Below are 144,179 nucleotides of genomic sequence, written 5' to 3' on the forward strand. Positions count from 1 at the left end.
ACTCTCCTCGTGGATCCTGGTGGAATCTGTACGAATGCCAGTTTGCCCTTTGCTTACTTAAAATAGTTTTTTAATCGTGTGGTGAGACTTTAAACATTGCATTCTTCCTGTCTGAGAGAATTCATATACTCCGCTGGCATTCTGCACATCGTTTTCTAACATTTCTTCACACTTCTGTGTATATCGTACACTTCAAGTGGCATTATATGCCGATTAGCTTTATTTTCATTATGAAACAATTTATAGAAGCCTTGTGATGCTGTAAAGCTGTGGCGTCTTAGCTAAAAATATGTGATGCCTACGCAACACATTTCTTTGTAGTTTTATGATACTGTTATTAACTTCTCTAATCAAATTTTCATTTTACTTGTTCATACACTCTAGAAGATATTAACAGATATTTTTATTCATGCCAACAATTTTCTGTCACGTTTCAGTTATCGTCTGTGCGAAATTCTCTCATTTACTGTATGTATTACCTTGTAAAATTTCTGATTTTCTTTTCAATTTTTCGCCTTCAACGTGCCAGATCGTGTGCTCTTTATATAAATGCTTCTATTCAGTAATTGTTCCTTTGTTTTAAATAGTACGCTCTTCAGCTTCCAACACACCGACTACGTTGCTTAATTAAATACGATATTTCTGATAAGAATACTGATATCAAAAGTCAGGCCAAGCTAGTCAACCCGTAACCTTACGTATCACATCTTCTAGTGTCTTATGGGCTGCGCTTGTCTTACAGCTTCGATAAATGAATAAATTTCCAACTCTCGATTCTTTGAACAATCGAAATCCCACGAACAATACAGCTTCAGAGGTGTGATTTCTTTATAACGACCCTACGCCCGCTATTTCAAATTATAGTGTTCCCATATTGTCTGTTATTACGACTGTTCGGTCGCCCATGCTAACCTGCGAAACGTTGTTAGAAAAAAATGGCTGTTCATCGTAAACTTCGGACTTGCTGCAAAAACTGCAATATTAACAATTTGAGCACTACTTTAGAGTAAATGGAATCCTCTTATTAATGTTAACTGCGTTCATATCTGTCTGAATATTTATTAGGCTATCGAACTGCTTCCGGAGCGTTTAGTGGGCAAACTACAGTAGAGTTTCATTGTATCCAGAAACAACGTATACACTTCACTATTACATGTAATTATCGTTCTAATGATTAATGTTTCCCGTAAAAGGACAGTGACAGTATTCACGACTGGGCAAGCAACCTGCACTCACTAGCCTTGAGAATATCAGTTATTCTACCAGGTTAAACGGGCGCCAGGTCATGGACGAACAGACCTGGAAAGGGAGACTGTTCATTCAATTTCGAGTAGTCACTGAATTTATAATGGCTAAAATTTGGTTCTTGCTATTTCTACCAGACTACAACCACGAAGAATTGTGATGATTTTCCTTTTAAACATTAATTTACGAAATTTAGAAAGTAAAACTGAATTTAGCAGCTGTTAGGAGACCTAAGATGCTTTAATCTTGAGACTTTTAGCAAACGAATTTAAATAAAATAATGAATCAAGTATGGTAACAATGCGACCTATCAACTAGCGTGTCTTTTCTTTCTTACTTTAAAAAACAACATAAACAACAATTGACCGTTGTTACTTTTCTGCGCAATAGGCAGTAAATCTTTGGATAGAATTCAAGTAAGTTAATGATAGGTACTTTGAATACAATAGTAAATTGTTTGAATTGACAGTAAGTATATTGAACGAAAATTACTTTTTAACGCAGTCTGCACTGCGCAACAAAATCAAAGAATCACTCTTTCGAAATCCCGTACTTATCTCTCATTCTAAGGCACAAGTAAAATTTTGCTCAAGGGTGCCTACAACCTTCCTCCATAAACGTGCAAAACCGTGGCGTCGTGCGACGTCACCCTCAAACTGAGCGACGTTTCAAAAAGCAAAATGTCAACAGATTTGAGATGTTCGTGTGTGCTTTAAGGTGTGTTAATGACGTTACATTGGCACCAAATTTCACCACAAATCGACCCGACGCCACAGTGGACGTAGCAAAAGATGGGGAGATCATCATACGCGACCTTACCCACGTTTCACCCCTTCATTTTGTTTCCTCCGCTTTGAAGGCCAGAACGTTGAAATTACGCTGTTTTCCTATGTGTGGACGAGGAAAGCATTTCAGACACAACATTCCTCAGAATGTACACGAAAAGGCTTCAGGAGATGGCCTGAGGGTTGTCCGAGAAACCAGCCCTTAGCATCGATTTCAGCATGTTTCGCAGGCGAAAACGACAGTTTGCAATGTGATGAGCAACAGGATGACTTTCTTGGCGACATTCGATATAGTCACCTCCTCCTGGGCATTTGAACCCTACTCTAAGAACATCATGGGACTGAAACACCACTGAACATGATCGGATCCCTTCCGTCTGTAGTTCAACTGTACGTATTGCTCTTGGTATACAAGGTGGAAACCACTAGGGACAATTCAGAATCATTCGGTGAAATTTGAGAGCGATCCGAAGCAGTATATGGGTTTTATACTTTGTCAGAGCTTCTGTTTCGTCCCATTCTGTGGACTGATTACACGGAGGGCGGGTGTTCCATTATCATGTGCTTGAACAAAACGGCAGAGGGTCCCACTAAAACAATCTTGAAGCCACTCACGCACATTTGTCGAACATTTTAAAAATCTAGCTTTCGGGAACTTCGACACCAGTTCAGTTTAGCTACTGCTATAGCGCCTGAAGGTTAGCTAAACGCACCTAAGAGGTGTATCAGGGGTTACCTATCCCTCAGGCCTTAGAGGCGCCACCTGTGTTGAATAGATGTCGAAGTGGAACTTCCTGGCAGATTAATACTGTGCACCGGACCGAGACCCGAACTCGGAACCTTTGCCTTTCGTGGGCAAGTGCTCTACCATCTGAGCTACCCAAGCACGACTCACGCCCAGTCCTCACATCTTTACTTCTGCCAGTACCTCGTCTCCTACCTTCCAAACTTAACAGAAGGGCTCCTGCGAACCTTGCGGAATTAGCACTCCTGGAAAAAAAGGATATTGTGGAGACATGGCTTAGCCACAGCCTGGGATCACTCTGCAGCGGAAGCAAAGGTAAACGTCCTGAATTAGAGTCTCAGTTCGGCGTACAGATTTAACCTGCCAGGAAGTTTCATATCAGCGCACACTCCGCTGCAGAGTTAAAATCTCATTCAAGATATCGAAGTTTCTGACTCGTACCTAACGTGCTCAACAAATGTACTTGTGGGGCACCGAGGGTGTTACGAACTGACGTTCTTAGAGGACCCTGTACTATTTTACTGACATATATATCAACTACCACCCCGTTATTACGGTTCTACTCTTAATACGGTATCAGAGCAAACATTGCAGTCGCACTGTACTCCAAAGAAGTCAGATCACGATTTCCTTGGAGTAGAGCTGAGACACCTATGGGGAGGCAGCAGTGTCGAATGCGGTCTTATGATCATCGCACTGCAAATTAGTTTCCGACTGCGAGACGCTTAGACATTAACGCAGCAAGGGAAGGGGCTGTGTGACCCCTGAGGCCCTTTCGTTTCGATTATGAGCGGTGGCGGGTCTGAAATGCTTACCTCGGCCACTCATAAGAAAATCGTTTGATTTAAACGGTGTCACAGTTTTGACATCCATCGCAGAAGCGGCAAAAGAAGGAGTGAAAAGTAAGCGTGGGTATGAGGACTTTCCCATTACCAGACACGCTCTCGTAGCCGTCGCCACGTGATGGACAGTGGCGCCTTCTGCACTGCCTATATAATCAGCGCTTCCTCGCGTTCTCTTTGTAGTCGGAGACGCAACGTGAGGGGAGAGTTTTATACATCCATCACGAAGTAACAGACTGTAAGTTTGAAGTGAAGACAATACCGGCCGTGAAAGCCTACATGGTAAGACCAATGACCAAACAGGGGGGAAATGTCATCATCGGTTCGACGATTCGAAGGAATGTGCAAGACGAAAGCACAACAACTGTTTACCCTCACCTTCCTCTTACGCTGCAGGGACACTTCGACGGTTCCGAAATTTCTGAAGGTGAAGATGATGTTTTGCTCGGCTCAGGCTCATCGTATTAACAACCGAATGGAATCTGCAATGTTTCGGAAGAGGATTCATCAGACGCGGCGAGCACTGCAGAAACCAGCAGTAAGCTTTTTCATCTCCACTTGGTTATTAGTAATGCTATGCAGTGTGGTGATTGGAATACGATTAAAGGTGTTACACTCAAAATAATGGAAGTTACTGCAGAAATATCTGTGAACAGACAGAAGAAGAAGTTCGCTAACATACATAAGAACATTTCGGGAGGTTTCGTTGAGGACAATTATCGAACTGTTATTAACAAACCTGGTAAAGATTTGTCAGAAGTTGATAATTCTGTACCTGCCAAAGGAGGCAATTTTGCTGTGGCTGTTCAATATGTACACACGGAGGATTTGTGGCAAATATTGAGGCAGGTGTCCGTCAGTTTCCACAGTAGTCCGCTGATGTAATTAGGATGGAAGCAAGTAGGATTTTACGTAGATGTAAGCCACCTAACAGTGATTTTGTCGTAATAACGGAGGAGGTCGCTGAGGGGTATCAACGCAGGCAAAAACATTATTGTTCATATTACAGATAAGGGTAATGTCACCGTCATATTGAATTTTGAGGACTGTCATGGTAATATCAAAGATATTTTGTTTCCCTCCAATTACAAAAAAACTTCAGAAGGATCCGACTATGAAGATTTTAAAAATGACCAACCGACTGGTGAAAGCGTCTTCTTTCTCCTTCGGCGATAAGCAGCTGCTTTGTAGAACAATAGTGTACCCACCTAGATTCTATGGATTACTAAAGTGCATAAAACTGAGGTTCCTTTGAGGCAAATTGTCATCGCTGCAGGCAGTCGCACCTACGAGTTAACTAGACACTTTTCCTCACTGCTGCAACCTTATGTTGGTAGGACTGACAGTCATGTTAAAAATTCCGCTCATTTCATTGGAAAGTTAAAGGAAATAAGAAGCGTGAGCCTGGATGATATCGCCGTTAGTTTTGACATTGTGTCGTTATTTACCATGATACTGGTAAACGAGGCTATCTCATGCATTGCGGATATTTTTCCTACCGACATTGTGCCATTCTTCCGACACTGCCTCATCACAACCTACTTTAAATACAATAGTGACTTATGTGAACAGATCGACGGGGTGGCTATGGCCAAATCTCTTAGTTCTGTTGTGGCTAACTTGTTTATGGAGACCTTCGAACAATGGGCGTTGCAGACTGCCAGTGAGAGACCAGTCAAATGGTATCCCTATGTCGAAGACGCTTTCGTAGTATGGACACACGGAGCAGAGGAGTTGGATGCCTTCCTGATATATCTAAATGACATTAATCCGAAAATCCAATTTACTATGGAGACGGAGAGTAATGAGCAACTGAATGTTCTGGATGTGTCTGTGGTTAAACGACGGGACGCAACGTTGGGCCAAAAATTGTATAGAAAGACCAGACATAGTGATCGTTATCTGCATAAAGATTCAAGCCACCAAAAACCTTGGTAGACAGGGCGTACAAAAGTTGTGAACCTCTTTATTTAAAGGATGAGACTCAACAGCTAGGTTTGACTTTTGTGAAGAATGGCTATACGCAGAGAATCAGGAGCAACGACGAACAACAGCCGCCCAATTGCAAGATTTTTCTTCCAGTCGTTGGTAAGGTCACAGATCATATTGGTAAAGTGTTAAGTAAGAATGGGGTGGAAACTATTTTCAGACCTACCAGGAAAATAAAAGAATATGTAAGATAGGCAAAAGATGTACGACATCCTTTGGGTACACCAGAGGTATATAAAATTCCTTGTACTTGTAGGCAGGTTTATGTTGGTAACACAAAGAGAAGAGTTAACACTCGGCTTGTTGAACATAAGAGGAATTCCCAGGTGGGTCACACGGATAAATCAGCCATAGTAGAACATAATTATCAGCAAGGTAATCATGAAATAAAATTCAGCAAGACGAGCGTCATATCTAAAACATCGCATTATTATGCACGAGTGTGTAGAGAGGCTATCGAGAGAGATTTAAATGAGACGATATATTGACACAGAAGTGTTAACTATCAACTTCGTCCATAATATGTGACACTTTAACGCAAATACTTAATGTTATCCTCAGAGCACCAAAATATGACCTCACTCCAACACTGTTGGCAGGCTGTTCCTCAGGGCCAGTCTGTCCGTGGTGTACTTAGTTCTATATGAAAGGCGTTCCTAAAGACAAGGCAGCATTGTCTACACTGTCTTAATGTTATCCGCTGGGTGTGCCTATTGGGAATTTTTGGGTACAAGATGTGGTCACAGAACGGAATGACAAGTGAAGGAGCCTGGCCGTCCACAGAATGGCTTCCTCATTTCCATGGCAGAATTTTATGGTTTTGTAGTAATAAATTCTCACATCCTAAGGACGAGCTACGACTTCGCAAATTTGTTTCTTTTATATTCTTGATTACATAACAATAAAATACGTGTGCAGTTCATTGTCGAAATATACTTTTACAGTGATATGTTAACATCTCTCTCTCTCTCTCTCTCTCTCTCTCTCTCTCTCTCTCTCTCTATATATATATATATATATATATATATATATATATATATATAAATTATTTAATTCAGATGTCAACAACACACTACTTAAATATAAAGTAAGCCAGTTTCATTAAACCTTCACAAAATAGTTAATGTGTTAAACATTTGACATTAAGCATGTAAGACTTAAAAGTTCGCAAAAGGTTTGAAATTATGTTTAAAGTTTGTCGGACGCTAAGAGCTCTCATTCTGAAATACTGGAAGAATATATTGCTGGCAATTTGCGCGCCTTTACAATGCATCAGCATAAAGGGTATAATAAGCATAAGTTCAGATATTTCTGTTGGTTACTGAGGATGGTGTATTGAACAATATTACATCAATATTTATGTCATTTGCGGACTAATAATTACAGCTATCACAAGTCGTATGTTTTTAGATTGGGTAGTAGCTTCGCGTACGAATAGCACAAGCAAGCCATAAATACGTATTTTCCCTCGACGGCAGGTCAGGTGTTGAAGAGTGGGCGCCGGTCGCTAAACAGTTAGTCTATGCTGACAGGAGTAGCTCACTTAGCGGTGAAGTTGCTACTGTGCGGAAAACATCAGGTCGTGAAGTTCGTGACGTGTTTGTGGGAACACTATTAGAAACAGGGAAAAATCAACCAGCAGACTGATATGTGTACTTATTAAGGTACCACCTATGAAATTATCCGTACTTATACCAATCACACTCTGCATAAAAACCGTTTCTAAACATAACACTTATCTTATTTTGTTAAACCTTAATGTAAGATTATACATCTAGTTAACACATTATAACTGTACTTAAAATTTTTTAATTTGGTCAGCAATTAAATGAAATATTGAAAAGCTAATTTTTGTTGCCTGTTAGGTAGGCAGTTTTCAACTGAGATTGTGCGCCACACATCGGATTTGCCGTTTAGTAATATAGTGGCCCAGGTGTAGCCCCGAGGAGAGCACACTGATGTGGGTAATGTTCTGAACATAAAATAGATACACCGAGTACAGTCTGCAGCTAGCATGTACATGATCATGAATATGGCTCTTGATAATATGCAGGTGGTTTACGTGGGCCAATAGTGGCGAAAAAAATACAGCCTCATTGAAAAACGTCTGCTTTTAATCTGTTTTTAATCCATCTGGACCTGTCGATGAGGGAACAACTGAATATGGGAATTTATCGATTGGTACGGTGCGATGCGTGTTATTTGATGCCGTTACAGTTGCGGACAACGGCGTCTGTACACAAGTTGTAGAAACTGCCAAGTCAAGCGTAACACGGTGTTGGCCTGATTGACCCCATTTCAGTCTGCATGAATTATTGGCAATGTCATTGCACCAAGCAAACAATTACGGTATTGCTCATGTTAGCTGAAGCCCACAATGGAAACTGTAGGGCGTTGTAGGAGAGATGGGTCCAAATAATCTTTCACTGTTGTGACGTCCATTGCAACAACGTGGTCTAACTTACGTTGCAATTCTGGGTGCATGAAAGTCGGAGAAAAGCGAAATAGTGTACAAAAGAGACATATATACTCATGTAAACCTGTTTCCAGCGAGACGTGTTTCTTTCTAGGTAATACTCTTTGGTATTTCGCACTGCGAAGCCAGACATACTCAAACCTCCCCAAATGTACTAGTTCTAACATGTGTTAGCAGGCATTCCACCGATTTGTTTCTGATTTAGTTAAGGCACCGGGATTCATTCAATTTCGTTTACTTACAAATCGGAATCTCTTACGCTCCAAAGAGAGTGTAGCGTATAGTAAATAACAAACGAAAACTGTATTCCACACGGGGTTAGAATCGGAATGATTGTGTATAGCCGGATCCGTGCCTTTTGGGACGGTGCACCACTAAATACGTCATTAGAGCACGCCTCCCGTGCCGACTGAAACTTTCAACTCTACACGGACTCTGAGTTCTAAAAATATAAGAGCGAGAGGCTGTGTATAGCTCAAAGTTTCAGTTAGCATACATTTTGTCTTAAACATTTGTTTTGACTCTAGGTAGTTGGCGATGTAATTCAAGAAAATCCATGTTCTCATTTTTGGGTGGAAAACGGTCACGGATAAATAATAAATACAAATGTTGACCCAAATATTTTCCAAATGGAGAACATATTAATATTTGGCTCAACATTTGTAAAACTCTAATAACTCTCCATCAAACCACACCCTATGGGGAGAGAGGGAGAGTTTTAGTTTTAGCGACTCAAAATTTGCGAAGTTAATAAGTATTTTTTATTTATCCGTAACCATTTTCCACGCAAACATGAGAACATGGATTGTATTGAATTACAGCGCCAACTACGAAGAATAAAAATCAATGTTTAAGACAAAATGTGCGTAGTTTTTATGTAGAATCTGATTCTGCAATAAAAAAATGGCCGTCCCCATTTGAAATTTTAAAATTGCCTCCTGCTCCACCTTCAGGGGGCTGGGATGGAGGGCTAATTTTAGCACCAGCAGATGTCCCCCTCGAAAATAAATAACTTTGAATTTTAGACTTTTATTTGTGTGAAGCATATTTTCAGAGTTATTCTTGTTTGTCAACTTAAAATTTACACCCTGTATACCTATCAAAATTTACATTTCGTACTACACCTATTTATGTTTATCTTTCTTTAGCAGACGTTGCCCTATTCGTCATTAAAAGTCACGATAACTATGGCACTCAGTCATCAAGAGGAGAGAAAATGACTGACATCTTTACCGGAAGGCACTAGAATTTCTGTTGCCGAATATACGTACAACGTACCCCACAAAGTGCAAAGGAAGAATGTAGTGCAGCGAAATTCAGGCCTAACAGGAAAAAATGCCAAACTATGAAAGTATCTAGATCTTCCTACTTCCTCTGCAGATTTCCATTCAACCATCCTTGCATCATGATGAATTTCGGAGTGTTAATACATATGAAGAAATGACATACTACTTCATAAGTAAACTTATCGAGTACACAGGTAGTTATCAGTTGACACATTTCAAATTATTCTACCTTACTAGATCTCTTGTACATGTTAAAACATCGCTGCTGCCTACAGACTACGAAAGTGTGACGAGCGTTTCCCTGCTGTGCAAAGAATACATTGCAAGTAGGCTACTTTCGGTCTTATGAGATGATTACCAACCGTTACAGACCAAATGTTCATGGGAAACTTTTGCTATGATATCTAATAGCGTCTAAATAGATTTACATGTACTACATGTACCATAATTTTTTTTGGAATATTTGGAAATTTGTGGTAAGATCTTATGGGACCAACCCGCTGAGGTTATCGGTCCCTAAGCTTACACACTACGTAATCTAACATATACTAACCACGCTAAGGACAACACACACACCCATGCCCGAGGGAGGACTCGAACCTCTGACGTGGTGAGCCGCGCGAGCCTGATGCAAAACCGCTGTAACATTTCCATAGAAGGTGCAGGCGCTAGCGGCTGTAATTTTTGCAGGTTGTACACTCGTAGGGTGTGTTCCAGTAGCATCCTCCACAGGACTTCGTAGAGAGCGCACTTCGCACGTGCCGGAGTATGGTGCAGATGATAAACGGCAGGGCTGTGTTAGGTGGATATTTGCTGTTAGGAAGGCCATGTTCATAGATATAATGAGGGCTCTGGAGCCAAGAATTCGTATGCAAGCAGGAACAACCACAATGTCCGTCTTAGAGTTACAGTGTCTTCAGCTATCCTCAAAACTTTAGTCTTTCCTCCGTAAACCGTAATTCCCATTACAAAATTCCGCTTGGTTTTCTTTACAGCTCACTGTACAGGTAGAATGACATCGATAAGAGGCTACTGAATAAAATCAGTAAGACGCTACAACACTGTTACAGTTCCTTCACAACAGTTGCTTCCTTTTCCTGTCCTTCGACTCTTATAACTGAAGGCTGGTTCCTGTACCAGTTGTTCATCACCTTTAGCTTCAACTATTACATTCATGCTCTTTTCAGAATTCCATGGAACATGTTCCATTTAACATTATCAAAAGCTTCACCTAAAACTGCAAATCCTATAAACGTAGATTTCCCTTTCTTCAGTCAGCCTTCTGAGATAGGTTACAATTTTCATAAATTTCTTGGGAACTCAAACTAACCTTCCCTGACATCGGTTTCCATTAGTCTTTCCATTCTTGTGTACAGAATTCGTGTCAGTATTTTTCAACCATAACTTATTATACTGATGTTTAAGTAATATTAATACTTGTGAGTATCTGCATTCTTTGGAATTGAAGTCATTACGTTCTTGATAAGGATGCTGATAAGCGCCACATATCAAAGTGACGAATCACAGTATAGATGATTGACGGTTAATTCTTTCGTACCTTCTCAACGTTGACGTGAAGCACTATAAATTTGTTCATTATTCCGGTAATTATATTTCTAGTGACATGTTCAATGGATCACAGGAATACCTGTTTTTGTTTTAATGTCTCTTTGAAAGCTACCATTTTCCAGTTACGCACGAACACATTATTTTTGGTCGTGGGAAGCTACGAACCACGTTGACACCCGTAACGCTCGTATACAGACTGGTTAGTCCGGTGCTGACAGTTTGGTTAATCGCCGTTTCGTCGCTCGCGACCAGAATGTGTGTGTGTGTGTTTGTGTGTGTGTGTGTGTATGTGTATGTATATGTTTCATATGTTTGTGTGTGTGTGTACGTGCGCATAGTTTCGCCACGGACATGTGCACGTTCTCACGGCAACAGGGTGATGGGGGGGGGGGGAGGTAGGTTGCACGAAAATTGAGCTGCTCTCACGGACCGGGGTTTAATTAAATGAAGCAGAAGCGGCAGGTATTTCTCTGAAAACCGGCAACATTAAAGGGAACAGGGCTTTTAAATTCTGCTCTAACTACAGGCGGAAATATTAAATCTACTCGGTCCAGTTGTTTCACATGGTAATAAAATTCGCCGAGGTCTGAGTTTTTTAGCAGAGAAAGGTACCCTTACTTGGAATGGCGTAGTTCGAACGGTTGAAATACACGTGTCGCCAGGTCCATTTTATTAACTGAGTTCCAAACAGAAAAAGAGTGAATTCAACTTTAGTGAAGTGCTGTGAACTTTTCTTGCCCCTCAGAATTACTTTAACGCGAAAGAACTTTCTAAATTTGCAACATTGTCATTACCTCATATTGTATCAATTATCTCGTGAAGATGGCATGGTTCCATCATTACGAATAAAAAATTGCAGTAAATGTAACGACATCTTGGGCTCAGTAGTGTGGGACAGCGGCTGACTGATGAAGTGCGAATATCCACGGAATATTCTCTACACGAATATTGGTACCTTTTCTTATACATGCACGAGCAGTACTTGGTGTCATTATGCGACAGGCCTGAAGATAACGTGATTGAAACGTCGAAACTGGGTGCCTAATAAAACAAATCAAAATAACGGCTGTCAGTGGTAATATTGATTTTTGTGTAACATTAATTTATTTCTTGTTCAGCGTTCAATCGAACAATTTATAGGTAATGTTACTCTTTGTGGCACTACAGGGGGCAATCTGACCCGAGCGGCCGCTCTCACGGTCTTTGGTGGGTATCTTGGCCGGTCCAATAGCTCCTCGGCCTCATCAGGCTGCGTGCACCTCATACCAGTGCTCCCAAAAAGAAATAATTCCTGACATCATCGAAAATCTAATCTTGTTCCTCCGGATAGCAGTCAGACGTACTGATCACTCACCTCCGAAGGAACACTGAACAATTTACAATTTATGGTAACAGTAATTAGACATCCACCAGTGAACGCAAACGTAAATTCTGTAAGTACACAAGTGAAGGTACTTCTTATAAATGTTGCTCTTTTCACAAAAAACTTAGTCATTCAGAATCGATGAAGCACTACCATGTCCGTAAAAGTTAGGTGGACCCGAGAACATTCGAGTAATGAAGAGCTCGGAGACGCAAGAGAATTATGTTCTAAACAACGATGTATGATATGTTGCATAACACTATCATACGTGAGATACACCCCACAAATGGTTAGATTTTAACAGCAGAGGAACTTAGCAAGATGTATCCCGCACTTCTGTTATGCTTTCACAATGTGTCTAACTAGTTTTAAGATGCTAAAGATTACACTACCTACCGACATTTTTTTTTAATTTATAGGAGCTTTTATTTAGTCTTATAATGCGATTCATAGGGCTCCAGGCAGTCCTCGACTATGTACAGTGCCATACAGTACTTTGCCTTGAGAACAACGAAGTCATTAATCTATAATACCTAGCAAAATCATTGTAGTGTAAAAAACAAAGGGCATGAATAAGTGTTAGTTGTCACTAGTCTTCTACTTGTATATCCAAGATGTTATTCTAAATGAGTAGAGAAACGAAACTGCAAGTTTGACTGAGGTGATAACACATTTAGAAACGAAAATGGAAAGAAAGATAAACAAAACGATATCTATAGTTCTCAGGTATTCCGCCAAAAGAAACTCAATAACAGCCCTCTGCTTGGAACGCATCTCAATTACAGACGCCATTTTGGAGGCTTTGTATAGTGCCGTCACTTATCGGAACGGAACAGAATAGGAATTATATTTCATCATGTCGTCTCTAGAAATCTATTGAACTCATTCAAACACGATGTTACTAGTAACGAAATTCATCGATCAACGGTTCTCCCCGAAGTTCCATATCGCATTATGTTCTCTGTGCATAATATTCAGTAAAAGGGGTTTTCATTGCGATTTTACCAATATGTAAATCGTAAAAAGTTTGATGATTATAATTTATATATCATATATTAATAAGCTAAATGTTCGGGAACTAACACGTGGTGCGTATCTAAATATGTCAAAAACCTGTTCTTAATTTGGATTACAGCTGGTGCTTGGGGATTGTCTTAGGCTATATTTTGACGACCGTTATATTTCCCATTTGAGAACTGCAGACGCTATGCTTTACGCAACGGAAGTGCCTACATAGTGGGAGGCTACTAGGTCGTTTTGGTGGCGTGTGCTGTCCAGCCCTCTAGCTGACATATCCGAACAAATTTGAAGAATTTCGTAGTGCCTGCAACTCCAGAACATCACTCATGTTGTATGTATAAATCGCCCTGGATTGAGTTCGACCGTCATTGCTGCTAATGGTAATGAATCTCCTGTGAGTGGGTGTGTTGAGAGAGCTACCGAGAGCCATGTACTAGGGATAGCACAGGAACCTTAATGGGGGTAGGACGTCAAACGGACCGACTTGGAGCAGGAGAGGCACCACAGGACATTTCAATTTCCACTGTCTATACTTTTACAAATAAATTCATAAAACTTTGTCAGCATAACCAGGAAGGATTCAGATTTCACACTCATGGCAGTGAAAGTTCGAAAACATGACGAAGTAATTTATTTTACATGTGAAATTTCATCATTTTTTTCACTTACTAATGGCAGCATTTGTTGCTATAGGTACACTTTTCTTCATAAGTAAGAGAGATAGTTCGATGAATTTTGCATAGCATACATACCATACGTAAATGTGTATGACACTCTAGAATTTTCCAAATCTATTAAAAACTGTGGTAAAAATTGAGGTAATTAACTACAAAATTTGTGTTTTTTCTAAACATCAAGTTTAAAATACAACAGATCATTCGTTTTTTCATAAATTAAATAAATTCTAGAGTTACATACCTGTAAGTATGGTATGTATGCTGTGCAAAATTCATCGAAGAATCTCTCTAACTTATGAAGTAAAGTGTACCTATAGCAACAAATGCAGTCATTAGTAAGTGAAAAAATGATGAAATTTCACACGTAAAAAAATTATTTTGTTATGTTTTCGAACTTCCACTGCAATGAGTGTGAATCCTGAATCCTTCCTGGTGATGCTGACAAAGTTTTATGAATTTATTGGTAAAAGTATAGACAGTGGAAATTAGAATGTCATGTGATGCCTCTCCTGCTCCAAGTCGGCCTGTTTGACGTCCTATCCCCCTTAAGTACTGTGCCCTCCTTTGGCTCTGTCTAATTTGCAGAAATTAAAGGATCTATCCCTATTCGTTCTATTGATTGTAAGTGGTGTGTCAGTGGCAGGTCTAGGCGTCCTCCACTGAGGATACAGTGACCTGGAAGACCTCACGTTGTTACAACCGTCCCTCTAACCAACAAACTCCGTCCACAAGCAGTGTCGTCCTCCTCGGTACCCACTGACCAACGAGTCATCCTCTACCAGTGGCATCATTGGCTGCGGTATGGACGAGCGTGGGATCAGCACACAGCCGTTTCGTGACATTGTGCCGCTAACACTCATGGAGCAATACTAAGGTAATTCATAACATTTAATGAACTGAAGGTAAGAAACAGCATCTTAAAGGAGAAAGACATTCACGAATTTACATGGTTTGCAAGTGCTTATCCTAATAAGTAAAAGTCAGCTGCAAGGATAACAGAAACTCAGGTATATAGAGGTTAATATACAAATACAGCCACTACATTGTAAAATCAAAATTCCAGCTATGGCCAAAATGGAAAAAGAAATCAGTAAAAATGAAAGAATGGATTGATACAATTTAAACAACAGATGGAAGGCAATTATGTTGCCCATATCAGGTCAAATATCAAAGCCATGCTGATAGTTTTCTTTGACTTAGAAAGATTAGTTCCTTATGAATTCGGGCCACAGGGACAAACTGTTAAACGATGGTACTATCTGGACGTGTTGCGACGCCTGTGAGACAATGTGAGAAGGAAACTGCTTGAAATGTGGTGAGACAATTCATGACTCTTGCATCGCGATAACGCATCCACACATTAATTCCTGATGCTACGTGACTGTTAACTCTGCTGTCTCATCCTCCGTACTCTCCAGATCTGACCCCTGTGGACTTTTTTTCTATTTCCGAAGTTGAAAACCCCATTGAAAGGATGAAGATTTGCAACGGTAGACGAGATAAAAGAAAATTCGTAGACGGCCCTTCGCGCGATACAGCAAGAGGCGTACATAGACTGCTTGCGGAAGTGGAAACGGCGGTAGGGCGGTGTAGCAATTGTGGAGCAGAGTATCTTGAAGGATACCGTTCATAATAGTAAAAAGAAAGCGCAGAAAAATTTTTGGACGAAGTTCCAGAATTTTTTTAACAAACCTCGTATAATTTTGTACTTGGAAAAGTAGTGATATTGTACCTATCCTTTACTTAACCTATCTTTGGCACAGAAAGGAGTAAAATATGCTCCTATAAAACTTTTTGATAAATTACCATATGAAATAAAATGTCTGACAGACGGCAGTAATAGTTTCAAAAACAAATTTAAATCATTCCTACTTGATAACTCCTTCTATACCATAGACGAATTCTTGAAGATGAGTAAATAAATCTGGAGATATAGTATATGCATTTTGTGCCAGTTAAGGGAATGGGATAGATAATAGAAATATTTAGGTATAACACTATAATGTAAAAAAAAACACTTGTTTCCTGTGAGTATTTCTTGTGCATTTGACACGTCCCACTTCATAACGGTTTTTCCTGCTATTGATCAATGGAACACGTAACTAACTATGCCTATAACATCAGTGAGTCACAGATGGAATCGGTCAACAATTGAGTGGACCATTTTGTAGGCATATGAAATGTAATGATTACACAGTTTCAGTCGTAGGTAAAGCAAGTGGCAGTCCGGTACATTGACAGAATGCTAGGGAAATGAGAACAGTTTACAAAGGAGATTGGGTACACCCTCGAATATTGCATAAATGTGCTGGACCCGTACCATATAGGACCAACAGATGAATTGACGTACACCAAAGAAGGACAGCACGAATGCACGCAGCTTTGTGTCATCCACGGGAGAGTGTCACATAGATGTTGGAAAAACTAAACTGGCAAACCCTTCTAAATCTACATGTACATGGTTACACTGCAATCAACACATAAGTGCCTGGCAGAGAGTTCATGGAACCATTTTCATACTACTTCTCTACCATTCCACTCTCGAATGGCGCGTGGGAAAAAGGAATGCCTAAATCTTTCCGTTCGAGCTCTGATTTCTCTTATTATGATGATCATTTCTCCCTACGTAGGTGGGTGCCAACACATTATCTTCGCATTCGGAAGAGAAAGTTAGTGATTTTTAATTCCGTAAATAGATCTCACCGCAAAGAAATCCGCCTTTGCTTCAGTGACTCTCACCCCAAACGGCGTATCATATCAGTGACACTCTCACCCCCATTGCGCGATAACACGAAACGAGCTGCCCTTCGTTGCACTTTTCGATGTCCTCCGTCAGTCCTACCTGGACCCCACACCACGACCGAGGGAGGTGGCGCAGTGGTTAGCACACTGGACTCGCATTCGGGAGGACGACGGTTCAATCCCGTCTCCAGCCATCCTGATTTAGGCTTTCCGTGATTTCCCTAAATCGCTTCAGGCAAGTGCCGGGATGGTTCCTTTGAAAGGGCACGGCCGATTTCCTTCCCAATCCTTCCCTAACCCGAGCATGAGCTCCGTCTCTAATGACCTCGTTGTCGACGGAACGTTAAACACTAACCACCACCACCACCACCCACACCACGCAGCAATATTCCAGCAGAGGACGGACATGTGTAGTGTGGGCTGTCTCTTTAGTGGGTTTGTCACATCTTCTAAGTGTTCTGCCAACAAAGCGCAGCCTTTGTTACGCCTTCCCCACAATATTATTTGTGTGGTTTTTCCAATTTAAGATGCTCGTAATTGCAGTTCCTAGGCATTTAGTCGAACTGACAGCCCTTAGATTTGTGGGATTTATCGTATACCCAAAATTTATCAGATTTCTTTTAGTACCCATGTGCATGACCTCGCACTTTTCTTTGTTTAGTACCAATTGCCACTTTTCGCACCATACAGAAATTATCTCAAGATCTTTTTGTAATTGGAATTGATCGTCTGATGATTCTACTAGACGGTAAATTACAGCATCATCTGCAAACAATCTAAGGGGGCTGCTCAGATTATCACCTAGATCATTTACGTAAATCAGGAACGGCAGAGGGCCTATGACATCACGTTGCGGAACGCCAGATATCACTTCTGTTCTACTCGATGATTTACCGTCTATCAGTACGAACTGTGACTTCTCTGAGAGGAAATCACGAATCCAGTCATACAACTGAGATGATACTCCATATGCAAGCAATTTGATTAATAGTAGCTTGTGAGGAACGGTATCAAAAGCCTTCTGGAAATTTAGGAACATGGAATCGATCTGAGATTCCTAGTCGATAGTACTCATTACTTCATGGGAAGAAAGAGCCAGCTGCGTTGCACAAGAACGATATTTTCTGAATCCGTGTTGGTTATGTACACTACTGGGCATTAAAATTGCTACACCACGAAGATGACGTGCTACAGACGCGAAATTGAACCGACAGGAAGAAGACCCCGTGATATGCAAATGATAAGCTTTTCAGAGCATTCACACAAGGTTGGCGCAGGTGGCGACACCTATAACGTACTGACTTGAGTAAAGTTTCCAACCGATTTCTCATACGCAAACAGCAGTTGATCGGCGTTGCCTGGTGAAACGTTGTTGTGATGCCTCGTACAAGGAGGAGAAATGAGTACCATCACGTTTCCAACTTTGGTAAAGGTCGTATTGTAGCCTGTCGCCATTGCGGTTTATCGTATCGCGACAATGCTGCTCGCGTTGGTCGAGATCCAATGACTGTTAGCAGGATATGGAATCGGTGGGTTCAGGAGGGTAATACGGAACGTCATGCTGGATCCCAACGGCCTCGTATCACTAGCAGTTGAGATGACAGGCATCTTATCCGAATGGCTGTATCGCATCGTACAACCTCGTCTCGATCTCTGAGTCAACAGATGGGGACGTTTGCAAGACAACAACCATCTGCACGAATAGTTCGACGACGTTTGCAGCAGCATAGACTATCAGCTCGGAGACCATAGCAGCAGTTAGCTTTGACGCTGCATCACAGACAGGAGCGCCTACGATGGTGTACTCAACGACGAACCTAGGTGCACGAATGGCAAAACGTCATTTTTTCGGATGAATCCAGATTCTATTTACAGCATCATGTTGGTCGCATCCGTGTTTGGTGACATCGCGGTGAACACACATTCGAAGCGTGTATTCGTCATCGCTATACTGGCGTATCATCTGACGTGATGGTATGGGGTGCCATTGTTTACACGTCTCGGTCACCTCTTGTCGGCATTGACGACACTTTGAACAGTGGACGCTACATTTCAGATGTGTTACGACCCATGGCTCTACGCTTCATTCGATCCCTGCGTAACCCTACATTTCATCAGGATAATGCACGACCGCATGTTGCAGGTCCTGTACGGGCCTTTCTGGATACAGAAAATGTTCGACTGCTGCCCTGGCCAGCGCATCCTCCACATCTATCACCAACTGAAAACGTCTGGTCAATGGTGGCCGATCAACTGGCTCGTCACAATACGCCAGTCACTACTCTTGATAAACTGTGGTATCGTGTTGAAGCTGTATGGGCAGCTGTACCTGTACACGCCATCCAAGCTCTGTTTGACTCAATGCCCAGGCGTATCAAGGCCGTTATTACTGCCAGAGGTGGTTGTTCTGGGTAGTGATTTCTCAGGATCTATGCAACCAAATTGCGTGAAACTGTAATCACATGTCAGTTCTAGTATAATATATTTGTCCAATGAATACCCGTTAATCATCTGCATTTCTTCTTGGTGTAGCAATTTCAATGGCCAGTAGTTGTGTATCTATAAGTCATTTTCTTCAAGGTTCAAATGGTTCAAATCGCTCTAAGCACTATGGGACTTAACATCTGAGGTCATCAGTCCACTAGACTTAGAACTACTCAAACCTAACTAACCTAAGGACATCACACACATCCATGCCCGAGGCAGGATTCGAACCTGCGACCGTAGCATCAGCGCAATTCCGGACTGAAGCGCTTAGAACCGCTCGGCCACAGCCGCCGGCTTTCTTCAAGGTGATTCATAATGTTCGAGTACAGCATATGCTCGAAACTCCTACTGCAAATTGAGGTCAGTGATATGGGCCTGTAATGCAACGGGTTACTAGTATTTCCTTTCTTGGATATTGGTGTGACCTGCGCTACTTTACAGACTGTAGGAATAGCAGTATATGATTGCTAAAGAATGTGCTGTTGTGTCAGCTTACTCTGAAAGGAACCTGATTGGTACACCATCTGGACCAGAAGACTTGCCTTTCTTAAGTGATCTGAGTTGTTTCGCAACACCTAAGATATCTACTTCTATATCACTCATGCTAACAGCTGTTCGGGTTTCGAATTCTGCAATATTTACTTCGTCTTCTTTCGTGAAGGAATTACGGAAAACTGTATTTAGTAACTCCGCTTTAGTGGCACCATCATCGGTAACATTTCCATCGCTATCGCGGAGTGACGGTATTGACTGTTTTTTGCCACTGGTGTACTTTACATATGCGCAGAATCTCTTTATGTTTTCTACCATATTTTGAGACATTGTTTCATTGTATAAACTATTAAAAGTATCTAGAATGACGTCTGCACTAAATTTCGAGCTTTCGTGAAACATAGCCAGCCTTGAGGATATTGCGTTCTTGTGAATTTAGCATGCTTTTTCCGTTGCTTGAAGATAGTTGTAAGCTATCCCAGTAAAGCCTACATACAAAGTTTGAAAAACCGATTTTAAATGATTACTCTAGGTATATATATATATATATATATATATATATATATATATATATATATATATATATATATATTAAAACTGGCGGTGTGTCTGTTCAAAATGGTTCAAATGGCTCTGAGCACTATGGGACTTAACATCTGAGGTCATCAGTCCCCTAGAACTTAGAACTACTATAACCTAACTAACCTAAGGACACCACACACATCCATGCCCTAGGCAGGTTTCGAACCTGCTACCGTAGGAGTCGCACGGTTCCGGACTGAATCACCTAGAACCGCTCGGCCACCGCGGCCTGCTATATATCTATCCCATAGGTATTGCGGGAGTACACTGAAAGAATAATCACAGCTCCAATGAAGAATTTAGGCGCTCTTCTCTCTCTCCGTACATGAATTAAACGCAAACAAGCCTGAAAAACTGATGCAATGGGACGTACTCTCAGCTACATTTCACATTGCTTTGCAGTGTATAGATGTAGATGTAAATTACAACGTCTGTGAAATATACTGGATTAAAGAACAATACCAGAACGCTGACACCTTGGACAACTGATGTCTTCCAGATAGCTTTAGTCCTGGAATGATACTACTGACATCTGAGTCACAGTACCAGCAGTCGATGTGCATCGCTGCTGCAGTGCTAAGGTAAAGGTATCACGACTGACAGTGTACATGTCATTCCTGAAGGCCCTTCATATATGGCAACAACCATCCATTAAACATGGGCAGTTTTCCAGTTTATCCTCGTTTCTGTTAGTGTATTATGTGCCACGCCGCACAGGGATATGATACCTTATGTACTTCAATATTTTCTTTCGTTATTAATTAGCTACAAATTCCCTAGGTAATCTGAACGACTGTTCTCCAGTTTTGAGCTCTTCTGGACTACGTGGTATACAACATGGAGCATTTTCAGAGTTTTTTTTAGCTTTCCTTGGTGCCCATATATCTTTCATTCTCACAGAGTGGGCCCTTTTCCGCCCGTTATACGAAGTTGTCCCCGTTTTCGTGGATTTTTCTGTCAGCCCAAATCTCCAATCGTGAATTTCCTGCCCCAACATTCACTTCTCTCTTATACCAGTATGTGTTATTCGGGCTTCTTACAGGTATTCTATCGCTGCACCAATCCAGTTTATTGTTTCAGATTTGTTCTACTGCGAGTTTCGTTGAATTACACAACTTATTTAGCTAATCTGGTTGGTTCCATTTTTTTAAAACGCAAATATAATTTTAGCCTGTGTCTCTTCATACCCTAATACATTATGGTTTCTCTAAATGCTGTCAGTATGAAAGTTCCTATTTAAGTAAAATTTGAACCTAAAATTTACTTGATTACTTTTCGTTATCTCTTTCGGATATCTTCAATGCCTGTCTCTCTATTTAAAATGAGCCTCTCAGCCCAATCAAAGACACTGTGATTTGGTGGCTGCTTTATAGTGTCTCAGTTTGGTGTATTTTACGATGCACTCAGTGCTATAAACATATTTTAAAAGCCTGAAGGCAGCTTCCGTTTTGTGACAACGAAGTTCGTGATCAGTCATTTTACTCCTAAACTCTTTGTTTAGAAATTTGGTTTTTAGAAGTTCTTAAGCCCATTTGCTGCCAAACATGTACTTTATTATTTCAAACTATATTTACAGTAGTACTCTTTCTGCAGTTTCTTAAGGAATGCATAATTTTTTTGTGCAGCCTGAATGTCCTCAGGTATTACCGGTAAGTCATTTGCATAAGCTAAGAAGTCTGCCCTTACATTGTCTCCTCATAATTTCGAAGGTTCTTCAATTTTAAGCTCCGATATTAGTCTCTGAACTCTTGGATTACTCTTTAATATACAACTGAAAAGTAATAGATTGCCTTTACTTTACGTCAATGGTAACAAACGTTTTGTCAACAGATTACCGGTTTCGGTCTATTGTTATATAAAAACAATGTCCTAAAACAGATCTGAAGATGATGATGAGCGTATGGCACTGGTGGCCAGGAGCCCTTCGCGGGGCTGTTCGGCCCCCGCTCCACAAGTTCTTTAACGCCACTACGGCGGCTTGCGAGTGAATGAGGATGAAATGATGATGATAGACACACAACACCCAGTCGTCTCGAGGCAGAGAAAATCCCTGGCCCCGTCGGGAATCAAACCCGGGCTCCGTGCGCGGGAAGCGAGAATGCTACCGCAAGACCACAAACTGCGGACAGATTTGAAGGTGATCGTTATAGACCGAAACCGGTAATCTGTTGACAAACAGTTTGTGACCATAGACGTAAAGTAAAGGAAATTTATTCTATATTCGGGTCACTGTTTTGTTAGCGACAATGTCGCAACTTGTGGAAAGTAATGGAGTCCATCATCTTGCCTCACTTCTGTTTCAATTTTCAGTATTACGAAATGTCTCTCTAGAATTTTACCACAGGTTTTGTGTCATTTAGCGCATCAATAAATGGAGTGGCTGTGAGGTCAAGACATTCAAAAATGGTTCAAATGGCTATGAGCACTATGGGACTTAGCTTCTAAGGTCATCAGTCCCCTAGAACTTAGAACTACTTAAACCTAACTAACCTAAGAACATCACACACATCCATGCCCGAGGCAGGATTCGAACCTGCGACCGTAGAGGCCGCGCGGTTCCAGACTGTAGCGCCTTTAACCGCTTGGCCACCGCGGCCGGCGGTCAAGACATTGTCCTTACAGAATTCCGAGGTGACACTTACGGCCCACTGAGACATATGAATTTTAAAAGTGTGCTAAGCTACACAATAGTTTCTTATTGTGAATATCTTAACGACTAAGAATCATTTCAGAACTAACATTTCTTCTGGGCAAGGAATATTTGGTGAGAAACATGCTTGGAACTAGCCTATTTTGCATTCTAAGGCGTGGTGCACGGTTCAGGATACTTCGACTACATTTATTAACATCCAGTCTGTCCCGCTTTTTACGTAACGGCTGTATCAATGCAGTATTTCAGTCATTCGGAGTTTCCTGTTTTCCTCGTGTTTTGCACGCTCAATGCAATTCCTTTCAAGTTTTTAGGATCAACCGATACCAGGAGTTCTTCAACTACCCCATTATATGATTTCTTTAACTGTTCGATTTACGTAGCCACTTCCTCTTCATGCTAAAATGTTATCTCTATTAATCATAAATCAGTAATATCGTTGTGACAGATACTGTGTTTGAAATCTGAAATCGAAGCATATTTCTATAAGTTCTGTAGTGCACGCCAATTTGATTTTATTCTCGACACTCAGTATGGTCAAATCTGATCACAAATTCCACACTCATCAACGCTGAAACTTTAATAACATAGGTTTAACTTCAATTTATATACCTTTCAGTGAATTTTATTATGCACTATTCGTGATGATTCAATTAAATTACAGCAAGCGATCTTATGTCTTTTCAGCGCAGTCATTCGGCGACGAATCGGAAAAGAGCTCGCAGCAGTAGCATTAATTTTGGGCACTTCTGATTAATGCGGAATCTCTTTGCGTATTTATACGCAAAGGGCAGTCCACATGTCTACTGGTGCGACTCACTTATTTCTCTCACGTATATCACTAGCAGACACTATGGGTTGTACTTGTAATTGAAATTCAAGTTGAATAATGATTCGTCCAAGAGAGCAAATACCGTGCTGCAGGTTCGACGTACACGGTAATCCTGCACACGTCCTCACGACCTCTCAAGACACTGATTAGAGTTAACGAAATACTGAGGACCAGTTTAAAAAAAATTGAATGGTTAAAATGTGCCTTATTATGAATTCATATATAATCTTCATTAATTAACATAATCGTTCCATATAATTTGCAACAAGTATCTTTATCATTTTCGTCCACAGGCTGGCGTGGAATTCGTTGTCCACAAAATTACGACAATGGTCACCGCAATTATGAACGATTATAGCGGATAAAGCAGTCTATACGTCGTTACAGAATCACGAATCCACAAAAAAAGCTCTCTACTTCATCATCAAATAGATGTCCAAAAAGAAGAAAAACTGGCAGAGAGCGCATAGTGCTGTTGCATTCTTTTCAGCCAGCCGGTGTGGCCATGCGGTTCTAGGCGCTTCAGTCTGGAACCACGTGATCGCTACGGTCACAGGTTCGTATCCGGCCTTGGGCATGGATGTGTGTGATGTCCTTAGGTTAGTTAGGTTTAAGTAGTTCTATGTTCTAGAGGACTGATGACCACAGATGTTAAGTCCCATAGTGCTCAGAGCATTTGAACCATTTGAACCCTTCTTTTCACTGTATTATTATCGTAGGCGCTCCGCTCGCGAGCAGCATAATATTGCATTATGTAAAATTATTTCCAAGTCTGTAATAAAATATACCGTCTACTATCTTTTTTTTTTTTTTAAATAACACACGAGTATAGCAAAAGGTGATAGAATAATCTGATGCTTCTGAATTGGACTGATTTTTTGGGAAAGTTTTGGTCGAAATTTTTCAGTGACCTCAGGGCAATTTAGAAGTTTTTATAAATATCTGAATAATTCTCTGAAGCTCTCTTGTTTGTTAAGTTCCAACTGCCTGTCTTCCTCCTTGAGTCAGAGATTTGGAGCTTGATACCCATTTAACTTGGTTTTTTAAAAAGTTTTGATTTCATTATTTATTTTTCAGTGGTTTAAAAGAGGCCAACGGCCTTGCCGCAGTGGTAAAAACAGTTCCCGTCAGATCACCGAAGTTAGGCGCTGTCTGGCTGGCCAACACTTGGATGGGTGACCATCCGGTCTGTCCAGCGCTGTTGGCAAGCGGGGTGCACTCAGCCCTTGTGAGGCAAATTGAGGAGCTACTTGACTGAGAAGTAGCGGTTCCGGTCACGAAAACTGACAACGGCAGGGAGAGCAGTGTGCTGACCACATGTCCTTCCATATCCGCATCCAGTGATGCCTGTGGGCTGAGGATGACACGGCGGTCGGTCGGTTCCGTTAGGCCTTCATGGCATGTTCGGACGGAGTTTAGATTAGTTTAGTGTCAGTTTAAAAGAATAATGTCCTGTGCATGCTGCACAATAGTTTTTTTTTATTTTTATTCGCACCCAGACACTTTTTGACTTATTTTACAAGGGATCTTCCGTTTGTGTGAGATAAGCGTCTAATTCATTATTTGTAAGCCCAAGAGCTTTCCCTCATCTGGTCGCTCTATTCTTGAAACACAGCACAGTAACTGCCATTTCCTGCGCGGCGAGTCAGTTTTACAGAGTTGACTTTCCTCCTATCTTCTTTTCTTTTTCTTTGTGTAACTTTAAAGCTGTTTCTCTAGATTCCAGGAATTTGTAATGTGTATTTTCTGATTTGTTGCTACTCCATGTCCTGCATGTCGATATATTACTGATTGTTCACAATATTCGATGGAGTTGTCGAACGACTCCTGGCGGAGGATTTTGTACCTCCTGGGGTAATTTTGGCATTAGTAAAGCACCCCACTGTAAATGGAATTTTATGGAAATTTGTGATGAGGTCAGATGGGACCAAACTGCTGAGGTCATCGGTCCCTAAGCTTGCACACTACTTAATCAAACTTTAAACTAACTTATGCTAAGGACGACATACACGCCCATCCCCGAGGGAGAACTCGAACCTCCGAAGGGGGGAGCCGCGCGGAACGTGACACGACTCCCTAGACCGCGCGGCTACCTCGCGGCCGGAATTTTATGCATTTATTATGTTGTAACCCATTACTTATAATTTAAGGCTGTGTCATTATTTCTCAAATTATTACGATAACTAGTCACCTCTGCCCTACATATTGGATTCTTTTTTTGCTGAATGTATTGCAAACATTAACACAATATTGATTCCCAACTTTTCCACTATTATTGAAGACAACACCTAATACTATACGTAACTATACTTAACTCTAATATCGCCTTAAGACTTGTTTATCTCATGTTTATCACTAGCAGACACTATAGCTTACTGAAATGAATTATGAATGGTAGCAGAATCATATTTTAGTCTCCCGCTTTCCATAACGCATTCAGTCACTCATCGTTGGGCACGGCATGCCGAATATTTGGGTGCTGTGGTCCGTTCATCGCTGGTTCTTCGGTTGCTCAGTTGTATTTGTTGTGTTGCTTTTCTATTTTCTATCACAGCCATCTGTAAGGAAATGGACAGGCATTGTTTGAAATGGTGATGTACCACCAAAGACATCCGTGAAACAGGGTCGGTAACGTACTCTATGATGTCATTTTGTCTCACAACTCCGAGTCTCCATGATATCGAACTTTCTGTAATGATTCAGTTGATGTCGATTGTTATCAACAACATCGGAATGCAGCGTACAGCCCAAGGACGAGAACACCGGAAATTTTTTTTCGCCCAGTTACATGCCAATAAGTGGCCCAATGATCCATCAAAAACTGTGTCAGGCCTCTTGACAGTTCAGATGCCTCGTTGCCAGTGTCTGCGTTATGTTTCACAGGAAACAATAGATGTATCTCACTGTTTGGGCACCATGCTATCATATCTGCCACAGGAGGATATCCGACTTTGGAACTGCTGTTTTGTTATTGCCCGTAACACATTAAAGTTTGGACTTACAATAGCTTTCTGATACGATCTTATTGTACGAATAATTATTTTGTTTGTCATGTTCCTGCCTCTCTTGCATACCGCTTCAATCTGTTCACTATAATTTTGACACTCCTCCAAGAAGACGCTTAGATATCTAGTGATGACATTCTCTTTCTGGACATGCTGCTTGATTCCATGTTCGGGTCTCTTAAAGCTTTCCTTTTCTTAATATTTACATGGTTTTTTTCAGGCGCTACGGAGATTTAAACTGGTCGGCACATGCTTGTAATTCATGAAGGACTGTATCATTCGTATTTTCCTGTTTATCTCTAGAATTTATCTTCTCAAAAACCATCACGTCGTGGAACACGCCACCACACCGCTTCTGTCTTAAAGCTTTACTACTAATACGTCGACCTTTTTGTGAGAACTTTGTACTGAGAGGGGCCGCCGTAATGTGACGCAAACGTCAGTTTATGTTAGCATTTCAAATATTTTATAACATAACGTGGTAGTAAACCCAGAAAAATATCTATGGAATGTGTTATTTAGGTATCAAAAATACAAACTTATAAACAATTGAAATGCATTCAGAACTTGAATGCCGTCAGGACCAAGTGATTTAATCTTTTTCAATTTCAGGACTTCACTCCTCCCCACCTCTTCTGAAAATTGAAAAGCAAACTGCTGTTCTATCACTACCGTACATTTCCTTACTCTTGTTCCGCAGTTCCCTGTATTTGTCAAATTCATCTTTCTAGTGTCGTCTCGACAGAGAGTGACCATCAGTAATTGTGCAGGTGTCTGCCCGTTTTTTTCTCTTTTTTTTACTTTTTTCTATTGTCTCGCTGCTAACATTGTCGGATATTTTATCTTTTGCCAGGTCATTTTGTACGGTGTGGCGCATGGGTCATACATTAGATTCTGTGGGTGGAATCTGTTTCAGCTCTCGATCATGACTGCCGCAGGAGGTCATTAAGATAGTTGATTCAGTCCACTCCACGAGCTCCTCCTTTCTGAAGTGTGGCCTCCCTAGTAGAATATTCTTGCCCTTTTGACTTCTCGGTCTTTGCAGCCACTCGTTCCATTGCACGAGGGTCGTTCAGTAAGCACTGTCCCACATTTTGTTTTTTGATTAGAACGTATTTATTGTTAAGAGTCAGAATTTGGTGACAACATACATCAACATGTCTTGCCCATGTCCTATTTTGCTACATGCTCTCCATCACGTTCTATGGCCGTACGCCAACTTTGTGGAAGAACATGTATTTCCTGCTGGTGAAAATCACTTGTCCTGTATGTGTAGCCATGTTTTCATTGTACGACTAACACTCTCGTCATCTTTAAAGTGTGTTCCCAGTAGAGAATCCTTAAGCGGCCAAAAGAGATGCAGGTCCGAGGGTGCCACGTCTGTACAGTCGATGATGCAATGATGTCCAGTCCCATTTGGCGATGTGTTCCTGGGTTCTCAGACTGGCCTGTGTGATCGTGCATTATTGTCTTGGAGCAAGATTTCAGCTGAATTCTTGCCCGATAGAACATGTCGGAAACGGTTCTTGAGTTTATTCAGACTCTTGGCATCACATCCTAGAGAATGACGCCATGACCATCCCAGAAGACTGTAAGCATTACTTTTCCGGCAGTGGGGACTGTCTTGATTTTTTTTTTTTTTTTTTGTGGTGAATGAAGATGATGCCATTCTATGGACTGGCTTTTTGTTTCCGCCGTTAACTCGTGCACCCAGATTTCGTCATCCGTTACGATCCGTGACAGAAAGGCCTCTCCGTCGGTCTCAAAACGCTCCAACAATTCAGATGAAATCTTGTGGTCCGCTGTGATCATTCGTGGAACCCATCGTGAGCACCTTTTGGAATATCTGACAGTCGCGATCATTGCAGACGCACTGCCAATGCTGACAGACAACTAACTGTAGAGCCAATTGTCGAGTTGTGATGCGCCGGGCGGCTCGAATAGTCGCATCCGCACGATTCAGCATGTGGCAGGACATCCCGAGTGCGGCTGATCATGGAGCCCTGTTTCTTCATTTCCTGAGGCTGTAACTTTCTTTACCCATCGCCCAACTATACTCCTCTCATCTGAAACATAGCCATACACTGCACACAAACGTTTATGGATGTTCACCACGGTTTCTTTTTCTGCACATAAGAATTCAATAACAGCACGATGCTTATAACGAGAGGCAAATGTAGAGGCCATTTGGACACTATACTACGGGTCTACCATCTTCGAGAACGGTTTTAAACTTCTCCAGCGCACAGAACAAACATTAAATATGAAGTATCAACAAGAGCTTTTGTCTAAGTATATTAATGCCTTTAAAAAATTTGGGGTATTACTTATTGAACGACAATCGTACATTTGAACTTAAACGAATTTGCCTGACAACTGGTAGCGCACAGTGAAAGGCTTCTTGTATTGCAGTGACGAGGTCTTAATGTTTTGTGTCCATGTTATCATCTATTACAGAAATTACCCTTCGATAGTTCCGATCGTCATTCCTTACGCTGTATAGTGTCTTCAACGTGCTTCATGCAGGGTCATCACTGGTTCATTCCTAGACGAGTATGTAGTAGAGATTATAACATTGTGGTAAATCACGGTAAGACCTCTTTCAACTTTATAGGTTGTATTGTACCTGTGTTAGTTATTTTCACAATAAAAAATTGTTGAGGCTTTTGTTGTTACTTATTGACTTACTACGTGTTGGTTACATTGATTACGTCGCGAGCGTATATATTATTCCTCTTTTTTGACTCTGGTAATTTTTTGGCAGTTTCTACAGGCATCGATCTCGGACGCAAGATGCGGAACCTGAAATGCGTTCTGAGAAGCAATGGGTAGCCCATCAGCAGCATAAAAAGTGTCACGAAACCTGACACTCGACGAAATATCGGGTAAGGCATTTCTGCCATACACTGCCACGGTGGCGACCAGAGTGGACCGTATGTTGCCCTCGTGTAAAGATTATTTGCAGACAGAACAAGAAGCTCAAAAGTGTTTCAGATCGAAAAATAACAAAATATAGCCATTCGTAATGTAGCGAATATCGCGCATAATGTGTATATGGTGTAACGTCTGCACTGGTATTACTGAATCATCCGTCATCACTAGGAGCCCCGAAATTAAGCGATATTGCTGGTTGAAATACGTGGAAAAGTGGGGCGTGGTGGGGCACGCGAAACGAGAGACCGGCCATATAACAAAATTCGCCGACACAGAGGTTCTCCGTTTGGAGAAAGGCAAATACGACTCCCTTTTTTCAGGAAAGCCATAGGACTCGACAAACATGACCACAGTTTCAACAAGAAAGAATTCCCGCAAGCTAAACAGATCCAGGAATCCTGTGCTGCTGCGTTGCGTGTAGCTTGGAGAAAACCGTAAAGACCATGACAAGGGAAGAGCCCTCAGAATTTGGCGCGACAGGAATGCATAATCTCCGACCGCGATCCCGAGTCCCGTCCGCACCTCGCAATGGATGGTGACCCTTTGAGAATAACATTCACCCGTGCCGACAGAACATCAAGAAAATTGCTAAAGAAATGTCAGACGATGATCCCGAGATAACAGCCAACAGGTGTTATAATTGTACACTGAGGTGAAAAAAGTCATTGGATACCTCCCAACGTCGTGTCGGACCGCCTTTTGCCCTGTCGAGGGCAGTAACTCAGCAGCTCGTCGTAGCATGATCTCCACAAGCCGATGGAGGTCCCTTGCAGGAATATTGAGCCACGTCGCTTCTACAGCTGTCAATAACTGAAAAAGCGTTGTCGGTGAAGTATTTCGTGCAGAAACTGACCTCTCGGTTATGCCCCATAAATGTTCGATGGGATTCCCATGGGGCGATCTGGGTGGCCTTATCATTGGCTCGAATTGTCCAGAATTTTCTTGAAACCTATCGCGAACCGTTGTGGCCCGATTACATGACGTCGTCGTTTGGGAACATGAAGTACATAAATGGGAACAAATGATCTCTAAGTAGCCGAACATAACCAGGCCCACTCCATTCCATGAAACCACAGCCCACACCATTATGGAGCCACCATCGGCCTGCAAAGTGCATTGTTGACAGCTTGGGTCTGTGGCTTCGGGGGCTCTGCACAAAACTTGAATCGTACCAACTGAAATAGGGACTCATCAGACCAGCCCATGGTTTTGCCATAGTTTATTGTACAACCGACGTGCTCACGAGCTAGGGAAGGCGCTGCAGGCGGTTATTGCAGGCAGTACGTGATGAGAGGTAATGGCTAAAATTTGTTATTTTCGACAAACTCTTCACACTGTGGATCTCGAAAGATGCATCCCCTGACGATTTCAGAAATGGAATGTTCCTTCGGCTAGACCGAGCTACCATTCCGCGTTTAGTCTGTTAATTTCCTTCATGGGGCCACAATCACGTAGGAACCCTTTGCACATGAATCACATGAGTAAAAGCGACAGCTCCGCCAATGCAGTGCCCTTCGATACAACCACAACCTGAAAATGAGAATATCGCTAGCCCATGACTTTAGTTACCCCAGTGTATAGATCTACACACCAGCCCTCTCTTTAAGGTCACGTTTTTCCCATACGATTTATCGTTTCATACTTAATTCCATTATGACATTCTGTGGTGCTATGCCTGTTTCATCCCGCACTGACCTAAACCATCACGATGACTTAGCGATCGCGTCCGTGGTATAGTTTGGTGGCTTCCTTTCTCGAAAGTTACTAACGTCGTTAGAACTGTACACCTACTCATCTGTGGTGTTGTTCACCTGGAAATATATTGAGATAAAAATCAAACTACCCATGACCGCCAGAGACTCAACAAGAGTCACGTGCTCATTAGAATATTGTGCTTTTCTTATAGCTGAGGTAGTGTTGTTAAATATTACAATGGCTCTCATCTGTTTTTTTAGAGATTGTAACGACTTTATTTGCAACCTGCTTTTCAGGGATTTTTCTACTATTAATGTACGGTTTCTGCAAGCAAAAAATGTCGAACTAAATTTGCTGCTACGTTGGAAGATTCATGCACAACATCCTGACTTCCCATAAAATTTATCTAGGCTATTTTTAAATTCCTTTTGACACTCTATGGATAGTATGTGTGACAGTAATGTAGTGGCTGAGAGTTAAATTCTGTTTTGCCATGTTATATAACGAACTACTTAGACAGTTCCTAATACCGTATGACATATTTCTTCTTTTGAAAAATTTAAGTTGTGTTCCCCTAATGCTGATGGTCAGTCGGTAGGTTTTTCGATCGAAGCTGAATACAGTTAGACGCATCATGTAGAGGAAAAGTAGTAGATTTTCCTTTCCGGTGTTTTGTTCTTATTATATATATGTCCCAAAATCCTTCGTAGATGTGTTGTGGGTTTACATTCTCTCCTTGGGATGCTTACGTCGACCCGCTTAGTGGTTTCACATTTGTCCTTCCAGGGCTCGTTTCATCCTCAGTTAAATTTGTACAGCGTATCCTGTCCTAACATTATTGTTAGTAACTCTTGATATTCCTGAGTTACGACGTACAGATGTACATAGACACCTGTTTTGCTGAACACGATATTTCGTTTTCTGTTTGGCTTTAATGGGGTTAATTTTAGTTTTAGTCTACTTGGACAGTTCATAACGTTGTATCTTCCATATAGGTGGCAGCGTTTAGCCTATAAATTCGTCTTTAATCTGATACGTGATGCCTCTAAAAAACTGTATCCTGCAGGAATAAGGATTTGGTATTTACATGCAAGGATCATTCCATAAATTATTTCTGTCAAGTTATTCAAGTGACGAAACGGTTAAGTACCATTGTGTTGCCGTCACATGTAGCTGCCAAATTTTCTTAAATATCTCAACACCTTCTTACTAAATGTCTAAGTGTGGTGGAGAAAGGTCGAGAAAAATCAATTACGATTTCACAGTTATTTCTCTCGAAGTGTGAAGAGTCTATGTCATTGCCCAACATCACTCCTAAGCAAAAACTTCAGTTAATAAAATATACAACTACAATTTTCTGCTAACAGACCGCCAAAATTACAGTGACTGTATCTCCGGCAGAAGATGATTTTTATTGCCCCACGCGCGGTCGTAGAACTCGGAGGTTCGTCCCCTCTGGCGGTGTACTGGTGCACAGTGAACATCGTTCCCCTGAATGGACAGCAGTTAACACGTGATTTATTGATGGCGGAATTCCTGCTGCGCCGTCACTATTTTCCTCAGAGACAGGCTCATCAATCGTTCCCTGTCAAACTTTTGTATTGGATTTATCAAACCACCCGAAGGGGATTTTCTGTCTTTCTGCAGGGAAAACATTTCTTGTTTGGACTGACAACGTAAAATACTCGGCCTACGTCTCTAATTCTCAAGTTTGAGACGATGCTATGTGATGATTCTACTTCGGTCGTAATGACTCTGCAGCTTGACTGTCAGAAGAACAGTACTGAAAAAAAAAATAGATTTACCATTCACGAAGCAAACTAACACTGTAATTAGGACAAAGGCAGTCAGCACTACTCACTAACGAAGGCACAGATACGCCCAACAAGAAACACATTGCCACAAACGTAGCATATGGAAGTGCTAGTGACGAACATATCAGTATTAGCGTCATCACACATCCATTTGAGCGGAATGAATGAACCCGCGCGCTTTACGTAATAATTTGTTTTGGGACTTTAACTGACTGCCACAATTTCGCTCTGTGACACTCGGAGCATGACCACTGGATGCATTCACATTCCATTCTCGGATACATTACAGTCCAGTCACAATGGTGGCAGTAACGTCTCCTGGAAAACAATTTGAACCTAACAATTTTGTCTGTAATGCTCAACGACTTGTAGATCCATTTTCGGACCATGATGTGCCGCATAACTACATATGACGAACCTCTGCAGAATTCAAGAGCTGTTCGTTGAATAACACCCGATACTCTGGACGTCATTCAGCAGTAAATGGTGCTCAACCCCACCCCACTGCCGCGAAATCTTGGACTCGCACGTATATTTAGTAGACATTTCGCCGACATAAAATTGTGGGTCAGTTGTGATGGAGTGTACTTTAGCAGCCACGTACTGCAAATTTCGAGCATTTCTGCTACAATAAGAAAATAAGCTTTAGCTTAAACTAGTATGACAGAGATTCATATACTTCTCGCGTACACTGAAGATGAATCTATCGTTTTTACTGTTGCACTTCTCCAGCCTCCTTACATCAAATTACCTTTATGTGTCAAGAAATTGTTTATTTCCCGAAGTCGTCACTTCGAAAATAGCATTTAATACAGATTAACGACTTCCAATGCGTGTTTTCTCTTTTATGCCCAGCAGTGTTTCAGGTAGCGATTAAAAGAGGTTTAATATCAGTGTGGAAGCCCATTATTTGGTATGATAATGTGTAGTGGTACTTAAAATTATTTGAGATAATAATTTCTATTTCAGTTCAAATTTTTGTTTCGTTTGTAAGTGATTTCCCGAAGTTATCAATCATATATATCTCATACTTTCTCAGTAGAAAGACACAGTGCTAAGATCTTATTCCTATCCGAAACATGGTTTTTATGTTTGCCTAGATAGCGTTCCAGTTACTGTTGGTGGCTTTTCGCTGTTTCCTCTGCTATCTGAACACAACTTCCAGTGGCTAGGTTCTTTCACTGCTTATTTCTCTATAAATATAGATATCATAGACCTAATGCAATTCAGTTATTACCATAGGATGTGAATAAAATAAAACAGCAACGGAAAACATTTCGTACACATTGAGATAGACAGTCCATCTTAACTCATCTATACCGGGTGTGTTTGACGTTAGTCGGGTTGCCTATCTAAAGATGCACGACATATTTTCGGAGCCCCTTTTATTTTTCCCACCTCAAATTTCTTTGTTTTAGGCATGTAAAAGGTATTTTTAGCTCTAGAGTTCACAATGGATAACACAGGAACGCACATATGAATGGGAAATACTGTATTGCAAAGCATGAGGCTTTCTTATCATTAAAATATTTTATGGATATTATTCTTTGGAGGGATATCATCGACAGGAAGGCATCAATCACCAGGAACAGGATCGGACTCATGGCATCGTAATTCACAAGAAGGTTCCAATAATTTAACCTCTTTAATACAAAGACAGTCTTGCTTACGATAAACTCAACACAACACAACTTAATATCAGGAAAGCATCATATTGCTGTAGAGGTAAACTATATTCACCATATACCATCCGAAATATCAGACACCTTTTCCTCGTGTTTAACTTTCGATAAACGTCTAAGGGATCAGTTACTGCGCCAGAAATCACGGTTGCGTTCTCTTAACTTTGTCTTCCTTTTGCACAGGGAGATAGTAAGTAGAACGTAACTGTTTCTTAGAATAAAAGGAGTCTGATGGATTCGTGTTTAAACACGACATGTAGATAAAATAGTTTCTTTTGCAATTCAAAACCTTCACAAGATTCAACTTATAGGTCGGCCGTTAATAAGTGCTGAAGGCACTTGCAAATGAAATTTACTCGGAAAAAAAATGGCTTGGGTCTGAAAATCTCAAGGAAACCGAAGTCAATAAGTAAAGGAAAAAATTTTTACCAAGATAGAGTCCGAACAACATTATGGAGAGGCATCCGAAACTAACATTCTGAACCACTACAGCAAGGATTAATAGTATTCACTGCGCTTCAGAGCAAACGATAATACATTCCAAACTCTCTGTATCATAATTTACTGAAAACTGTTGCGAAACATTTGGACATATGACTGGAACTTAAAGGAAATCGTACACACTATTAGCTGTATGGTAAAGTATTTTGTAATGACCAGCAACGAGTGGAGAATTCAATACACTTAGAGATATGTTTGGTAATGACAGCAGATTCACTTTAGACAAACTGTAATATTATAGAGAGTTACACGATAACTCACTGCGAAACTGCTCACATCCGCGAATGTACGACTGTATGATACCTGATTCATGCTGTCAGTCTAACCTTGAGTATCCACAATCATGCAACACTCTACTTCTGTGAACAATAATAACTTCCTGTACCATAATAACTTCCTGTATTGTTAGTTGAGAGATGCGAAAACTTTTTTTTGTCAGTAAAAGTTTTAACACGTCTCGCGGGTGGAATCCAAACATCTTATATTGTTATCTGCCGATGTTAAGCATATAATTTAACAGCTCATAACTTGGAACTTTCAGTCACGCTGCTAAAGACAAGCTACCTATTTCAGTTCTTGATGATAAAGTTACATCCGTTTCTTTCTTCTCTATAAAATATTAATTTAAAATTAAAGAAGGTATATCAAAATGGATCCGTTGCTGAGTAACAGAAAAAGTAGAACCAGAGCAAAGTACTTTTTTATTAATTTGTGTGTTAATATATGTTTCATATTAGTGTCTGGCAAAGAAGATCTGAGCCGTTACCCGGTATCGCAGCATCGTATACAGAGCAACCGGAAAGCAGACGCGGATGTGAGTGGGCCGTAAAGACAAGGCACGGAATACGTATAATGAGGCAACGTCCGTAGCCAGCAGATGTTTTTCGAAGAATTAAAAATTAACGTTCTGTTGTAATAACGGCGGCTTTTGTTTACCTGAGGAAATAACCATATTGATTCAGTGTTTGCTGTTCTAGAGGGGGTAATTCGGCTGGGTGTAGCGTTTGAAATTTATTTGAAAAATATAGTGTTTATTCTTTGAAATTTCAATTTTCAATTCACTTTTTGACGAGAGCCTGTGCGTATCGGTGGAAATTAATGTTTTTTTTTTTTTTTTTTTTTTTTTTTTTTTTGCTTTGTCCCAGTATCCACTTTTGTGCAGGTGAAAATAGTTTCCCAAAGCGATTTTCTGTCAGTCCACTTAAAATTGGTATTTCATCTTAGATTAATTACAAACAGATGGACATAGTTTAACGCGAACATTAGCTCTTGGAAGAAAGGCTATAGGGCACCCAACAAGCTTATCAATGTTTCGGCACTTCGGGCAGCACACTGAACATGCCTGAGATTAATGAGACCCTAAACACAGATAAGTCAAAATATTTTGACCACTACTCACTGTGACGTTGGATGCCGCCTGATGGCGTTGCGGGCACGGGATGCGGTAGCAAAAACATGTAAGCAGACCTGACGAGGACGGGGAGTCGCCCTAGCTAAGATATGGGCTGTAAAGGTGGAAATCCTTTGAGATATGCGACTTCGACAAAGCGGGAAGATTATTATCACGCAGAGACTCCGAGCGAGTATCGACAAAACGACTAATCTGATCGAATGTTCACTTGCTACTGTCGAGAGCATCTACGGAAAGAAGTAGGACAGTGAAATTACCACTAAGGGATCAATTAGCAGACTGTTCACATTACATTGCTGAAAATAGTGCTCCGCAGACACCATCCCTACGTGTTCACATATTGACCCAACGACAACGCTAACTACGAACACAATAGATTCTCGACTGCCACGATCGCTAAAGTCATTTATTAATATACGAGGCCTGTTCAGAAAGTAAGCTCCGATTGATTGCCAAATTGAAACCACAGTGAACATCAGAAATGTTTTACTTGTAACAATTAGCTACACCTTTCAGCTACTTCTCTACGTAGTCGCCGTTCTGACTTAGACTTTTGTCATAGCGTTGTACCAACTTTTCAATAGCCTCATCATAGAAGGCAGCCGCCAGTGCTTTCCGCCAATTTTCCACGCTTGCCTACACCTCGTTGTCTGTGTCAAAATGTTGTCTTCAAAGACAGCGGTTCATGTGACCAGAGATGAAACTCAGGGGGAGACAATTGCGGACTGTATTGTGGGTAATCTCACATTTCCATTTGAAAACGATGCAGGAGCATCTTCATTGCCCCTGCAGAATGCAGCTGAGAATTGTCTTGAAGAAGAAACAGCACGACAGTTATGTAATGTTAGCTGCATAGCTTCAGGCGAAATTTCTCACCAAGCCCTCGTACTTGGCGGCAGACACTATTTTCTAGACATCGTTACGCACTCACTGCGAGCTCAGAAATGAGAAGAGCGACGTGATGCTAACTGGGGTTATACTAGAGACACTACCCAACACATCTGTGCAAAGCTTTATCGGATTTTCATAGTCGTTTCCATTTCGCGACCGATCGGAGCTTACTTTCTGAACGCCCCTCGTAGATGGCCGGTTGAGGCTATTCTCTGTTACCATCTTCGGATCTATGTTTTCATCATTACATAATTACCTCCGTTAGTACAGTACGTGATGCTATACACAGTATGTCCATGTTGGTATATGTGAGCACAAAGCTGTTACTTTAAAATTGATATGCCGACTTCTAGAGTAGCTCACGATACCAACAAGGACATAAGTTATGTAGCACAACTTACAGTACTGATGGAAGGGATTATGTAATGATGTAAACATAGATCCGAAGATGCCAACTGAGAGTTACAGAAACCGGTGATCCACATGGATAAATAATTTCAGTGAATTTGGCAGTTCCGAATTTCTTCAGTGCTCGTAATACCACAGATCACCTCCACGCTGAATATGTCAGAAGTGTATATCGTCATTTACGATTTCAGTGGGCACGGAAACGTTGGGATTCGACAGTCGATTGGTCAAAACGTGTCGGTTCTCGGGTTTTTGCTGCAGTAGGTCTACCGTCGTCTCCGCAACCGCCGTTATCTAGGTGAACGGCAGCTCGAAACGTGCAGCATCCCACCGATAGAGGCTTCAGGAAGCAGTGTTATGCTACGGGAGAAATTTTCTTGCCCTCATGTAGGATCTGTGGTAGTAATCGAAGACACGCTGACAGCTGTGAACCATCTGCATCCCTTCGTGCTTGATGTCTTCCCCGACGACGTCAGCAGCAGAATTATTGGTGTCCCGGGCCAGAACCGTGCACGCTTGTTTGAGTATCATTACAGTTAACTCACGTTGATGTCTCGGCGACCAAATTCGCCTGATGTAAAACGTAAGGAACCCATCACCGCGTACTCAGTTACATGACCTGTGCGTAAATGTCTAATGCCGCATACCTCGACAAACCTGGCAACATTATGTCGGACCTCTGATACGCAGAAGCAGTGATGTATTTCGCTCCAAAGCCGGACAAAGAAGCTAATAAGCATATTTTGCCTCATCAATGTAAGTACAGCTTGATACACAAAAATATTACAGTTTGATTAATATTGCATTAGCAATGTATACTGCACAAATAAACATGCATTCATTATTTTAGGATAGGTGGGGCGCATTTTTCTCCATAGCAATACAGTAATGTACTGAAGCTGGTCTGTGAAAGGCATGCACTACGAAGTATTCTTTTAATTAAATATCTATTCTGTATGTAGATTAAATGTTAAAACCGATATTCGCGAAAGGTAATCTCGAGAATACACTCGATATATATTTGCTTGCGTGGCTCGTGTTGTTCACACTATCCTATGGGTTACCATCAGCAATAGACTTGCTCTGTTTGTATATAAATCAGACAAATAACAATACGGTCACCATGAGGTACTTAATTGGTACCCTGTCCAATGAATTTAACGCTTCCTTATTCTGTAATAGATATTAATCAGAGACAGTTCTAGAGATCAACATCTGCAGGTTGTGGGGATATAATTAATCCTTGAAAACCATTATCTCGACAGCGAGTAACTAACATTACTTTCAGTTTGTTACCTAAACTTACCTGACCTTTCGTGGTTGCTGCTGACAAAGTTTCCTTCTTATTTTCAATCGTAGACCAATAATGCTTAAATCATGCCTCAGACTGATTCACATATTCAGAGGTCTTCAAAGAACTCTTGGCGCATAGTTTCAAAGCACTCTTAATTTGCAGATGTATTCGGTGGCCCCACAGAAGTTTGGACTTCATGTGGAGCAACCAATCCTGCATTGTCAGATCCAAACAACAGGCACTGAACCATTCGTATTACATACATCCATAAAACATACGGGTGAAGACCTTTCGGGAAACACATGTCTGTTAATATGAACACGCAGTTTAGCGTTGTGAGTTTACCTAGAGACTCCACATACGGTAGCAAACACTTAAATGGGAGGTTACGTTAATAACTCCCTCAATTATGTTGTGTCAAGACGAACTGGTAGTGGTTGGAGGAACCTTGGTGTACTTTTAATATAAATTTGTAATGAACGTAATGGTCCCTGTTACTTCGTCGACTGCTTGTCAGCAGTTGAGGAATGTGTGCAGGCTTGGCTGTGAAAGGAGTGCACTGAGCTGAGGCGACATAAATTATTGTATAATGATAAGCACATATACAAATAGCGGCAGTATCACGTACACTAAGTATAAGCGGCCAGTGCATTGGCGGTGACGTCATCTGTAGTCGGCTGAATTATGTGAAAAGGTGTCGTACGTGATTATGACCGCACAACGGGAATTAACAGACTTAGAACACGGAATGGTAGTCGGAGATAGACATTCCACTTGGGATATCGGTAGAGAATTCAATACTCCAAGAGTATGCCGAGTATACCAGATTTCAGGCATTTCCTCTCACCACTGACAGTGCAGCGGCCGACGGCCTTCACTTTAGACCGACAGCAGCGGCGTTTGCCTAGAAGTGACGGTGCTAGCAGACAATCAACACTGCGTGAAATAACCTCAGAAATCAATGTGTGACGTATGACGAAAGTACCCGGTGGAAACTGCGACGAAATTTGGCGTTAATTGGCTATGCCAACAGATAACCGACGCGAGTGTCTGTGCTAACTGCATGACGTCGCCTGCAACACCTTTCTTATGCTCGCGACCATGTCGGTTGGGCACCAGACGACTGGAAAATCATAGACTGGTCAGATGAGTCCCGATTTAAGTAGGTAAGTGCTGATGTTAAGGTTCGAGTTTGGTGCAGATCACACAAAGCCATGGACCCAAGTTGTCAACCAGCACTGGGAAACCTGCTGGTGGCCCCATAATCGTGTGAGCTGTGTTTACATGGAATGGACCGGGTCCTCTGGTCCAACTGAACCTATTATTGAAACGATTATTCTCTGCTGCTTGGATACCATCTGCACCCATTCATACACTTCATATTCCCTAACAACGATGGAATTTCTATGCGTGACGATGCATCACGTCGCCAGGCCACAGTTGTTCGGGACTGGTTTGAAGAAGATTCTAAACAATTCTAGCAAATGATCTGGCCACAGACATCGTCTGACATGGGACGTAATCGAGAGGTCCGTTCGTGCACAAAATGCAACACGGGCAACACTTTCCCCATTATGGACGGCTGCAGAGCTGACATGGCTCTAAATTCCTGCCACGGACTTTCGAAGACTCGTGGGGTCCATGCCGCGTCGAGCTGATGCCCTACGCCGGGGAAAAGGATGTCTGACACGATATTAGAAGTATCGCATGACTTTTGCCACCTCAGTATATACAATATCTGTTGAAAATAGCGTGAGTTTTGTTTTATTTCGCTGTGGCTGAGCATTTTAAATGACAACATCCTCAAAAATCCGCCATTATGGAATAATTCTAATAGACTTTTATGAGACTTGAATTCTTAACCGAGAAATTTGCAGCAGTAATTAAGGTATTGGAGTCGTGTTCGGGATGAGTAGGGTTAAGAACTGGTCAGTCGATTATTGAGTTTTAACTGTGTTTTGCCTAAATCGTTCAAGGTGAAAGTCGAAATGGTTTCTTGGAAATGGACATGGCCGATGACTTTCTCCATCCCACATCTTTTGGACTTTGTTCTCACTCTCCAGTCACCTCGTCGTCGACGGATTATTAAAAAACTAATCATCTTTTCTTCCTATGACTGAGTTGTCAAATGAAATAGGTTTGTAAGATTACTGTAGAGAGAAACTTTACACAAATTTCCACAAATAATAGAGCACGTGTCACAGTTTATAATTCGACGGCGTACCGCCTGTCGTGATCGTGATGGGTCTTAATTTGAAAGATCATTTCCGTCGAATGAATGGGTGGGTATTGAACAGTAGTGAAACATACGTGCACTAGATTTTTCCGACCTTGTTAAGTTACTTACAGTATATGAGACGTGTTAAAATATCTGGAGGTTTGTTTATTTTAAATGAATTTTATTCGTCTATGTCAATATTATCCCCTTCATATTAGCACCACTTAAACCTTACAGAACTGTACCAGTATGTTAGTTTCCCAGTCTCCGAAACGCTTCTGGAACTCGGTGTGTGTGGTAGCTTGAAGCCATCTCAGTAGGAGGAATGCACTACGTTTTCAGGCCACAAGTGGCCAATCGGTGTCATCCGACCGCCGTGTCATCCTCAGCTGTTGGTGCAGATAGGAGGGGCGTGTGGTCAGCACACCGCTCTCCCGGTCGTTATGTTGGTTTTCTTTAACCCGAGGCGCTACTATTCGGTCGCGTAGCTCCTCAATCGGCATCTCGAGGCTGAGTGCACCCCAAAAAAATGGCAGCCAAGTGCCGGCCACACCCGACAGCGCTTAACTTCGGTGATCTGATGGGAACTGGTGTATCCGCTGCGGCAAGTCCTCTCAGAGATGGGTTTTTAATGTCATCTAAGCTTGCAAAACGACGGCCCATTAATATTTTCGTTATTTGTGCGAAGAGAAAAAGGTCACATAAAGATACTTCAGGCTAAAATAGTGGCTGGGTAGATTTTGTCCTAAATTTCACGAAAAAGCTTCAGCATGCATAAGCAGTTGCATTATCGTGATGAAAAAACCATAAATGATTTCGCCTCTAACACGTTTATTTGTTTACAATTGCTTCAGGCAACCGTTTTAGAGCTGTAGCATTCGTTTTCGATCGTTCGTCCTTATGGAAACTATACCATGCCATTAAAATCTAAGAACGCACTATCTTTACATTTATACGCTACTTTGGACCGTTTTTGGTCTTGGTCATCCTGCGTACTTCCAATCAGATGAAGGTGCTTTAATTTAGACTTTATAAACGTAAAGCAACGTATCACTCTCAGCAGTGACACCTTTAAGTAGTTCCACACAGTTGTAGACTTCGCCTAGAGACATCTCTGATTGTGATTTGAAGATCATTCATAATCTGAGTTCTGCCTCTTGAAATAGTTCATCGGTTGATGTGCTGGGGCGTCCAGTGGGCGTTCGTCATCTTCAACGGCTTCCCAGCCATCTTCGAAATACTCAAAACGCTCATCAATCATTGTTTTGCTCATAACTGAGTCACCAAAAGAAATATGTAATAATTATAAATATCTGATGCACTTTATTCCTATGGTATAGAGAATCTTAATACGAATTGTATGAAGCGTTCTCACACCAATAATTGATAATGCTGCCGGATCACAAGTAATTTCTTTGACAGCTGACAACAGACTAACTATTCGGACTAGCTACCACTACAGGTTCTGTTCAGACGTATTTACCAATACAACAACGAAAAAATGGAGCAAACCGTGGTAATATAATACGGGAAATTGCAAGTTTTCGTTACTTCAAAAACATCTTTAACAACTGCTTTGTTCTTGTCGTCTACTCATGGGCGTCCGGCGTTGAATCCGATACATCTTTTTTATATGCGCAACAGCAATATACACAACGTTAAACTCCTGCTAAACTAATATACGTTCAGATGGGTGAAGAATAAACATTTTGTTTTGTGGTAAATCCGGGTCGTAGGAAGGAAACGCTATGGTAGTTTGTGCTCTACTGGGGTAATGTGTACATTCGTTTTCTTTCTCGCAGTGAGTTTTAATTACCGTTGCAGACAAATTCTTTTTCTCTACTTATTAATGTGGTGTTATCTTTCTCTATTCACCCTCGACGTTAGAAGAAATTAGGAAAGGTATGCTCATGGCTTACCGACTCTACAGTTAAGAATCGATCGCACCCATTCGCGTACGAAAACTGCGCGAAATACTGACGTTGGTAACTTCACACTTCACAGATCCACTTGCAAGATAGCCCCCATTCATCCTAAAATATTTACTCATTCATTTTAAGCGACTTCAAATCCCAGTCAACAATAACAATAAGCGAGGCTCAACATTACAGAGACGGAAGTAGAGGAAATGGAATGAGAGGGGAGACGGGAATGGATAGAGAGTGTTGGAAAGAGGTGATAGACAGAGAGGGAGGAAAGGAAGATTTGGACACATGTAAACGTAGGCTTCCGCAGCCGTGGCCACATTCAATAAAATTCTTCTGGGTTTGAGGTCGCATTGTCATCTGTAAAATTTCCGACGCGTTGCGACTGTTGCAAGGCGCCTTCCTCAGCCCTGAGGAAGGCGCCTTGCAACAGTCGCCGAAACGTCGGAATTTTTCAGATGACAATGCGGCCTCAACCCCAGAAGAATTTCACTGACGAGGATTTGGACAGACGAACAGGGGAGGAGGTGATGCACAGAAACGGGGGGGGGGGGGGGAGGAAATGGACATAGAAGGAGCTGGTGGCAGCAAGCGGGCATTGACTGAAATCAATAGAGAAAGTTAAAAATTTGTGTCATATAGGGATTAGTATCCGGGTCTCCTACTTACTAGGCAGGTTCTCTGACCACTGAGCCGTTCGAACACACTGGTCACTGCAACTGCACCGACAACCCTAGCACTCGCCCCGTCAGACCCAAACTCGGAACTTATCCACACACTACGAATGTAGCGTCCCTTGCCCATTATCCTAATTACTCTCGCCATATATATAATTAAGGCAAGTCGGCCCACGGTGTCTCCAGTACGGATGCACACCAGTCTCGAGCTCTTAAGTGAATCGGCGAATTTCCGGGAGTAATTTACTTGTCAGGTTGACAGTGAAATGTAAAAATATTAAGGGCCACCCATAACACTGCTTACGTTCTGCTCTAAGGTGCTGGCTACTATAAATGTTATATTGTACTGAATCATAATTCTTGAGATAGTCACACTTTACTATTGCAAGCACTGTTAGCTGAAATCTTAATAAAAGAAGCTAAGATGTTTTTAATTTATTTTGAGAGCTTTCGATGACTCTCCGGGAAAGTATATGATTTATGTTACGGGTGCTTAGTTTTCAAGTAAACAATGTTGTGTACCCATTGACGAGTTTTAAAGAATCGAATTTGGGGTATAACTTTAAAACTATGTAAATACTGGAGATATATTTGAAAACAATGACTTATCTGAGTAAAAAAAATTTTATTGCATGTATGAAATTTTATTGACACTTTACTGCCCAATTTCTCAAAGCAACCAATTGTCCCTTACCATTATTTACAAGCGAGGTCGTCATTCGTGCTCCACATGTCGTTGCTAAGTCTTATGAGGTCAGCTTGCAAGACGCACAGTACCGAATACGAATTTAGTCATTTAATCCGAAGCGTAGTAGCGTCAACTCATTCACACTTCCATTCAGTTGAGCTCGTAACTTTTAGAAATTGTGTATAGAATTTGGTTGTCATGACGTTTGCATATCTGCTCAAATTTGCACTTGTCTTACTGTGACTGTGAAGGCACGTGCTACTCTGTTTCCTGTCTCATTTAAACTAGCCTACGGACCTTGTTACTCATAACTGATGGACTAGATAATTATCATGTAACATTTCACATAACAAATAGCTTCCCGTATTCTGCAAATTACCTATTCGCCTTCTACTGCATGCATTTTGCAGCATATAAGGTGCAACATGAGGCTGCGGCTAGGTGCATCATAAGGCTGCTCTTTGGAGAGAAGCAATACGTGATTCTGCTGAAACTTTTATGTTTAGTGTTTCATAATTGACTGTATCACAGATAATGTGTTTACATCCCCACTACATCGCATATTTTTGCTAACACATATTCCCACTGTTTCTGGAAAATTTATAAATGATTTTCAGGTTCACTAATGTTCAGTTTAATAATGCTATGCCTACTATTCTTTCGTTGCTCAATTATCTATCATTGGTCATATTATAGTCAGATTACGTTTATTAGTTAATTGTAGGGGTCATTGATTGGTCCAGTACGAGGCATAGTTCCTTCAAAGTGGGACATACTTAGCTTCGAAGTGAGGTACTTTATTTCTTCGTTTGGGTACTGCTAGCAACAGTATACAGAAATGATATTTCCTTGTTCAGCTTATCTGCTTGCGTTTCTAATACTGAACTAGAGAGCGCTGGATTCCTTCATCCACAGCTTTACTAGCCTCAGATGTCTTCAGCGTTTTCATAGCAGAAAATCCTCCCATTCAGGGATTAGTATTGATTTGTACCGGCATTGCCGCGCCAACAGCTCTGTTTTTAATACTGATTCAAGAAAATCTGTGCACGTTTAGTCTTATTAAGTAGGAGACTGTGCTATATTAAGCTAATCTTTAGCTATTTACATAAGGTTTAAAGAGCAGCACTCTACTACTATCAGCTCTCCGAGGTGAAAATTTGCGGATTTTGGTGTCATCTTTTTATCTTTTTATTTGTGAACAATACATACATTTTCTTGCTGGCAATGAACAAAAAAAAAGGAAACTTACTGAAATTTAATCCCAGTTGCGATATGAACCTGTCTGAATTAAAGTTAAATGATCTCAGTGATTGTACAAGACATAAACTCATTTCTTACGAATTACATCATCAGCATTGTGTACAACATGAGGAATATCTGTGGTTTTAATACGTAAAATAACTACCAGAGATAAGTATTACACAAGAAAATCAAATGCTGTAAACTACATATCATCTGGAGAAGATGGAGATGGACATTAAGAGGCACAATAATTAAGAACAAATAATAATGTAGGTAAATTATGAGTGTGGATAAATTCAAAAAGCTAGGAGCATTAAGCAAAAAGATTCAAGAGTCTATTGAAGTATCATTAATATTTTAATCACTGGTTAAGGGAGATGTATTTGGAGAAGGGAAGTTACCTTAAAGTAAAACCTCAGCAAATAAGAAGAATACAAATACATATCAAAGCACTAGCTTATGGAGTGCTTCACTGGGTGTAGTACCACAGTTTCCGCTACATGGTTTAGTGCCAACAAGTCCTCCAGCATCACCACCACCAGCTTCATTACCAGATATAATACCGTCTGCAATATTAACTGATGTCATACAACTTCCTTCCCAACCTCCGACACCACCTGTTAATCAGCTTATACATAATTTGCTAAGTGATGCCTGCAATAGTAAATAAAGCAATAGATCAGCGTTTCTAGAGACCACAAGAAATTTTAAGAAACGTATTATAAAAAACAGAGCCAAGAAAGAGCCGAAGCAGTTAGTTTTATCTAACGGCGGTATCGAAATTCCTAGACCCTGAAAATGATGCAGAATTTGAGAAAATCTTTGGTTCTGGAAAGGACAGAGATAATATAATTCATTTTAATGACGTTATGAGATTTAAGGATGTGGTATTATTGAAGATATTTCATTTTTAAGTCCTATACAATATCCCGATATTATTTTTAAAATGCAGTCACTATTAGATGTTCTTTGTCGAAGAGAAAGTGACACGCAAGTTATTGTAGATATGCAAGTCTCAAGGATTTGAGGAAAAGATTTTAGCATTACTCTGCTAAACTTATTCTACGCAATTAGCTCAAGAACAAGGACAAGACGATCTATTAGCTAATCTGAATGATGTTATCTTTGTTTTTCTTACACTAATAAATTTAGTTTCAAAAAGAGCACATCCCATACGAATTGTAAGTAAAACGTAATGTAACTTAATATGTTTTGATTACATATTTCGCCCTTCTTCCCGCCTCACCGTAGGCAGAATTCAGTGCCATAACAGCTCGGTGTTTCTAACAATGACACACATCTCTACCAACTCTAACTAGCTATTCGCGAATTTGGATCTAACGCATCTGCTTGAAAAATCTCAGATAATTCGTCGCTTCGATTATATTTAGCCCCGTGTGAACACCGCAAATTACAGGAATCTTGAGATGTTGGGCCCAATAATGTCTTAAAGTGCCCTGACGTTACAAACGTTGTACACAGTTCATTGACGCTACGCACAAGCTACGGCCGCGTGTCACGCCTTTCGATGTTTGATCAACAGACGACATCTACTGTTTTGTGTACAAGTAAAAATATGGTATATATTATAACTGTAGTCATCATGAAATTATACTTTACCGAAACATCATAAAACCGTGAATAATGGAAAGAGTGTTTGTAACTGACCTCTTGGAATCTATACCAAGTAAGCCAGCGTAAGTTCATGGCTAATTATATCGTATAATGAAAAAAATCCTTTCCTTCAAAGCTATAAGAAGTAACACACATAGTGTGAGAAACAGCATACACTAATGAAGTGAACTATGTTACAGTGTTTATTTTTAAATGTGTAGAGCACCAAAAACATAAAAAAGAGAGAAAGTAACATACGTCAGGATATTGGCATACAGCGGTTTAACAGTCAGCTCGCGCATAGCCTGCGGATGTCTCAAGACGGTGGACTGAAAAAACATGTTCTGCATATTTCATAGCTGGGGACATGTAAAATGCAGTCGAGAACGACACGAAAATGGCCAGAGTCCACAACGGTGGAGTAAAGGCGATGGCCATGGGCCAAACTGGCGGCGGTGCCAGGAGGCAGCAGAAAAACGACCGGACCCACATGCAGCTCTGTGGACAACAGCTCAGCTCTAAATTAAGAGGCGCCAGTATTTATGGAAATGTATCAACTGTTTCCCTGTGGAAGTTAAACGCGAGCTGCGTAAAATCTTATTCAGCTGGATAAAGTGGGCTGATGAAATGACCAATGTTCCTTTCCTACTATTTTCCCAGCTCTGTTTAAAAGTTCGGTATGAAATAAGAGTTAATCTTACCGTCTTCTGCGGATAATATAGATCAAAAATCTTAAAAGTGTTCGAATATTATAATTTTTAAAAGTTTTGCAGTACATATCGTTATAAAGCTACTATTAATTTGAAAGAATTTTTTTCTGTGCCCTACGAGTTAGTTATGATAAAGTAGTGCGAAATGCCTCCTCTTCAAGAGTGAAAAAATAATGCAGAAGCATTTCAGTTCCGGGGTAAAAGTTTAGCTTTTACCACTTTTCTCTTTGCTACAGTAGCGGGGACTTCGACGTATTCAAAACTAAGCAGAATAGTTAGCTGGAAAAAATGGTGGGTCACTGACATCTATTTGTTGGTAAGGACAAGTTAGTACAGAAAACTCAGAGTTTTGTTGAAGATTTAAGAGGTTTTTCAGAATGTAACCTTCATGTTTGAGAACACACATTCAATTAAAACAAATCAGGACATGCTGTTTGTCTGTTTTATATTTTGATAACGTTCTTTGCTTATGCGAGGTAGACTATTGTAACTTCAGGAGAGCAGATGAATTTCGCTTTTCCACTTATTCAGACTCGAAAAGAAGGTCCTTTTCAGTCTATTTCTGGCATCACTTCTCTCCCTTTTGGCGTACCTTTCACAACGGAAATGAAATATATACCATACATATGTGTTTTATACGGTTAAAGGCGCTTCAGTCTGGAACCGCAAGACCGCTACGGTCGCAGGTTCGAATCCTGCCTCGGGCGTGGATGTTTGTGATGTCCTTAGGTTAGTTAGGTTTAACTAGTTCTAAGTTCTAGGGGACTAATGACCTCAGCAGTTGAGTCCCATAGTGCTCAGAGCCATTTGAACCATTTTTTTTATGTGTTTTATCCTTATCTACTAGAAATCATAGTATTTTGTGAACATGTGACTACAAACTGTTTGAATCTACTGTCGAAGTTCATTTACTTGCTATTATCTCTGTATTTACTGCTTAGAAACAAAAGCAAGCCGTAGAACTACTGTTGCATTCATATGAATGAGAGAAAGGGAAGAGATATTATGTTAATCTCTAAATAAAATATATTATTTCTGATATTCCTTCTGTTGTTTAAGTGTTTTCTTTCACAAATGAAGGTAAATATATACCTCACAAAAGAGGCGACGTAATGATGAAGTCGCTCATAGAAATTATACGTTTTGTAAACAGAGTGACAAGGTGCTAAGGTGTTGATATAATACGTATCATGGTACACAATGAAACATACATTGCTGTGGCCCAAAAAATTGCTTTCGTTCATTGCTTTTTGGGTCAAATTACGTCACATCTAAATACTACTGTGAAAGATTCACACTGATTTCCGTGACTGACTTACACTGTTTCACCTGTCATAGATTATTTACATAGCTTGATAAATAAATTTGATAAACAGATGGTAGCAATCCTTAACATCACGAAAGCGCAGATATGTAAATCATTTTCAGGAAGAGATGAAGGACTATATAATCAAAGGAAACTGCTAAGAATAGACTGAAATGTTAATCTGCAAAAATCAGTTACCAAGACTGGTTAAAGTTAGATGACTAGCTATCTTAACAGCAGGATTATCTTACCTCTTTTGGTGCAATGGTTGCTACTCTGATTTAAAGATTGTTTAATATTGTCGCTACAAAGCATACTTATAAAGTCGGTATTGCTGTAATGTAATTTCAGTGTTCGATAAACAATAAGAGCATATGTATGATCAATAGAACAGAAGAAGGAACAGCGATTAGCAAAATGGTTTATTAATACAAGAATAAAGTGAAATACAAATTCTATAATGAAAAATAAAGACACGTTCATAGGATTAGCCGACCTGGGACCAGCGTTCGATAATGTCAAAATGTGCAAGATGTTCGGAATTGTGAGTAAAATAGGAGAACTTTAGAGAGAAAAATAATAGACTGTAATAAAACTTTACGATCAAGAAAGAACTGTTCGCATTAGAAAGAGTAAAAGAGAGGGATGTCGTCTTTCGGCCCTACTGTTCAATCTATACATCGAAGAAGCAGTGGTGGAAATAAATCAAAGTTTAAGAGTGGAATTAAAATTTAAGGGCCGACTGGTGTGACCGAGCGGTTCTAGGCGCTACAGTCTGGAACTGCGCGACTGCTACTGTCGCAGGTTAGAATCCTGCCTCGGGCATGGAAGTGTGTGATGTTGAAAGTTTACCGTCTACCTCCTTGCCTAGGGACGCCAGATGAAAGTTGATGTAGCCAAGCCCTGAATGAAAATTGCGCAACGGATAACTGGGGAGGGGAGCTTGAGAGCGCTACCTAGAGAGCGTGCCCTTTCTGTACGATACCAGGCAAGGGGCTGGACGGCTCACACGCTGATGTGAGAGGCACTGCATTCTATATCGTTTATTTTAAATGAATTCCTTTAACTTGACTCCTATGTGTTTTTTTAGGTATGTTAAAGATTGATGACAGTTGATTATCTGTTTATTTTAAACACTATGACTCGACTTTACAGCGATTGCAGCAATTGTTTCAGTTTACAGATATTACAATTTTACAACTTATAGCTCGGGTATATTATATACTAATCTGCACGCACATTTCTACGGGCAAGACGGAATTGCGCTGGCCAAATGTATACCACCAAAGTCTCCCAATATTTTACATAGGACATTCACTATGTGAGGAGGATAACGGACAAACTGGGGACCAGATACTTTAACACAGGGGGTCAAATTTCCGGAGTTAAGCGAGCACATTCATTTCCTTACACACTCCGAAGCTGGCGATAAAAGAATTAGTACAAATATTCAAATACCTCTCTTCCATGCGTGAACATTGTGACAGACGCACTGAGGGCACGTCTGCTCACTTACCCGTCTTCTGTAACACACAAGAATATGGAGGGCACCCGGAGGTCTTCCTGGGCCCCGGTGGAGGGGGTGGTCGAACCACTTGGCCGTGACCAACCTCTCCACCCGAGATCTTGTGACACTGGAAAGTCTTTGACTTTTACCTGCCTGTGCTGTCTCTCTGATCCCCTAGCCAGGAGTAAGGTTGGCACTACTATACTACAGAACTATTTCCCAACAAAGATTTGGCCACGCTTTACGGAAAGGTGTGTGGAGGATTAGGAAAGTTCATGTGCAGATTCACATTCACGCACAAGAAATGCATAATACACGACACATATAAATACGTATTATGAAGCCCGACACATTTCTTTCCACCCATCCATATGGGTTCTGTTGCACCCGCGACCGGCCGCGTCGTGTAATAAAATTGGCTGCGGAGCCGCCTCTGTTTCTATTTCCCCGGTGCGAGCGAGCAGCGAAACCTGCTGCTTATAGAGCGGAAACTACTGTACCGTTTCAATGTCCTTAGGTTAGTTAGGTTTGAGTAGTTCTAAGTCCTAGGGGACTGATGACCTCAGAGGTTAAGTCCCATAGTGCACAGAGCCATTTGAACCATTTGAACGATTTAAGGTGAATCGATATCGGTGATAAGATTCGCTGATGACGTTGCTATGTTCAGTGAAGATGAAGAAGACTTACAGGATCTTCTGAATGTAATATACAGTCTAATGAGTCCAGTATATGAAAAACGAAAGCAATGAGAAGCAACAGATATGAGAAGTGCGAGAAACTTAACATGATGATCGATGGTCACGAAGTAGATGAAGTTACGGATTTATGCCAACTAGGCAGCAAAATAGCCCATGACGTTCGGAGCAAGGCGAACATCAAAAGCAGATTAGCACTGCAAAAAGGCGTTCCTGGTCAAGAGTAGTCTGATAATAACGAACATTGCATTACTTTGAGAAAGAAATATCTGAGAATTTTCAGAGAAGTTACGTTTGGAGCATAGCGTTGTGTGGCAGAGAAACATGGACATTGGAAAAAAAAACCAATAGAAGAGAATCGAAGCCTTTGAGTTGAGGTGATACTAACGAATGTTGAAAGATAAGCAGAATGATAAAGTAAGGAATCAGGACTTTCTGTGCAGATTCGTAGAGGAGAGGAATGTATAGAAAACACTACAAGATGAAAGGACGCGATCAAAGGACATCCGTTAAGACATCATGGAATAACTTTCACTGTACTACACGGTGTAGACGGTAAAAATTATAGAGGAAGACAGATATTGCAATATATATACAGCAAATAATTAAGGACGTAAAAAAATGCCTCCCTCGCACTGTAATGGTTGATACAAATGTTCGACCTAAATGTAGGAATAACACTTTACCATGCCTAATACAGTACAGGAAATCCACTGGAATTCAGTGCGTAAATACGTTTCCTGTATGTGTTTCAAGGTAATCTTATTTCATTCTTCTTGTAAGATCATGGCACGTTCAGGTAACGATGAAGAAATTGGATAGCCACCACACAGCCTTCTCTCCAAGGTAGACCACTGAGCCGTGCTGCAAGATCGATACCTTGAGTACAACTTGCGAGTATGTCTGTGGAGCTGTGATGTGAGGCCCTCTTCGGTTCGTTTAGACGGAGCAGGCTGGGGAGCGGGCAGAGAGAAGATCTTTCTAGCGGCTGCCGCTGAAAGAGGTCGCTTGCAGTCTGTTTTGGCGGCGAGGTGCTCTGTACCAAAGGACTCTGTGTGGAGCTTGCTGGGCGAGTAAGGAGAAACAGCGTAAACACGCCAAGAAGACGTTCCTGCACTGGGGACGCGCCGCGGCCAGAAGACATGCGGCCTGTGGCAGTTTCTGTCTTCCAGATCTCGCTGATGGTGTTGGTTGATCCGGAGGACGAAGCCTTACTGCTCCTGGACTTATTAAGACTGGGTGAGTGCTGTAATTATCCTCGTGTGTTATGATTTACTCAGATCCGGGCGGTGGAGTGTGTAGCACAGTTCTGGGAATAATATTCGGTAGTTTCCCCGTTTGACCTGTTGTTCTTCGCTTTCTTCTTTATTTCGACACGTAACCGTACTGCTTGTTTAGTGCGCTTTGGCGTGGATGAGTCAATCTAGCACCGCTATGCTCAGCCTCACTCTTGGATGTAATTTGTTTTCGCTTCTGGCTTCTTTTGCTAAGCTGTTTTGTTTCATTGTGTTCACCCGCTGAAAGTTTGCTATTGTGTGTGTGTGTCTATTTTTTCTTGACTAAAGAATCTCATGTTTGGTTTTTTTATCTTTTACCGTTTGATGTGGGCTTCATATGTTATCATGTTCGGGGTAGTGTACACCCTGAAAATTTATTTGAAGCACGTTTGGCTATTTGAGCCATCTTTTAGTATTTTATGTTCAACCGTTTACCTACCCTCGGGCCTCAGAGACCCATTCGTGATGTTTAATATCTTCTCTATAAGTAACCATACATTTCAGTTTAATAATATTTTGTGACTTTTCCTAATTTGTCAAGTTAATCATGTTTGGAAAAAATTTGAAAAATTTACCCACAGCTTCTTATCTATGTGCTGATGGACATTTCCTCCCGTACAGGCCTCGTAGGCCTGTGCGTTTAGAAGCAATTATTAGTCAAATGTCTGTCTGCACATCGTCTGTTAAGCCATTTTCCATTGTTGGCTCGCGCTATTATTCCTTCATTGTACAACTGTCCATCTTGCGATAAGCATATGTTTATTTTGGCGCATTATGTCATAACAGTTTTCTGTTCTGCAAACTGAAATGTTACGGAGAAGAGGACTTTTAGATGAGGAGATGAGAGAATTCTTGGAGCAGTCTCCAGATTCTGGAAACGCACCTAGTGAATGTGAATCTTTCAGTGATGATAATGAGGTAGATGTAGGTGGAAACTCACAACTGCATGGAGATGATGATCATGAAAAATTCTTTTAGGAAGATGGAGAAGAAAAATTTTGTGAAAATTCTGTTCACCGTGACTTAGGGTTTATTTATAGTGGGAATGAAACATGGGCTATAGCTACTGAAGCTGGAATCCTGTTAGGCGAAGCAAAAAGGATGTACTGAAAGGAGAGCAGGGACTCACAAGTTATTCGATTAGAAACTGTGCTGATGAAGACTCATGTTTTCCGTTGTTCTTTCGTTGGTTAGTTGGTTTTGGGGGAGGGACCAAACATGTTCTTTCGTGAACCCATCATTGAGAATGTGTGTATGTGGACAAACAAGGAAGGTCCAATCGCTTACGAATCCTGGGTGGGTATAGATATCCATGAAATGAAAAATTTCTTGGTGTTCTGATCCTGACTGGATTCTATAAGTCAAGAAATGAAGATATCAGTCAGTTTTGAAGTGCTGAGAGTGGAAGACCACTGTTCAATGAAATTATCTGTAGCAACCATTTCCATGTTACTCTGGGAGAGTTGCGCTTTGACACTGCAGCAGTCCGACACGTACACAGGTCAAGTGACAAATTGAAACCAGAGAAGTTTTTGAGATGTGAGAAATTACCCTTAGGGATTCCTATACTCACAGGTGGTGCATGACTGTAGATGGTCACATTTTGAGGTCGCCGTCCATTTCGACCATACATCCCATCAAAAGCTGGTAGATGCGGAATGAAGTTCTTGGCGATTTGTGACAGTGCAACAAGCTACTGCTGGAAGATGGAAGTATATTCGGGAACCTGAAGAGAATCTTTCGAAAATCCTGATGATAGAAGATGGAAAGTCTGGACGTAAATCACCTCTGTTACCTTTTTTTTTACTTCTCTCGATTTAGCTCACCAGTCGTTGTCAAATTATGTGATACTGGTCGGTACTATAGAAAAACAAAGCTGAACTGCCTGCGGACTTTATTACACCTAAAAGACGCGAAGTATAATAAACAATATGGTTTTAAACCACTTGTAATGATAACATTTTATTTTTAAAGATCAGCTTACTTTGGCGGCAAGAGGAGATGCCAGAACTCGTCCTCGGGTTAACAAAACCAGCCCTGGACAATGCAAGCTGTGTGTACAGGTGCCCTGTCATGTTACAACACAGCATCACGGCTGCGGAATAAAAGTAGTACCACAGCATGGACCTGATCAGCCACATTATGCACATAATCCTTGGCAGTAATGCGAGCTTGCAGTGGAACCATAGTGCTCTTGGAATACAACGATATGTCAGCCCAAATCATGCCAACGCCCTGTTCCCCCCCACCCACCCCCCCACCACCAACCCCCACCCCTCTCCGCCGTTAACTACTGGTTCGTCAACTCCGAGAGAAGTTGGAAATAGTGTGAAACAAGACTCATCCGACCAAATTATTTTCTTCCATTGTTACACGGTCCCGGTATTTTGGCTTCGGCAACACGTTTCCCCGTTAAGGGCATACATATTACTGATGTCTGGTTGTGGAATTCCAACTGTTCTAGTTATATCCAGCTGATGAAGCTTGCTTCAAGTCGCTTTGGCGCTGACAGAGTTCACAAGTGCGACAGTCACTTCTTCAGTGACTTACATAGCTGTCGTACCCTTATTTTTCCTAACAATCCTCTTCAATGACTGTCTGTCACAATCACTTAGCACACATTATCGTTCGTGTTGTGACATTGCGGATAATGTTTCACGATTTCCCTTTATGCGGTATAAATCTTTGGTGCTGTACTTCTTGAAACCCAAAATGGCTTGGCTCCCTTGTCCGCGGAAGCATTCACCGTATGAGAACCAATAAGTTTGTCGCTTTCGAATTCAGTTAGCTCCGATATAATGCACTCACAAGTAGACAGAACACTGTCTGGCCACGACTAACACTTATAAATCAAATGGCTCTGAGTACTATGGGACTTATCATCTGAGGTCATCAGTCCCCTAGACGTAGAGCTACTTAACCTAAATAACTTAAGGACATCACACACATCCACGCCCCGAGGGAGGATTCGAACCTGCTAGCGTAGCAGCAGCGCGGTTCCGGACTGAAGCGCCTAGAACCGCTCGCCCACAGTTGCCGGCTGACACTTACAACGTGTTGAAGACATGATCAGGTGCCGTTCGTAATCAAATAAAACAGCGAAACCTGCCGCGCAAAATGTATTTATTTTCAAGCATGCATTTCTCTTAGCGTTCCATGTTTTTGTCCAATCTCAGTAAGTTGACACAAAACAGTACACCTTCTGTACATCACCGGTCGATGTATACGATATTCATTTGTTGCCACAGAAACCTCAGTCCGTAAGGAATCTTCATTGTGTGACTGACGGTCATGTCCTTATGGTATTCACCCGCAAGATTACAAGACCCGCTTTAAAAAATAAACCTTGTTCGCCTGCAGTGTACTTCATCATACAACTTCCGACAAGTAAATTAGAGGCTAAAACTTCATTATTAAATGCTTATATCTATCATATAGCTTCCTATCTCTTAATTGTTATTAGCGTATGAAAACGACCTACTGATAATGAGGCCTTAGCATCGTGACCTGCTATGATATCATTAATTAATAAGAAAATAGATAATGATAAACGGTACATTACAGATGTGGATCACATTCATTTAAACATTATGAATTTTCACTACGAATGTGTTGATTTTTAATGTTAACGAATCACAGACTGAACTAGAAACAAAATGACATTTAACTTCACAGATATGGTGACGTAGATAGACTTCGGGAACGATGACTATCTTAGTTCATATACGCTGCTCCACATACCTTCCAACTTTATATTCATTTCGACCATTTTCTGGATGTTGCAATTTTCACAGACGTTAGTGGAAAAGCAACAGACAACAACGTCTTGTGGTTAGATAGCATCTAAGATGTTACATGAGCCTAAACATCATTACTAATTGCATTACAACGTGTAGGTCAACCTTTAGAAGCATTACTGCAGCGATTCTGTGTAGTGTGGATTCCATAATTCCGTGACAGGTTTCCAGGGGTATTTGGCAGCTTTGCACCAGATATTTACGCGCACGTCGGGCAGTTCTTGTAAATTGCAGACCGGTCGTTTGTTAGTCGTTGATGCTCCCCGACTGCGTCCCGAATGTGTTCCATCGCTTACAGTTAAGGGGAATTTGTTGACAAAGATATTAACAAGAGTTCACTATTATGCTCCTCAACCCATCGTTGCACGATTCTGGTCCAGTGAAATGGGCATTTATCCTGCTGGTAGATACCATCTGTGTACAGGAAGATTTCAAGCTCAAAAGGATGTTGATTGTCCACAACAATGTTCACGTAGTCCGTAGTTGCTAAGTTGCCTATGATTACTAATACAGATGCACTTAAGCCAAGTTGACGTCCCTCACAGCATATCGCCGCCCCCACCACTCTGCCTCCGCAGTTCGGTGAATGTTTCCAGACTAAGCGTCCGAACACGACCTGGTGTTACACGAACCATGGTTAATCTGACCAGATGACAGATTAATTGATCCATGGTCTTATCTCGATAATCCTGTACATACTGCAGTGGTCAATAGTGGAGCACGTTCGCTTTGTTTCTTGGGAAACTCTGTGTTGAGAAATGTATGCTGAAGGGTGTACTATGAAACACTTGTGCGTGAGGGGTGCCCAGGCGACAGTTTTTTAATTTTCCAAGACATGGAAGCAAGGCTAGCTGCTCGCTGCGAAAAACGCTGATTGATAATGATAGATGTGTCGTGAGGCAAAACTCATGGAGGGAAGTATTTTAGCGAAGAGGGGATCATAGACAAATTATTGGAGTTTTTACGTGAATCATTTCCTTGACGAGATATCTGCTGGTGGAGGAATTTCTACATTGGCGGACAGAGAGGCCTTGAAAAATGATTGGTGGTTATGTTGTACTCGTGGAAAGGAAAGGGTAAGATGCTTGTTTTCTGACAAACAACAGATGCCTTCAATGTGGACCATAACGCAGAACGCATCGCTGTAGGCTACGGTCTTCACTGCAACAGCTCACTGAAGGTCCAGTGTCTGAGTCTGATAAGTGCTATCCTCACGTCACACTGCAGAGATGCAGAGACGGAGCCATCACTCGGTTCGTCTTCCGTTGATAATTTATGGTGAGCAGAATAGCAGCACCGGCACATTAGAACAAACCGAGGTCAGAATACAGTCTGAGTGTTGCACTTATCTGTTCTAGGTGCGTTCTTAGATGCGTGCGTTTTTCAGTTTAACTTTCAGCCAAGCAATGAATGTAATCGATCAGTAGGACATCGTGATATATTTCAGACCGTCATTTGCGTGTTAAGCTGCCCTTTTAAATTTCGTAGTAACTTTCTTTACAGCAAGATTAAACTTTTCTGGAATTATTGGTATACTTTATGCATTTCACCTTTGCTAACTGTCAGGTAGTCAGATGTGTTTCCATATTTGTGTTGGACTGAATGATTAATATGTTCATTCGAGCAGTTGTTTTGCAGATTTGTGGTATACAGCTCCCCCATTTAGTATCGCCGACCGGAGCCGCAACATTTCACTGCGTTTAACAAGCCATTCGTGTTCAGCTATTTAACTTGGGTCGTAAGGTGTGCCTGACTCCAGTTTTCTGATTTGGGATTTTGCATTTAACAGACATGGAGTTTTATATCCCATGTTTATGGACTTCCTTGTTTGCATCCGTTTAGTCGCTGTAATAGCTATCTATTCGTCCCTGGTCCACGAATATACGTTCGTTACCACGTCAAGTATCCTCAACGCTGTCACCTCAAAGTGGGCAGTAGTCATAATGCTTTCTCTGATCGTTGTATTAGCAGCTTCGTAAGTCAAAACTGAGTTTCGCGTTTTGGAGTAAACGAATGTGTGACACAAAAGAAATTGAGCTTGTAGCGGCGAAATGTCCTACCAAAGTAATGCGGGCTTTCAGGAGAGAAAGAGACACTTCCCGCAGGTACGGTATTAAGGGACTTACAATAGCATTAAAGGAATGAAATTAATGTATAGATTAAGGAGACTCTGTACATCAGTTTTAGACTTTATACTACCTTGTTCGTAAGTTATTTCAGTACCTACCTAAAACGTATGTCTACAGCAAATAAATGATTACCAACAGAAGGTAACTGCTAACAGCAGGATGAGTGAATTTGTGTAACAAGAGAATAAATGAGATAACGAGCGTGCTACGACTCTCAAAGTTGATTGAAACGCTTGCTGCAAAGAACTGCTTTTGTATACCAAATGCTGTTCAGTTATAAACATGAAAATGTGGAGCAACACATTTCATGCAGCTGAAGAAAGTATGAAGTTGAAAGGCGTGAAATTGTAGTAGCAAAAAGATGAAAAAAGAAGTCAAAACAAAATCGGTATCCAAAAGGAATCTCTGTTTTAAGAAGTATAACCAGTGATTTTGTTGACAATATTACAAGAATATTGTAAATCATAGTAACTATTTTTGTATTCAGCATGATGAAGGCTGAAAGCAGCAGCAACCAAATACTTATGTTGGTTTTATCACGTATGACGCACTCACAAACCCAGAAGTAATGTACTGAAATGATTTCCAAACTCGAAAGCCTACCCTTTTGACTCACAGACATTTTGTTAAATAGCTATACAAGCTGAACAGCAACCGAAGAACGGCTTTGAGCGAAAAATGTTGCGAGAGTAAAACTAAAAAAACACTAAAAACAAGAAAGTACAAATTATTAATCCTTTCAGGTACGTAAGAAAACTAAAGTGCTAGTGATTAAAATTTTTGTATCTCTGTGGTAACTGGAGGTTTTATAAACAAAATATGTTATTATTTCAAACATTTTTATTTGTACTGCTAAAAATAAGCTGGGACTTATTTGCCCCTGTGGTCCTTAAAGGATAGTTACAGAGAACATTACACCTAATACATCGAAAAATTACAGATGATGTGTATATGTTGTCTATTTTATGTGAAATTCTGCAAAACAGTTTCTGCTTGAAGTAAAGCATAAATTAACACCACACCGTTCACAATTATTGTAAGTGCGATTTTCAACACACTTCGAAGCACAATGAACACCACTCTTCCTTACATCTGATTTTATCATTCGGTGCTCTGGACTCTTTGGATTGCAGCTGGTCTGCAACCTTCTTGATGTTTTCACTACTGTTGATAAATTCCTTGTAGACTTGAATAATTTCCAATTATATTTCTCACAATGCATTGTCTGAACTCTAGGGATGATAGTGTTGATCTGAATCCTGATTCTTCTGCCGATTTTGAATATATTACATACGCATTGTTTACACCAATGTCAAGAAGATCAAAAAAATTCTCAGGTAATACTAAATCTTTACCTTCCTGTCGATCTCATAAGTTACTTTTTTCTGGTCCATAAAGTCCACCCCTACGATCCACTTGTACATTCTTATCATAAGAGGACACTGAACAATGACCTTTTCAGAAGAACCAGACTGACGCCTTTTCACTGTCGTACATGGTATTGGGGAAATGAAATTATCCAGTAGAAAAACTGGCTTGTTATCCATCCATTTGAGGATTGTCAAACCATTACTACTGAGACTGTATGAATCATCTCTTTTCATTTCCTTGCCTGGAGGGAATGTCTTTGGGATGTTTTTACGATTGGTGCGCACTGTTCCACATGATCTGATATTTTGTAAACCAAGGTAATACTGCAAAGCTGGAGAGTTAAAAAAGTTATGTATGTAAATTTCACATCCCAGTCCGGATAGTGATTTTGTCAGTTGCAGAACTACTGACTCACCAAGCCCTACTTCAGGACCTGGGTTTTTTTTGCCAGTGTATAAATCACACTCAAATAGGTATCCAGTTTCCAAATCACATCTGCACCATATTTTGAAACCCCATTTGACTGGCTTATTTTTGACATACTGTCGCATAACATTATGTCCTTTGAATCTGATCTTATGCTCATCTAAAGATTGAGCTCTAGTTGCATTAAGAGATTCCTGGAAGGTTTTGTTCAAATGGGTAATTACAGGTCCCACTTTTTATGTGTAGTCTTCCTTTGTTGACTGATCTCCATTGTTGGAAAAATGTAAGTACTTTCGAATCTGACCTATATAAGGGACACCTAAATCGGGTTCAGTTGCCCAGTAGCTTCTAAATGTAGGCAAAATATGGTACCCCGTTACCAGGTTCATACCAAGAAATGCCTTGATTTCATCTTCATTTGTGCTGAATGCGTTGCCTGATTCTTCTGCATACCGAATGCTTTCAAGAATTAATATATCATGCTCCAAATCTTTTAGGCCAATAGTGGAAGAAAAAATTTCAAATGGCTGTGGCATTTCACGATTTTCACTGACACTAAACAAAATCCCTTTCCCAAATACATGATCCATGTTATCACTGAACTGCCTTGGTTGGTAAGATCTGGAGCATTTAAATTCTGGTAAATCTGGAAGGGAATCAGGTACCTTAGCATTTGGTTTTGATATTTCGTGTGTATGCCTTCTTTTGCTAGGTGGGCTACGTATTTCTTTTTCAGGATCTTCTATAATAATATGTTCTCCTTCATCTTCCATATCTCCCTCAAGAAAAATTTTATCTTCTTCATCCAGTAACAGATTATCTTCGTCATCACTACTGTAAGCCTCCAAAATCTGCATAACACTTTCATCAGTGGTGAAAAATTATCTTTTTCTGGAGCACATGACCTAAAAGCAGATTTGAAATTATACCAATACAAATTTGTTTCGCTTATTTAATAAAATGAAAAACAATATATTTTCAACCGAATTTTAAATACCATTCTGCTCGTTTTTTTATGTAATAGTAACGATTTCATGAAATTCAAAAACAAGTACACAAATAACCATTGTGTTACATTGGGACAACTATGTCCCAAACAATGAAAATAAAGATTTCCACTGATGAAGTACAGTTATTTTCTAAATGAGTGGCCGGCCGCGGTGGTCTCGCGGTTAAGGCGCTCAGTCCGGAACCGCGCGACTGCTACGGTCGCAGGTTCGAATCCTGCCTCGGGCATGGATGTGTGTGATGTCCTTACGTTAGTTAGGTTTAAGTAGTTCTAAGTTCTAGGGGACTTATGACCACAGCAGTTGAGTCCCATAGTGCTCAGAGCCATTTCTAAATGAGTGGTCTGAAGTAAAAGAGAAGCTTACTTCAATATACTTTCAAGCTTTGACAATAAGGCAGAGAACATAATACGCACACAATAAGTGAATAAATTTATGTGTGTGCTCGAAGTTAGAATCACCAACAACAACCGACGACTAATGATAGTTATAGTAATTGTTGCCACCAAAGATGTACGATATTAAAGAAAACAAATATCTCTGCTTCAAGTAGAGCATCTGCAACACATCAACTGTGATTACACTCCAATTAGTAAGGTGATTTATATGTGGGACAGGTGTGTCCCATGTACGTGAAAGGGTTAAAGAACGATCAAGGAAGCACAAAATACATAGCAAAGGAATTTTGATGAATAGTGATACATTTTAGCATTCCAGAACCTGGAAGAGAAATTGTTGCACTACAGTAACTGATTATGTCATTCTCGCTCTTAGAGACATTTGATAAACATAGTGGGTAGTCAGAAACAGTATTAAAAGCTTGTAAGAATGTTTCAGGGCAGGTTTTGCTAAGAAATAATTTTTTTGAAATAAGTTCGATACATAGTCCCTTTTCCGAGTTAATTAGCGTTCAGGTTTGCCAGTCAAGCCACCTCGTTTGAAAATTCAAGGTACCCGCCACAGACGGAGTACAATCATTTTCACCGCTTCGTTTCCTAAAACCGAATAAGAGAGCAAATACCAAATAGGACTTTGGAGAATAGCAAGGATCGAACCCGAGCCAAAGGCTGAGCATGGGGCTGCGCTATCATCTGCGTTATACACTAATTGTGTCTGGCAGGCCTCTTGAATCTGCGAGCACAGAGGCCTAATTCGGTAACTTCAGTGGTAATTAACTGGGAAACGGCGCAACGTATGGAATTTCTTTCTTAATAATTCTCAACACTATCTATACCGCATAACACTTACAAGCTTTCCACAATGTTTCTGACCACCCCGTATGTGGGCGAAGTTGCATCATATTTAAATTATTAAATTAGGAAGGCGAGATTTCCGTACATTGTGGGGGTTTTCTGCTAAATACACTGAAGTGCCAAAGAAACTGCTGTAGGGATGCGTATTCAAATACAGATACATGTAAACAGGCACAATACGGCGCTGCAGTCGGCAACGCTTACGTAAGATAACAAGTGCCTGCCGCAGTTGTTGGGTTGGTTACAGTTGCTTCAATGGCAGGTTATCAACATTTAACTGAGTTAGCGATGAAGTCCCCACAATGATTTACCCGTCATATTTTCCAGTACGACCGTTTCACGACTATAGTGAGAATATCAGGAATCCGGTAAAACATCAAATCTCCGATATCTCTGAGGCCGGAAAAAGATCCTGCAAGAACGGGACCAACGACGACTGAAGAGAATCGTACAACATGACAAAACTACAACCCTTCCGCAGATTGCTGCAGATTTCAATGCAGGGTCATCAAACAAGTGTCAGCGTGAGAAACATTTAACGAAACATCATTGATATAGGCTTTCGGGGCCGAAGGCCCACTCGTATGATGATTGCACGAGACAAAGTTTTACGCCTCGCCTGCGCCTGACAGCACTGACATTGGACTATTGATGACTGGAAACACGTTGCCTGGTCGAACGAATCACGTTTCAAATAGTAACCAGCGGACGGACGTGTAAGGGTTTGAAGAAAACCTCATGAATCCATGAAACCTGCATGTCAGCAGGGGACCGTTTAAGGTGGTGGATTCTTTGTAATGGTGTGGGGCATGTGCAGTTGGAGTGACATGGGACTCCTGATACGTGTAGATATGACTATGACAGGTGACATGTACGTAAGCATCTCGTCTGATCACCTACATCCACTCATGTGCATTGAGCATTCCGACGGACTCGGGCAATTACAGCAGCAAAATTCGAACCTCACACATCCTGAAATACTACAGACTGGCTCTAGCAACACTCTTCTGAGTTTAAACACTTTCGCTGGCCACCAGACTCCCCAGACATGAACATTATTGAGCATATCTGGGATGCCTTGCAACTTGCTGTTTAGAAGAGATCTCCACCACCTCATTGTTGTTGTTGTGGTCTTCAGTCCTGAGACTGGTTTTATGCAGCTCTCCATGCTACTCTATCCTGTGCAAGCTTCTTCATCTCAGAGTACTTACTGCAACATACATCCTACCACCTCATACTCTTAAGGATTTATAGGCAGCCCCGCAGCATTAATGGTGTAAATTCTCTCCAATATCACTTCAGACATTAGTCGAATCAACGCAACGTCGTGTTGCCGAACTTCTGTGTACTCGCGGCGACCCTACAAGATATTACGCACGTGTATCACTGTCTCTGGCTCTTCAGTGTAAGTGTAAAGCACTACGTGTAGCGAACACAGTAGCGTGACCGATTTGAAAACTTAACATACTTTTAGATAATGAAAATGCACTGCTTTCATAGTATCGAGAGAAAGGACGCTGATAAGGGGTCAAATTGTTTTATTAGCGTCGAAAATGAGCGAATACAGGAAAGAATTATGACTTTTTAAGGGTTGCCAGAAAAGAGTTTAATTAGTCGCCTCTCGTGAAGGCAGCTTTTCTTTTTAAATTCCACAAGATGACCCAACAACAAATTAGCAAAAGCCTCACTGAACTTTATTTCATTAACTTGTTAATCCAGAAGAAAAATTCATTCTCGTACAGTACGAGTGCCGCAAGAGATGGTACACACTGCACCACACTACAAACAGTTAACAGATCGTTGTGAATTAATTTAGAGTATGTGAGCAGCTATTTGCATTTTACTCAGTTTGGGACATGAACGTAGAAAATATTATTAGTTCATTCATGTATGGATCATTGCTACAATTATACTAGACATGTGGTATTACAACTTAAGAACACATAAGGATCCATGCCTACAGGGACTTCCAAACATTCATACCCAGTCTGACAAGGGTGGGCAGGCATTTGGCCGTAGCCGTAACTCGTGGGTGCAACCATTTCCACAGTTTGCCTACAGTAATTTAGGGAAACCACAGAAAATCTAAATCAGGACGGCCGTGTAAGATTTACAGTTTCCATGTGCCAGAACACAAAGCCAGTCTTTCAGCAACGGTGCAACTGCATTCGGTTTATCCTTAGCATACAATTCTGTTTTGTTTATACGTTGTTGCAAAGATGTTATGTCATAATTTAAAAGCTTGTGTTACATAATTACTTACTTCTCAACAACAACCACTACACGCACTACGCACACATCTACATACTGTTAGCTGACATCAGGACCTTGATGATGATGTTTGGTTCCCGTTAGTGAACTGCCATTCAGATCTGCTTACCTGATAAAGCGAGTCAGTATCCTTCCATTAAGAGTACAATTTTGAGCTCAGAAAAAGTATTTTACGTCGGTACTTTCCAATGATTTGGTATATAGTTTTTCAGAAAAATTATTAGATTTATTTACCTATGTTAAATTTTTGCACCAGACGCTTTTTTTACAATATCTATGAAGTACTTCCATCGCGGAATGTAATGATTATCACGAAATTTTTAATTGAATTACTAAATAAGTTTGTTTTACTAATCTCTTTAATATTTGACACAAAATTTAATTATTTGGTAAAAGATGTTTTGAATTATACCTTTAACCAATCTTGGTAATGTATATTCAGCGTGGATATTGACCAATTTCCTAGTCATGAACAACGGAAATTCTACGCAACCTAACTACTCTCATCACTAACATGTGTACACATCCACTTAGGTACTAAATGCAATCCGTTATATTTCAATTACACGATAAGTCACACATATCAGAAGATTGTAAATTCTACTACATACTTTGAGATTACGATTAAGAATAATTTAAATTGGAACGATCACATAGATAGTGTTTTGGGTAAATCAAACCAAAGAGAACGATTAAATGGGTGACCCTGGGAGTCGGGGAAAGCAAAGTGAAGACTTCGATTTACTGGCAGAAAATTTTAAAAATGCAGCGGATCTACTAAAGAGACTGCTTACGCTATGTTTTTCCGCCCTCTTATGGAGTGTTGCTGTACGGTGTGGGGTCCGATTAAGATATGACTGACGGAGGACATCGAAAAAGTTCAAAGTAGGGCAGCCTGATATGTATTATCGTGAAACAGGCGAGTGAGTGCCAAGGATATGATATGCGATTGGGGTTGCTATCGTTAAAACAAAGGCGATTTTCTTTGAGGCAGGACCTTCTCATGATATTTCAATCATCTATTTTCTCCTTAAAAAATGGTTCAAATGGCCCTAAGTACTATGGAAATGAACATCTGAGGTCATCAGTCCCCTAGACTGAAAACTACTTAAACCTAACTAACCTAAAGACATCACACACATCCATGCCCGAGGCAGGATTCGAACCTACGACCGTAGAAGCAGCGCGGTTTTGGACTGACGCGCCTAGAACCACTCGGCCACAGCGGCTGGCCTATTTTCTCCTCACAGTGTGAAAATATTTTGTTGGTTCCCACCTCGGTAGGGAAAAAGTCGTAATAAAATAAGAGAAATCAGCGCTCGCACGGAAATATGTAAGTGTTCGTTTTCTCCGCGCGTTGTTCTAGAGTGGAATGGTAGTGAAATAGCTTGAAGATGTCTCGATGAATCCTCTGCCAAGGACTTAACTGTGAATTTCAGAGTAATCATATAGATCTAGATGAAGGAATTACTATTAGACACAGCATTCATATTTCTAATAAAAATCGTCATTGCGTGCGGAAATAGAAAATCTTTGCATCTAACCCTCGGAGTCTCACAGTTAAAATTATCGTAAAATGTCTTGTATTTTGTGGATGCTTCGAAGCGCCACGATCGATTGACAGAGATTTTACTTAGGGCTTAGGGGTGGTGTTTGGTAAAGCAATGAGTGATGCGCAGAAACTAATGTCATAAACTAAATACCGGCAATGTATCTGGTGCACTATAAAAAAAAATGGTTCAAATGGCTCTGAGCACTATGGGACTTAACATCTGAGGTCATCAGTCCCCTAGAACTTAGAACTACTTAAACCTAACTAACCTACAGACATCACACACACCCATGCCCGCGGCAGGATTCGAACGTGCGACCGTAGCAGTCGCGCGGTTCCGGACGGAAGCGCCTAGAACCGCTCGGCCACCGCGGCCGGCGGTGCACTATAGGAAGGCATGCATCAGCAAACGGCGAATGCTGTCAAGAAATGATATCTTAAGAATTTCTTACTCAAAAATAAAAAAAGAACTTCTTCGACGTCCACATTCGCAACAGAGAATCATACGAAAACGTAACTTGGACCACACAAATAGCTCAGAGGTATAAAATGGAATCATTTGGAGTAGGGTGCACAACAGGTACAGGTATTCGGACAGATCACATACGGAACTGGGAGACAGATTAATTTAAGAAAGAGAGATATGGGAAACCTTTGTCAGTAGCAGAGAAAGGTTTTCCTTCGGCATCATCGAATGGTTAACTTTGGTATTTGTAGGAAAAGGCGACCTATGTAGTAGACGTATAAATTACGTTTAATGCCAGATGGAGAGTAAGAATGGTAAAAACCTTAATTGTATATAAGATTTTCCAATGTTTATCGCGATAATAACTTGATTAATTACTGACCTTATCAGCTACTGAGCCAATTTCAGATCTGTTTTCGTACTTATAGAACATGTAACACACAACAAAATCTCTGAATATTTTCGGTGATACCACACCAGCTGGAAGACTGACAGTTCAAAAATTAGAAAAAAAAGAGACATCGTGACATGTGACGTGGTCTGTTACAGCAGAAAGACAGCAAGTCTTCTCGGTAGCAACGCGATACAAAATGATGTAGTGCTGTAATAAGTCTTGCAGTTATCACTGAAGGAATACCAGAGATTTGAATAGTGTTATAATAACAATCTAATCTCAATACAAATGCAGTAAGCTAACAGCCAACACACTGTGCAGGTTCCTTTAAGGCGGCCGCGTAACATTTCAAGAGGATGAAATACTCCTGATATAACGTTTGTAGACTAGAGTTTTGCTGACTGTTTGTATGTGATATCAGCGCTGCGTCCCAGGAAGTTGAGTCCTCTCCCACACGCAACCACCTGGCCTCTCACAAGTCGAAGGGCCGGCGCCCCAGACAGACGATCTCGTTAGCGGTGACCGAGTGGTGGTTAGGATGCCACTCCAGCGACAAGGACCTCGAAATAGGAAGGCCACCAAATCCTTTCCAAGACGCGAGTCTCTGAAATGACGTCAATTTTCTACTCACCTGAGAACTGTTAAACCTGCGTCGCCTTCGTCCACTACGCAATCTGACTAGTAATTTGTGCGGCCCTCTTTCCGTCCTTCCCTGCCTCCATCCATAGCCCCATTTTCTGGTTGTCGCTGAGGTAACGACAGCAATTTCCTGTCAAAGGTAGAACGAAATTTCTCTTTATAATGGCAGCTGTATAAAGATTACTCTGTAATTCGCACATGAGGCCCTGTGCTGTATTAAACTATAATTGAAACATTGCTCTGGCTGAAAACCACACAAGAGACATCACACACCGTTCTGAAGAAACAGAGCAGATGCGTAATGAAGTCTGGCTGTCGTAAAATACTCTCTTTGTATTCACGACTGGGCCCAACCAATCTTCAAAACATGACGCTGCATTTCCTTAATTCCCCACCCTATGGTACGTAATTTAGGACGTGTTTTCCGAAAAATTCTATTACAAGGACTAGAACGAAGAATATCGACTCCCTCCCCGGGCCATCTTTTATAAACATGCTGCCAATGGTTGTTATGTACTAAGAAACAATATAATACAGAATGCATTTTCACTCTGCAGCGAAGTGTGCGCTGATCTGAAACTTTGTGGCAGATTAAATCCTTGTGCCAGATGCGATACGAACCTGGGATCTTTGCCTTTCGATACCAAGTGCTTTACCGACTGAGCTATCCACGTACGACTTGACTTGGGATATCACTCACAGCTGTAACCACCCCCCCACCCCCGCCCCCACCTCCCCACCACTACCTCGTCTCACACCTTCTAAACTCTCCGGCATAGCTTGCATGAGCAACATTCCTGGACGGAAGGAGGAACTAGCACATAGATTTTATTTCCCAGGTACTTTCAACAACACGCTGCACTGAGCCACGAAGATTCTCAGATAATTCAGTAACCACAAGCAATGGTTGCAGTTGCATGGAAATCAACAAAACTTCTTGGGATAGACTCATCACTAACTGTTGTTATTGTGATCTTCAATCTGAAGACTGTTTAGATAAAGCCCTCCATGCCACTCTATCCTCTGCAAGCCAAGAATATCTACTGCAAACTACAACCTTCTGATTCTGATTACTCTATTCATGTCTTGGTCTCTGTGTATGAGTTTTACTCCCTAACTCCACAGCAATATTAAATTAGTTATTCCCTGATATCTCAGAATGTGTCCTATCAACCGATCCCTTCTTTTAGTCACATTTTGCCACAAATTTCTTGCCTCCACAGTCCTATTCAATGACTACTCACTAGTTACGTGATTTACCCATCTAATCTTAAGCATTCTTCTGAGACATTACTTGCTACATTCCAGACAAATACCTTCAAAGATACATCCTAAGACATCCTAACATTTAACTTAATATTCTATGTTACCTAATTTCTCTCCTCCAGGAACTCTTTTCTTGCAATTGCTAGTATACATTTTTACTTCCTTTCTACTTCGCCCTCCATAATTTATTTTGCTGTCTACATAGCAAAACGTAACTACCACTGTTATTGTCTCGTTTATTAAGCTAATTCCTTCGGCGTCACAGTATGTAATTCGCTTACTTTCCATTACACTCTTCATAAGAAAATGTTTTATCATTGTTTACAGAGTTACGAAACAGAATGATATTTTCACTCTGCAACGGAGTGTGCTCTGATAGGAAACTTCTTGGAAGATTAAAACTGTGTGTCGGATCGACACTCGAATTCGAGACCTGGCCTTTCGGGGGCAAGTGCTCTACCAACTGAGCTACCCAAATATGAGTCAGCATCTCTCCTCAGAGCTTCAGTTCTACCAGTATCTCGTCTCCTACTTCCCAAACATAACAGTAGCTCTTCTGCGAATGTTGCAGATCTAGCACTCCTGGAAGAAAGGATATTACCGAGACAGAGCTTAGGCAAACTCGCACTCACACCTTCACTCCAATGGTAGGTCTGGTGTGCCTAGCAGATGGACAAGTTTGTTGAACGCCCTCAACTGGCCTTCTTCTAACCAATACACGGCTATAACTGGCACCGAGGCAGAATCACCTTTAATCAGAAAAAATAACGGACATCCATCCTGCGCTCCAATGAGCTCTCACTTGACACCACTGTGGTGGAGGTTTGGCATAAGTGGAATTCCCGATACAGAGCGTCTGGCTCGGACCTGTCTTTGATGTAATCGATACGTAACAGTTCGCTGCGTCACTGTGATTCCAACAGCTGGTCAGACTGCTGCTGCAGATGCAGTGTGAAGTGCCCGATCCATACGTCGAACACGATGTTCTTACCTCTCGGTTGTGACACATGGCCTTCTGGTGCGCGGTCTTTTGTAGACCATGCATTCACGTGACCACAGCTGCCAGAAATCATGTCCACTGGCTACATTTTTACTTCTTTCAGCAATATCGGAGAAAGAACATCCATTATCTCATAGCTTTATCACACGAGCTCGTTCAAACTCAATGAGAAGTTGATAATGGCATTTTTGTCGCCTTAAAGACATTCTTACTAATATCAATTCACCACGTCCAATCTAAAGGGTAAGTGACGCTCACGAACGTTACAGGAAACCTAGTTTACTTCCTCTTCTAGTCGCTACTAGTGCCGCTCCTAAGCGACTGGCGCGACATCTGAGAAGACCAAAGGCTGCGTTTTATTGGCAGGACACTTAGAAAATGTAACAGACCTGCTAAGGAGACTGCCTACACTACGCTTGTACGTCCTCTTTTAGAATACTGCTGCATGGTGTAGGATCCTTACCAGATAGGACTGACGGATTACATCGAAAAAGTTCAAAGAAAGGCAGCACTTTTGTGTTATCGTGAAATATGGGAGAGAGTGTCACAGAAATGATACAGGATATGGGCTGGACATCGTTAAAAGAAAAGCGTTTTTCGTTGCGACGGAATCTTCTCACGAAATTCCAGTCACCAACTTTCTCCTCCGAATGTGAACATATTTTGTTGACACCGAGCTACATAGGTCAGGACCGATCACCACGATAAAATAAGGGAAATCAGAGCTAGTACGGCAAGATATAGATGTTCATTCTTTCCGCGGGTTATACGAGATTGGAATGATAGAGAATTGTGAAGGTGGTTCGGTGAACCCTTTGCCAGGCACTTAAATGTGATTTGCAGATTATCCATGTAGATGTAGATGTAGATTTTTGAGATGCATAAGTACACCTTCAGCTTTCGTTTAAGGCGCTCAAGTCCTCCTTGGTGTTGCGATTATTCTTCTGTCAGTTTGTATAACATCTGTTTATTTACAGTTGGGAACGAATACGTACTCCGTTACAATAATAGTTTTCAAAGTAAATATTTACCTACGTCTCTAAATACTAAGGTCTGTTTACAGTGTATTGATGTTTGTCATGCAGGTGTAGAATGACCACTGCTACACGGCACGAGCTAACTTAAATTTTGGGTTGCTTAATGAGAAGTGTTTCCACACATACAAAGCCACACTAAATTACTTATTTGTCGGATATTGTAACACTGTAATTCATTGTCAAAAAGAAGCCGTTTTATTATTAGAAATAAAAATTATTAAGGAATAAATATTTTATTAAGCTGGGGTCAGAATTTCAGAACGCTTTAAAAAGGATTCTGTAACACCTCCAGTTATGTAGTTTACACAGTATTCTGATGAACATTAAGCAGGTGTACTACCTCGGAAGGTAAATCCACCTAACAATAACGAGTTAAATATGCACAATAGGGAAACATCCACATTGACAGAACACCGCAATCTAAGATGCTACTAAGGCGTACCTCGCTGATTGAACTTCTTCATGAATTGACTATCATAACTTGTTGTTCAACTAAACACCAAGGACCATTTAGAGTACCAGCATTAAGGTGTATTCTTGGTGGTGACAGGTCAATATTGCTTGCCTGAAACTTCGTAATTTGAGAGTAAGGCTGTGAACTGTGATCAGCTTGTAAACCTGTTGAGCTATCATCTGAGCTGTATCGGCTGAGTTCGATCATGTGGTTGGTGTACGGACAACCATTAGACCCCACGTAATTTAGAATAAGTGTGGGGCCAGTACTGATCCTTGTGGCCCTTCACATTCCATTTTCCACATTCTGAGATGAGTCTGTCAGTGAGACCCTCTAGGTAAGACTTCACCTTCTTTGTGGCTACAATACTGGTACCTGATCCTCTGTCTCATCATCTTCTACATCTGACCTCGGCATGTGCCTCTTACGAGTTTATCATTGGATGCAATGTGTGGGACAGGGTTACGAGGTCTGTGGAACGCTACATGCTGTTAGGTAAGTGAGCTCTTCCTGGTAGCCATGACGTGCTAAAAACGTGGGGTCAGTGGTAAGGCGCTGGGCCAATAACAGCGGATGACATTTTGCCAGCAGTTTATTAACATTAAGATTCATCAAATAAACAAATAGCAAAAACTTAATATGGAAGCTCTTACGGTTTTTGAGAAAGAGCCTTTCAAGGCAGAATAAATAAATATTATAATTTTCCACTGAGAAAGTAATTTAGAGAGACCGTTGGTTAGTGTTCATTTAGCGCCACAGAGAAATAAAGCTTTAAATAACCACTTGAACGCCTCATGGTTATATAAACAAAACACAAAAATCCAAAAAATGAAAAATGATTAAGGCCTTCTGGAAAAAAAATACTAATTAAAAAAAAAGTTTTAAGTAACCAGGGTGCCTCAGATTTGTACGTAACATACACAGAATACCGTTCAGGAATATACTGTAGGTGAGGTCAACTGAGGACAAGAAAAATAATTTTGTAGGAGTTCCCTGGTAACCATCAGTTACAAGTCTGAGACCGAAAAGCGCCTCACAACATCACTAACAAAGATTTACTTGAAAAGATTTATTTAATTTCTTAACCAAAAGTAAATGTCATCAATAGACCTGTACAGTGAGGGTTAGAACAAACCCCTTAGGACTACAATATGCAAAAATGGAATAGCAAATATATGCCGCTAACGGGATGTTACAACAGAGATATTTAAGTAAAACGGCTTCTGGCAACTAAAATTAATAATTCGGGTTACGCGTGGCAGCAACAAGTAAATTAATATTTTTAAAAATAAGAATATATTCTAGACGATCAGTTTTTAAAAATTTACAGTTAGCGGCATTGAACGACAAGAAAAAATAAATACAAAATTCTTAAATTAACTGTCGCCCACCGGGACAGCGGGCTGAAGCAGAATAATAGACAACAACAGAAAATGCTCTCTCGCAGTGGTCGAGCTCACCAAAACGTGGCTCAACCATTTAAAAATTACAAAGAAGCACTCCCAAGGTAACGGGGGCTGGGGCACCTATTCAACATGTTCAAATCACTGCCCATTGTGGGAAGTAACGGAAGTAGATGCTCAGCATAAGGATTCCAGATGTTTGCAGATGACAAGAAATTCCAGGCCAAGTTCCCGTCTGTCAAATAGTTGAATGGTTAGTGATTCAAATTTAGACAGGCGTATTCAGCACCAGCAGTCCTCAGGCCAGGCTCCCGCTTCTGCCTCAGCGATGAGGTCGCCAGAAAGTTAAACACGTCCGCAGGAACAGCAAACCTTGGACAGCACCCTGTGCCTCCAGCAAGCCAACTCGTAACATAAGCTGCGCACGCCTAGAAATCACCGGTCGGTGCCACATTACTGCCAACTTACGGAAGCGCGTCACCCATTTACCCAGTAACTGGTCAAAAATGTTCCCGCATAAGTGCTGCTATCGATATCGCACGTATGGCTCAAATATGGTGTGCGCACGGCTCGAGCTTGTGGAAGTGGCGAAACAAATAAGGGTTTACCAGAGAAAGACTTATACCATTGCACTACGGCAATAATGCGTATTACGAAAGGATTCTACAGAGAATACTGATGTCGAATTAAGAATACAGCCTTGCAGCTTATTGCTATATCGTTGCAGAGGTGCTTATGTCTGCTGTTGTGAAAGAAATGCTGCATTTCTGTAAATTTTGCTTTAAATATTGAAAATCAAGAGTAAAGCAATCATTCCATACATCATTATATTTAGAGAAGGAAACTGAACATATTTGTAACATCATCGGAGTACAAGAATTAGTATATCCAAACACATACCTGAGATAAAAATTTACTGGTTCAATGTGTAAAATTATAAATTGTTTCAACAAAGTAAATATGTAGTTCATCCCACAGATATTTCTTACAATTAATTTTGATAACGTAATTAGAAATAACATTCTAAAGAAGTATACATTTGGCCGCACAGGATGTATTACTTATAATCAAATCACAGTTGCAGCAGAGACTATTTGTTCATAAAAAAAATCCTTTCAAGTTGGTTCCTACTCAAAATTTGAGATTTTTGACATAGGGCGGGGGGTCGTGACGGTGTAATCTCACTACTTCAGTACTGATTTCTACTTCAGTACTCTTCCCTAAAGACTATATTTTTTAAAACACTAACTCGCAACATGAATTATTCGTATCGAATTCTTTGATGCTGTTTTATTTTACTCTGTATTTGTCTGATCATATTTATTTGTCTTCTTACTGTTTCACTTCACTGACGTCTACTCCATCTAATTTCAGCCTTAGCATTTAGATTCGCAAATTTTTTTCAACAAAATTCACAAATCTGGCCTACTAAACACTGACTCGTAGAATGCGAAACGTTCTTAATGTTTCCGTATTTCCCGTATGATCATTTCCGTTGTGGCTGTCCAATCCCGGAAATCCAAAAACTGGAGCAATACAAATAATTTTCCAATTGCGAGATTATTGCCGTAGAAGTGCTTTCCATGTTTACTCAATTTATTTCAACATTTCTACACCGTTGATCAATCCTGACTCTTCTGTCATTAGTAGCAGCCTCTCATCCCAAAGCGAATTGGTGTCATTCCGATATATTCTCAGCAGCTTTATGGAAACAAAATTTCAGTTCTTATACCCTGATACATTACTTGCTGACCACTATCGGGATTTAAGTATGATTCTTGTAACAAGGGAAAAAATAGGAATCGCGCTCTGAGGGATCCAAACAATTTTAAATGTGTATATATGTAATTCATATCTAGGTTCTGATGAGTGACTGCGAATATCAAAATTTATGGTATGAATGGCACTATCTTTTGACTGCAATGACATAGGAGCTTCAAGCTTTTACAACGCCAATGGGCAATTGATCTTTGTTACTTGACATCAGTTTCACATGGTACCTCCACCCCTCTCTGAGAAAAAGTGGTCTTAACAGACGGACAGACAAACAGACGGAAACGAAGTCGTTAGAGGTACGGTCCTCTAAAAATGACAGTATCGACTGGAATTGGATGTCGGGACAGCAGATTAAAAATCAAGTACGCTGCTAAGCCATAGGCCAATAGAAATGCGAGGTGTTAAACTATTTTGGATGGAAAACTGTTTGACCTGATTCTGATTTCCACTTAACCGTGATTTAGTTTCCAGGTTTACGTCTGGAGTGAGTGTGAGAATGTGGGGGCAATTGAACTGGAAGGATCTGAACATCGTCGTTGCAAACTAATGATGTGTACAGGTTTCTAGCGTGATAACTCATACTTGGAAGAGAGTCTTTGCAACAAAGTGCTTTGCCTTTTAGTTCCACTGTACGCTTGTGTCAGAGGCGATTCTTACCTTCTTATGGACGACAAGTTTGATTCTCAAAAAGCTCAGCAAAAGAAACAAAGTAGCATGGTGTGGCAAGAACGCTTGTTGGGACTCATATTGAACGTCTCCAAGTCTCAGGTGGCAACCGCTGTGAAACTAGAGGTATATCTAACGGTCGTTACAGGAAAGAACATTTACTCTCATGCGTTTCGTAAATTATTTTCCGTATACTCTCAATATGCTCAACGGACATTTTAAAATGTTGTAATGCCTAATCAGAGAGATTTACAGTTTATGTCTCCTAAAGAGTGAAATGTTTTCTCTGCAGTTTTTAGACACTTTTCATTCTCTACTTTTGAAGTTAGGGAAGATTTATTAACTTCTTAAGAATGTTAGAGTCAGGATCTTGTTATTCAGATACGAGTCGTACTGGCAGTGCGATAGTAATTGTCCAAGTAGGAGGCGAATAACAATATCAGATTTCTATTACAGCCACAGGAAACTCTCGAAACTCGAGAGAGAGGTGAGAACTGTAAATTAACTCTAGTACAGTAACCAGCTGCGAGCAATTACATCATCTGGAATGTAGATGTGTTGATACCGCTGACATTTCAGTGTCGTGTACTTGCACCTTGCTCTCAGCCGGTGTCGCCGCTGGGTTGCGAGCCGTCGGTCATCGTGTAACTGGCACGCGATTGCTTCGCCCTTGGGCTACTAACAATCACACGCATCGCTAGTTGCGTAATGGCCCGCACGGTGCACGCACACGTCAGGATTTATAGGTCAGTCATAACGCGCCCACTGATCGTTGAGAGAGAACTTGGTATGTCCGAAGTTGTGTGTTGTGGTGCAAAATGGTACAGTTTGAAAGAAAGCATTTCCATGCTTAAAAAGCTCAGTATTTTCTACAGGTGAACATATGTACTTCATTTGTTATAAAAGTGGTTGTTTTGTTTGGCTTGCGTACGAACGGCATGTCTTTATCGCCGGAAAATCGTCTTCAGGATCTGCTTACAGTATCTAAAATCAAAATGGATAATGCTTAGAAGTTGTTTCTGCCAAGGAATTGCGTATATACTTTGACCAACTAGGTCAAAGGCCTTGCCGCAGTAGTAAAACCAGTTCCCGTCAGATCGCCGAAGTGAAGCGTTGTCGGACTTGCCTAGTACTTAGATGGTTGACCGTCCAGTCCGCCGAGCACTGTTGGCAAGCTGGGTGCTTTCGGGCAATTTTTAGGCAAATTGAGGAGATAGTTGACTGAGGAGTAGCAGATTCGGTCACAAAAACTGACAACGGCTGGGAGAGCGTTGTCGTGACCTCACGTCCCTCCATATCCGCACACAGAGACGTCTACAGGACCAGGATAACATGGCGGTCGGTCAGTACCGTTGGGTTTTACGAGACCTGTTCGGAAGGAGTTTAGAGTTCTTTGACCAACTAGCAAAAATTAAACAATTCTTTCTGTGTCCATGATGACTTAGTTTCACTTCAGTGCCATAAATAGGTTAATGGCGCCACTTTCATTGCTCAGCTTTTTTATTCTTTTATTGAGATCAGTTTTTAAAGAGTACTTTTGGGTACATATTTAGCAAGACCATTGGTTCTTTTCATTATGCTGAACTCCGAAGCTTTATTGACTGTTGCACAGCATAAAAAATAAGACTACACAGAGCTACTGACATTCTGCCATCTCATACATGTCTCCAGTGCACCTTATGGGAAACTAGAAACGATATGCCATGTCAACCGAAGTTAGTATTTAGGAAAAAGGAATTTTAAGCAAAATCGTTTCAAAAAAGATCCATTTTACTAAACCAAAAAACGTTGAACGAAAATAGTGATCTACGAGCATTTCAGCTAGTAATATCAATGCTTTTAGTGATGCGACTATTTTATTTGATATTCTGAGGGCATCGTAAACCGAGTTACTAACTGATCTGCAATGTTATTTTTCCTACGGAGTTTTAATCTCTTCAGCATAGACACATTGCTCTCCACACCGCTCGTATTGTCTTTTTTTCAGTGTTTTATTGGTTTATTGGGAGCCATCACGAATTTCTTTCTTGTTTCAACCTCTTCATGTCTGAGCAGCACTTGCACCGTATGTCCAACCTTATTTGATGGATGTTCTTCAGTCTCTGTCTTCTGCTACATTTTCCACTGTCTACTGTCGCCTTCCCCCTAGTACCACGAAAGTTAATCTCCGATGTCTTAAGACACGTCCTATAATCTTCTCCCTTCTTCTTGCCAGTGTTTACTATAGCTTCTTTCTTCGCTGAATTTGCGGAGAAGCTCCCCGTTCCTTATTCGTCCTCCTCATTTTCAACATCCTTCTATAGCTCCATATTTCAAACGGTTCGATTCTCTTCATTTCCAGTTTTCTGGCAGTCAATCAGTCGTTTCCATACAGTACTGCGCTAGAACGCACGTTCTCAGAAATTTACTCTAAGCCTTATGTCAGTGTCTGATCTCGACAAACTATGTTGGTCAGGAAAGCCCTGTTTGTCTGTACTAATGTGCTTTATTTGTCCTCTTTGCTTGGTCTGTCATGTTGCTTCGAAAATAGCTGAATTCCTTAAATTCGTCTACTTCGTGGTCATAAATAAACTAGTCTCATTTCTGCGGTCGTTCAGCATCAGACCGCTCCGTACGAATACTCCTAAATATTTGATTGGTGTGAGTGCGTCCCTACGACTTTTCGCCAAACGTGCAATCATATAATAATATAGATTCTTAAGTCTATTTGTGAGTAGTACCTTAAATTAGCTTATGTTGAGGGTTGCGGCTTGGTGGTTTTCTCGCTACGTATTGATTTCACTATCCTCTTCGAGCGCAACGTTCTCTCGCGTGGCGGCTCCGGCGTGATGACCGGTTTGGTGGGCAGTATGAGCTGAGGAACGAAGCTGTAACGAGCTTTCCGTGGGGCCTCTTCGCTGTGCTGTTAGCCGTTGGCGGGCGACCAATACTGGGTCATGTTACCCTGTGTAAGTTATTTAGTACCGACGTCGTATGTGCAATGGTTTATCAGAAGGACATCGAACTGTCAGGAGAGTGTTCACTGACATTTTAATCTTTGTTCCTTCTGCTTGCTGGGTACGGACGCCGTGTCTCCATGGTATTCGGGTATTCGAAGGGCAATGAGATTCCAAGATCTGGTATACGTTCTAGACCAATTCATTGGCTGATATCTTATCATAATGTATTTTATCTGTTAACCTTTTGTATCCGTGGTGGTTGTGGACCTTTATCCAGTGTAAAATGCCATGTTCCAGAAGAGAGCCTATCTGGAAGGTTGGCGGTGTGCATTAGCGTATGCGTTACCTGTTCTTGTCCGCCTACCGTTAATTCTTATGATTTTTAAAGGAAATGATCTGTCATGTAGTTTTCAATTGGTGGCACTATGAAATGTTTAGTATTACCAGTTACCACGCATGTTTAATTGTTCACATCATAATGTGTCGATGTAGCTATTATGCTGGCATATTTTAAATTTTCTTTTGTTGTTCTGATGTCCTTGAAGCTAATCCAAAAGTCCCTATGCTGTCTAAGAAATTATATAGTGCAATTGTTCTATTTAAGTAGCTCAGATAAATTTTAATATCATCGATGATGCATTTTTTGTCTCTGAACTAATGTTTGTACGGTTGGCCTTGAATGCCATGCTAGTGTCCTTGTGGCGGCTTTAATGATTTCCTATAAAAAATTCTAGTATTACTGTTTTATTGCAGAGCTTGTTTTTTAAAGATATTTGTAGCTGGTTTCTTATATCTTTTATTTGTCATGGTTCCTGGTAGGAGCCCAGACAAATTAACTATACCCTAAGAGTTATTTATTTGATGCACCGCTGAGAGTTGAATTTTGATTAAAATTAGTTGAGCTGTAAGCAACCGTCATTAATAATCTTTTGTTCTCCATCGCTGGTACGCGTTAACCAGGATCGGGCGCCACTTCCTCATGGCCCGTCGGTTTCCTTAGCCGGGTGTTTGCGTCATTTGGAGAGCATGTACCTGTCAGCTCTCACCACTGAGTGTTTTTCCACTATTTCCTCCAACCGCAGCCGCACTACTTAATGTTCGTTTCAAGTTAAGTTTATACTTGGAATAATTCTGAATTTGTATTCGTTGGGTTGTGACCTTCATCTTACGCAAATTTCGATGTGCGTTGGGATCCCAACACACACCTTACTCTGTAGTAACTTAATTATTCTCGTTTTATTGGAAAACGTCTTAAACCACCAATTCATATGTGATATTGGGCTCAAAATTATCTTCCTTAGGTATTGATATTAAATTGTTTTTCATTGTTTTACGTACGGTCTTACTTTTTTGTCAGTCAAGTTTAAATCATGTTTTGCCCTCACCATTTGTTAATTAAGGCCCTTCTGCTCTGTTCTAGTAGTGTTGCTTAAATTTACGTCTCCCTTTATTACGATTTTATCCTTGTTTCATTCTGCGTCTTAAATAGGCCGTGTCTTGCCTTAAAGGATATTGAGTCATCTTGTTTTAAAATTAACTGTAAATTTTCTTTAAATTATTTAAATTGGGATCGAATTTGAAATGAGTCCTATTGCTTGTGCTTTTCATTAATTAAAAAATGGGCTTAACTGGCTGCTGTGTGAGTGAACTGTGTGAAATAAATTTGTGTTCTACCAGTTCATGAACTATGTAAAATCCCCACTGGTGCAGAATTTCCAGGCTTTCCCTACCTAGCTGAATTAAGAGGCTCTACTTATCGCATTAGAAGGGTTAGTGGGCAAACCCGGCTCCAAGCATCTTCTGTCTTCAGGTCTTTAAGCATTTCGGTGCAATTTTGTAGCGTTGCGCCTTCATTGTGTGCAACAGCCAGAAAAGTCCGCTGGAATTTCCGACTTTATCCCCTGAGCAAGAAATTCTTTCCTATAGTGGGTCAACGTTCATTCTCATGAGACGTGAATTCCATGAACATGAAGTCACAGTGGCAGAAAGTAGAACTATCTGCCACACATATAGTATCACCATAATTATCTGAATTTTTCTCCACATCACTGGAGTGGCCACATATTGTGTGTGTGTGTGTGTGTGTGTGTGTGTGTGTGTGTTTGTGTGTTGAAGAGAAACAAGGTAGACAGAGAAAAAGAGAATTAATTTCAACATCAACTTTATTAATGTTTCTTTATTATACTTTTGCAAACTGCACTGATTTAGCAAAGTATTTACGCACGATATACACTTACGGCAAAACAAATCGCAGCACAATGGGGCAATTGGGTGACATAAACGGAAGTTAGTAGGCGTGTTTATACATCTAAAGATAATGCCTATTCTGATTTCGGGCCAGTCGCCTAAGATTGGCGATAGTAGCGTCAGTATGAGGATACAAATCAGGTTCGCTATAGATACACGCTGTAACCATTGTGAGCGTTAGGTACCTTTGAGACGGGACGTAGTGAGATAATGGTAGTTATTAACGCCTTTAAGGCAGCAACTGCACAATTTTGTAACACGTATTATGTTCGAGTATAATGACTTTTCTGGAGACTAGAAATCTACTCTGTAGGAATCAGCATGGGTTTCGAAAAAGACGATCGTGTGAAAGCCAGCTCGCGCTATTCGCCCACGAGACTCAGAGGGCCATAGACAGAGGTTCCAAGGTAGATGCCGTGTGTCTTGACTTCCGCAAGGCGTTCGATACAGTTCCCCACAGTCGTTTAATGAACAAAGTAAGAACGCATGGACTATCAGACTAATTGTGTGATTGGATTGAAGAGTTCCTAGATAACAGAACACAGCATGTCATTCTCAATGGAGAGAAGTCTTCCGAAGTAAGAGTGATTTCAGGTGTGCCGCAGGGGAGTGTCTTAGGACCTTTACTATTCAAGATATACATAAATGAGCTTGTGGATAACATCGGAAGTTCACTGAGGGTTTTTGCGGATGTAGTATATCAAGAGGCTGTAACAATGGAAAATTGTACTGAAATGCAGGAGGATATGCAACGAATTGACGTTAGGTGCAGGGAATGGCATGTGAATCTCAATGTAGACAAGTGTAATGTGCTGCGAAAACATAGAAAGGAAAACCCTTTATCATTTAGCTACAATATAGCAGGTCAGCAGGTGGAAGCACTTAATTCCATAGATTATCTGGGAGCAGGCATTAGGAGTGATTGAAAATGGAATGACCATATAAAATTAATCGTCGGTAAAGCAGATGCCAGACTGAGATTCATTGGAAGGATCCTAAGGAGATGCAATCCGAAAACAACGCAAGTAGGATACAGTACATTTGTTAGCCCACTGCTTGAATATTGCTCATCAGTGTGGGATCCGTACCAGATAGGGTTGATAGAAGAGATAGAGAAGATCTAACGGAGAGCAGCGCGCTTCGTTACAGGATCATTTAGTAATCACGAAAGCGTTACGGAGATGATAGATAAACTCTAGTGGAAGACTCTGCAGGAGAGGCGCTCAGTAGCTCGGTACTGGCTTTTGTTGAAGTTTCGAGAACATACCTTCACCGAGGAGTCCAGCAGTATATTGCTCCCTCCCACGTATATATCGCGAAGAGACCATGAGGATAAAATCAGAGACATTAGAGCCTACACAGGGACATACCGACAATCTTTCTTTCCAAGAACTATACGAGACTGGAATAGAAGGGAGAACCGATAGAGGTACTCAAAGTACCCTCCGCCACACACCGTCAGGTGGCTTGCGGAGTATGGATGTCGATGTAGATTATCAGCATCTCATTTGATTTGAACGAGGTCGTGTAACAGGGCTACAAGAAGCTGGATGTTCCCTCTGCGATAAGACTTGACAGGAATATAGCCACGGTACAGGACTGCTGGCAGCGGTGGTCACGAGAATGTGCGGTCACAAGAGGATCGGGTTGCAGACGGCCATGTTGCACTACCGAGAGTGAAGACCACTGTAGTGGGTGTATGGCGCTGGTACATCGTATTGCATCTGCAGCAGCAACCTGAGCAGCAGATAGCGCCACAGTGACACTGAACTGTTACAGATTAATTATTTCAAGGACAGTTCCGAGTCAGATGCCCTGTAGCGTGCATTTCACTCACCCCGAACCACCATCATTTGCTGTTTCAGCGGTGTCAAGCGAGAGCACATTGGAGGTAGGGTGGAGGTCTGTTGTGTTTTCTGATGAACACTGGTTCTGCATCGGTGCCAGTGATGGCCGTTTGCTGGTTAGGAGGTGGTCAGTGAGGTCGTGCAAGAAACCTGTGTGCTAGACACGGTGGAGTTACACTTGGAGTTATGGTCCGGGGTGTGATTTCGTATGAGCGCAGGAGCACTCTCGTATTTATTCCACTCACGCTGACTGCAAGTTTGTACGTCAGGCTGGTGATTCGACTTGTTGCTCTGGCATTCATGAACATCATTTCAGAGTGTGTTTTCGAGCAGGATAACGCTCGCCCACATGCCGCTGTTGTATTCCAAAATTCTCTGCAGAATTTCTACATGTTGCCTTGACCTAGTCGACCACCATATCTCTCTCCAATCGTGCAAATTTGCGACATCATCGGAGACTACTCCAGCGTAATCCACAAACATCATTAACCGTCCCTCCGTTGACTGACCAAGTGCAACAGAGATGACACATCCCACAAACTGACATTCGGTGCGTGTACAACACAATTCACGTAAGTTTGCATGCTTGCATCGCACATTCTACCGGTTAACTTACGCTCTTTCAATGTTAGTCATTGAAATATGTTACCTAGACAAAATTATTCCCAAAATTTCATTCCTGTACGTTAATTATGTTTTGGTACTGCGACTTTTTCCGCCAGTGTATATATAAACACTTCACTGATGATATCAGAGAGAAGTCCAAACTGAAAGAGTGAATTTTTCACAGGCTATGATTCTTTCTATGAGTTAGAAAGCAGCATAATCCTTTACCATGCCCCGGCGTAGGTGTATCACCGAAAGGCAAGACTCCTATTTTCGGCAGACATGTGAATAAACAGACACTGGAATTGTACACGAAATTATTGTCGTTAAAAATAGTATTTTTCCGATTTATGAAGTCAGTAACTGTGGAAGAACAGAAACATTTCTTTGTGCTCCGCCAGAAAATGGCGCGTCCGTAAGGTATCACAAAAGAGTCTGCTGCACATTTTAAGTTAGATGTGTCACATTCGAAGTAAGTATTATTTAAGTAAAGAGATGTCTTTATCGTTTCAGTCCACCGCTCACCCACTTTAACATGCAGTCAATCACAGCGATATTGACATTTTCATTAAGTTCCTTAATGATGAAACCGGTGCTGTTATAAATGATACTATAACTATATTAGTGAATAGTTATGATGAAACGTGAAAGGTCAGAGTTCATGGTTGAAACAGTGGAGCATGTGGTACGCCAAAGCAAAATAAATAAATAAAAATAAAAGATAAAAAAATATATGTACTTAACAGTTTAAGCGGTCTTACTGTTTTGAGCTGGTCGTAGTAGTAAATGTCTACAAAACATGATTCTTGAAAACTCTTTAATAATATCGAATTGTTGAGAAGAGTACTGAATACGATGTGGAACTTCAGTGCATGTTTTATCCTAGAGAGGAAGCAAGAATTAGATAGCGTGTAAAATTAGTGGACAAACAAACTGATCCAGTCCACACGTATATGTCATAGAGGACATATGTGTCAGACTGGTTCTGATCTGTCTTCCTACGATAGTTGCGCAAGCGTGCTCTGTCGCTGATACACCTACGACCTGCAAGATAAGAAGACACCAGCTCACCATGCAGAGTTCAGGAGAATGCAGTACTGTGGACAGTGATGTAATTAGATAATGATCTCAATGTCAGTTCCACTACACTCTCTGTAAAGGAAATTTCATTGTTAACAGAAATTAGTGTATAGTTTCAGGCATAAATAAATGGTAGCAAAAGATGAAAATCTTCGATTTTCTTTATTAAGGTTTATTTTTACTCTGACTTCATGACATAACAGTCCTAATTATAATACGTACAGGATAGTAAAATATTGATATTGGTTGTTCACAACCGTGAAGCGAAATTCCTAACTATTCTAAGATTCTTTAATAGTAAGACAGTTGGGGTCGATAAAATACAAATTAAATACAGTCAGTGCCAGAGATATCAATTAAGCTAAAATTGACACTGAAAATACCCGAAAATGAATGGGATCTGTATAGGGTATATAACTGCACAATTAAAACAGGTCAGTAAAATGGTTCAAATGGCTCTGAGCACTATAGGACTTAACTTATGCTGAGGTCATCAGTCCCCTAGAGCTTAGAACTACTTAAACATAACTAACCTAAGGACATCACACACATCCATGCCCGAGGCAGGATTCGAACCGGCGACCGTAGCGGTCGCGCGGTTCCAGACTGTAGCGCCTAGAACCGCTCGGCCACCCAGGCTGGCCAAAACAGTTGAGTAACTTCAGAGTATAAAGCACTCTGCCGTGGCTGATCACTCCTTTTCGTTAGATTGGATACATCATGCGTTTTCCTTTCAATTAAGCTCAACAATCATGAATATGTTTAACTACAGGTCATAGTTGAATGTAGGAAAAAAGTAGGAGAGACGAGACAACCGCAGTTCTGCATGTCAATTAAATATCACTTGCTGGCCTAGCGTGAGCACATGTGTTTACTTTTCGGCGGTGGCAGCAGTGGCTGCTATCGGAGCGAGCTGTGAATGTGAGAATTCATTCTAAATATCTCTCTCGACTGCTTAACACCAGTCTGATACTGTTCCTACGGCTTTGGTGGAGCCGAGACTCCTAGTTGTTACTTAGCTAAGTTAATTGGCATGGTACATGCTATTGGGCTGGAATAGCGCATAAGTGGTTGATCTCTAATAGCTCACAAGCGGTGCAAAAATGGTTCAAATGGCTCTGAGCACTATGGGACTCAACTGCTGAGGTCATTAGTCCCCTAGAACTTAGAACTATTTAAACCTAACTAACCTAAGGACATCACAAACATCCATGCCCGAGGCAGGATTCGAACCTGCGACCGTAGCGGTCTTGCGGTTCCAGACTGCAGCGCCTTTAACCGCACGGCCACTTCGGCCGGCTACAAGCGGTGCAATTCTCCGTACTAGAAGACTATGCAGTTTAATTCTTAGAGTTAAGACGCGCCTGAGAACAAGTGTTCACATAATTACTCTAGCAATCACGTTCATGTGGGGCGAGTCGTCTTGCCAAACACTCGACGATTTGCTGCAAGAGAAGAGCAAATTTTTTTATCTGCATTTAGCCTATATCGAAGCTAATGGCCACGCTTTTTCCTTCTGGCCAGTCAGAGCGTTTGTGCTTGTTATACGAGGTGCATTCAAGTTCTAAGGCCTCGGATTTTTTTTCTAATTAACTACTCACCCGAAATCGATGAAACTGGCGTTACTTCTCGACGTAATCGCCCTGCAGACGTACACATTTTTCACAACGCTGACGCCATGATTCCATGGCAGCGGCGAAGGCTTCTTTAGGAGTCTGTTTCGACCACTGGAAAATCGCTGAGGCAATAGCACCACGGCTGGTGAATGTGCGGCCACGGAGAGTGTCTTTCATTGTTGGAAAAAGCCAAAAGTCACTAGGAGCCACGTCAGGTGAGGAGGGAGCATGAGGAATCACTTCAAATTTGTTATCACGAAGAAACTGTTGCGTAACGTTAGCTCGATGTGCGGATGCGTTGTCTTGGTGAAACAGCACACGCACAGCCCTTCCCGGACGTTTTTCTAGCAGTACAGGAAGGAATTTGTTCTTCAAAACATTTTCGCAGGATGCACCTGTTACCGTAGTGGTCTTTGGAACGCAATGGGTAAGGATTACGCCCTCGCTGTCCCTGAACATGGACACCATCATTTTTTCAGCATTGGCGGTTACCCGAAATTTTTTGGTGGCGGTGAATCTGTGTGCTTCCATTGAGCTGACTTGCGCTTTGTTTCTGGATTGAAAAATGGCATCCACGTCTCATCCATTGTCACAACCGACGAAAACAAAGTCCCATTCATGCTGTCGTTGCGAGTCAACATTGCTTGGCAACATGCCACACGGGCAGCCGTGTGGTCGTCCGTCAGCATTCGTGGCACTCACCTGGATGACACTTTTCCCATTTTCAGGTCGTCATGCAGGATTGTGTGCCCAGAACCCACAGAAATGCCAACTCTGGAGGCGATCTGTTCAACAGTCATTCGGCGATCCCCCAAAACAATTCTCTTCACTTTCTCGATCATGTCGTCAGACCGGCTTGTGCGAGCCCGAGGTTGTTTCGGTTTGTTGTCACACAATGTTCTGCCTTCATTAAACTGTCGCACCCACGAACGCACTTTCGACACATCCATAACTCCATCACCACATGTCTCCTTCAACTGTAGATGAATTTCAATTGGTCTCACACCACGCAAATTCAGGAAACGAATGTTTACAAGCTGTTCAAGTAAGGAAAACGTCGCCATTTTAAGTACTTAAAACAGTTCTCATTCTCGCCACTGGCGGTAAAATTCCATCTGCCGTACGGTGCTGCCATCTCTGGGACGTATTGACAATGAACACGGCCTCATTTTAAAACAATGCGCACGTTTCTATCTCTTTCCAGTCTGCAGAAAAAAAAATGGAGGCCTTAGAACTTGAATGCACCTCGTAACTCCACCTGATAGAGTTTCTGTAGCCTATCAAAGGCGACTTTTCTTTCGCAGGGCAGAGTTTAACTTCTACTAATACTGTGGCAAGAGGCTCTTTTTCACGTTGGTTTTGACACCTGTCGCTAAAGTGAGTCACTAGTGTTCTGAGTAGGGTTTCTTCGGACGTTTATCTGCCATCTCCAGCTGTGTTCCTACAGAAAGGCTTTCTGAAGAGTCATCGTTAAAAGCAGGGACAATCGCGGCTTTTCCCGGCAGCCTGCACAGTGACTACGGCGTTTCATTGTGCCCACTGGATGTCCCGCTCTGAAGGTTTCGGCCGAACAGGGTACTTGCTTTACCGTCTTAAAATTATCCTTTCCTCAGAACTGCATCTCGTAGCTCAGGTCTGGGAAATTACTTGCATGCGAATCCTAGTGTGAATCCTAGTGGTTTCTATTCACGAGATGTCAGCTTATTTATTCAATTTGCATATCAAAAAAATTCATACATTTTCATGTAGCTATGTCATGTGACATATTGATTTAACAGCAATTGTTTCAGGAATTGAATGGAAGCTGCGTTTTTTGCCTGACACCTTACAGAAGCACTTAGCTAGCAGAAGTGAGAGGAAACCTTTCATCACGTGATTAATCGTGTCTGACACCCACACAGTACAGCACCCATTTAAAAGACAAAGACATCTTTACAGCACAGGTAAAGATCTGATAACGGAGAATGCCCAACAGCATATCCTGAGGCATACAACAACTAGTGGCACATGTGCACAACGGCGCTACTACGGAATAATGGATTAGTGATCGGTATCCTCACATCAAGATCTCCTAGCCAGAGAATACATCTTGCGGTGCCATTAATCTAAGGAGGATATATCTGCTAGCTTGTCAACGAAATATCTCCTGCTTTGACATTGCTACTGAAAACAAGGTGGAAAGTTGTGTGGTAAATTAGAGTAGGGACAACGAATCACATATTTCGACAGAAAATAAATTTACCTTTCAGGTTTCTGCTGACATATTTATTTCCTAATGTCATCTGTTGTATTAGTTACTATAAGTAAGTCTATTTCTTCCCTAAACACTTACTTTGATTCACAAAGGGCATCGCTATAACGTGCCTGGTAGTCTGCAAACAGGCTGTCGCAATCCACCTTTCCTAACGATTTGCATAGAGGTTTGCAGCATTGGACAGCAACTAATAAGCCTCTGTTCATTAGCTTATGGTACATTACTATATGCCACTGTACAAGAGAAAATTACTAAATGTCACTGTATATGAGATTACAAGTGTAATTTAGCGCATTGTTAAGTTTTGTATTGGCTCTGGACACATCACCACGGTTCTATGTTGCTAAGGAAGCAGTCAGTTGGTTAGCTTGTGGCTGGAGGGTGGCCTCACAGAAATGATGTCCTGCACTGTCATCGAAAGGAGTTCTACCAGTGGATGAATCTGGCTCCTTGAACACATGACAGCGAGAAAAATTCTGGGCACAGATCGGTGGTAAACGTCTAATGCTTGCTTGAGGACAGGGAAATTGGTGAACCTCTTGCACAGAAACGTAGATGTGCAAACGATAAATAGTACAGAAGTTGTGAAGAAATGGTGCTGTTTAGTGCCTTTATTGTACGCATTACGTACCCAGTGTAGTACCGTAGTATGATTTCCGACTCATATGTAAACATAGATACCCCTCTGCGCACGCTATTTGCTGTTGCTTTAGCGTACAGTACGCTGCATACTGGTGTCGTCGTGCATTAGAGTAAATTAGTAACTGCATGGTGGTAGCTCACATTGTGAACATATTTTTTTTTTAAGTAGAAGTGTATGATGTACACGCATGACGATGAGGTAGAAATGCCGTTGATCTACTGAGAACGTTCGTTGACAGGAAACAATGTAATAACTTGCCTTTTTATGTTCAGCACTGTTAGAGAACGTTATGATTATTATGTGGTTATGTCTATCTGGTACTCTACTGTACATACCTTTACTGTAATTTGCTGTAGGTGGACAAAATTGTGTTCAGACATAACTCTGTACAGTAGACAATCCCCTGACAAATCATCGCCTTCTCGCTGGATGTCTGGTCGTCTCATTTCTCGTCTACGTGGAACGGAAAGTTGAAATGCAAGACATCGAAATCTTCGCAAAACACGAACAGACGAAGCTGCTGAGATCGTTGTGCTCGCCTTGAAGAGGTTAAATGATTTAGTTAATGAAATGCACTGAGGTGATATTTAAATTAGAGACTTTATGTATACTTACCATTTCATCTGCTAGCAGTTTCATGGATAAAACGGTAGAATGTGACACATTTTTGAGTAGCTCTTTGAGAGGCTAACTGTATAATAAAATAAAATGTACATGGTTCCATGTAAAAAATTTAACCTCTATGCCGTATCTCCTACATCTGTGAGGATACATAAACGTATACCCACAGCAACACCTACCCAGTGATGGTGAAAACCATTGGCTGAAATAAAATCCTCATTTGACGCATCAGAAAAAAGATATTTTGGGTGAACAAGATAAATGTGATATCCTTTTATATGCTATACAGGATGTTTGGAAACTACAGTTACAAAGTTGTAGGACTTGTAGAGGAGAGTGAGTACATAATATTAGAAAAGAAACCCACGTCCGTTTGAAAAGATGCTTGCTAGATAGGCATGCAACAGGGTAGTCATGGTGGGGAGTGGTTACGTCGGATCGGCTGATGTCTTTTGGCGTCTATCCTGTCTCTCTGACTTGGTTCGAGCCTCATTTACGTGTCTGTGAGTGTTAGAGGAACGTGGCAAATCAGAACACACTAATATGATCCTTATATATGAGGAACCTCATGACGATGTAAGAGCTGCTCTTTGCCTTTATCAAGATCGTTCTCTACTACGTCCGACTGCGTCGCACACCTTTTTTGCCACAATTACGCAATGGCTTCGAGAAAGGGTACCTCCATCGTTAGCAGTCACGACTCTGGTGCTCCAAACAGACACCGCCTACCCGAACTGGAAGAGGTCTTAATGCATCACGTTGAAGAGAACCTGTCAAGGCGTACACGAGCAGTTTCTTTGGCTATTAGTAAAACAAGTGACGCACTGGGTAGCTCCTAATCAATTACTCGTAAAAGGGGTAGCATTACCAACATGTTTCAGATGTTTGTAGCACGGAAACGGTACGTTTGCGGACATGGGTTCCAATTCAGAATATCAACTACTCACTCTCCTATACAAGTCCTAGAAGTTCATAACGGAAATTTCTGAACATCCAGTATATGTCAAAAAATAGGTAGCCTACGTCTGCCTGAATGTTTGTTGGAGTATCGTGTAAAAATTGGAATTAAATCGGTCAAGAACAGTTCGAGATTTTCGGTAACAACGTTGAACAATAATAACTTGTCTATAAATAGTAGTATGTATGTTCAACAAATAACTGACAACATAAGATGTAAGTGTTATTATGAGATTAAGAGATTGTCACAGGAGCGCATGTCAAGCGGTCCGCATCAAACCAGTTAATATTACTGACAACCCGCCCCCTCCCCAACACCCCTCCCCCCCCCTCACCGTAAACAATTAGATTGATGACAAGCAGTAGTGCGTATATCGGTACCCTTGGGCACATAACCTGTGTGAATGAATTCTTAGATTGCGCCTTCTGCGCAATGTTTACAATGTACCACAATGGTGTAGGTGAAGTTGAGATGAACTAATTGATACAGAACGCATGTGGTTTATCGAGCTGGGAAACAGCCATAAATTGGTGTACAAAAGCCACCTAAGCTACAGTGTATGCAAGTCGTGCGAAATTGTGCCTAAAATCGTCCTTGAATACAAAAAACCCTTGTTATTGCACTTAAAAAGTGTAAACTTGACGTCTGTGTAAATTTCACCTCGAAATATAGTGTGTTTTAAGATAAAATAGAAAATGAACTGTCGCGCACCTACCTAGTCTTTGGGCAAAAATTACAAGACTTGAGGAATAGTCTGGAGCACTGCATTAATAGCCATGAACCAGCAGCCACCAACATGGCAACATGTGGGGCATAATAACAGACACGCAACGGAATAGCGAAGCTCTGAGAAGACACCAGTAAAATCTATTAGACAGCAAATGGTTCAAATGGCTCTGAGCACTATGGGACTTAACTTCTAAGGTCATCAGTCCCCTAGAACTTAGAATTACCTTAACCTAACTAACCTAAGGACATCACACACATCCATGCCCGAGGCAGAATTCGAACCTGCGACCGTAGCGGTCGCGCGGTTCCAGACTGTAGCGCCTAGAACCGCTCGGCCACTCAGGCCGGCAATAGACAGCAGTATAGCCGCGTAACCACTGGGGCGATCTCACCACACCACGGTAAGTTTATTGTTGTGAACGATGTGAGTAAGTGCCGGTTTTTAGTGAAACAAATGTGTAGCAGAGACATATAGGTAAATCAGAATTTTGAGACACTTATCACGTCTCGTCACCGGAAACCAATAGGACCACCACGACACCAATGCTACATGGGAGAACGAGACGACTGGGCAACACCAGCTGCAGTCATTGGTTTAAGACTAGGCTACGCCTACTGCCAGCACCAAGTCCAGTAACAAGAACAGAAACGGAAGGGGATCATCCTATTGAGGATATGGGCTGCATATGAGGAAATCCATTGAGATATATGACTTAAAGAGCAGATTATTACCATGCAGAGCCTGTGAACGAGTATCTCGACAACGGCGAAGTTAGTCGAATGTTCACGTGCTACTGCCGTGAACTTTTACAGAAATTGGTACGGAGTGAAACTACCACTAGGCGCAGAAATGGTTGGACCTCCACTATGCTTCGCCGAACGTGGGGTTCAGAGACTTGTCTGCTTTGTAAAGTAGGATAGATGGCGATTTGTGTCTCTGCTGAAAGAGCACAACGCTTGTACACGCACAAGTGTTTAGGAGCACACCGTTCATCGTACATTGTCGAACATGAAGCTCCGCCGCAGACAGCCCCAATGTGTTCACATGTTGACCCAATTAAATCGTCAATTACGGCTGCAGTGAGTGCTGGACCATGGGGATTCGACCGTGAGGCTATGGAAACGTGTCGGCCCCTCGGAAGAGACATATTTTTGCTACACTTGGTCGGTGGTCGTCTGCACAAGCGCCGTCATCAAGGTGAACGGCGGTTCGAAACGTACAATTCACCATGGTCGCTGGCGGGAGCAGTGTTATTCTATGGAAGATATTCTCCTGCGCTTGCATGGAACTTGTGGTAGTGATCGAAGACACACTAACAGCCGCGAACCACCTGAATCACTTCATGCTTGATGACTCCTCCAACGGCGATGTGATCTTTCAGCAATGTAATTGTTCGCTCCTCGGAGCCAGAACCGTGATACATTTGTTTGAGGGACATTATAGTGAACTCATGTTGATATCTCGGCGACCAAATTCGCCTGATGTAAAGCCTAAGGAACTCATCTGGGTCACTCACGGGTATCACGACAATGTACACAAATCGACCAGTTATTTACTCGAATTGCGTGGGCTGTTCGTAGGCTTCTAATGCTACATACCTGCCCAAACCTACCAACAAACTGTTGAAACCATGGCCGGCCGGTGTGTCCGTGCGGTTCTAGGCGCTTCAGTCTGGAACCGCGTGACCGCTACGGTCGCAGGTTCGAATCCTGCCTCGGGCACGGATGTGTGTGATGTCCTTAGATTAGTTAGGTTTAATTAGTTCTAAGTTCTAGGCGACTGATGACCTCAGAAGTTAAGTCGCATAGTGCTCAGAGCCATTTGAACCATTTTTTTGTTGAAACCATGACATGCAGACTCAGTTATGTACTTCGTTCCACAGACGGAGAAACAAACTATTAAGCAGGTGGTCACAACGTTTTGGTTCATCAGTGCACGTCAGCCCCGAACAAAGAGAGGGTCATGTTCATCATGTTACGCCATGTATTGAAGCCAATAAAAGTCATCGTTAACTATCAACACAACAGTGTTTCCACTCGATCCATCAGTGCAGCACTCACCCTACACCCTTCGAAATACATCTTTCTGAAAATGTAGAGACAGTCTCCGTTCCTTCAGAACTATGTGAGTGTAGGCCTGATGAAGTTCAACATTTAATGAAATATTATGGGCAACATAGAGAAATTTGTACAACATCAATTAATAAAAGACGAAACCGACCCCTCCACGGTTAACAAAATAGAAAACTATCGCCGACTCTACGAAACAAGCATGCCAAAATTAACAGAATTCAAAATTCCCTACATTGGCGAAGTTTTATGGAAGCTCGAAATTTAGCGCGAACTTCGGTGTTTTTAATACCTTCGACAACGAAATTCTGTCTCGAGATCTGGCAGAAAATACAAACAGATTTTGGGAGTGTATGAAGTACACCAGCGACAGGGCACAATCAGTACTACAATGCCTGAGACCAATGGTAATGTTACCGGTGACTGGCCGCTAAAACAGAGTTGCTAAATATCGGGATTCCTTCACCAACGAAAGAGAAGTGTATAATCCAAATTCGAGTGAATAACTACTACTAGCACGAGTAATTTAGAATTGGATGTCCTCGGTATAACAAAGCAATAATACAGGGTAGTCGTTCGGTCCAGATTTAACACCATTTACATTCCTTATAGGGTATGCTGATATAATACCTCCGTATTTAACAATTATATACAACCATTCGCACAACGAAATGTCCGTATCTACAGAATGGAAAGTTGCACACCAACACTCGAGGAAGGAGTAGGAGTAATACGAGAAATTACAGACTCAGACCAACGACATCGGTATGCGGTAGGGTTTTGCAACAAATACTGTGTTCGAAGAGTTTAAGTTAGCTCGAGGAAAACAAACTATTGACACACAGCCCGCAAGGATTCAGAAATTACCTTTCTTATGAAAGACAACTAAAACTTTATTCTCACTCAAACTGAGACTACATTTCTAGTTTTTCAAATGCCTTTTAATGTCAATCCTTATTCTAATCAAATTTCGTCTCGGCTGTTGGACTGGATTCCTGATTCCCTATCTTAAAGGTCACAATTGATAGTAACTGACGGGAAATCGTCAAGTAAAACAGAAATGATATCTGGCATTCCAAAATGAAGTCTTATAGGTCCTCTCCTGTTTATATCGTACGAGGTGTGTTTTTTAAGTAAGTGCTGTTTTGAGATAAAGGTATAACTAGCAGACTTTACTTACCAGCATTATTTTTACATAAAAACGTTTGTTGTAAAGTATTTATCTACATAATTCCCATCAATACTGAGGCACCTTATCACACAAGCGGCTTTGAATACCTGCTTCATAGACATGAGCACCTAGTTTCGGTAATTCAAACTTTCTATGACAATTACATAAAGCACGCTTCTTGAAACTTGAGGAAGTTCATCACATAATGTCTAAATCGCAAAGTGTTTGTTCTCTATCACATCAGTAATAACTGAAGGAAGCCAACTTTGAACCTCATCATGCACATTGGAACGCCCATCTTGAAAATCACTCACCCACTTTCGTACCATCCTATCGCTCATAAGTGGTAAGAAATCTACTTGGTACATTGTTACAACGCCTTTAAATTATCGAAAGTTATGCCGAGGTGGCAGATTTCTAGGGGAACGGTACTCAAAAACTGTTTGTACGATACGATAAGTGCCTTAATATTGTTGGGAAGAATGTAGAAAAGCACAGGCTTTCATGTAAAGATTAAGTTCCTAGGAAAACTCTACTTGTTTTAGTTTTACTTCAAAATGTTTTTTTAAAAAAAACACGCATCGTATATGAAGGAATTAGGAAAGGATATTCGAAGCCTTGGTAGAATATTTGCAGACGATGCTGTCATTTATCGGTTGGTAAAGCCATCACATGCTTAAAAGAATTTGGAAAATAATTTAGACCAGATACACTATGTCATCAATAGTATCCGGACGTCTTGCTGAAAATAACTTGAATTTCGTGGCGCCCTCCATTGGTAATGCTGGAATACAATATGGTGTTGGCCCACCCTTAGCCTTGATGACAGCTTCCACTCTCGCAAGGCATACGTTCGATAAGTGCTGGAAGGTTTCTTAGGGAATGGCAGCCCATTCTCCACGGAGTGCTGCACTGAGGAGAGGTATCAATGTCGGTCGGTGAGGCCTGGCACGAAGTCAGCATTCTAAAACATTTCAAAGGTGTTCTATAGGATTCAGGTCAGGAGTCTATCCAGGCCAGTCCATTACAAAAGTGTTATTGTGGTGTAACCATTCCGCCAAAGACCATACATTATGGACAGGTGCTCGATCGTGTTGAAAACTGCAGTCGCCATTCCCGAGTTGCTGTTCAAAAGTGGGAAGCAATAAGGTGTTTAAAACACCAATGTAGGACTGTGCTGTGATAATGCCATGCTAAACAACAAGGAGTGCAAGCCCCTCCACGAAAAACACGACCAAGACGTATCACCACCGCCTTCGAATTTTACTGTAGGCACTACACACGCTGGCAAATGACGTTCACCGTGCATTCGCCATACCCAAACCCTGCCATCGGATTCCTACATTGTGTACCGCGATTCGTCATTCCACACAATGTTTTTCCACTGTTCAATCGTCCGATGTTTATGCTCCTTAAACCAAGCGGGGCTTCGTTTGGCATTTACGGGCGTGATGTGTGGCTTATGAGCAGCCGCTCGACCGTGATATCGAAATTTTCTTACCTCCCGTCTAACTGCCGTAGTACTTGCAGTGGATACTGATGCAGTCAGGATTTCCTGTGGGAATGGTCTGGATAGATGTCTGCCTATTACACATTACGACCCTCTTCAACTGTCGAAGGTCTCTGTCAGTCAACAGACGAGGCCGGCCTGTACGCTTTTGTGCTGTACGTGTCCCTTCACGTTCCCAATTCACTATCACATCGGAAATAGTGGACCTAGGAAAAGTTAAGAGTGTGGAAATATTGCGTACAGACGTATGACACAAGTGACACCCAATCACCTGACCACGTTCTACGTTCATGAGTTCTGCAGAGCGCCCCATTCTGATCGTTCACGATGTTTAATGAGGTTATTGATACGGAGTACCTGGCAGTAGGTGGCAGCACAATGCACCTTATAAGAAAAACGTATGTTTTTGGTGGTGTCCGGATGCTCTTGATCACATAGTGTAGAAGAAGGAATAAGGTGACCTCTTCTATTCAAAGGGTCTGAACTCCTGGTTAGTTGCAAACAGGAAAAACAATCCTGTTCGCACTATGGGACTTAACATCTTAGGTCATCAGTCCCCTAGACTTAGAACTACTTAAACGTAACTAACCTAAGGTGGTGTCCGGATGCTCTTGGTCACATAGTGTAGAAGAAGGAATAAGGTGACGTCTTCTATTCAAAGGCTCTGAACTCCTGGTTAGTTGCAAACAGGAAAAACAATCGTGTTCGCACTATGGGACTTAAGATCTTAGGTCATCAGTCCCCTAGACTTAGAACTACTTAAACATAACTAACCTAAGGACATCACACACATCCACGCCCTAGGCAGGATTCGAACCTGCGACCGTAGCGGTCGCGCGGTTCCAGACTGCAGCGCCTAGAACCGCTCGGCCACAAGGGCGGCTTCTTGAGAGTGACAACTGCTCGGGTCAAATAAAAAAATCTAATGTTAATACTGTATTAACGTTAGATTTTTTTTATTTGACGTGACCAAACAGTCCTGACCTGAATCAACAGAAAACCTGTGGGATGATTTGGAACGCCAACTTCGTGCCAGTCACGTTTCGTTACTTCACCCGAGTGCAGAGTATGATTTGAGCAATGAAAAGACTAAGTAGGCTCTACGGGAAAAGGCAATTTAATTTACAGTAATAGATACTGATTATTGAAGCGCAAGATAAACCCGCCAGTTTAGCCGAGAGCACTAATGCGCTGCTTCCTGGCCTCGGGTACTCACGCCGGCATCGGGCCGAATCCATCCGGCAGGTTAACGACGACGGCCAGTTTGCCACTAGGTGAATACGGGGCAGGTCCGGGCGTCCCGCCTCAGTTACACGACTCGCAGACATTCGAAATACGTTCGCACTATGGTTTACACTAGACGGAGACAGCTGGGGCTCATTGATTCCATCCCCATGGGTACGGCGTAGCGACAGGAAGGGCATCCGGTGATTCGTTCAGTTAACCATTCCGAATCCGACCGTACCCATGCCGACACTGCGGAAACTGCGGGACAACCGGTTATTCGTTCAGTTAACCATGCCGAATCCGACCGTACCCATGCCGACACTGCGAAAACTGCGGGACAACCGGTTATTCGTTCAGTTAACCATGCCGAATCCGACCGTACCCATGCCGACCCTGCGAAAACTGCGGGACAAATGCACAAGCAAAAGAAAGACTGAAACGCAAGATAACTTTAGTTAGGTGTAAATACGCCGGGCACAAGCTGTCGCGCCGCACACCGCGCCCACACAGCTGGCCTAGGAAACCGCCGAAATACGGGCCACGGGGTGGTTCTGGAGTTCAGCCAATCCGAACGTACTTACCACAGCGCAAAAAGATAAGCAGTGGCGGCGTGACAGAGTTACCTACTGCTACAACAGGTATTAAATACAGTGCAGCACAGGAGAATGTGGCATCCAATATTTCAGAATTCAAACAGAATCTCAAACTCGGTCAGTACAGCGGCAAAGTCACTATTAATAGCACGTAACTGGACCACGATGCGTTAGAAAACTATGGTCAGCTACAGCAGAAAGAGAACGAAATAAGGATTCGCTAAGGCCTAGGACGCAGATCACCAAATATTTTAAACGATGCTTACTTTTCGCCACGACCAACTAAATTGCTCCTCCCAACCAGCGTTTACGACGCCCCTTATTACCTGCAAGTGAAGTCACAGTATTCCCTTATGACGGCAAGGTCTGAACAAAAATTAAAAGAGTGCAAAAAACACAATACACAATGTAGAACATCACACATCTAAACTTTTTTAAAAAAAATTTAATTCAGGTATTATTAACATTAAACAAACAGTTTAAAATACCATTTGCCAATCCAAGAATTAAAATGTCTTGCCCACATTTATTAATATTAAGCAGTTATTTCAACTTGGTGCACCTATGACTTCTGGATATCAGAAATGGAAAGGTGCAGCTCCAATCTTCCATAGTAATCTAGATCTAAATATTATTGAAGGGACAAATTCTCTTTCTCATCCTGAAAACACAACACGGCAATTCTACTGTCGATTATGTTGTCTGTTGTGGCTACAGACCATTCAGAAGAAGGTCACTGCAACATGGCAACAAGCAGACTCATATGGCCATTAAAGGGTACGAAAGAAAAACACCTTTAAGCCTCATCCACACATCACAGGCGACGAGAAGATGAATTTTCCGTCGTCAGGGATGTCCCACACCACCGGTTCTTAAATGCGGCCGCGTTTTATGCAGACAAGAGCAACAGACACATCTCCCAAACGACCAGTCACTCGCCGAGCAACTCTGTACACGAGAACACGCTGTCGACTCGCCCCAGCGCCGCTCTGCGTACGCCGTAGCAGGGCTCTTCCACCGCAGGCGCCACCTGTCCACTGGTCATAAAAAGCGGGCAATGAACAATGTTTTGCGATCGAAGATCTACCGGATTGTTACGCCATGGCTCACTAGCCTTACCACGGAATAGCTGATAAAATTGTGTCCTTATTCCATGCGTAGTAAATACGGCAACGAAAATGTTTTATTCATTACATGATTCATGCGCAGCAGGTAAAAGACATTACACTGCATTTCATGATAAACAGACAATTATCACATACCTTCTGTAAGTTCAAAGTAATCAATTCGAAAACGCGGGGCATATTGAGTATTTACGCTATATGATCAAAGGTATCAGGACACCCCAGAAACATATGTTATTCATATTAGGTGAATTTTGCTACCGGGTAAAGCGACCTCAGTAGTCATTAAACATCGCGAGAGAGAGGAATGGGTTCTCCGCAAAGCTTATGGTCTACGAACGAGGTCGGGTGATTGGCTGTTACTTGTGTCATACGTCTGTACGCGAGATTTCCACACTCCTAAACATTACTAGGGCCACTGTTTCCGATGTGATACACATCACGCAGGTAAATGCCAAATGACGCCTTTATTGGTTTAAGGAGCGTAAACATTGGGCTATTGAATAGTGTGAAAACATGGTGTGGAGTGACGAATCACGGTACATAAGGTGGGCGAACCGATGGCCGGTTGTGGGAATGGCGAATGTCCTCTGAACGTCATCTGCCAGCGTTTGTAGTGCCCACAATAAAATTCGAAGGCGGTGGTGTTACGGTGTGGTCGTGTTTTCCGTGGAGGGCGCTTGCACCCCTTGTTTAGTGTGGCACTATCACAGCACAGGCCTACACTGATGTTTCAAGCACCTTCTAGCTTCCCACTGTTGAAGAGCAAATCGGGGATGGCTATTGCATCTTTCAACACGATGGAGCTGCTTTTCATAATGCACTGCCTTACACGACAGTAACATCCCTGTACTGGACTCGCCTGCACAGTGTCCTGACATTAATTCTATAGAACACCTTTGAGATGTTTTCTGAATGCAGATTTCGTGCCAGGCGTCACCGACCGTCGCCGATACCTCTCCCCAGTGCAGCAGTCCGTGAAAAATGGGCTATCATTCACCAAGAAACGTTCCAGCGCCTCATTCAAGGTACGCCTGCGAGAGTGGCAGCTGTCATCAAGGCTAAGGGTGGGTCAACAACATATTGAATTCTAACATTAGACGGAGGGCGCCATGAATTTTAAGTCATTTTCATCCAGGTGTCCGAATACTTTTGATCACATAGTGTACCTCCGTGCCCCTCGTGATATAAGCATATTACGCCACAGTTCGCATCGATAACGCACATATTGAAGTAATACCAAGAGAGGTGACGTGAATCATACATATTACTATGCCTTAATGTAAGCAAAGGAAAATTATTTTGTAAATCGGTATTAAAGGTACATTGTTGGCAGCAATGTAATGCACTAGATATTGCATCATTTTCCAGAGCAGAAAAGGTACTCTTAAGTTTTCTGTGGTATAACTAGAGCGCTTTTCTGGATTTAGTAGATTGTACGGGGTCAATAACTTTCGATTTAATGTTGAAATAACCACAACTTTTGCAGGCATCTCTCCTTTTATTCTGAAAGATAGCTTAAGAAAGTCGTTAGGGATTACTTTGCGGTAGAATTTATATGATACAAAACTAAACCTGTCAGGATACTTTAGCTTAAAAGCAGCAAACATGCAGGTTATGTGTAAGACACGAATAATGTATTCCCTTTCATATTAGAAACGTTTTTGAGTAATATGTTACTGTGATTTTTCGCTTAAATTCTGTCTCGTCCGGTAAATTTGAATGGTTTAGGTCCTCTGCGGTTGTCGTTAAGAACAACAGAATGTGGTTTTTTCTTCGTAACACCTGCTTGAGCTTTTTTTTAGCAGATATTGCATGCTCATTTGAGGTCTCCCGTCTCATCTAGCAGTGTGTAGCTGAGGATAAACAGCTTTTTACTTTCTGCGTCCTATGGCGTCGTCTTTGAATAGAAAGGACCTCTAGAAATCCCATCAGCTAATTATCTTGTTGGTTCAAGTCAAGTTGATGGTATTCTTCAAAGAGCTGCGTTTTAATATCGCCGTTCTCTCTGGAGATGTCCTTACACGTCCGGAACGGGCCTACATAAGTACAAAACGAAGAAAAAAAATACAGCGTTTTCGGAAATCCCCGTTACAAAGATCTACGACTTAGAGAGGGGAGTGAGTACATGATATTCTGAACAGAAAGCCATGTCCGGAAAGGTACCGTTTCTGCGCTAGAGCCGTTTGAAAACATGTTTACTACGTACTTTTGCAACAGGTTTGCCACGGTGGGTGGTGCTTACGTCTGATTTGATTGGGGCCCATAAGTCCCTTACATAGCACTGGCACGAAGACGTAGATAGATTAGCAGTGAGAAAAGCCGAATGTTAATAAACGACACATAGATCTTCTAGTATTTAATCTCTTCTATTGTATAAGACTAACACGCTATTCAGCTGCAACCTGAAAATTACAGACCATGCTTAGTGAAGGTCTTTGGATTCATCTCCCTGCCAGGCTGAAGATTTTCTCCGCCCGAGGACTGGTTATTGTTTGTCCTCAAGTTCCTATCGTCGTCATTGGCAGTCTACCACTGGGTTTTGGGTATGGGTGCGCCCCAAAAGGCAACAGAAATTACTGACATATTTACTGTGCTATGAGTTGAAGACAGGATCGAACGACGATTACAAGGATCCTAAAAAACCAAAGCTTTTATGGGACTGATGGTATTTCAAACACAATTCTGAAAAGTTGTTCCAACTTTGTAAGTAATGTCATTTGTGATACGTACAATGCATCACTGGCACAGGGAATTTTTCCTGACAAGTTAAAACATACAATTATTAAGTCACTTCACAAGAAAGGTGAGAAGACAGACAAACAATTATCCTACAGCTTCCTTACTGACATTACTTTTCCAAAATATTCGAAGAAGTACTGTACTTAAGGTGGTCTCACACTTAACTGGAAACGATTTAGTTACAAGGGGAACTCCTCATCGGCCCTCTCCCCCTCATATTTAGTGGTAACGTGGCTCAGTGGATAGCTTGTCAAAAACACAGATCAATCATTAAAACTGGAAGAAGGTGTACTGAACTGTGGAAAAAAAGCAGAATAAAAACAGTGAAAGGTTCAAGCTTGTGGGGTCACGGTGTTCAAATATCTCTCATGCACCATTTTTTTCACTAATTTGTGAACTGTCCGTCCGGTCATTGACGTGTCTGTTCTCCTTTTGTAGTGGTTGCATTTGTCATGTTATACATTGGTAAATGAAAATGAGCGTTTGGCGTCATTGGCCGGGAGGCCCTTTGCGGGACAGGTTCAGCTGCCTTGGTGCAGGTCTTATTACATTCGACGCCACATTGGGCGACCTGCCAGCGGGATGGGGATGAAATGATGATGAAGACAGCACAACACCCAGTCCCTGAGTGGAGAAAATCCCGATCCAACCGGGAATCGAACCCGGGCCCGTAGGACAGCAATCCGTCACGCTGACGACTCAGCTATCGGGGTGGATATGTTATACGTGGGTCATAGAATATGAGTCACGTGGTAAAAATATGTGACCGTCGCAAATGAGTGTGAGGAATAGGGAGAGCAAGTGAGAGGCCGCATACACCTCTCACAAAAAAGGAACAAAGAAATAAACAGGTGTGAACTATGTTACAACAAAGGAATTTAATCGTCAGAAGTTCCCAAACGGAACGCCAGAGTCATAACATGTGGTACGTGCGTAGAACAAATAGGACGTTACTCTACAACTCAGACGCAAATTTCTGTACAGCGAACAGACACGTCAACGACCGGATGGACAGTTCATAATTTTGCGGAAAAGAAAAACAAGTTAGGCACGAGGGAGGTTTCAACAAAGATCTCTCCAGCCGCAGTCCAGCACCGTGACACCCGTAACCACAACGCCGGAGCTACACTCGTAGCTCGATGCTGCACATCCAAACTTGGACCGTTGACTGTTTCTGTTTTACTTCTTGTTTCACTGTTCAGTACACCTTCTTCCTGTTTCCATGCTTGATCTGCATTTAGCTTTTGAGGGGATTTGAAGGGGGGGGGGGCAGGCAAGCAAATTTCCCTTGTTAGCATATTAAACTTTGGATTCCAAACATGTTGCTCGACCGCGAATGCTATTTATACATTTACTTATCAAATAGAATTTGGCAAGCAGAAAGCAAAAGATTATGCTGAATAACTCAGTCAATATACGTGTATGGATATCCATGTAAGTATATAGTTCTGGCAGTGCCAGCATTACCTTCTTCTTCTGTGCGGATGCACACATACTCCCCGAACTCTTACAGGACTTGGTAAGAATGTCTTCCACGAGTAATGAGTGCATTGGGGTGGGACACTACGAATGTAGTGTGTGGAAATACAAGGTGAGAATGTGGGTTTCGCTGGAGGTGTGCGCGAGATGGTCCCTGCAGTGGCGCTACCATCTGTGCCCTCGGTGGCTCGGATGGATAGAGCGTCTGCCATTTAAGCAGGAGATCCTGGGTTCTAGTCCAGGTCTGAGCACACATTTTCACCTGTCCCCGTTGATATATAACAACGCCCGTCAACAGCTGAAGGTCTTAATATAATTTTAATTTCGTTTTACCTCAGTCAATGTCGAGTAGGTAGAAAACTTTAGTGGCTGGAGTAAAGTCACAAACGGAGTCCCACAGCTTTCCATTTTGGGTCTATTCCTATTCCTTGTGTATGTAAACAAGCAAAATTGGTAGTTTGCAGACGAGACGTGTTGTAGCAATTACCGTTAGAGAGAAAGCAGCAGAAGAGTTAGTAATTGATATTCTTCATAGAACTGCTAAGTGCTTCTCTGAAAACGAGGTCTTTTTAAACTTTAAAACAAAACACGTTACATTCATTTCCGTACGACAAATAAGAGTCGTATCAGCGATTGATTTAGAAAGTAGGGTAGAATGCTCCAAATTTTTGGGTGTACATATTGGTGAAAACTTGAACTGGAACGGTATTGAGCTTCTCAGACAATTACGTTTGGCTGCTTCCGTTCTTCTATACTTGCTAATCTCGGAAGCAAACGTACCAGCCTCCTGTAATATCTTGTATATTTCCCCTCAGTAATATCGTACAGAATAATTTTCTGGGGTAACTCACCACTTAGAGGGTGCACAAGAGCCTGCAGTAAGAATAATACTGTTTACCCACAGAAGTAATGTAGGTACCTCTTGAAGGAGCTATGCATTTTATCTCTGCCTTCACAACACGTATTTTTGCAAATTAAATTCGTCGTCAGTAATCTACAACAGCTTGGGGAGTTCCGAGATTCACGTACCTGCAATAGTAGATGGAAGAAATATATGTATAACACACTGTTAAACCTGTCAGTGGCTCCGACAGGAGTTAATTATGCAGCAATAAAATTTTTTTATCGTTTTCCCAATAACATGAAATGTCTGAAAGATAGAGAGGCAAGTTTCAAATTTAATTTAAAATCATCTTGCGCAACTCTTATTACACTGAGCAATTTCTGCTTAAAAACTAGTAACAAGCATAAAAGACTTTTTATGTGTGCTTGCATGAGTGTGAATAAAATGATAATGTGTTCGTTAATTTGAACACTAACGATGTTTCCATATCCTATAAACTAACTCGTTCAACACCATTTCGATAAGAGAATCGATCAGATAATAATATCTGTAGTCAAACCATACGAGTGCTATAGATAATCTCTGTAGTCAATCAGTTTTTGTGCCTCAGACAAAAAGATTTTATTTTCCTTATGTGGTTTGAATGTACAACGGATGTGAATCTCTTTAAGACCATAACAGTGGCGGTTAGTATTACATCTTTTCTTTCATTCCTCGATTAGAGTGCATCCACAGAAAGGAATAAAGGGGAGATAAGGCAGGGGCGGTCGTCCACTCCACTTTAGGGTGGGGCCGTTACCGCGCGTATCTGATGGAACACGGATCGCGGCTCTCCGGGAGTGATTCAATTTCCCCGCGGCTCTGCCTGCTCGTCCGGACTGGACCACAGGCCGCCACTGTCTGCCGGCAGCAGGCGAACACTAAGCCGGCGGAACTGCCGCGATTTACATAGCATACGGTAGCGATGCCGCCTGGACAGGCGGAGGTGCCGAGGATAGAAGCCGACTGTGTGACGGATCAGCTGCGACTAAAGGAGAGCACCAAACACGAAGGAAGCAAGAGCGAAGAGGGACGAAACTGCATGAGAGGTGAAAACAGAATAGAAAAAAGGGAGACAAACCGAATCTCAGGCATCCGACGGCAGGGTACAGAGTAAATCATTGTCGTTCCTTCGACTACCCTTTAACGTCCTATCGACCGTAATGGTGTCAACTGAGGTGTTAAGTGTGAAGAAGAAATTACCTGCGCTTTAAAAATTAAAGTGTAACCTTTAGTTTGCAAGACGACAGACTAAAAGTGAGACAATTTAATGAGAAACAATGGGAAGTAACAGTGCAGATTTCACGAGGTATTGTCAAGAGATTTGACCGATTTCACAGTAATTAATTTTAACCGACGTATGCCTCATTGAAGTCTGTAGCTGTTGATTAAATTGGTTTATGAAATACAGCAACCAAGCACATTTTATAAAGCTTTGTTTACGACATAATGCTTTTCTAATTTTCATCCTCCTTCGTTTGACGTAATACGCATGAATACTACGTTTCTGTAAGCTGCAAATCGAACGCTGTAATTGCCAAAAAAAAAAAAAAAACTTCTTCAGCTAACGCGGTTACCAGATTCTACAATGAGCGTTCTGTTAGAAAGGTGACATTTTACTCTCAACCAATTACGGCTGGAATAAATGCAGAATTTTTGTGAGACATCGTGGAATATCCCCACATCAGACGCTCCAGTTTCATGGAGATCCGATATGTGGCGGCGCTATATGTAGCCTTCAAAATGGCGTCTGTAACGAAGGTGGTTTCCAAGCAGACAGCTTTCATTGATTTTCTTTGGGCGGAAAACCAAAGCATCACATAGGTGCTTGCAGAATGTCAACGGAGACCTGGCAGTGAGTCGATGGGCGAGGCGTCTGTCATCATCGCAACAAGGTCGCGCAAACCTGTCCGGTGCTAATGTTTGGTTTGTGGGGCTCTCAACTTTCAACAGTCCAACCTCGCAACGTTCATGAATGACGATGAAATGATGAGGACAGCACAAACTCCTAGTCCCTGGTCACAGAAAATCCCCAACCCGGCTAGGAATCGAACTCGGGACCGCGTGATCCAGAGGCAGCAACACTAGCAACTAGACAACGAGCTGCGGACGCAAACCTCTCAAATCTCCCGCGTACCGGCAGGTCCCTCAGATCTGGGACTCCTGCAGTGTTGGAGCGTGCGGACATGTATTCGAGATGATCGACGCATCACATCAGGCATCTCGCTGCTCAATTGGACGTCTCTGTAGGTAATGCTGACACACTCGTCCAACAATTGGGGTATGCAAAGGTGTGTGCCCGATGGGTTCCCACCCACCTAACAGAAGACCATAAGGGGCAAAGAAGGACCATCTGTGCGGAACTGCTTGCGCATTACGGGGCAGTTCGTGGCCACGGTTATCTCGAACTTCATCACAGGCGGTCAAAACTTCCAACAGAAAACAAAACAGCAGTCCATGGAGTGCTGCCACACCACCTCTCCTCCGAAGAAAAGGTTCAAAACAGCACCCTCAGCCGGTAAAGTCATGACAACGGTCTTCCGGAACCCTGAAGGGATTATTCTGTTTAATAACATCGCGAATGATGCAACGATCGACTTTGAAGCAGACTACACTAACCTCACAAAACTGAAGAAGCGACTTCGGCGAGTTCCTCGTCACATAAATACTAACGAACTTCTCCTTCGCTATGACAATACAAGGCCTCACACAACTCTCCACAGCCGAGAAGAGTTCGGTAAAACTTCACTGGAGTGTTGTCCTTCATCCATCCTACAGCTCGCACCTTCCGACTTCCATCTGATTGGCACAAAGAAGGATGTTCTAGGTGTGAAGCAGTACATGGATGACGGGAAGGTTACTGATGCAGCAAGATGGCTCCGACGTCTACCAGTAGAGTGGTACCATGAGGTTACACAGGCCCTCTCAGTAAAGTGGCGTTAGGCCGTCGCAATAAACGGATGTTACGTTGAAAAATATGGTTCTTAGCTAAGAGAGTCGGAAATAATGTGGTGTAATGAATAAAAGCAACACGCTTTAAGATAAAGATGTATCGCTTTACTTATTGAACATGCCTCGCATGTTTATGTTTAGTTATTAGGTGCACTTTTGTTGTGTAACTCGTAGATACTTCGTTTGGCGTTTATACGCGCATTACACACAGTTGTAGCTATATGCTCTCACCGATTCAGCGTAGCATTCCTCATGTTTTACAGGTCTGAATAAAATATCTACGCTGTAGTGCAAAATTTAAATGCAAAAGTAACTTTCTAATGCTGTGTCACTGCCAACGTTTACCCTGAAGTTTGTAACCAAGCAAAGACTTCTGCATTTTCGTGAATTGCATAAGACAAAAACGCGACGCAACTGCAACCTGAAAATTGCGTACTTCATGTAATTTCCGGTATGTAAAGGGAGCCTGACCATATGTAGGAATGTACAGTTTTTACCGCTTTCTCAGAAATAATATCTGGTTCGTCGTGTGGTGAAAGATTGGTACCTTGCCAGTAGTCATTTACTATTTTCAAACTTAGAGAACCTAATCTATTGCACCAACATTGATCCATTCAACTAGCATATAATTCAATAGCACAAAGTGGCTTGCAAGCAATGAATTACAGTACCAAATGCTAGACGCCTCCTATAGTTTAAGACAGTAATGAGTCAGATCTGTGGAGCAATGAAACGATCTTACATACTCTGTTAACTAGAAAGAGCCATTCGTTGGTACGATGACGACGGGGGAATGTGCATGGTAAAAAGCATCTAACGACCTGTTTACAGCCAACAGTGTAGCTACGACTGCTTTTGACCCTGCACTTTATGGAAAGGCTGTTAGAGGTATTGTGTCAAGTGGGCATGTCACGACTGATTGCTATGATAGTACTGCGAGAAAAATTTTTTGTTTCTTTTAGAAAAACACTTTTGGACACAACATTTATTTACGCGTTATTACCCCATTCAAACAACTATGATGATTTGCAGTGGTCTTCTTTATTTGCTTACAATATTCTCTGTTAATTAAGCGTAATAATTATCCCATATATTTTAGAATTTATCCTTACAGGACTTAGTAATCGTCTGACATCAGCCTCGTTCATAGACAAATATTTGTTTCCTAGTATCCTACAAACAACCAGAAGACCGCCTTCTACTTTACTTAGCATTGGGCCAATGTGATCGATTCACTTTCTTTCTGAAGTATATGTACGGGCTTGTATTGTTATGGTATACCTGTGCACGTCATAGAAAATCAGTAATCTTGTAGTACAGGGCTGTACAATTATGTGCATGGGAGCGATACAACAAAATAGAGCTTAGAGATTACTTGATATTTACATCATCCGCATGAAACGTGCACTGAAACGAATTAAATATTAGTTTGTAGTACACTCCTGGAAATTGAAATAAGAACACCGTGAATTCATTGTCCCAGGAAGGGGAAACTTTATTGACACATTCCTGGAGTCAGATACATCACATGATCACACCGACAGAACCACAGGAACATAGACACAGGCAACAGAGCATGCACAATGTCGGCACTAGTACAGTGTATATCCACCTTTCGCAGCAATGCAGGCTGCTATTCTCCCATGGAGACGATCGTAGAGATTCTGGATGTAGTCCTGTGGAACGGCTTGCCATGCCATTTCCACCTGGCGCCTCAGTTGGACCAGCGTTCGTGCTGGACGTGCAGACCGCGTGAGACGACGCTTCATCCAGTCCCAAACATGCTCAATGGGGGACAGATCCGGAGATCTTGCTGGCCAGGGTAGTTGACTTGCACCTTCTAGAGCACGTTGGGTGGCACGGGATACATGCGGACGTGCATTGTCCTGTTGGAACAGCAAGTTCCCTTGCCGGTCTAGGTTCGATGACGGTTTGGATGTACCGTGCACTATTCAGTGTCCCCCCGACGATCACCAGTGGTGTACGGCCAGTGTAGGAGATCGCTCCCCACACCATGATGCCGGGTGTTGGCCCTGTGTGCGTCGGTCGTATGCAGTCCTGATTGTGGCGCTCACCTGCACGGCGCCAAACACGCATACGACCATCATTGGCACCAAGGCAGAAGCGACTCTCATCGCTGAAGACGACACGTCTCCATTCGTCACTCCATTCACGCTTGTCGCGACACCACTGGAGGCGGGCTGCACGATGTTGGGGCGTGAGCGGAAGACGGCCTAACGGTGTGCGGGACCGTAGCCCAGCTTCATGGAGACGGTTGCGAATGGTCCTCGCCGATACCCCAGGAGCAACAGTGTCCCTAATTTGCTGGGAAGTGGCGGTGCGGTCCCCTACGGCACTGCGTAGGATCCTACGGTCTTGGCGTGCATCCGTGCGTCGCTGCGGTCCGGTCCCAGGTCGACGGGCACGTGCACCTTCCGCCGACCACTGGCGACAACATCGATGTACTGTGGAGACCTCACGCCCCACGTGTTGAGCAATTCGGCGGTACGTCCACCCGGCCTCCCGCATGCCCACTATACGCCCTCGCTCAAAGTCCGTCAACTGCACATACGGTTCACGTCCACGCTGTCGCGGCATGCTACCAGTGTTAAAGACTGCGATGGAGCTCGGTATGCCACGGCAAACTGGCTGACACTGACGGCGGTGGTGCACAAATGCTGCGCAGCTAGCGCCATTCGACGGCCAACACCGCGGTTCCTGGTGTGTCCGCTGTGCCGTGCGTGTGATCATTGCTTGTACAGACCTCTCGCAGTGTCCGGAGCAAGTATGGTGGGTCTGACACACCGGTGTCAATGTGTTCTTTTTTCCATTTCCAGGAGTGTATTTCAGCAAACCACAAACAAACGTAACTTATGGCACAACACTTACTCAGCTACCCGGAACAACCACACTCCTTCAATTATAATGATTAGAGTTCTACTTGACGTTATGAAGCAGTGTATACCAAATAGTCGCTATTAGAGGAAACAAAAAATTCACCCAAAGGAAATTTTTGTATTTGATCGCTGTTATAAAACGCAACAGCTTTCCACATTCTTTTAATGGGGTGTAAGAGCTTTCTGTTTAGTAGTCTGTTAAAAGCCGTATTCTCAAAACAATTCAGAAGGTATTGTTGCATCGTAAAGGCTTCATTTTGTTTCCTTTTAATCAATAACTTGTATTTCCTCTTTGAGGTTCTGTACGTCACTTGTTAAAAACGGGGTCCTTATAGGATTAATTTGTTGTGTGTGTGTCTGTATGTCTGTCTGTCCGATTATTAGAAACCCTTCTACTGATTAACGGCTAGATATACACTCCTGGAAATGGAAAAAAGAACACATTGACACCGTTGTGTCAGACCCACCATACTTGCTCCGGACACTGCGAGAGGGCTGTACAAGCAATGATCACACGCACGGCACAGCGGACACACCAGGAACCGCGGTGTTGGCCGTCGAATGGCGCTAGCTGCGCAGCATTTGTGCACCGCCGCCGTCAGTGTCAGCCAGTTTGCCGTGGCATACGGAGCTCCATCGCAGTCTTTAACACTGGCAGCATGCCGCGACAGCGTGGACGTGAACCGTATGTGCAGCTGACGGACTTTGAGCGAGGGCGTATAGTGGGCATGCGGGAGGCCGGGTGGACTTACCGCCGAATTGCTCAACACGTGGGGCGTGAGGTCTCCACAGTACATCGATGTTGTCGCCAGTGGTCAGCGGAAGGTGCACGTGCCCGTCGACCTGGGACCGGACCGCAGCGACGCACGGATGCACGCCAAGACCGTAGGATCCTACGCAGTGCCGTAGGGGACCGCACCGCCACTTCCCAGCAAATTAGGGACACTGTTGCTCCTGGGGTATCGGCGAGGACCATTCGCAACCGTCTCCATGAAGCTGGGCTACGGTCCCGCACACCGTTAGGCCGTCTTCCGCTCACGCCCCAACATCGTGCAGCCCGCCTCCAGTGGTGTAGCGACAGGCGTGAATGGAGTGACGAATGGAGACGTGTCGTCTTCAGCGATGAGAGTCGCTTCTGCCTTGGTGCCAATGATGGTCGTATGCGTGTTTGGCGCCGTGCAGGTGAGCGCCACAATCAGGACTGCATACGACCGACGCACACAGGGCCAACACCCGGCATCATGGTGTGGGGAGCGATCTCCTACACTGGCCGTACACCACTGGTGATCGTCGAGGGGACACTGAATAGTGCACGGTACATCCAAACCGTCATCGAACCCATCGTTCTACCATTCCTAGACCGGCACGGGAACTTGCTGTTCCAACAGGACAATGCACGTCCGCATGTATCCCGTGCCACCCAACGTGCTCTAGAAGGTGTAAGTCAACTACCCTGGCCAGCAAGATCTCCGGATCTGTCCCCCATTGAGCATGTTTGGGACTGGATGAAGCGTCGTCTCACGCGGTCTGCACGTCCAGCATGAACGCTGGTCCAACTGAGGCGCCAGGTGGAAATGGCATGGCAAGCCGTTCCACAGGACTACATCCAGCATCTCTACGATCGTCTCCATGGGAGAATATCAGCCTGCATTGCTGCGAAAGGTGGATATACACTGTACTAGTGCCGACATTGTGCATGCTCTGTTGCCTGTGTCTATGTGCCTGTGGTTCTGTCAGTGTGATCATGTGATGTATCTGACCCCAGGAATGTGTCAATAAAGTTTCCCCTTCCTGGGACAATGAATTCACGGTGTTCTTATTTCAATTTCCAGGAGTGTATTACGTTGAAATTTGTCACATACTAAGATCGAAGGTTCCTTACAGATGTATAAAACTCTATTTCCTAAGTTCCAGCAGTAAAAAAATACATCCGTTTATGTTACATATTTCGATACCAGTTAATTACTTCATCTGAACCTATATGCTATTTCCTACTGCCCTAAATTCATGAAATTTGGCAATAAGCAATGTTTCACAGTACAAGGAAAGAAAAAAAACTCAGAGTATTGTTAATTCGTAATTCTATCACATGAAAAATAAATTTCTTTTGTCATTTGTTCTGACTTCAAATTTAAAATACTATCGAAAGTCTTCGCATTCCAGGAGACGATATCTTCGAAGTATCGATGTCGATAGTTAAGTTTCTACGGAACCATCAGAGCGCGAGCCTTATTCACATTCGACCACTTTTTATGTCTTTGTGACAAATATCTCAAGCCTTTTATTCTCGAATTTAATCCGAAATTACATTTCTGCCTTCTTCTTCAGCTGCTATGCTTTCCATACAAGAGTAAAGGAATAAATGAACAATTGTTTCGTCAGTAAAAGTATGGGATATTAAATTTCATGAGAAGAGGTCAGAATAAGTACTGTTCCTTCCCGTTAAGTCAATGAATGTCTTTTATCATCCCTGCAGTGTTCTCTTTTCATTATATGAGCTTTTGCTGTCACAAACTACTCAATAGGCTCGTGACATTTTACTTCAGCACACGAATATGCAGGTGCGAAATAACAAGTTCTTTTCATAAGTGGTCCTCTCATCGCGCCCCAGTAGGATCCGCTACTCTTGCCTGCCAGAGTTTTCTCCCTTCTGTACTTGGAACACTTTTAGTCCTCTTATATTTATGCCCGAGTATTCTCTAAAGTGCTCTTCACTAGGTATTAAGTTGCTTTTTTAGGGGACTTCTTTCCCGTTCTCTAAAGAGAAAAAGAAAACAGGCAGCAGAAAGAAAATTATTCTCGGAAATTTTTCTTTATCCTTTCATTCTCGGTTTAATTTCTTTACATCTCTTCCGTGAAACGTTTTGGATGGTGCATTTTTGATTAAGAAAGTTAGTTATCAAATCAAGTGAAAAATATTGCAAAAATATTCCATTTATTCTTTGTAGTCGAGTTAATATTGAATACGGTTGATTTTTTGATAAAAGAGAAAAGAAGGCAATTTGTTTTGCCAAGTGTGGTAATTTATGGAGAAAATCTGACGTCTCTCATACCTTACAGCATACATAATGGCAGCACGATATAGTTGTTTTCAACAAGAATATTAAATTATGTAGTTAAACAAAATTGATATTTGAACCTGAGACATTCTTTAACTAGGTTATTTGCTACTATCCAAGAGAAAATTGAGAAACAAATTATATTCAGTAATAGAAAACACAACAAAACACCGTAAGATGACATAAAATGATCCTACACGTATTTATGAACTGGAATTATCATAATTTTATTGAAGAAACATACACAGCTTCAGAATCTAAAACAAAATTTAATACTTCCTTCTCCCTAATGAATCTAGTTGTCGTCGAGCAGCACATGGTGGCGAAAGACAACAGTACAAAATAGAGAATCACTAAACGGTAAGAGAGTACGAGGGTTAGGGTAAATGATGTTTAGCCTGGAGATGAAACTGTTTTGAATCTACAAACTGTCTTTTTACTTGGCAGCTTCCTCCGCTCATGCCATTTACGACTAAACCACTGCAGTGAGGTCTAGAAGTTAAGTTAAAAAAAAAAAGATATGCATAGCTCTTATGAAGTATGCCCCTTTCACGTACTTTTTGGTCCTCTTTGTCTGTCAGATAATGTTTCAAGTATATGATGTCTGTTTCCTCTCTTTTCCTTCTTCCCTCACTTGTGGACGATCACATAATGCTCAAGTTCTAGATGTCTTTGTCAGGCCAGCCTCCATTCCACAGTAACAGATCAGATGAAGCACTTCATTAAACGGTCTAAACATTGCAGACAAATTAATAGTGAATTTTCATAGGGACCTGTTCAGAAAATCTGGGAACTTCACGTTTGACGTCGTATCTAAGGAACCGTGATCCTTCGGTCACAACAAATAAACAAACTCCACCTGGACCACATCTTTTTATTTACAGGTAACCCCGATTTCAATCTGCGTTATAGATCATCTTCACATCTGGTGCCACAAACCACAGTTTGTCATAGTTGTGTGAAATTCACAACACAAAACGTTGACAAAATGCACATTCCAATGGCAGACCGCAAGATGATTTGTAACGCAGACTGAAAGCGGTTATCGGTAAATAAAAACTTGTGATTTAAGCGGTGTTTGCTTGTTTATCACTTGCAGGAATCATCTTGTAAAAATATCTCTTGCACAGAGTATTTAATCCTTTCTTCTGATACGTCACTTCCTTTCAATGGATGAAGCACGGGTGCTGGAAGTTAGACGAAAGATAGCACGAAAACCGCTTGAAGTATTCCAATCTCGGTCTTCCCCTAAGGCTTTTACCGTGTACAGCTCTCTCTACTACCATGGAAGTTATTCTATTATGTCTCAACAGATATGCTATCCTTCTGGCCCTTTTTCCTATAACTGTTTCCATACATTCTTCTCCTTGCCAATTCTATGGAGAACCTCATCATTCCTTGCCTTATGAGTTCACCTAATTTTCAACATTCTACTGTAGCACAACATCTCAGATGCTTTGATTCTCTTCTCTTCCAGTTTTCCCACAGTCCATGTTTCACTAACATATAATGCTGTGCTTCAAACGTGCATTCTCAGAAATTTCTTCCTGAAATGATAATAATAATAATAATAATAAACTTTATTGCGCACAAGTAGTGCATAGTAAGATACATTATTTAACACAGAGGCCAGCGATTAATTTCTGTATGAGTGGATTCTATATGAGCGTGTTGTTGTCAGAATTAGCACCTATGTTTGATGCTAGTAGGCATGTCTTGACCAGGAACGCCCTTTTAGCCAGTCTTATTGGTAGTCTACTTTTCATTCCCTCCTTGAGCCGTCCGTCATTGGTTATTTTGCTGCCTAAGCACCAGACTTTCGTCGTCTGTTTCCTGATCACCTATACTGGCGTTAAGTTTCTCACTCTTCTCACTTCTCATTACGTTCGTCTATCTTCGATTTACTCTCTGTCCATATTAGACTGTTAATTCCATTCAACAGATCGTGCAATTCTTCTTCATTTTCACTGAGGATACCAAAGCCATCAATTAAAATCATTGACATCCTTTCACCCTGAATTTGAATCCCGCATTTGAATATTTCTTTTAATTCTGTCGTTATTTAGTCTCGCACTTGAATATTTCTTTTATTTCCTTTATTGTTTTTTAGATGTATGAATTGAACAATAGGGACTCACGACTACGTTCTTTTCTTACACTCTTTGCAATTCTAGCAATTCGTTCTTGATCTCCCACTCGCATTGTTTTCTCTTGGTTCTTCTACACATTATGTATTAACCGTCTTTTACTATAGCTTACAACTACTTTTCGCAGAATTTCAAACATCTCGCACCATTTTACACTGCCGAACGCTTTTTCCAAGACGACAAATCCCAAGAACATTTCTTCATAATTATTCAGTGTGGTGCATATTACCTTTCCTAAAGTCAAACTGATAGTCATCCAACTGATAACAATTTTTGTCAATTCCTCTGTATGTTATTCTTGTCAGCAACTTGAGCAATAATTCTTGCACTTATCGGCTCTTTAAATCGTCTGAATTATGTGGATAACGTTTTTCCGCAAAGCTTGTGGTATATCGCTAACCTCATTCTTTCTACACGCCAACGCGAGTAATCATATTGTTGCCGCATCCACCAATAATTTTAGAAAGTCATGTGAAATGTTTTATATCCCTTCTGCCTTACTTGATTTTAAGTCTTCTAAATCTCTTCTAGATTCTCATTCGAATACTTGATCCCCTATATCTTGCCTATCGACTCCTGTTTGCTCTTCTGTCAAATCGTCACACAAGTCCTCCCTCCGCAGCATTCAACGCACTCTTTCCATCCAGCCGTTCTCTCTTTTGCACTTTACAGTGGAATTCCCAATGCAGTCCTAATGTCACTGCCTTTTGTTTGAATTTTGCTTTTCCTGTATACTCAGTCAGTAATTCCAGCAATAATTTCTTTTTCGATTTCTACTCATTTTTAGACAGCAATTTCGCCTTAGCTTTCGTGCACTTAATATTTATTTTATTTATAAGTGACTTATATTTCTGTACTCACCTTCCCTCAACATTTTTGTGCTAACTTCTTTTGTCGTTCATCTAAAGTATTTGTTCTGTTACCCACATTTTCCTTCGCAGTTACCTTCTTCGTAACCATGTTTTCCTTTCCGTGATCTGTGATTGCCCTTTTTAGAGGTGTTCATTCCTCTTCAACTGAACTACTCACCGAACTATACGTTATTGATCCGCAGCACCAGAGAACTTCTAACATGTCTCTTCATTCCTAAGTGCGTATCCCATTTCTTCCTGCGTTGATTCTTCTTGACACGTTTATGAAACATCAGCCTGCTCTTCATCATTACTAAATTGTGATCTGAACATGTATCTGCTCCTGGTTACGTCCTACAATCCAATATCTGATGTCGAAATCTCTGCCTGGCCATGATGTAATCTAATTTAACTGCAATATTCCAGTATCTCCCTGCTTCTCCAAGTACAACCCCTCCTCTTGTAATTATTGAACAGGGTATTCGCTATTAGTACTTGAAATTTATTGCAGAACTCAATTACCCTCTCTTCTCTCTGATTCCTTCTACCAAGGTCATATTCTCGAGTAACTCATTCTTCTATTTCTTTCCCTACGACTGCATTCCAATCCTTAATGACTTCAAGGTTTTCATATGCAATTAGGTACTGAGTTACCCCTTCAGTATCCTCATACACTTTGTGTTTCTCTTCAACTTCTGCTTGTGACTTAGGCATATATACCTAAAATATTGTTGTCGGTGTTGGGCTGTCGAATCTGATGATAACAACCATATCACTGAACTTATCACAGTATTTCATGTTATGCCCTACATTCCTCTACATAACGATCCCTACTCTCATTGTAATATTTTCCGCTGCTGTTGGTATTACCCTGTACCAATCTGACCATAAATCCTTTATCTTCCTTCCATTTCACTTCTCTGACCGCCACTGTATCTATATTGAACTTTTAACTTTCCGTTTTCAGATTTTCTACTTTCCCTAGCACCCCAACTCCCCTCCCCCTTTCCCGCCACCCCCCACGACTCGTTGAATGTATCCTTTCGTTGCCTATTCGTTCGTTTTCTCATAGTCACCTACTCGTTGGGAACCCTTCCCACAGATCCTAATGGGGGACTCATGCTGACTGTTTCTGAAGAGATCAGCATATCGCATTTTCAAATACAGGCCACGTGTTCTGCGGATACATATTGCACGTCTTTAAAGCAGGGTTTCAATTGCCTTCTGCATCTTCATGCCGTTGATCACTGCTGATTCTTCTATCTTTTACGGCAGTTTCCCTCCCCAAGGGCAAGAGAATGCCCCGAACGTCTGTCCGCTCCGCCGCCCTCTTTGATAGAATTTGGGTGACTCCTTGTGCCGGAAGAAGGTGTATAGGGATGCATTTATAGGGGATGGATTCGAGGGTCATCAGAACGTCAAAGTTCAACTGATTGGTCGACAGGATTTCCAGGAAGGAAAGCAGAGACTATTTCTGGTATCAAGGTGAAATTATAACGACTCGGGGATGCTTTGTATTTTATTAGTCTTTGTTTAAAATCTAGTACAGTGATAATTTTATTACGTTCTGTCGTGTTTTGTTTGTAGTTACTGCAAGGTAGGAGCAAGAGATAGGACTGATATTTCGATGTTTGCTCTTTCATACCATTTCTATTGCCGGTCATCGAAAGCAATATTGGGAATTTATTGATATTGTATGGATGCTATCTCTCGCATCACAGAAAGTATTTTCACCAATTCGGCCACTTTTTTCTTAGTTTGGCAGAGGAGTAGCTAAACTCCCACGATCATTACCAACCTCAGATTAAGATCTATTTCCTTTTCAAAGGTAAAAATTTCAGTGTGAGTAACACATTCCGGTTTATGGTTCAAATGGCTCTGAGCACTATGCGACTTAACATCTGAGGTCATCAGTCCCCTAGAACTTAGAACTACTTAAACCTAACAAACCTAAGGACATCACACACAATCATGCCCGAGGCAGGATTCGAACTTGCGACCGTAGCGGTCTCACGGTTGCAGACTGAAGCGCCTAGAACCGCACGGCCACACCGGCCGGCTCCGGTTTATGTGTCTGAGCTGTACACTAACACTTGAAACATTCCACAAGCTAAGTTTGTACATACGTTGTCTTGTACAGTGAGTGCCAATACTGTTTTCGCGATCTTTAGACCGAAGATGATGCAGCTGTACATGTTGCATAGATATGAATCGCAGGATAAGAGAGAATGGAATTTGGCAGATAGTAGTGTTATCGTAGACTCTTAACCACGTACAAAATGGTTTTGTTAATTTATATAAGCCACCTAAGGGCGTGCAAGGGAAAGCACAAATCAGGAACTAGCGCTCAGTTTATAAAATTACCTTAATACCTGATACAGTAAAAGGACATTCAATAAGATATACTTTCTCCCCGTAGCAACAACCAGTTCTATATACGAATAAATATAGATACTCAGAAGCCTTAACCTATTAGAGAGCATATAATATCGATATTTCGCCCCATTAAGATCAAAACTTTAGAATGAACATGAATACTCATCAACGATCACCAACACGGGAGCAGGACACCCAGCTAAGCCCGACATCTTAAGCTAACACTGGAAAGATAACCATGACATACAGACTCTAGAGCAAAACCACAAGAAAAACCAGCATCGAACAGCATAAAACATTTCCCTAGAATAGAATTCCACAGACAAAACAATGATTTACTGTATTCAAGACTAAGAACGACTTCGTCGTGTTTCAACAAAATACAGTTCAACCACACAATCCATTGCCTCACAAATTACAGGCACACAGTGCTCTCGCTGTATTCCATCAATCCAAAATTGTAGCTATTCAAATAAGGCAGCACAAATCACCATTGCACATTGCCTTTCAACCGCCGTGATTGAAACCACTACCTTGCTCCCAGCTTTGCCGTGTTCTCTGTCCGTGTTCTCTGGACGTGTGGAGGCAACAACTGTCCGTTGCTCTAGTCAGAACGATGCCTCTCGTTGACAGCAAGCCACATACACTCCTGGGCGCCCTCCAGACCAACTTCCTTGCTTCTGTGCCACACTTCCAGCGCCTTCTCCAAACGGCCGCACTCGAGCTCCAACTTGCAGGCGTATTCTGCTTTCACTGGCCAATTACAACTACCCTGATCCACTGTGGCTGTCTCCCTCTTAGCTGACGACAATGGCCAACTAATAAGGCAGCCACGCTGCTGAATACATGTCCAGCTGGCGCACCAAACCTGGTCCCTGGTCCCAAAACGGCCGCAGGACTCTGGCTCAAGTTGATATACCGATACTGTTCCGGTTATCTCAATGCAGTCTTTCCAGACAACACGCCACTCTTCATCTCGCCTTCGCACTGCACTTATCAGTTAGCATATGCTAGTTCACTCTGATCCGGCAACACTCATAAGCAGCTCAGACGGAACTCCTAGGCAGGACGATAATTCAGGTGTGCAGTGGAATTGATAACTCATGGCAAGAGAGAGACGTGTCTGAAGGCAGCCCGGTCAGGCTGAACGCCTTAGACACACTGTCCAGCGAGTGCAACACGGCGGAGGTTCCCTGCTGTTTTGGGGTGGCATTATGTGGGACCGACGTACGACGCTGGTGATCATGTAAGGGGCCGTAACGGCTTTATGTTACGTGAATGCCGTCCTCCGACCTATAGTGAAACTATATCGGTAGCATACTGGCGAGGCATTCGTCTCCATGGAAAACAATTCGCGCGTCCATCGTGCACATCTTGTGAATGACCTCCTTCAGGATAACGACATCGCTGGACTAGAGTGGCCAGCATGTTCCCCAGACATGAACCCTATCGAACTTGTCTCGGATAGATTGAAATTGGCTGCTTATGGACGACGTGACCCACCAACCACTCTGAGGGATTTACGCCAAATCGCCGTTGAGGAGTGGGGCAATCTGGACCAGCTGTGCCTTGATGAACCTGCGGATAGTATGCCACGAAGAATACAGGCATGCATGAATGCAAGAGGACGTGCTCTGGATATTAGAGGTACCGGTGTGTACAGCAATCTGGACCACCACCTCTGATGTTCTCGCTGTTTGGTGGTACAACATGCAATCTGTGTTTTCATGAGCAATTAAAAGGGCGGAAATAATGTTTATGTGGATCTTTATTCCAATTTTCTGTACAGGTTACGGAACTCTCTTAACCGAGGTGACACAAACTTTTTTTGGTGTGTGTATTAATTTTGTTAATTTATATGAACCAAACTAGAGAGCATGTGAAGGATAGGACAAACCAAAAACTAAAGCTCAGTTTAGAGAATGACCTCAACGGCTAATTCAGTACATAATGTTCACTAGAAAATCCTCTCATCCCACATCAAAAATGGTTTAGAAAGGGCACAAACAAATACACATAATCGAAGCCTTAAAATAATATAGAGCGTGACGTATGGATAAATCACCCCACTAACATCCGAACGTTACAATAAAAGAACGCTAACAATCACCTATAACGACAGTGAAATTACCAGCAGAGAAACCAAGGACACCCAATCAAGGCCGAAACATCAGGTATACATACAACAGACAACGCAAACACTAACACAAAATTTATGGTGTCGCATGAACCAAATGTAGATCCTATAGCTGAGACACAAGAAAGAGCAACATTAGTTGCGATTAGAAGTATCCCTAAAACAGAAACAGAATTACAGAAGTAAAGAAACTTTAAAACAATCGTAGGTAACAGCTGCTTCGCTGTGTTTCCGGAAAATACAATTCATTCAGTCAAAGCAGTGCTCAACAAATTACAGGCCCAACAGCGAACTCGCTGTATTTCATTAATACAAAAATTTTACTACTCAAGTATGCCAACACAAAATCAACGATTAGTGCAGAACGACATTGCAGTGCCTATGTTGTTCAGAAGAACGATGCCATACTCCTTCAGGCATGCTTGCATGTCCAAAGGAAGAGGCACTGCAGCGACTGTAGCTGTTATGGAATATCTGTAATGTATTCGAAATAGCGAATATAGACCACCACCAGCTGTGTAATGGAATGACGTCTACAGCTATGCATGTCCGGAGGAACATTGCTTTGTAATTCTGGACAATACAGGCACTGCAATTTCGTATTTATTCGCCGACACAGGACAAGTGAGTTTCATTTCAAAAATATACCGCCTGTACGGGAATACGCGTTACGCATGTACGAGTGCAGGTTGACATCATGTGGAAGATTGCCGCTGAGGAGCGTCATCAGATAGCCTAATGGTAAGAAATCCGTGTTCGAGTCCAGGTCTGACACAAATTTTCATTGTAGTTATTCCATTATACAGCTGATGGTAGTCATATTCGCAACTGCAAACACATTTCATTATAGCACAACAAGGTAGTACACGTCAGCACCACACACTGCCTTCCAGTCACAGTAATGGAAACCAGTCTTCTGCTAACACCTCGCAGTTCCGAACTGATTCGCTTCTCCAGCCAGAAGGATGCCTCTTGTGGACTGCAACCTGCACCCAGTCTTAACCACTCCCAAGTGACTTGTTGCTCTGGCACGCTGTTAGGTTCGTATACAGACGTTCGCCCCCGTGCTTCAACTTGCAAGTTGTTTCAAATTCCGCCAGCTGACTCCATCTGTCGTGCTCCAACTCGGATGGCTCTCCGTTGATCACAGCGGCCAGCCGCTGCACCGAAGAAAACTAGTTTGGCAGGTGCGCCATGCTTCGCCCAAATGGCCAATTTGAAGTTTTCTGCACCACTGACCATGGGGACAAGGCACTGGCTCCCGTTGATGGTAACGCTACAGTTCTGGTCATCTCACTCCATTCTCACAGCACACTATTTCTCACCCCACCATGGATCTGCGCTCAGTAAGTAGTAGATATGCATGCCATCTTGCCTGAGCAGCACTGGCGCAGCTGCTAGGCATTCTGGGATTTCATATGTGCTATGAAAATGGTAATTCCGGGCATAGACGTTAACAAATTACTGTTTCTCAGAAAGCAATTTCACTCTGATGATAGCCGGCCGCGGTAGTCTCGCGGTTCTAGGCGCGCAGTCCGGAACCGTGCGACTGCTACGGTCGCAGGTTCGAATCCTGCCTCGGGCATGGATGTGTGTGATGTCCTTAGGTTAGTTAGGTTTAAGTAGTTCTAAGTTCTAGGGGACTAATGACCACAGCAGTTGAGTCCCATAGTGCTCAGAGCCATTTGAACCACTCTGATGATAGAAATTGATGTCCTCCCTGCTCCTGCCATTATCAGTTACAATGTTGACCGAACAGCAAAACTCATCTATGACTCTAATGTCGAGGTAAATACACATATTCCCATGAATTTACTGAAGTTGAGCACAATAAGCATGAGCAGTACTGCGATAGGTGGCCATCCAGGTACACCGTGGACTGTTGACAATTGTACCGTTGCCTTTGCCGCAGAGCGGACAGGAGAGGTGGTGGTGTAAAGTCACTGATCACTAGCCTTTGCACCAATGTCCTGAATTAAATTCCAAACCTCTGCACAGTGGCTCATAGAGTGAGGACAAGTGACATTATTGATGATGATACATCTGTCTACGTGGACGTTAAACTTCGAGTTATTGGTGTTATTCGAGAGGAGTAGGCTATGCGCCAACACCTCGTTCCACTCTCTCCCTTCTCTCATCGTCTCCAATACGAACACGACTCCACACTCGACACACACCTTTACAGTCATCAGCACTTAACAGGTACCCTTCCACACACAGCTCTCATCCTTCGCGTAGGAAAGATGTCTGCGTGCGTAGAGAATAAAGAAAACCTCCCCAAGTAGGTGGCTGAATTTAATGTTTGGGGTATCGCAGCTATTCACCTCCTATGTCTCATTTCCTAATTTGATTCGCTCAGGATCTCGCGATACAATTTGACTACATTCAATTAGTTTTGTTTTACTTTTGTTGCCGTTCATTATATTATCACTTTTTAAGACAATATCCATCTCATCGAACAGTTCTTCCAAATTCTTTGCTGTCATTAACAGAATTACAATGTAATGTGCAAACCTCAAAGTTTTTATTTCTTTTCACTGAACTTACATGGCTTCTGCAAACTTTTCTTTGACATTATTTACTGCTTCCTCAATGTACAGATTAATTACCACCAGGGGCAGGCTACAACACAGTCTCACTCCGTTCTCTACCATGGTTTTCATGTGCTTTGACTGTTGTAACTGCAGTCTGGTTCCTGTGCAACTTATAAATAATATTTAACTCCCTGTATTTTGTCCCTGTTACCTTCAAAATTTTATAAGATGTTTTCCAGACAAATTCATAATGGTATAAATGGTCTTAACATTTATTTTTAAAGTTCACCTGATACAATAGAGGTAGTAATATCCTATGTATTGTAGAACAAAAGTAAGCATGTTGCTGACAAAGGATTATTTGACTGGGGGATTGATAATCATTTCTGAACATATTGGTTTCCTCTCTAAATGTAAGACATGACAGCCATTTAAATTATCAGCTCTAAAACTATGTGTATACAGGGTGGTCCATTTGTCGTGACCGGGCCAAATATCTCACGAAATAAGCGTCGAACGAAAAAACTACAAAGAACGAAACTGGTCTTGCTTGAAGGGGCAAACCAGATGGCGCTATGGTTGGCCCGCTAGATGGCGCTACGATAGGTCAAACGGATATCAACTGTGTTTTTTTTTTTTAAATAGGAACCCCCATTTTATTACATATTCGTGTAGTACACAAAGAAATATTAATGTTTTAGTTGGACCACATTTTTCGCTTTGTGATAGATGGCGCTGTAATAGTTACAAACATATGGCTCACAATTTTAGACGAATAGTTGGTAACAGGTAGGCTTTTTAAAATAAAATACAGAACGTAGGTACGTTTGAACGTTTTATTTCGGTTGTTCCAATGTCATACATGTACCTTTGTGAACTTAACATTTCTGAAACACATGCTGGTTACAGCGTGATTACCTGTAAATACCACATTAATGCAATAAATGCCCAAAATGATGTCCGTCAACCTCAATGCATTTGGCAATACGTGTAACGACATTCCTCTCAACAGCGAGTAGTTCGCCTTCCGTAATGTTCGCACATGCAATGACAATGCGCTGACGTATGTTTTCAGGCGTTGTCGGTGGATCACGATAGCAAATATCTTTCAACTTTCCCCACAGAAAGAAATGAGGGGCACAAGATCCGATGAATGTGCCGGCCATGGTATGGTGCTTCGACAACCAATCCACCTGTCATGAAATATGCTATTCAGTACCGCTTCAACTGCACGCGAGCTATGTGCCGGAAATCCATCATGTTCGAAATACATCGCCATTCTGTCATGCAGTGAAACATATTGTAGTACCATCGGTAGACCATTACGTAGGAAATCAGCATACATTGCACCATTTAGATTTCCATCGATAAAATGAGGGCCAGTTATCCTTCCTCCCATAATGCCGCACCATACATTAACCCGGAAAGGTCGCTGATGTTCCAGTTGTCGCAGCCATCGTGGATTTTCCGTTGCCCAATAATGCCGGTTTACGTTACCGCTGTTGGTGAATGACGCTTCGCCGCTAAATAGAACGCGTGCAAAAAATCTGTCAACGTTCCGTAATTTCTCTTGTGCCCAGTGGCAGAACTGTACACGACGTTCAAAGTCGTCGCCATGCAATTATTTGTGCATAGAAATATGGTACAGGTGCAATCGATGTTGATGTAGCATTCTCAACACCGACGTTTGTGGGATTCTCGATTTTCGCGCAATTTGTCTGCTACTGATGTGCGGATTGGCCGCGACAGCAGCTAAAACACCTACCTGGGCACCATCATTTGTTGCAGGTCGTGGTTGACGTTTCACATGTGGCTGAACACTTCCTGTTTCTTTAAATTACGTAACTATCCGTTGAACGGTGCGGACACTTGGATGATATCGTCCAGGTTACCGAGCAGCATACATAGCACACACCCATTGGGCATTTTGGTCACATCAACACGATGTGGAACTTTTCCGCAATTAGTAAACGGTCCATTTTAACACGAGTAATGTATCACGAAGCAAATACAGTCCGCACTGGCGGAATGTTACGTGATACCACGTACGTATACGTTTGTGACTATTACAGCGCCATCTATCACAAAGCGAAAAAAGTGGTCCAACTAAATCATTCATTTTTCTTTACGTACTACGCGAATATCTAATAAAAACTGGGGGTTCCTATTTTAAAAAAACGCAGTTGATATCCGTTTGACCTATGGCAGCGCCATCTAGCGGGCCAACCATAGCGCCATCTGGTTTCCGCCTTCATGCTAGACGAGTTTCGTTCTTTGTAGTTTTTTCGTTTGATGCTTATTTCGTGAGATATTTGGCCCGGTCACTTTCAATTGACCACCCTGTATAACTGTATATTTTGAACATCGTCTAAATTACTTTTTGCAGTGCATGCTGCTCAATATTTTAGCAAAGTTGTGTGCTTGAATCTTCTGCAAAGAACAACTGAATAATCCACACATGTTTTGTTACTCAATAACTTGGTAGCGTTGTCCGTGCTATAAAGGGTGATAAGTCCTTAACCATAGCTGGGGAATTTTTGCCCCGCCGGCAGCCAGACGTCTGTAGCATTGACGGGGAGTCAATTTCCCCTCTCGTCCTTCTTTGAATAGATATATTGCACGGTTAGCAAGTGTTTGTTAGGCGATGCAGTACGGTGTACCATGTGAAACTGATTTAAGTGGAATGGCGAAATATGAGTATTCTGTTCGCCAAAGGGAATATACGTGTATAATTCGTATGTGCAAACAGAGCCAGCACGAGCACTAAACAGATTATTTCAAAAGAAATTTCCACATGTTTAAGTCCTTAATAGAGGTACGAGTCATCGATTGATAAATAAATTTCATGAAACGGGAAGTTTACTGGCAGTACACACGGGAGGATTGAGCGTGCTCTGGAAAGGTCTCCTAGAAAATCTGTTCGATGTATTTCTCAACAAATTGGAATTCCATATGGCTCTGTTCAAATGGCACCAAATTCACTGAAATTCAACCTTATAAAATAACTACTGTGCTAGAATTTAAACATGGCGACCCCGAGTAAAGGCTGAGGTTTTGTAAATGGATTTTGTGTTGTGGCGTAGTAAGACAACCACGCCACTTGGAAGTAGCCGAAAGGCACGCGTTTACTCACGCAGGCTAGTAGATAGGTCTGAAACAGGATACGTAATGAATGCTATAAAGAAAAGTACGTAGCTCCTGGAATACTTAATTTTAATCCATCCTTGTGGTACATCGCTCTTGATGAGACATGCTTCATACTATAACTATCAATTGCTATGTAATGCTAATGGCGCCTTGCTAGGTCGTAGCCATTGACTTAGCTGCAGGCTATTCTAACTATCGGCTCTGCAAATGAGCGAGGCTTCGTCAGTGTGCATCGCTAGCTAAGTCGTCCGTACAACTGGGGCGAGTGCTAGTCCGTCTCTCGAGACCTGCCGTGTGGTGGCGCTCGGTCTGCGATCACTGACAGTGGCGACACGCGGGTCCGACATGTACTAATGGACCGCGGCCGATTTAAAGCTACCACCTAGCAAGTGTGGTGTCTGGCGGTGACACCACATTTTGAATAGAGTGGATGACGGAGATATTGAATCTCACCTAACTTTCTTATGTGATGAATCATGGTTACACCTAAGTAGCGATCTTAGTTCAGAAAATAACCGATAATGGAGTTCTTTAAAGCGTAACGTAATACACGAGGTAATCCTGCATGATCATAAAATTGGAATGTGGTGAGGTATTAGCGGTGAGAGAATAATATTAGCGGTGAGAGAATAATAGGTTCTTTTTTTTCTTTTTCAAGAAACAACAGAAAGAGATACGTGAAAAACATTTTACGACCTTGTTTTTGGCTAGTTAACCGAGAGAGAGAATGGGCTTCCGCGACCTTTGAGCAGGACTCCATGACTTCACATACGGCCAGCTTCTCATTACAAGATATTCAAATCGTGTTAAAAAACAGAGTTATCACTAACAACATATGGCCGCCTAATTCCCCCCAGATTTAACTCCCAACGATCTGTGTGTGTGTGTCGGGCGGGGGGGGGGGGGGGGGGGAGGAGTGGTGACATTAAAAGAGAAAGAGATTTTAACTCATATTAAGGGATACCGAGAGTTGAAATAAGATCCATAAATCGATTATGAAGTTACAGTTGACATAATGAATTGTATATTTCCCAGAAACGTGTCTTCAACTGATTTGCAGCGACAGATCCTTTAAGAAAATGCAGAACTTTATGCTACTTTAAAAGCGATTTTCAGACTGGTTATCAAATAGCACTTCTTGATAGATTAATGTAGCGAATCCAGAATGTTAGTTTCCGCCCACCAAGCTTTTCTAGTGGATATGGTACGCTATTACTTACGCGTGAACAGCTCATTGGTAAAATCGCAGCTAATGAATACAACGCTTCACGTTTCGGTTCCCGTCCTGTGCACACTTTTACTTGTCAGAAAATCTACAGAGAAACAAAAATCGTAAATTTCTGTTGTTAAGGGTTTTCAGTTCCTTTTTCCTAGGTTAAAAGTAAATTATCCTTGTACATATCTGTGGAAATACCAAAACTATTTGACTGCACGTGATTTTCGGGACATCTCAGCCGACATTTGAAGTGAGGTTTTCTGTGACAGTTCATAGCCTCTGAGTCTGAGTGGGGCAGGAATATATCCGCTGGTAGGGCCCTCGTTTGCCGTACGCTTTGGCTGCAGAGCAGAGCCCACACATGGCCGGTACACAGGTCGCTGCCTCACGATCCACTCTCAGTTTCCGACTGTACTCATAATTCTGTCTTCAAAGGTTCAATGAAAACCGCTGTGAAAACGTGGTTGTCGGGTGATGTTTCCGCTCGCTGTCAGAGCCCCATTTTGTTAAGAAATGAGGAAAACATGACCTACTTCGCCTTTTATTTGATTCAAAATGTGGGTTCTAGCCTGTGTGTATTGCAGTGAGTATTGTGCATTATGACTGGTACACGCACACTTCATACATTACATTTTACTGTTCAAGATCAGTTATAAACCGACTAGTCCAACCAGTAATTCTTCAATGTTTTTGCGTCAGTATTCGTGAAGCTTTTTGGTCAATACAAAATTATTGAGGCTTTCGTGGCCTCTTGTCGAGATATTATCTGTTAATTTATTTCTCCAGGTCTTGGGCTACCACGCAGGTTCTCGCTGTGCAGAAGAGCTACAAGCTCATTTGTACAAGGTTTCCATAAAATTTCACAAACATGAAAGCAGTTTTAACAAGTAAGACGAAAGCCTGAAGGTATACGGATCCTGGATTCCCGCGATGCAGGCTCAGTTTACCGCTGTAGTTACACAATAATCGCGGGCACCAATCTGTCACCACCGACTGCGGTGAAAGTCTTTCATAGTGCCAGCCACTTGTGCTGCTGAAACGCCAGATAAATCATATATAGGGCACCTTAAAGTTAAAGGGTGCATTGAAGTGTTTGTGCTAAAGGAATATGTCACACTACTATCCATTGAAAGAATCATTTCGGGTTACCCACGATATAGGGAGCTTGAAGAACCAGATTTAGTGAACGCAAAGATCGGCTGCAGTGGCAACGGCGAACATTAAAATTAAAGCTTTGATATAGCAAAAAATCGCGTTGGGCTTTTCTTTATTATATTTTTCGCTCCACAGTTGAAAGCGGCTTCAGAAATTTTTCAGCCGAGGACGAGACGCTAGATATTTCTGTCTGTGTACAGTGCCGACGTCATGCATTTTATGCAGCTGTGCTGATATTGAATGTCGGACGTCAGTGCTGTACACAGCAGGAAGCATTAAACATGTGACAGTTGCCTACCGCATTTCTGAGATGCAGGCGAGTGAAATATGTGATAAAGAGAAGTTGTACGCCCGAGACATAGTTTCAGAGTTCTTTTGTTCGACGCCGCTGGTTTATACACTAGGTGGTCAAAAACGTACGTTTTTCAGATTAGGTGCATTGTGCTGCCACATACCGCCAGGTACTCCATGTCAGCGACCTCAGCAGTCACTAGACATCGTGAGAGAGCAGAACGGGGCGTTCCGCAGCACTCACGGACTTCGAACGTGGTCAGGTGATTGGGTGTCACTTGAGTCATACCTCTGTACGCGAGACTTTCACATTCCTAAACATCCCCATGTCCACTGTTTACGATGCTATAGTGAAGTGGAAACGTGAAGAGACACGTACAGCACAAAAGCGCACTGCCCGGCCTCGTCTGTTGACTGACAGAGACCACCGACAGCTGAAGAGGGTAGTAATGTGTAATAGGCAGACATCTATGCAGACCATCACACATGAATTCCAAACTGCATCAGGATCCACTGCAAATACTATGATAGTTAGGCCGGAGGTAAGAAAACTTAGATTTCATGGTCGAGCGGCTGCTCATAAGCCGCCCATAACGACGGTAAATGCCAAACGACGCCTAGCTTGATGTAAGGATCGTATACTTTGGACGATTGAACAGTGGAAAAACGTCGTGTGGAGTGACAAATCAGGGTACACATTGTGGCGATCCGATGGCATGGTGTGGGTATGGCGAATGCCCGGAGAACGTCATCTGCCAGCGTGTGTAGCGCCAACAGTAAAATGCGGAGGCGGTGGTGTCATGGTGTGGTCCTGTTTTTCGTGGAGGAGACTTATAACCCTTGTGTTTTGCGAGGCAATATCACAGCTCAAGCCTACACTGATATTTTAAGCACCTTATTGCTTCCTACTGTTGAAGAGAAATTCGGGGACGGTGGTTCCATCTTTCAGCACGATCGAGCACCTGTTCATAATGCACGGCCTGTGGCGGAGTGGTTACACGACAATAATATTCCTGTAATGGACTGGCCTGCACAGATGCCTGAACGGCATCCTACAGAACACCTCTGGGATGTTTTCTAACGCGCACTTCGTACCAGGCCTAACCGGCCTATATCGATACCTCTCCTTACTGTGACACTCCGTGAAGAGTGGGCTGCCATTCCCAAGAAACATTCCATCACCCGACTGAACGTATTACTGCGAGAATGGAAGCTCTCATCAAGGCTAAGGGTGATCCAACACCATATTGAATTGCAGTATTACCGATGGAGGGCGCCACGAACTTGTAAGTCATTTTCAGCCAGGTTTCTGGATACTTCTCATCGCATAGTGTACGTTACTAGAGCATATAGTGAGCCGTGGCGGCTCATTGCGAGTCTCCATCGCTGCTTGTTTATTTATGTTCAGCTGCCGCGTCGTGTGGGCGGCTGGCGCTCGGAGACCGGGAGGTAAGCTAAGCGAGGGAGAGCCTGCGCAGCGGCAGTGACTCAGGTGCACCCAGCTTGGCAAGACAGTTTACGAACATTGGGTGCTACTGGGCGTACTGCACGCCGCTGGCGGGTCCGCTGGGTGTGGAGGCTGGCAGCGATCGGCAGTGAACCCTGTCCTGGTGGTCGTGCGGTATTTTCGTTGCTCGCTGGCCGATGGCTAGAAATGATTTTTGACGCCCTTCGTTTGTCCATTAAAGCCATATTTGCTGAAAACGAAGCCTATCTTCTCGAAGCGAATCTATTATTTCTCCGAACTCTGGTTCCCAGTATTGTATTTGTTTCCTTCTGCGTTTGTACCCCTAGGTTGGCTGACAGCTGGCTTCAGATTTATTTTAAGGTGACTGCCTTCACTTGCTGTGACTCCGGCTATGTGTTATGAGACATTGTTTCGGTTGGAAGGTGAGCGATTTGTTTTAATTTCGTGCCTGTATTTTTACTGGAAAATTTATTGAAATATTGGTGTGTTATAGTATTTCGCCACGTGTGCTGCTAAGTTTAACCTACTCTTACGTCACTGGACGGTTGTTTCGCTGCGTGTATATGACCCGTTATTTGCTAGTTAATTGCTGGAACTGTGGCAAACTATATGCTACTGAAGATTAATTTGCATTGTTTTAAACTCTGGAATTTTATGTTAACATGCTGTGCCGCACTGTGGGTCTTGCTGATTTAAACTTATGACCTGGCTAATATTTTATTGCAAACTATGTATTCAAGATTTCCGCAAATTTCTTGTGTCTTTTAGTCAACACACTAATTGCATGTGATCGTGTTTGTAAGCTTGTTCGTATTTAAGGTAGTAAGGCCCAAGTATTTCGGGAGATGGCTTGAACTTCTGTCAGTCCCAAGCATAGTGTCCTGGTGCAGGGTTTTGCTAAAGAAAATTTAACATTCATACCGTACTTCAAATCCGGCCTACTCCCCACGCAGTTAACTCGTGTTTTCCCTCTCGTATGTCGACTAATAAATTTTTGCATCCTAGGGTTTGCGTCCCTTCTTAGTTGTTAATGTACTTGCTAGCGTAAGGAGACCTTCCTTGCGTTAATCGCCCACGCTTTGGTCGCTCAAAGGATCGCGCTAGCTAGTCCGTACGTCAGCAATACGGAACGGAAGCCTTGATATCCGGCAACACTCTTGTTATGTGCACCCTTTAGGGTCTCCATTGTATACTGTGTTTCTGCCAAACTAATGCGAGCTGCTAATTGAAAACTTGAGCTTCTGTTTTGTGGTTAGAAACTGGCCATGGGCCATTAATATTCCGTTTAATAACTGAAACTCATTTGTTTTTTTTTCGTTCTGTGAAGTTGCTTGCTTTACTGTCTAATGTTCTTGCGTCTGGTCTGCTACTGTGTCGATTAATAGTTTTACAGATCTAGTCTTCGCTAAATCCCTTAGTTATATATTTTGTTCTAACTCCTATTTCTCTAACGCAATATTACTGAAAAAATTATAATTACTCTTGTGTTTTGATCCACAACTTTTTATTCAGCTAGTTATACTTAAGGGGCTGGTTCCCAGCGATAAATGAATTTGATTCTTTTAAAGGAAAAAAAATGTAAAATTTTACTCCGATCATTAGCCAACCTGCGAATCTTGATTTTGATGTTATTAATTAGAGTCACATTAGATATTCTATAGACTAGTAAAGTAAATTATGGAATAACTGATGGTTTAAAGTAACCTTCTTTTAACTGATGAATTTCTTAATGAAAAGGTTGTCTGCTAAAGCCTGTGATAAGTGTATACTTGTGTTTGAAATTAAATTGTCAATGCCGTTCAACAACCTTTATGTCGAGATCTTCCATGTGAGTGTTTTCCTAGAAATTCCCTGGGGTATAATTTGCCCATTCTGTATATAGATGATTCAGCTAAGAATGGAACCTTTCGTTCTGAATTCATTCTGAAAACATGAGAGAGTCACGTAGAGTGTCACAAGCTGCAGTGACAGACTGTACATGAAAGTCTTTTAATAATGTAGACGATTACTTTGAAAATTGTGAGAGCAGAGTCACACAATACATTATCTACTGTCACAAGGATCTCACACTTCTTTACGAATGAACGACAAAAGACCAGTGAAAGACGCTTTGCCCTACAAACTACTCGTCATTAATATGTTGTACACCCATGGAGGAACTGGTAGAATGTGCTTGCAATTCCTCTACCAAATGAACGGTTTGTACACTCCACCATTTAGAGTGTGGTGGTGATTACAACTGTAGTACCGCCACTAGTTTTCGGCGCTAGTGAATAAAATAGCAACGTTGCCACGGCTGTTGCAAAAGAACATGGGAGCTGGTGAGCACAGAGTGGAGCAAACCACGGTTACAACAAGTCAATTTGCATATGGTGAGCCGAGCAAGTAGCCAACAACACAGTTATGTAAACATAGTCTGAAAGGCAGGGCGACTGCGGCATTGTCAGAATGGCTGCTTCATCTCCATGCTAAGGGCTTGTTTTGCAGTACATGATTGGAAGCGTTGTTTCGGCGAAAGGAGTTGGCACCAGACGAGTACAAACACCTGTACTCACTGCTTAGGTCTCTCTTTCTCTCCAAGTATCATGGCGGATTTCTAAGTGTCAGTTAGACCGTCAGCGAGAGCGCATCGCTAGCTCCTGCTACTACTAAGGCGAGTACACCGTTTGCTTCTTACATATTTTACAAACAGCAGCGACTTATTTTCAGTTATCTGTGTAATTACTAGTTTATTTTTGTAATTTCTTGCGTGTTCGAGTGCTTACTAGGTAGAACCTTTTATTTCAATAACAGTGTTTTTGTACTTATTTGCTGCGCTTAGCTTTTAAATAGTTTTTCTGGGAAAACCTAGCGTAGTTTTCGCGTCTCGTATTTCAGTGAGTGTTTCTTGATTATCAGAGTAGCTCATCAGAAGATTATCTTGGGAATTTGTCACCGTATAGAGTAGGGTAAACATAGTCATGTGTAGGGACTGTGGTTGTTGTGAGCGGACGCAAGGAGAATTGGCCACTCTTCGGGGACAGGTGGAGGCTTTGTCTGTTAGGCTCATCGAGCTCGAGGCGCAGGCGTCGGCTCGTAGTGGCGTTGGGGCAACTGTGGTGAGACCTATGCCTACTTCGGTGGCCTTGGAATCACATGGAACCCCTGATGTCGCTGCGTCTTCCGGCAGTGAGCATCTTACCGGTCAGCCATCACTCCAGGGTGAATGGCGGACAGTGGTGGGCTCGCGCGTGCCTGGCCGAAAGGCGAAGGTGGGATCTGGCCGCGTGGCGGCTGCCTTACCCCTTTCCAACAGGTACGGGGTGCTTCCTAGTGGTGATGACATCGTTTCCGAGCCACCACAGGATGCCTCGCCTGTTGGGCCAGTGGCCGATTCTCCGGCAAGGTCCCGACAGTCACAGAGGGCGGGCCTATTAGTTATAGGGAGCTCCAACGTTAGGCGGGTTATGGAGCCCCTCAGGAAAATAGCGGGTAGGTCGGGGAAGAATGCCAGTGTGCACTCGGTGTGCTTGCCGGGGGGTCTCGTCCGTAATGTGGAGGAGGCCCTTCCGGCAGCTATTGAACGCACTGGGTGTGACCGGCTGCAGATAGTAGCACATGTCGGAACGAATGACGCCTGCCGCTTGGGTTCTGAGGCCATCCTTGGTTCCTTCCGGCGGCTGGCTGATTTGGTGAAGACAACCAGCATCGCACGCGGAGTGCAAGCTGAGCTTAATATCTGCAGCATAGTGCCCAGAGTCGATCGCGGTCCTCTGGTTTGGAGCCGTGTGGAGGGTCTAAACCAGAGGCTCAGACGACTCTGCGACTATAATGGTTGCAAATTCATCGACCTCCGTTATTGGGTGGAGAACTGTAGGGCCCCCCTAGACAGGTCAGGCGTGCACTACACACCGGAAGCAGCTACTAGGGTAGCAGAGTACGTGTGGCGTGCACACGGGGGTTTTTTAGGTTAGAGGGACCCCCCCTTGGGCGAAACGATAAAATACCTGACGGCTTACCAGAGAGAACATTATCATCGTTGATAAAGAACGTCCGTCCTCAGAGACCAAAAACAGGAAAAGTTAACGTAATATTGGTAAACTGCAGGAGTATCCAGGGCAAGGTTCCTGAATTAGTATCTCTTATTGAAGGAAATAGTGCGCATATAGTATTAGGAACGGAAAGTTGGTTAAAACCGGAAGTGAACAGTAACGAAATCCTAGACACAGAATGGAATATATACCGCAAGGATAGGATAAACGCCAATGGTGGAGGAGTATTTATAGCAGTAAAGAATTCAATAATATCCAGTGAAGTTATTAGCGAATGCGAATGTGAAATTATCTGGGTTAAGTTAAGTATCAAAGGTGGGTCAGATATGATAGTCGGATGCTTCTATAGGCCACCTGCATCAGCAACCGTAGTAGTTGAGCGCCTCAGAGAGAACCTGCATAACGTCGTGAAGAAGTTTCGTGATCATACTATTGTAATAGGGGGAGACTTCAATCTACCAGGTATAGAATGGGATAGTCACACAATCAGAACTGGAGCCAGGGACAGAGACTCTTGTGACATTATCCTGACTGCCTTGTCCGAGAATTACTTCGAGCAGATAGTTAGAGAACCAACTCGTGAAGCTAACGTTTTAGACCTCATAGCAACAAATAGACCGGAACTTTTCGACTCCGTGAATGTAGAAGAGGGTATCAGTGATCATAAGTCAGTGGTTGCATCAATGACTACAAGTGTAATAAGAAATGCCAAGAAAGGAAGGAAAATATATTTGCTTAACAAGAGTGATAGGGCACAAATCGCAGAATATCTGAGTGACCACCATCAAACGTTCATTTCTGAGGAAGAGGATGTGGAACAAAAATGGAAAAAATTCAGAAACATCGTCCAGTACGCCTTAGATAAGTTCGTACCGACTAAGGTCCAAAGCGAGGGGAAAGATCCACCGTGGTATAACAATCATGTACGAAAGGTACTACGGAAACAAAGAAAGCTTCATCATAGGTTTAAGAGTAGTCGAATCATAGCTGATAAGGAAAAGCTGAACGAAGCGAAAAAGAGCGTAAAGAGAGCAATGAGAGAAGCATTCAACGAATTCGAACATAAAACATTGGCAAACAATCTAAACAAGAACCCTAAAAAGTTTTGGTCATATGTAAAATCGGTAAGCGGATCTAAATCCCCTATTCAGTCACTCGTTGACCACGATGGCACCGAAACAGAGGACGACCGAAGAAAGGCAGAAATACTGAATTCAGTGTTCCGAAACTGTTTCACTGCGGAAAATCGTAACACGGTCCCTGACTTCAGCCGTCGCACGGACGCCAAAATGGAAAATATTGAAATAAACGATATCGGAATTGAAAAACAACTACTATCACTTAGTAGCGGAAAAGCATCCGGACCAGACGAGATACCCGTAAGATTCTACAGTGATTATGCTAAAGAACTTGCCCCCTTTCTATCAGCAATTTATCGTAGATCTCTGGAAGAACGTAAAGTACCTAGCGACTGGAAGAAAGCACAGGTCGTTCCCATTTTCAAGAAGGGTCATAAATCAGATGCGAATAATTATAGGCCTATTTCACTTACGTCAATCTGTTGTAGAATAATGGAACATGTTTTGTGTTCTCGTATTATGACGTTCTTAGATAATACAAATCTCCTTCATCATAACCAACATGGATTCCGCAAACAGAGATCATGTGAAACCCAGCTCGCCCTATTTGCCCAAGAAATTCACAGTGCCGTAGACACTGGCGAGCAGATTGATGCCGTATTCCTGGACTTCAGGAAGGCATTTGATACGGTTCCGCACTTACGTTTAGTGAAAAAAATACGTGCTTACGGAATATCGGACCAGGTTTGTGATTGGATTCAGGATTTCCTAGAAGAAAGAACACAACATGTCATTCTTAACGGTTCAAAATCTGCAGATGTAGAGGTAATTTCGGGAGTACCGCAAGGAAGCGTGATAGGACCTTTATTGTTTACAATATACATAAATGACTTAGTTGACAACATCGGTAGCTCCGTGAGGCTATTTGCAGATGACACGGTTGTCTACAAGAAAGTAGCAACATCAGAAGACTCGTACGTACTCCAGGAAGACCTGCAGAGGATTAATGAATGGTGCGACAGCTGGCAGCTTTCCCTAAACGTAGATAAATGTAATATAATGCGCATACATAGGGGCAGAAATCCATTCCAGTACGATTATGCCATAGGTGGTAAATCATTGGAAGCTGTAACGACCGTAAAATACTTAGGAGTTACTATCCGGAGCGATCTGAAGTGGAATGATCACATAAAACAAATAGTGGGAAAAGCAGGCGCCAGGTTGAGATTCATAGGAAGAATTCTAAGAAAATGTGACTCATCGACGAAAGAAGTAGCTTACAAAACGCTTGTTCGTCCGATTCTTGAGTATTGCTCATCAGTATGGGACCCTTACCAGGTTGGATTAATAGGAGAGATAGACATGATCCAGCGAAAAGCAGCGCGATTCGTCATGGGGACATTTAGTCAGCGCGAGAGCGTTACGGAGATGCTGAACAAGCTCCAGTGGCGGACACTTCAAGAAAGGCGTTACGCAATACGGAGAGGTTTATTATCGAAATTACGAGAGAGCACATTCCGGGAAGAGATGGGCAACATATTACTACCGCCCACATATATCTCGCGTAATGATCACAACGAAAAGATCCGAGAAATTAGAGCAAATACGGAGACTTACAAGCAGTCGTTCTTCCCACGCACAATTCGTGAATGGAACAGGGAAGGGGGGATCAGATAGTGGTACAATAAGTACCCTCCGCCACACACCGTAAGGTGGCTCGCGGAGTATAGATGTAGATGTAGATGTAGATGTAAGTCTACTGACGTGCCCTGCCTCACCTCTCACGGCCGTACGCAGATTGTGCTGACGCAGCCTACACAAATCACAGTTCCTCCCCTTTTCCTAGGATAAGAACAGACAGCTGATGAGTGTTGCATAAGTGACACCACACACGCAGTCTCAGCACACGCCCAGGGGCCGCGTTGCCACTACAGATCATCGCTATATGTGTAGTCTGTTCTTTAATAAAATGTATGATTAGTAATGTTTTATGACAAGTGATATTTCTGTGAGCGACCATCAGTGATTATCCTGACAACAACCCACTGCCTCAACACGTTAGAGACCAGGAAACCCCAACTTATATATTTTGGTGTCAAAAATGGGATCAACATCTGCCGCTAGACGAGGATGCCCGTCTCCAGCCACAACCTGTTGCGTAGTTTCTTGTGGTTGCTTTATTGCAATTGTCGTGGAGCGTCGATCAGTCTTTTACTAGATGTTTAATTTTATTTTTGCATGTGAAGTGGTGCAATTTCACTCAGACAGTATCATGTGGCTGAGTAAATATAGTTTGCACCATTTGGAACAGGCAATGTATTTTCTTTCAAGAGAGTGTTATTGCTCATTATGTATAAGCATGTAGTTACGAACAGCCACTCAGGCAGATAAGTTAAGTTATGGTGTTTGGCTAGTATTATGGGCTGCTGATAACCTCGCCGTTGTGCGACCAAGATCTCCAAACAAACTCCCTCTCTCTCTCTCTCTCTCTCTCTCTCTCTCTCTCTCTTTATCACACACACACACACACACACACACACAATAGCGCGTGCGCCTGCCCTAGAATTTTGTTTAGTTGGCATTGTCGATTTTGTTGTGCATGATTGTCAAAAGATTAATCATGTCACTGTAAATACCTCAGGGAAAGGTCGCGAATTTTAAATCCTCAGGTAGTTTGGTTGCCATCAGATATTGCAAATATACTTAAGCAAGTAAGAGTCGCGGGTATAAAGAGAACCTTATGTAGAAGAGCTACTATCAAATATGTCGAGAAGAGGCGGAAAATTATTGACAAGTTGGTGGTTGGAACCGAACCTCTGGTGATAAGGAATATGAGGATTTTCGAGAAGTTTCAAAGAAGGAAAGAGGCTAGTATTTGTGTGGGTCCAGAATGTGGTATCGTCGTAGAAGATACGTAGAGTAACGTACAACTACCAGCTCCAATATTTTGTGAAAGTGTGGAGTCTGAATCGTCTGGAAAGCAACTCGAACTAAATGTTTGCTGTACTGAATCACATGGGTCTGCAGGTAGCAACATGTGTGATGCAAGTGCAGTAATATCTACGCCACTCGGTGAGAACGGGTATTATTTAGAGGGTGTGGAACCAGGGTCAGATATATATGGAAGAGCAAGGATCTATGATTCCTGTGTCATGAAAAGTAGAACTGCAGACAGTAACTGTGTTGCAGATATTTCGGAGGATGTACAGGAAGTAATAGATGATGATGCTTATATTTCAGATGCGAGTAATGAAATGGTACGGATGTATCTATTTCCGAACGATGTAAATACGTCACCCCTTGTGGTGGCGCAACCTCCTCAGAAGAAGGAAGGAAGTAGGAAAAGAGTAAAAGTATTAGTAAGGTTGATGATCGGGTCGAAAATATGAATCCTTTGAGGAATGTGTAGGTGAGGATAGGAAGATTACGGCAGTGTGAACACGTAGGTCACTTCTGGAGTGATAGAAAGCGCAGACTACTGACATGGATTGCAGGCTGTCTACAACACAACCGCAATTCATTGTGCACGACAGGTGTGACGTAGATGAAGAGTACTGCATAAGCCATGAATCACAACTGCAATTTAATCGTCAGGCAAAAGCTGACCTTCGACGACGTGTAAAGGAACCCCGCCACGCACTGCACTGTGCCTTGCGGAGTACATGTATACATGCAGATGTAGACATTGTTGCAACTGGGGGAACCCGTCTACAGTGAAATACTTCCACAACGTTCGTCTATCACGAGGGCAAACGAGATAAACTGAAGACTAAGTCACTAAGGCTTCATTTGCATGACACGATACCACGAGTCTCTTGGAGTTACTTTGGGTGACCGAGAGTACACGAGAGCGTAACAGTACGAGAATAAATGAGTTTGTGATTAGCGTAACAGTGTGGGAAATACGTGGAACTACGTCTCAACTTATGGTAGTTCCATATGTGGACTTTTTGTGAGAACAGACTGAGAGTTTTCCAATAAGATGCAAGGGCAGTAGCAGGTTAAGAAACCTCCGGCTATACGAAAGGAGACGCCGGACTCAAGAGATCAATACAGCCGACAATTTATTGTTAAAGATGATTGGTTAGGGCAGTTTGTTAAGAGGTGGAAGAATCTTCCAGCGCTATATTTGTTGACAATGGTATTCAAAAATGTTCAAATGTGTGTGAAACCTTATGGGACTTAACTGCTAAGGTCATCAGTCCCTAAGCTTACACACTACTTAAACTAAGTTATCCTAAGGACAAACACACACACCCATGCCCAAGGGAGGACTCGAACCTCTGCCGGGATCAGCTGCACAGTCCATGACTGCAGCGCCTAGACCGCTCGGCTAATCCCGCGTGGCTGACGATGCTATTACATGGTTCGTTATTTCACGTGAACATCTGTTGTGATTCGTAGTACGAATATGTTTTTTAATGTTTAGACTTTTAATGACTAATGTTACACATTATTGTCTAATTCTGTAATGCACCGATGGGAGCGATGATTTGTGTGGTGATTACTGAGGCTTACACACTATGTATGTGTGCGGCTGGTCCCGGCGGAGGTTCGAGTCCTCCCTCGGGCATGGGTGTGTGTGTTTGTCCTTAAGATAATTTAGGTTAAGTAGTGTGTACGCTTAGGGACTGATGACCTTAGCAGTTAAGTCCCATAAGATTTCGCACACATTTGATCCTTTTTTTTTTTTTTTTTTTTTTTTTGTTACACCATTTATGACAAGTTCAATATTTCGATGTGACTACGTCGAGAAGTGCTTGTCAGTGTTAACAGATGTATTCTCTTTTGCGTAATTGAGATGAGATTTGATCAAGTAAGTTTAATGTTAAGTAGTTGTTAATGGACGAGACGAGAGCGAACAATCTGATTACTTATTCTGTTAGTGTGGAAATGGATTTATGCAGTCCCTAAACCTCGTGGTTTAAACTGACTAGTCTTAAAACACATTATTGTATGCAGTATTATCAGTACGGAAATGTACGTCGAGTCTTTGCAGAACTACCCTGCCCTAAAATTCGGAGACCTACTCTACCAGAGATGCTTCGACCAAGGAAATGGGCACTGCATCGGTATAAATAGTGACCAAAGAGCACTCAGTCAGTCAGCACCCTTTCCGAGTGCAGGCCTACGTCAGTTAACGGGTCGACACACTCCTGCAAGTAGCCACCACACGATTTTGCATCCTCCAAGCACAGGCTGTGGAATTAGTAGTTTCCACCCACTGATCACCTCAGCCTAAGCCAGCCTTCTACTGTGCAGAGCACTTGCTCAAGATCAGGGCGCTAAACCACCTAGGCCTCAGTTGGCATACTGACACTGGACGCCTCTGCTTTCAAGGCGGACCCCTCTGCTGAGGCCTTTCTTCCTCAATCAGTTTGTTTCACAACTACTGGCAAGCCACGAGCTACAGGGACTCACCCAAACGGTGAATATGCTGCCACACGCTTCCAGTGTCTCGTCGTACCTTTTCATACATATTAAGCCTTAGTTATTTTGTCCGCAGCTTAGCTGGTTTGTCCCTCGTGACAGACGAGCGATGTGAAAGTATTTTACTGGTCACAGCTTCCCTCATTTGGAACATTGCCCCCACTCCATACATCAGTGTTCCTTCTCGGCCACTTGGCACTATAAAAGGCCACTGTCTGCCTGTTGCATCAGTGGTTTTCGCTTAAGCTCCCGAGGACACCCTGCCACAAGACAGCAAGGCTACGAGTGTATTACCGCGTTCTTCAATAAAATGTGTAACTAATAATAATTTTTCCATGAGCGACCGTCGGTGATCATCCAGACAACGTACCACCATCTTGCCCCACACCTGCTGCTGTAGGGGCTATTTATCCTGGACATGTACACTATTCTCTTATCTCATCACACATACTGATTTCGTTACATACGGAAAACGTACTATAAGTGTTCCTTCTCTTATATAATAATTTCGTCAATTTTTTACAATTATTCACCTTATAATGTTCACCATACTATACTCATCTTCAGATGCCATAATTAAGGAACGAAATGTTTACTCATGATGCATAAAATCAATTTATATTTCTACTGAACATCTTGAAAATTATGTATGGTATGTGAATAAAATACGCTGCCTCTTTTACCATGTGACGCTATAACACATACTTTACTCACATATTTTATATCGTTTTCATTACGTTCAGTATGCATAAAGAAAGAGTTTACAGATCGTGATGAAGCGGTTTGTGGATAAGGTATCAGTCATGAACATCGAAATATTATGCTGAAACTCGTAATATATTTCCAGTAATTAGGTGATCTTTATATAATCAATCACGTAGGCGTTCTTTCGGCAATGAACCATTGACGCTGTGACTTCTATGATTTGGGCGTGCGAGTGGTTCAAAGTATTCAGTGAGTAAATAGGTTGTGGAATCTGGTGGAGGAACTATAATGAACTGACTTAGTTCAATATTGTGAGCATTAAATGCGAGATTAGTGAAATCGATACGTGAGATCTGAAAATGTGGTAAGAGACTGAATATTAATTTGTAATACAGAGCGCCGGCCGGAGTGGCCGTGCGGTTCTAGGCGCTGTCTGGAACCGCGTGACCGCTACGGTCGCAGGTTCGAAACCTGCCTCGGGCATGGATGTGTGTGATGTCCTTAGGTTAGTTAGGTTTAATTACTTCTCAGTTCTAGGCGACTGATGACCTCAGACGTTAAGTCGCATAGTGCTCAGAGCCATTTGTAATACAGAGCGAAAGATGATGATAAGCTGTCAAGGCATAAACATTAGAGCATAAACTGGTTAAGGTTAACAGCGTTAATGACACGAAACAGTAAGTGTGCAATATGACGTTCCATCTAAGCTTTAGTCATTTTCATGGTAATTTTCCAGGATGGTACAAGCCAGAGTGAAAATAGTTTTATAAATGAAGAGTACAAATGAAAACTGAAGAAACAGGAGTGGAAATTCTTATGAAGGCTGTAATTAAAAGTGTTAACCATTGACTGTAGTGAATCTAAACTCTATGTATTTTATTAACTGTAGAAATGATTTGAAGAACTGTTGACTTGTCGAAAAGAAACACAGGATGGGTATTAGATACTTGGTGACACTCATAGCCTTCCAGTGATTTCCAGAGCCATTTGTAATACAGAGCCCCATCCCCCATCACCAACCCCCCCCCGAAACGAAAAAATATCCGAATGCCTTTAACTAAATTTCCAGTCGTTAATGTCTCTTGGTCTACTGAAAAAAGGAGAGTTTCGTTTAAGAATCATTGCATGTTTCAGTGAATAAATAAATTACAAGAAAGTAAAGCTAACTTCTGAGAGTCGTAGGCAATAATTTGGTCAGTTTATAACCAACTAACTGTTACCTACAGTTGTATACGCTTATTGTCACAGTTCTGATATGATAAAAGATGGCAAGTGAATAAGTTATTTTACGTGAAATAACGTCAGTGGGCCTCAAGTGTCCGCCAGTTCATGTAAGCATGGCTCACATTGTGCGCTCACCTGCCTACCCCCGCCCTCTACCACTGCCACAAAACACGATGCGGCAGTTTGCATATAGTCGCTGCTGAACATTGTTAATGGAGGGGCTTGGATAGGATCGTTTACCTATGTGTCGTGCTACTGAAATTTGAAGTAGCTTTAGTCTATAAAACATGTTATGCAACATATCTAGTAATTTTTATACACGATCTATTGTCAGTGATGTAATAAAAGATATTACATTCCATACTCCACCCTCTTAGGAGTCGATACAACTTCTTTTTTCTTTCTCTCCCTTTCTAAATTATACTATGTTCTTCTTATGGATTGATAATATGTCTATACTAAATTTATTCGTAAGTGGTTGAGTCATGAAAACGCAACAGAGTAACTTTTGCATTTAATAATATCAGAATAGTATAGCATAATACAGAATCGCAGAAGCACTGTATTTGCTACGTTGAATCGCATTACGTAGAAAATATCATTTTCGGGGTAATGCTATTCAACGTAATACAGTGCTTATACAATCCTATACTACACGGTACTGTACTATACTGATATTAAATGCAAACAAATTTCAGAGAATGAATAGCATCTTCAAACTGAAAATATTTTCACATCAATAAATATCTTGTAATAAACAGTTTCTAGCCAGCCGATGTGGCCGAGCTGTTCCAGGCGTTTCAGTCCGGGACCGCGCTGCTGCTACGGTCACAGGTTCGAATCCTGCCTCGGGCATGGATGTGTGTAATGTCCTTAGGTTAGTTAGGTTTAAGTAGTTCTAAGTCTAGGGGACTGGTGACATCTGATGTTAAGTCCCATAGTGTTTAGAGCCATTTGA

The sequence above is a fragment of the Schistocerca nitens genome, chromosome 1, assembly GCF_023898315.1.
Source record: "Schistocerca nitens isolate TAMUIC-IGC-003100 chromosome 1, iqSchNite1.1, whole genome shotgun sequence".
Taxonomy (NCBI): domain Eukaryota; kingdom Metazoa; phylum Arthropoda; class Insecta; order Orthoptera; family Acrididae; genus Schistocerca; species Schistocerca nitens.